Below are 143,170 nucleotides of genomic sequence, written 5' to 3'. Positions count from 1 at the left end.
TATGTGAATGGCTATTGCATACAAATGCAGGCCACATGAGGATTGATAAAGTGAATGCAATCAGCACTCCATGAACATTACCCATTTACAGCTGCTCTTCCTAGGCTGGAGTGTCCATAAAGGATACAAATCCTCATATTCTAATTTGACTTCTTTCCCATTTAAATGCACTTTACATTTTAAAGGATGTCATTACAACAATGCGTGGGCTTTAGGGAATGATTGTATGCCCATAAGAATTAGATTTCTAATGGGACACACTGACCCTACACATCCCTTTAATTCAAATCAGCATGGTCACCATCATTATGGAACACAATCTTCCAATAAAACATCTGGAACTCCTACAATATTACACATTTCCCAGGTGGTTGGAAATTACCTGATCGTCCGGAGACACAACTCAATAGCTTTTAAGGAGAAGGGCAAACGGCCACTGTTAAGCTCCTGACTCTTTGCAATGTATTGGTTCATGTAATATTTAGCAGACCAGATGCTACTTTCCTGTAATGAAAGCAAACCAATTCCCTCTGCTGTCTTTTGGAAGTAAAGTATAGTACATATGTGGCAATGCTTCAATACATGAATAAGATAAAAAGATTGAAATGACACAATAATAAACCAAGGTGATCTTACAAAAAGTTATTGGTATAACATATCCGTAACTGAATTTACCCAGAAACATCAATCAATGATATCTATAATATTAAAATGACATGAAAGGAGACAAAACATTTCACATATGCATATCAGGGATAACCATTATTTCTAGTGTGGGTCATACAATAGTTCCCTCATTATCCCAAGTACTAGTAATGCCATTATTATCAAGTAAAAGTAAAGCTGGAAGGTCAGGACAGAATGTAGGGTTGCCCACCACCAGACCAATGTCAGTGGGACAGGTAAAGTTGAATGGGCTCATCTTTTTTTTAAACTTCTTTCTTAAATCAGCACCCTGGGTTGTTTGCCTTGAGTTCTATTTAGAAAAGGAGAAACAAATAAAACCTGCACTGCACGCATGAGAGAGACTCAGTTTAACCCTTTGAGTGCTATGGTCCCTCTGGCGGTCTCGTGATCCTCCCGTCACTAGTGGAGGAAAGGGGGATGAGACCTCCTCCATCAATTCAACATAGTCATAGCATTCTGCGCTCTGCAGGATCTGCCCTGGAAAATTAGATTGTAAGCTCTTTTGGGCGGGGACTCCTTTTCCTAAATGTTACTTTTAGGTCTGAAGCATTTCATCCCATTATGTGTTATTTGTACTCTTTGTTATTTATATGATTGTCACGTTTTATGGACTCCATGTTATGATTTTCTGTTATGAACTCCAGATGAACTTAACCTCCCCCCCTTCGCCCTGTCTGCACTTCTAATAATGCACTTTTTACTCCTAATTTGTCGGTAAGCCTTCCAACATAACACTTAGATTGTAAGCTCTTTGGGACAGGGTCTCTGTTGGAGACGGGTGCAGAGGTACAACCAGGGAGACATATATCGGGGAAATAAACAGTGGCATTTATATAGACAGCAGCTTCAAAACAGTACAGCTCATGTCAACAAAAACAAAATCAATCAGGCCTATCCCTTTGTAAGGGCTAATTCACACTTCCCAGTCCCTATCTGCTGGGCTGGGAGGCTAGGCCTCTGACGCCAAAGTCCAAAGAGATACCTGTAAACAAGGGGCTCTTTATAATCAGTCTCCGAGTTTGGGTTGGTGTTCGTTGGGTGCACCCTCTGGCGGGTGTCAGGGACTGCTGTGTCCTGAATAGCGGGTCTAATTCCTTGGGATCTCCCTTTGTCAGCACACACCTCCCCTGTGCTAGAGAGATCCATGCAGTTTGTGCAGCACACTTTTAAACCTAAGGCCGCGCTTATAGTGCCGGCGACGTTACCGATGACATCACCCATCGCCACTAGCTAAAGTTATATTTCAGTTTTAAGCGACGTTGCTGGCGACAAGGCCAGTGATGTCACGAAGGGTGCAAGCAGAGCTCTCTGATTGGTTTAGCGAGTCACATGTGGCGACTGTCTCTAAAAAAAAATCAAATTTATCCCGGTTCAAAATTTTTGGTCACTCCGTTGAGCTTACTATAAGCGTTTGAGACGGAGTCAATGTATTTGTTTCGGAGCTATGTTGCGTCGCCGTTGCCATCGCCAGGCACTATAAGCGCAGCCTAAGAGAAAAGGTGAAAGTGGCGCTAAATGACTAAACCTATTAAATGTGACAAGTTATAAATTTGTGTGTTTACATGTACAACAATTAAATACAATACATAAAACTGTATCTACACCTATTAAATGTGACAAGTTATAAATTTGTGTGTTTACATGTACAACAATTAAATACAATACATAAAACTGTATCTACACCTATTAAATGTGACAAGTTATGAATGAAAGTGTGTTCATGCCTACAATAATTATAAATACAATACATCAAACTGTATATACAGTAAAGGAAAACCTCATATATATGGGAATTACTCTAGTGCTGCTGCTAGCATCCAAGGAGAGAGTTCCAGTTTCCACGTCCCTCCGAAAAATCAGTTGCAGAAATAAGAGTCCCATTTCCAATCTACATAGATATTATGTCTTCTGATATACATATTATACCACTGTGTTTTCTGTCTTTCTTTTCTATGCTTGGAAATCTTACTTGAGTCATCACGCTGGAGGACACTTTCTTTTTTTTTCTACACTTTTAAACCTGCCTGATGAGCCAGATGGAGACTGGATAATTGACTCTAGCTACAATTAACCAGCTTCCTGCTGGACACATTAGCTACAGACAGGCTTTGTGTGTGCTGCCTTTTTAAACCGGGGAAAGGCCCTGTCACAGTCCCCTTTAGCCTTATCTTGTCATACATCTATGTTGCCCCAAAGGCGGACGCCTGAAAGGGTTCCTCAAGAGCTGTTCCCCTCTACATAGAACCAGCGTGCTAAGAGATAACATCTACGTTTGCTTCATGCTCTATATTTTATCAAACCCACCCATAAGAATGTTAATGACACAGGAGGACAAAGGACTCTGAAACCACCGCTGCGTTCTTTATGAACCCCTTCAACCTACATCTGTGTTGTCCCAAAGGCGAACAGTGAACCAAAGGGCAGTGAAAGGCGAACAGCAGCCAAAGGGAATCAGCCATTTGCTGCTGTTCGCTAATGTTTGTTGATGTTACAGCTGCTCTATTGCAATCTTTAACTCACCAGCCCGCTCATCCCCTGTACCCAATGTTTCAACTTACCCGGGCTTATAGATTGTAAGCTCATTGAGGCAGGGTCCCTTCTAATACAACACATTGCAGGCCTATCCCACCTCTCCTAACACAATGTTACCGTTGTCTGTAATTGTTACATACGCCCATAATCATATCTAACTGTCCATGAAATGTCTGTAAACTGAATGTATAATCTCTGTTCTTTTAACGTAACCATGTATTGTTATAACTCTTTGCCCAGGACATGCTTGAAAACGAGAGGCAACTTCAATATATTACTTCCTCGTAAAACATTTTTTATAAATAAATACATTTACCAGTTGCTTTTATTCCCATTGTTTGTAATCATTTATCTTCTATTGTGATGCTCTGCGTACATGGTTGGCGCTATATAAAGAAAATGATACATAAATATATAAAAAAACCCTTTTACAGCTTCCTTTCTTTGAATATGGCCATTGCATGTCCTTTTTAAAACTAGCTTTTAAATGGTCATTTGGTCCTAGCAACAATTTCTAGCAACAAATCAGTCCAGTTAGCGGCTATGAAAAATAGCACAACCTAACACATTCAGATAGCATTTAATATTTTAATTTAATTATTTTAATTATTTTTTACCTATCTTACATATAAGGAATATTTTGAGGCAAGAATATATATTATTACCAACTGTGTGGTTTTACCACTATTATACATAGGTGGTTTAAACTAACTTGTAAATGATATTATCCAAAAAGGGTATATAAGTTTATTTTGGGGCATTGACCTAGAGTAACCTCACGATTATTACATAGTAGGGGTTAATAAAATTGTAACCCATTCAAGCAGTATCCTATATTGCACACAGTATCCAATACAAGTTGGCCTCCTTTTTTGCTTTATGCTTGAGGGATATGGTTTGACAGTATAGACGGAGCGATATTAATATTAACTGGAGAATTTAGCTTCCTTAATAGGACATCACCAGGGACTATATAACAGGCACCTTATTTGCAGAACCTGGTGATAATTTCCTTATACTTATGTAACGGGTTTTCTGAACTGGCCTAACCCACCCAATCTCATATTGGCCCCTGTGGTCTAACCAGTCCCCATTACAGTGTGATGTCTGGTGGTGCACCTGTTGGCTACAGGACTCCTGAGTCTCCCGCATGATGGTGTGTGGGGATTTGCCAACTCAGACAGGTAGCTGAGGTAGTGTGCTGAGTCCTACCTATATCCAGTGCAGCGCCTCCACCTCATCAGGATCCCGGCGTCCGCTTGGGGATGAGTCTGATGAGGAACTCCTCTGTGGTGCTTCTCTCTGTGCAATAACTCCACACTTGCACACGAGAGTGTTGTTAATCAGGAACATCTTTATTAGTACGGTGGGCCAGCTGCCCTCCACAATGGGGTGTATTCAGCCTCCCATGTTCACCGCACTTCCCTTTGAAAGGTATCTCTTCCCTTAATTGGTGGGTTCCCTATCTCCCCTTTAAGGAGATAGTCCCTGTGCCAGGTCCCTGGTCACAGTCTTATAAGCTGTCTCCTCCCAAGCCTGCACTCAGACTTGCTCCTTGTCTCATAGCTCTTACATAACACTCCAACAGCTTTTCTCTGTCTCCTTGTGCTGCCAGACTCACAGCTTGCATCAGACTACTGCAACAATGTTGCAGACCTCCATGTGCCTCTTACTGAACAGAGGCAGCACAGCAACAGGAACTGAACTAACTTTAGACAGTGCTGTGTCTTATATCACCTAGGAACAGGAACATCTCTGATGTCACTAACCGTGGACACACAGCATGTTGTCACTTCCTATGGGACATATGACACCTCACCAGGGTGTGAGGGCAAACCTCCATGATTACTGCTGGCATGCCCATAACTTACCAGGCCTTACTGTCAGCAGGAGAGATGACTGCAGCCATTTTACAGCATGGTTACATTTATAAGCAGCTATATACAGGAGGAATATTTATCAAGTTCCTTGACAATTACTTATTGCAATTGCTATACTGAAACCTATAATTCTTTAAGCCTATTTAAGGTGTACTAACACTCCAATCCCTATATACTGTATATATATATATGGATGGGATATTAGCCTTTATTTGTCGGTTATCAAACAAAGATTGAGTATTATTTACAACCAATATTCTTTTATATTGTATAGATCCCAACACCTACATAGGGGTTGAAGGATATAACACTGCGTTGTTTTAAATCAGTATATTTTAAGGATTATGTTAATAAATGAGTTTTTAAATATGCCATAATACATTTACCAGGGAAGAATCAATTTCAATAATAGTGCCGCAGGAGGAAGCCACAACCTCCATTTCATGAACAATAGGTTAACTGAGGAAGAAGTTTATAGGCTGCTTGAAAAAATTGAAGTAAATAAGGCACTGTCAGGACGTGCTCACCACAAACGAGGCGGGACCGCGGTGCTGAGGTGGGATAGGATATAACGCCACCCACAGCCACGAGGGCACGTCGAAAGTAGAGTGGTCTGGGAGTCCGAGTCGGGGCAGGAGAGGTACGGAGAGTCGTATTGCCGTATGCCAAGTTCGGGGTGCCAGAGGTGCGGAGAGTCGTATTGCCGTATGCCAAGTTCGGGATGCCAGAGGTGCGGAGAGTCGTAGAGGAAGCCGGTTCGGTACACGAGGAAGACTGCAAAACAAGACAAGACAGGAGTAGGGAGGCAGAGAGTGATGAGAACAACTGGTTCTATGCTCAGCCGACGAGCCAGTGAAACTGTTGGGTATATGTAGGAGAGAGGGTCCAATGGCAGCGCAGCAAGGTGGGGGTGCGTGGAAGGGCCAGGCTGCGGCAGGGATAGGTCCAGCATGACTCCCAGGGGAGGAGCAATAAAGCCAAGTAGTTAGGCTGCATTTGATTGCAGCAATGGTTTGAGGTGCTGTGCCTTTAAGGGGTTGGTGCGCCTCCGTGTGACCGCGCCTCCGTGTAGCTGCGCTTGCGGGCGCGTGACCGGGCATACCCGCAGGGCCAACATTAGAAGAGGAGCATCGGCGTGCGTGCGTGCGCCCACGTGGAGCTGCGATCGGCGTCCTGAAGGGAGGCTGCCTGCGTGCCGCGGGAGGACCCGGCGGAGCTGCAGGTGAGTGGGGAGCACGCCGAGGGCGGCGTGACTCCCCGGTTGTCACAGGCACCTGGCCCCGATGGCATACATCCAAGAGTTCTCAAGGAGTTAAGTTCAGTAATAGCCAAACCACAACATTTAATATTCAAGGACTCCATTTCCACAGGCTCAGTACCACAAGATTGGCGTAAAGTAGATGTGGTGCCTATATTTAAAAAGGGAGCTAGATTACAACCGGGGAATTACAGACCTGTAAGCCTGACTTCAATAGTGGGGAAGCTACTTGAAGGTTTTATACGGGATAATACTCAGGAATACCTAATAGAAAACAAAATTATTAGTAATAGTTAGCATGGATTTATGAAGGATAGATCATGCCAAACTAACCTTATTTGTTTCTTTGAGGACGTAAGTAGGAATTTAGATCAGCGTAATGCAGTTGATGTGGTCTACTTAGATTTTGCAAAGGCTTTTGATATGGTTCCACACAAGAGGTTGGTGTACAAAATAAAGCAAATTGGACTCAGTAAAAATATATGCACCTGGATTGAAAACTGGTGGAAGCATAGACAGAGGGTTGTCATAAATTGAACTTTTTCAGGTTGGGCTAAAGTCGTGAGTGGAGTACCTCAGGGATCGGTACTGGGACCCCTGCTTTTCAAATTGTTTATTAATGACCTTGAGGTTGGCATAGAGAGCAAAGTCTCTGTATTTGCTGATGATACTAAAATTGTGTAAGGTTGTAGGAACAGAGCAGGATGTAATTTCTCTCCAGAAGGACTTGGAGAGACTTCGGCAGGTAAATGGCAGATGTGGTTTAATACAGATAAATGTAAGGTTATGCATATTGTGTTCTGGAACCAAAGGGAATACGCTGGGTAATGTATGGTCAGACAGCTTAACTAGTTTCCTTTTACAAGCACCACAAGTTCTTATATTTTCTTTACTTTATTAAAAGGCAGCAGATAACAAAGTTACTTGTAGATGGTGTGGTGAGAGAGAGCTTGTCTACAATAATAGTGCTTGATAGAAGGGACAAAAAAAGTTAAAACGATACTCTTACCAAGAGCTGTGGCATGAGTACTGCTTGCTTAGCCTGCTGAGATTGAAAGAAAGCAAAATGGAGGGTGTCTCATAGGAACAGAGCCTGGGCTAAGGAAACTGTGAATACAGGCAGGGGGTAATGGGACAGTCCACTATGCCATGGGAATAACAGGGGTTGTCATAGCAACCACTTCAGGAGGCTAGGAGATAGAGAAGAAACTAATGTATGCTTTTCACCTGCACTGGGAATAATAACTGCAGGGAAAGTGCTACTACATAAAGGGCCAGCAGGCAGAGCTGCAAAAAAGGGAAAAAGGAACAGAACTATGATTCTTGTTCCATGACACTCCCCGTCTGGTAAACAAAAAGGGGAAAACAGTGGCGCTCCCTTAGAAAATAGCTGAGTCAGGTGTAAGCCCCTGGGAGGGAGTGAATGAGGAAGGGGTGGAGAAAAGGCTCAAAGCATACAAATGAACAAATATCAGAAATTAATACTGGCCCTGATGGTGCTGCTGCTCAATCAATAGGATCATCCCCTGATCCTTGGTGGACGTGTAGATGGAGTGGAGATAAGCGCATGCAAGAGGAAACAACAGAGTGTATAATAAATATATACAAAAGAACAATGTGCGAGAACAATGGGGTAGGAGATAGCAATATAAGGCTATGGGTACTCACACGGGCATATGTGAGCGAAATCCCTCAGCGTTGTCTTGGAGGTTCTCACTCTGGTCATAGAGTGGACTCGTCTGCTGGAACAGGTACTGGCATGTGTGAGTCGAATCACTTGGTGTAGTCCTCTGTGCTTCTTATGGCCATGTGCTGATTCTCATAAGGGTCATTGAGAACAGGAAAACACACAGGAAAAAACATACACAGAGGTCCACTCTGTTCTTTCCTCTTGCATGCGCTCATCTCCACTCCATCTACACTCCCCATCTGGTATCTTGAGATATTACTATATAATAGAATATGTGGAACATATGTGCAATGCAAACATAATATAACAATGCAAAAGTCCATGTCCACATAGCGAGGCGATACCGGCAGGTACCACTGGCGTCAAAGTCCTTTGGCCTAAATCTTCTGGTAAGGGAGGCCAGGTGGATGCACCGCTCCAGGTTAGCTGGTTGCACCACAATGTCTTTGTGCAAAAGTCTCCGGCATTGTTTAGTGCCTATTTGTAATCCTTCACGTGCCCCAACGAAATTGGTTCCGTAGTCGGAGCATATTTGTCTGGCTGGTCCTCTGATGGCAAAGAATCTTCTCAGGGCGTTTCTGGACCGTATATTCGTGAGTAACACGGATACTTGAGGCCTTGTCTCCATGTCCTCCTCTGGATCCGTAAGTTCAAAGTCGTCAACTGGGGCTGATGGCGTTTCCGCGTGCTGCGTTGGAAACGTTGGTCCTGTGAGCCACGACGTGTTCTGTAGTTGTGCTGCGGGCACTGATCTGGTGGCATGGTCTGCAGGATTTGGGTCTGTGGGTACATGGTACCATTGTTCTGGTTGGCTTGACTTCCTGATTATTTCTACACGGTTGGCGACGTATGCGTGGAATCTTCTTTTCTCGTTGATTATGCAACCCAGTTCCTCCTTGTTATCTGTGTAGAGCATGACAGCATCTGGTTTGCAGTCCATTTCATTTTTGATGAGTTCTGCCAGTTCTACCGCTGATACTGCGCCACATGGCTCAAGTCTGGGTATAGTGTGGTCGCGTTGTGGCGCCACTTTAGCCTTGCTGAGGATGAACCTGTCATGGTCGCCTCCATCCGCATCCGTGGTTTTTAAGTAGGCTACCGCTGTTATGGCCTTTGTAGAGGCGCCTTGGAACACACAAAGCTCTTTGCTGTGTGCAGCGGTGATAGATGTGGGTGAGTAGGGGAGTGGGATCTGAAGCTGCTCTAGGATCTTCAAAGTCCTTCCATGTTTCCCACTCTTTCCGTCTTTCTGGAGGTAGTGGGGTGTCCCAGTCCTGCTTCTCAAAGGACATTTCTCTAAGAGACTTCCCTTGTATGGTGACTGGAGCCACGAATCCCAGCGGTTCATAGAGACTATTGACCGTGGACAGGACTCCGCATCGGGTGTAGTGTTTTCCGTCGATGGACACCTGGAATGTGAATGCGTCTGTTTTGAGATTCCAGCTTATCCCCAGACTCCGCTGTATGGGAGGCGTGTCGGCCCCCGGATCCAAGGTCGCTTGCGTGGTCGTCTCTTGTTGTTTGGAACGTTGTGCACTCCAAGTCATCAGTTCATTCCTCTTGCATTCCTCTTACACGAGAACGTCTCCACGTATTTTGGTGATACGCCTTCGCGTCTCTTCGTTAACTGCTCTCGGGAGGTTGTTTTCTCCCTGGATATGACGAAGAACAGTCTCTTTTGCCCTTGTAAATCCTTTTGTGGAATGTCTCTACGACTGTCTCTTTTTAGGCGTGTGAGAAGACAGTCTTTTTGCTCCTGTGGTGTCACCTGCAGGACGCAATCTTTTGTGGCTATGCCAGCCGTGGCAGCTAGCTGTTTTGCCACTTGGTATTCTGCGTAGAGGAATGACTGTACGTCTTAGCTGTGCCATTGCTCGCAGGAGGACCGTCTGAATGTTTCTTTTCTTTTGGACGATCACCTTCAGGAGGTTACTTTCTTCCTTGAGTGGAGTCGACTCATCATCCTTAGTGGTCTGGACTACTGAGCATCCTAGGCCATTGTCACATTCCCCTGATGCGAAGATGGTTTTGTTGATCTCAGGGGTATGCCCTTGTCTCTACTCCTCACTTGGCCTTCCTGTAACTTGGAGATAGCCAAGACATGGTTCGGAGAGGGATGTGTGTCCGCATTCTGTTATCACCGTTTTGCGAGTGTCAACATAGTCTGGTTCGTGTCCTTTGTCAGTGCACACGTTGCCCACTATCACCCATCCTAGGTCAAGCCTTTGGGCGAATGGAGCGTTGTGGGGTCCCTTGCGCTGTTTACGGACTTTGTGCAGCCTGAGGATGTCCCTACCGAGCAGCAAAAAATAGAGAAACAAGGGGAGCGCAGATCAGCAAAAAAACAACAATATACAGGTGAGAACAATACACTCTATATATAACTGAGAGTCAATGATATTAAAGTGGAATAGATAAATTACTCCAAGCTTGTGAAGTGGAATAAACAAATAACTCCAGGTACTCACATGGGCCTGTGTGAGCAAATGCCTCTCGGGGCTAAACTCTGCAGAAGGTCCTTTCTCGGAGTCACACGCCTTCCCCTTAACTGCTGGTGAGTACACGGATCCTCAGGATATTCAATTACCCTCAAAGTGAAAAGAGAGGAATCAAAGATAGGAGTCAGTATGTAAACTGATAGCAACTAGTGAGAGAATATTGAATAATCTCCCTGGAGACAGTGAATGAATATAGATATATAATAACAAATACTCACACGGGCCAGTGTGAGTTAAAACCCATAGGGGTTTAACTCTAGGAGAGTTGGTCTGCTCTTCTTTGTTCAAGCGACAACCACTGTGCAAGTGGCCCCAATAACTCCAAAGATCCCACCAAAGTAGATGGACAGTCCGAATAAAATAAGTAGTAATTTAATGGTAAAAAACTTTAAAAACACATACAGTACGGTAGGCAGCTGAAGACAGTCAGTGTGGGTGCTCTCCTTGATTGCAGCTCCTTCTCTCCGGCATCTGCAGCACGTTGGAGCGTTGGAACGCAAGATAGCGTCTGGAACGCAACCCCTTACTTCCTGGCTACGGAAGCCTCCAATGGACAAAAATCGAGCTCGTGTGCTTATTTGCATGACATTTCCCAGAATTCCTTGCTGCAGCGGAAGCACTGTCTGCTGTGTGATTATGGGGTAAGGCCGGTTTGGGGACACATGTGAATGTGCTCATAAGTGTTCTTTATCATATCCTAGGCTGAAGCAGTGGCTCAATGAGTAACGACACTGGGCCTTATTCTGTAAACTGCTGGATTGGCACTATCACAAGGAAATGCTCCTTGACTTCAAGGTACCTTATAGAATATGGTCCACTGGTTCGGATACATCAAGTTGTAAAGTGACGTAAAGTGAAAAATGCGGTATTATCTCCAAAGTAGTGAGTTATATTGAGAGTGCAGTCTAGTGTGAAAGCGTAGAAATAAGATCAATGAGTCAAGGGTTCAAAAAGTAACACATGAGTTTATCTGTACCATGGCACCATTGAGAGAAAAGAATTCCAACAAGGAACTCAGGCCTCTGAAAACATATTGCTTGGATCACATTTTTATACATTTCAAAATGAGTAATACACCCCTTAAGGAGGCTGGCTTAGAGATAAATGATGATATGATGACATGCAAAAATATATTTGTTGATACCTAAATATGCTTCATATGCCATATTCTTATCGATAATTTACCATAATGTGGGCCTCTTAACCTTGTGACATAAGGGAGTTACTGTGTTCAGCCCTGTATGTGTACTGTAGTTGTCAGATAACAAATCCTACGGTTAGCAGAAATATCTAAAGACAGGAGATATTGCTTACGAATGCTATTTCAATTCTTGCATGACTCGTAGGAATTACAAGGGTGGGTTAGATCCAGAAGCGATACTCTGCAGACTCAAACATTCACAGTTCATTCATTCACGAATGAAACAAATAAACATTCATATAAGCAAACACTCAGAAAATGGTGGTTTAGGCCAAAATGGAGGTGATGATAGCCACACACATTATCTCAATCTTCACACTAGTAACCTTGCACCGCCAAAAATATAATAAATCAAACTTTTTATCGCATGAGTTAAAAAATATTGGTACCAGTATAAATACTGTAGTCATATTAGGACATGTTTTTAGTAAAAAAAAATGCAATCCTACTAATGTACCCCAACACATCCAAAGGAAGCTCCCACACATTAAACCACAACCTGGGGAGCCTGCATCAAATGCCATTGTCAGCTCCTTGTGACCGTATGCAAGTGCCTTTATCTCTTAACATTAGATTGTAAGCTCTATGGATCAGGGACACGTCGGGCCGTCAAAATTATATGTACAATGCTGCATACATTTATTATATATTATAATGTATAATACACTATTATTATATCCTGAAACAGTTAAATATGCTCATTTACAGGCAAAGGTAAACATTTTCTTCCGATAAAAGCAAGACTTTTATAAACACATCTTATGCTGTGATCTTTAACATTTCCCCTGCATAGAGTATCAAAGCTATTCATCTCGCTAAGTAAACAAATGCCTGCACTGGACCTGCTTTAGTTTACTGAGGCATAATGTGATTACTCAGCTTTTGGCAGGAACATGGGAAATGGTTATGTGAAAATTCCAAAGGTACATCATCTCTGCTTGCAAACTGTGTCAGCATGTGCCAAGAGCAAGTAGTGTAAGTAACGGACTAATTAGAATTGCACTGCATGTATTTATCTGGAATGTCATTGACCAAAATGCATTTACGGAAAAATATTATTTTACATATGTAGCGTAGTTTCTCCCACCCTATGGTGGATATGGCGGCTGCTACATGTGTGTGGTGCTTTACCTGCAGCTCACAGGAGGCATGAGCCTCCGCTGCTGGGAGCCTGGGATGTACATGGGTCGTCTGGTGACAGCGCCTCCGCCTGTGAGGGATCCTGAGAGCGCCGGATAACCCCTTCACAGGACCCAATCCAATAAGTACACTGTATATAATAACAAGTTTACTGACATGCAATAGGCAACACAATAACACATATATGCGGGTTCGCACGGCCTTACCCACATACCATACCCCACTGTCCATCCACTTAGTCCACACCCCGGTGAGAGTGTCCCCCAATGTACAGAGGTGCCCTGGGCACCTACTCAACCTGGGGTCCACAGATGCCAACCCACCCAATGTATGTGTGACAGCGCTGTCCACAATGTTATAGTTGGTGCACTTTGTAGATGGTGGTATACCTGCCGAGTGCTCCAACACCCGGTAGCGCTTACAGAATGGTAACAGGGATCTGCTGACCAGCGATGTTGTCCATGATGGTGTCCACCTCCACGTGGGATGGTATCCAGCTGAAGGGTCCAACCTTAACAGTCTCTTTATGCGGTGATTGTCTGGTCCCAGACCACAGGCTGCATCTGCTGCGCGCCATCCTCTGCTGTGTCGCTGATACTAAGCAGATAATGGGGCAGTGTCCATGTCTAGGGGGCCTGTCCCTGTAGCAGCCACAACCTACAGGGGAGAAGGGGCCTAGCTGGGGCCTAATTGCGCACATACACCCTCACCCTTCTGTGTCCCAGCTCCGACTGGCATGGCTCGCAGCGCGCCAAATGTATCAACTGTCAGGAGCAGGGGAATGCTGCCGACCTATTGGCTGTACTGTGCCATGTGGTCCGTCGCCCCTGGGCATTCTGGGCATGAAGTTCCCCTGCGGACCTGCTCCTCTAATCGCCGCCATTCTATTTGGGCTCTGCGCATGCGCGATCCCTCTTGTAATGGCCACCGCACCTGGAGCCTATCTGCGCAAGTATACATTCCAACATGGCGGCGCCCTGTAACGGGAGCCGTCGCAGACCTCTGGCGACCCGGTCGCCTCTCCCGACTGCCGCAATGCCCCCGCACCTGCCAGATGCACTGGCTCACCTCCCTGCTCTCTCTGCAGTCTCTGCTGTCAGCCGCAGCCGCCCAGGAGGTAGGGGGACAATGGGGACCCAGGGGGAACCTGGCCACACATAGAAAGGAAATAGCTGGTGTCCTGAGCTGAACTGCGTTTAATTTCCACTACGATATACTGGCATTGGCAGCATCCTCTCCATGGGAAACAAAATGGCGTGTAAATATCCCATCATCTTGTCATTGTCATCCATCGTGGCTCCCCATTGGCCAGCATGATATGGGGCTTTAAACAACTATGAAGTAACCGGTGGCACCTTCCCAGGTAAGAATCTTGAGAAGCAGGGGGTCCCCGGAGCTGAAATGAACGCGGTTCAGTCACGACGACCACCTGCTTCCTATCTATGTAATAAAAAGGGGCGCCAAGAAGGGTCTACTACATTAACCATGAAACCTCCCCCCCCCCCCCCCCCCCAAAAAAAAAACTTTTGTAGAGGATGTAACTAACTAATTATTAGCTTAATTAAACAAATAAAACAGGGCTAAAAGCTTGTGTATTTGGAAATAATGTATTTTGTTAGGGCCTCTGAATTAGGGATTGTTTGCCGATCAAGAGTTTTCCTAAGGTCTGGGATCCGGTGCTCCCGGCGGCGCGGGCGGCCACACGCGAGTTCCCCACCAGCTGGGGAATCCTGCGGAGCCGGTCCCGGTCCCCCCAGGCTGCACAGCTTACTACACGCTGTGATGCGTCAGCCGCTACGGGATACAAGAGAATGGTGATCCCTAGCGTTGAAGCGTCACGTGGTGTGGCTGTGAGCCAATGAGGAGGGGAGGCTTCGGGAGGAGGAGAGGCTTCGGGAGCGGGGAGGAGTGTGGAGTGAAAGCAGCGTGAGTGCCTGTCTGTGTGTATGTGTGTGTGTGTGCCTGAGTGCGTGAGTGCCTGCCTGTGTGTGTGTATGTGTGTGCCTGTGTGTGCGCGTGTGTGTGTATATGAGTGCCTGCGTGTGTGTGTGTGTGTGCCTGTGTGTGCGCGTGTGTGTATATGAGTGCCTGCGTGTGTGTGTGTGTGTGTGTGTGTGAGAGAGTGCCTCCGTGTGTGTATGAGTGTGTGTGTGTGTTGCTTACCATCAGCAGCTCCAGCCCGAGCCCGTGCAGGGAGGGAGGGGAGGGGAGAGTAGCGGGTCCCTCCACTCAAGCCACGCCCCCCCTCCCTGTCAAGCCTCCCACTCCCGCCCACCTCCCGCTCCGGCTCCTGCTCCTTACAGACCACATATCGCGGTCTGTGTATGTCAGCGCCCCGCCTGTCTTCAGTGCGGGCGCGCTGACGGAGGGAGCGGGGCCTTAGCCTAATGCTTGCCCACGCTGTTCTTATGAGAGAGCCAGTAACAATGAGGTATGGGGCAGCCAGGAGGGCTCTGAATGTGCAAACTCTTGATGGACACACAAAAAAAAAATCACACAAAACGGAAGAGACCCGGAAGAAATGTGTTTTTTTTTATCTTGACCACATTCCACATTGTGAGATCATCAAATATATATATATATATATATATATATATATATATATATATATATATATATATATAATCAAAAAATAAATAGATGATACCGTTCTGTGGCTATTTATTTTTTGATTATTGAAGCTCGGCTAACACGGTACTGATACCTCTACATATATATATATATATATATATATATATATATATATATATATATATATATATATATATATATATATATATATATACTGTATATTATTCAGAGAAAATTAAACATATATTATTTTCATGGACTATGAAAATGTCCCCCACAGAATTTTCTCAGAAGTGCGCTGTTTATGTCACTGTTCATATGAACCCATAACAATAGCATTTCTTTTATCAGTGAGCTATTCACACTCATTGTATCTGTAGAGTTTTGGTTTGTACTGAAAAATCCATTAAGCATTCCCTAAATTATAATGCAAACTTTAAAAGCTGGTAGATAATCTGTTACATATACAGTACGTGTCTTTCATTCAAAAGAAAGTCAGGGATGCAGCTGTGTCATAGGGTAGGAGCAGTGGTTGACGTGCCACCTTAAAAGTGGTAGTTTTTTAAGGTAGGATCCTGATCATGGTTGATTGTTATCCCTTGTCTCGTTTACCTTTTAGGGCTGTTCTATACAGCATGCGGCCCTGTGGCCACGTGTTCCTATGCGAACGCGCGTGCACGTGCCGCATGCTTTTCATGTATATAGAGCCGGGAGCTGCAGGTTAGTGTATATGTGTGTATATGTGTGTATGTGTGTGTGTATGTGTGTATATGTGTGTGTATGTGTGTGTATATGTGTGTGTATGTGTGAGTATATGTGTGTATGTATATGTGTGTATATGTGTGTGTATGTGTGTGTATGTGTGTGCATGGGTTGTGTGAGTCAAAGTAAGTCCTAGATAGATTTTTTTAAAGAAAAAAAAAAGTTTAATAATTTTTTTTTTGTTTTACAACCCTTGACCCCCCCCCCCACGCCCCCCCCCCACACACACACACACACACACACACACACACATCCATACAAACACACACATCCATACAAACACACACACACATCCATACAAACACACATCCACGCATACATACATACACACATATACTGTACATACATTTGAGCACAGGTAGTGGCGCGAAAAGATGAATTTCTTCATCTTCGCCGCTGTCTGTCGGCTCCCCTCTCCCTGCTGTGCGCGCGTACGGCCCTTCTATAGAAAGGCTGACTCACGTCAGCCAACGCACGGCACTATAGAACGTGCCTTAGCCCTTAAGCATTTCCTCCCTCCTCTTCCCATTCATTTCCTCTCTTGACCCATCTTCATCTATCCTTTATGTAAAAAAAAAAAAAAGAAGAAGAATTTGAAATTAAAAGAATCCAAAGTGATTTATATATAAAAATTGAATTGATATGCAACATACAGAAAATAGTAAAGAAAAATTGTTATTAAGATTATTGTTTTGACAAAGATAGATGTATAAATATTGTTCCTTTATCAAAATTGTACATGTAAGTAACATGTTAATTTATTTAAGTAAAATAATAAAATATTGAAACAAAGTGGTAGTTCAGTCCTTTAAAGCAGCAACCGCCGCACTCAGAGCCTTTTTTTGCATTCTATCTGATGCCCCTTTTAGTAGATACTGTATAAGCGTTTGAAATATTAAGTCGTCGGGGGGTTTAAATGGAGAACCATGGTAACACTGTCCAGCCCCCTTGATGATGTCGATGACCAAATATGGCCATATAGGCTGGCCCTCAGGATATAGAGCCTCATCTAAACAAGTGCTCATTAGATGGGTGCAAATAAATGTCCCACCTTTCAGTGATATATCAAATAGTCTGGTTCTTTTCTCAGTGTGTTCAGAGGCAAATAAAAAACATCTTTTCCAGCATCATTTCAGTCAGTTACATCAGGTTTTCAGGCATACATATAGAATTTGGTTATAGAGTGGAGAATTCTCAGCCTGGTTGTTCTTAGCAGCTTGGGTGTTAAATGATTCTGAAATATATAAATCCAAATACACTCTTTATACATTTTAGCAATTACTTGTTTTTCTCACCGTCAGCCAAATGTCCTTAGTCAATCATCAACGTTAGAACAATGTTTCTTCATTTAGCAATATTTACTTTGATTTACAAAACACTCTTTGTTCTGTCACGAAGTAACTATAGAATTAACTATGTTCCTAATCTTTAAATACCTATCTCTATTGTACAGTATTGTCTTTAACTAATAACTAACTATTTAACTAACCTTTGATTCCAAGGTCAAGACCATACACTATTCAAGTCAGCAGACATTAAACATACCAAGTTTCTAAATCACATAAAGCATTTCTACAGCTGCATGTCTTCAGACTGATTTATCTTCTTATCTTTGCAGAGGCAGCGTATCATTTTCCAATATAATTTCTAACTTAATACTACAGTACTTATTTTAACTAGTTACATGCTGAATAGATATATGTATATAGACAATATAGCATCTTTATTATTTATTCTTGAAATCGTCCTATCTTCACTAAGGCCTGCTACGTCAGAAAGGGGAAGGAATTACAGTACAGCCCTGCATCTTACCTTCAGGGCTGTGGGGACACGATTCCAAGCGAGGACATGGCTGCAGACGGCGAGACAATTGTGCATCTGAATGGTGTGTTGGTATTCTCTCGCTGCGGATGGCCTAAAAGGATTAACATTCAGAGGCATGGAACCCCACATAGTTAATCGCCCAGGCCCACTTACTATTCTCGGAGGATCATTCTAAAACGAAAATGATCCGAGAAGGATCATAAAGAACCCCAAATAAAGCACTCAATACATATACAACGATTATTAGACTGGACAATGATTGTCCTTCCAATTAATATAGAGTAGGGCAGTCAAATGACTGGTGTAACCAGCAGTTAAAACTCAAAATAATAAAGCTTTAATACATATCCAAAAATATTATCAACAACAAAATGAAGTATATACATAGAAAATAGTATCTCCACACTCACCTTTTGTAAAGCGCTGTATACACCGTGGGCGCTTTATAAATGTATATTTACACACATACACATATACATACACACTCTTACATCACTAACATTCAGGGACCATTCAACACCTTAAGTCATAAATCGCATACTGCACAGGGGGTAGGGATAGGCTTCAGTCAGATACATTCCAGGATGCACTGTTTTTAAGTAAAACCCTTTCTTGCTTTATCCATTGTAACATTGCCGGAAGACGAGATCAGTGTATCTCGAAATCTCGCACAAATTAAAGCATTTCGTTATCCACAGAAAGGTATTGTCTATTTGTTTTTGATTATATATATGTAAAATGGCTAGTCCAGATTGCCTATCTGGCTCCTGTCACATAAGTCCTTTGTAGCTACAGGCTGTGACAGGCAATCCTGTGGGCTTTTGAGCCCCCTCCTCCTGACTCCCTGAGTGACACAAGTGGTGGTGATATAGGAATCTGTGTGCAGTCTATCCTGGTGCAGATCATGTGCCCTCCCCTTCTGAAGCCTCAGGGAGGAAGTGCAAATTTGTAGTTAGTGCTGTTCCAACCTTCCTAGGGAATGGAGGTGTGTGGCCGGTCTCCTCCCGGCTGGGAGAGGGACAGGCTAGTCAGTCCCTCATGGGCTGGCTGGCCAGGAAAGATCAAGAGGCCTCAATTAACAGAGAGCCAGCACCATCCAGAGGCCTGGGATCCTCTGACCATCATGCATTCGCTATGTATAACAACTGCAGTGATTGCAACAGCCAAATAAACCCCTTTGCTTTTACATACCCCTGCCTGAGTGTTCAATCCATTTGGGCAAGGGGGGAAAGAACTGTGCTTTGGTGGGGGCTGACTCTGGACATCCTGGAGCCCACTGAAGCTGGAGGCGCTGACACCCTGAGGAACCATCATGATCATCAAAAACCTGTCCTGGTCCCCACAACATCGCGGACCACTCAGCTCTCCTGGACCCTCACAAGTATGAAAGCACCACAGACACCGGTAGTAACAGCAACATCTTCCAGAGGGTGGGGGTACATGTGTTACAATTATATATCTGTGTGCGCGCGCGTTCCTCTTGCATATAAACATAAGTGTGAATTTTGTATCTTTCGTCATTTCCTGTGCACTGTTTTTATGTCTATTTTTAATATTTGCCCAGCCATAGCAAAGTTAATGTGCAGAGTATTTGAAGAAGTAGCTTGTGTATTGATTACCACTAGGGGGAGCTGCTTGTCTTTCAGTGCTGTTTTGACTTGATGAGGCCGAACTGTTCACTTTTTTTTTTAGAAAGGGAAAAGAATATCATAGTACTGTACTAAAGAGGTAATTCAATATACCCCAAAGCTGTGATCAGCTAAATCCTCCCCCGCTGATGTGAATAGGGTTTTTGGTTTGCTTTGCAGTACATTGCATTAGACCCTAAAATTTAAATCTGTATAAGCAAATAAGTGGTATTTTTATGTCCCAAGACAGGTCCTCAAACCTGCCCTTCCCCATTATCTCTTAGCATACCATTATTTCACTTCAGCCAGGGATTCTGGGTAATGCCGTGCAAACGAGAACTCACAAGAGTGTTACGTTTTGCTTCTCACCCATTTTAACATGGATCCCTATAAACGTATTCCTGCCGCATTACACAGCCTGGGTTAAAGCAACAAAAGTGGTTTTTAATAGGTGGGAAGCAGGAGGTCTCTGGAGCTGAATCGCATTCATTTCAGCTGCGGGGACCCACTGCTTCCTGAGGTACTTACCTCCGTAGTGGGTGCCGGTGGCAGCTCCACGGGTTTAAAGCTCCCAGTCAAGCAGGCTAATAGGAAGCCACGAAGGATGACGTCACAGCTTCCTATTGGCCCGCATGACTGGAGCTTTAAATCTGCTATTTCTTTAGCCCCACACACCCCAGTCTGAGCTGCTACTGGCACCCCATACAGAGGTAAGTATCTCAGGAAGCAGTGGGCCCCCAGAGCTGAAATGAACACAGTTAAAACCTATAAAGCTTAAAAATAAATAAAAAATAAACAGGATTGCTGCTTTAAAGAAGTGCAGTGCCAATAAATCTGCTCCCAGACAGCTGTTTTGACGTTTTGGGTCTCATTAGTGGCTTTGCAACATGAAGCTGGTAGGGGTTACAACCAGACACAAAGAAAGTTATGGTGAGTAATAAGTGACAGGATGTTGTATAACATTGCATTTTTTTTGTATTTTATTTTAACTTTCAAACTTTACATATAATATAATGCAGGGGTCGGCTGGGGAAACGGTGAGGCTCGGTGCAGGGCCTCTTACCCTCTCCTGCGCGATGTCTTCCTTCAGTCTCCCTCATCATGGCGTCGCAGTATCAAATGGTGTCGCATTGCCACACACACAACTGGACGTCGTGCAGGAGCGCATTGTCATGGCAATGTGACACTGCATGAAGTCGCAATGTCACGTGATGTCCCGTTGTCATGGCAATGCCATTTGACGGCGCCATGATGAGGGGCCCTGCAGGAAGAGATCAGGAAGGAGAAGGTATGAGAGTTACAACGGCCCTGCACTATCCCACAGCAATAGGTTTAATTGTTATGGAGAAGAGCGTGGGGCCTCTGTAACCGCGGGGCTCGATGCAGTGGCACTGACAGCACCGCCATCAGGCCGACCCAAAAGGGCTGTGGTAAAATGACGGGAAACATTTTTATACAAACACACCACAAGATGGCAGAATTGAAACCATAAGTCAAGGCCTTTTTATCAATGACGTTTCATTCTGCCGTTAGGGATATGCAATCTTTTCCAGATTCTAATAGGAGATAAATATGACAGGACAAATGGTCATTCAGACAAATATTCTTATCAAATGCCACTTACACAAATTAAGTAACACTTGCCTTTTGGGGAGCATTCTAGGTAAATACAGATCACACTGCAGCCACAGATACTGGAGATCTTATTCTTTAGAGTCGACTAGAGAATCATTACAACACTCTTTTTATTTATATTCCTTTGTTGCACCAGTTTTGTCTGCCTCTGCATGTACATAAATAAAAGAATATTTAAGACCAGAGATGAAATCTTATATTCTGTCACGATTTGAGGCTATGAATAAAGCCAACTGTATAAACACCATATCACTAATTCATTACTTTGGAATGAAAACATTAAGATTTTTTTTTCCATGTATGATAGATTCTCAAAACTAGGTTAAGACCAGTTCAGACCTGATGCATATAAACAGCAGATACATTATGACAGCACATTTAAACGTTTATTTTAAAATCACTGTTTTTGCTCCAAGACAAGAATGTCTGCTACAATGTAATTTTGCAAGAATTCCTCAATGTTTTTTCCACTGGTTTTGCACCAATGTTTTAATATGTGATTGAGGATTATGATTTGCATTTTCACCCGAGTGATTAACAGACTACAGCTGGGTCACCTGCTACAAAGCCTGTAAGAAGGTAAAAACGCTGGCATTGCCACAAGAGCAAAATAACAGCCGTATTATTTGCCTCTGTAGAAACTATGAGCAAATGAAATTGTATTTGTAACGGGTATTCCCCCACCCAATCGCATATATGGCATATGTAAGGGGAACCTATATGTTACCAGGTGTGGTGCAGCATACCTGTCAGGCTCACAGGAGGTCTGAGCCTCCGCTAGTGAGAGCCTGGGGTGAATCCTCTGGAACGATCTTCTAATTACAGCGCCTCCACCTGTGCAGGATTCTAGGCGTGTAGAATGTTCTATACACAGGACCCACATATATAAACCACATACACCAAGGTATATATAACACAGGTTTACTATATAGGCAGATAAAACACAATACACATGCATCAACCATGACATCAACAGCACATAACTTCAGTGTCACTCTTTAACACTACTAAGCACAACTATCCACACACCTCGCAGGGCCTTAACCCCACACAGTATTCCCAAAGTCCTTGTACCCAAAGTCCCAAGAGTCCCAAAACCCCACCCACGTGTGGGACAGCACTGCCCACTAAGATGAAGTGTATAGGTGGTGCACTTGGTGACTTGGATAGTACCTGCCCGGTGCTCCTGCTACCGGGTGCGCAGATGACCTTTACTTGGAATCCCTTGCTCCAGGAGATGATCCAAGATGCCTCCGCCTCAACAGTGGGTGGCTCCCGCATGGAGTTATCCACCTTTATAATGTCTCTTATCCTTGCTAACGCAGAGGATGTTATACCTTCACAGCAATTGCCAGGATAGTTACGTTTCCTGGCTGGACCCTCACTTGTCTAGGTTCTACAGGACTGTGTCCCTAATCTAAGGGGAGTCCCTGTAGTAACCACAAGCTGAGGTGAGAAGGGCATAGCTGGGGCCTAAGGGGAGACTTCTGGCCTAGTGCATGAGGCTACTTTCCTCCCTGCACAAACACACCCTCCCCTCTCTGTGTCCCAGCTCCTAACTGACAATCCCTGTTTTCACACAACATTGTTGCAACTTTGCAGCATGAGAATCTGTCAGCCTTATTGGTTGTCTGGCTGCCTGTGACCAGAGTGAAAGTGCAGTCCCCAGAGGCTGCTGGGAATTGTAGTCCTTGGTGGCTCTCTTTAACATTGGGGCCTTGTGCGCGCTGTGTAATGGCCGCTGCCGCTGCTAATTGCGCATGTGCGAACAGAGGGATGTCCCTGACTATGGAGCGCCTCTTCTCATTCCCTGGAAATAGCTGCCGTATCGCATCTGGGGCTATACTGCGCTTGCGCGAGCTTCCGCGCATGTGCGAATGCACACAAGATGGCGGCGCCCTGTAGCTGATGTCGTCAGGAGCCCCAGGTGACGCAAAGAGATGGCTAGTAAATCTTTCCAGCGGGTAACTCATCTGTGGTTATTTTATGTTCCATGCAGTGTGGTGGAGAAAGGGGAAGAGAAGTGCCAGGAACTAACTCAAGCCTACAAAGAATGTATGAAATCCCTTGGAATCCAAATCTAATGTATATCCAGGTAAATCTGCACTTATGGCTTTTGTATACATACACACAATTTGCAGTGAATAAAATACAATAATACACAACTTTACATAATGTTGTGGTTGTTTCCTCAACTTGAACTATAGATCTTGCAGCGCTATACTACTATTTTTTAAATAATGATTCACTTTGTAGGGAGAACTTGGAGAAAGGAGAAAGGGCATTGTACTCCATGAACTACCTTGAATTAGATGTAGCCATGTTAGTCCAGTTGCAATCGTGCAAAGTAAATGAGTACTTCGGTATTCGGTGATACTTTTTTTATTTGGACTACCACTTCATATTATAAGACAAGCTTCGAGAGCATTGCCTGAACTGAGGAAGAGAACTCTCGAAAGCTTGTCTTATAATATCAATTGTTGGTCCAAATAAAGAAGGTAACACTGCATACTAAAATACTCATGAACCACCTTCAATGCGCAGAATGAAGAGTCGCTGCATGTGTGTTTTATGGTCAGATGTAGAGATGTTCCAGTTTGGTTTAGGAAAGTGTTTGCAAAAGTATCAAGAAACTCTTAGTTGTGAAAGAGTACTGTACTTTATTTTCTAAAACGGACACATTTTTACTCAAATGTACAGTACCAACTGTGACATATTTCTACCGAACTCAACCCACTAGTGACTGAATAATACGCGTGGCACTTGGCGCTTTTTCTTCTTAATGTTGCCAGATTATTTCAATCGTGCAATATTTGACAAATTTTGTAATGTTTTACAAGTCGCTGCTCAGAACTGTACTGATGGCCTTTTCATTTGTTCCTTAGGTGAACCAATTGCTGAGGGGGTATTTGTGTTAAGTCCTTTACTTCCCCATCATTCTCTCCTCTCCAAATCCGACCATTCCACTGGGATGAACAGATGGGGGAGTCCTATTGTATGTGATAATACGCTGTTGAACTTTTTCAGCTGCAGATCACCCGCTAGTATATACCTTGTTCCAGCTCTATGTCCCCCTGTGAAAGGGGTATATGCAAACTCTTCTGAGGATGCCAAACATATTGGAATAAAACGTTCTATATTTTATCATTTGTCCTCTTTGATTTATATAAGAGTAATGTCATTTTCTCCAGGCACATGTCTTCTCTAGCCAAAGGCAAATGTTTCTAGACATAAGATGGATTTAGAATAACTTCAATGTAAAAACTATTATACATAATTTACAAAACTCTTGCACTTTGACTATAAATATCTATAAACCAAAATATGTAAAAACTTGCTACTATAAGGCCTCGTTCAGGGTGGCAGAGACAAGAGGTGGAGGGCGCATGTCTGCGTGTCAGTCTGCTGGGCGATGTGTGCTCATCATCCCCAGCAGACCTTTTCAAGCGTTCAGGAGGCGGGGCTACAGACCTGAGTTAGGGATGGGTGTTGCTCTTCTCACTACACTTTCCCGAATGATTTGATTGGCTGCCAAAGTACCAGTGACGCTGCAGCAGCTTGAAAAAACAACTTGAGTTGTTTATGCAAACGATAGCAAGTGTCAACTCCGTACTTCAGCGACAGGGTAGCTTCTACCCTGTCAACTGATATTTACTTTAAACACTTTGTTTCAAACGTAAGCGCGCGCACGTCGCGAAGCAGGCACCCTGAACGAGGCCTAAGGCACACAGTTATTCAAATTAGTCAATGGCATGTACTAGGTGTTATAAATTAACAATGCTAATCAAAATATGAGGCACCCCTTGTTCGTACAGAAGTATTTCCTTGTGATAAACTATAAAAATAAGAGGGCTCTAAAAGCCACAATAGCCAAATATTGAGGTTATAATTTTATGTTTTCAGAACAGTGTATCCATTTTACCAACGAATTAAACATTTATTTTGCCTGTCTGATTGAAAAAACAAGTGTTAGATGTTCAGTAAAATACAATATTGATTAATAATGTGTTATGACCTGTGTCTCGTGTACAGGGGCGAGATGATTTGGTAACGATGTATTAATTGAGAAACGTTGTTTTCTCCTACTTATTGTAGACTGTGTAGGTAGGGCAAAGCATGGGGCTTATACTACGAAGAGAAGATTATAGGAGGAAGAGGAGTGAATGGTGGATTCTGATTTTCCAGCTAGCGAAAGAGGCTGGGAAATGTTTGATATTTAAAAGGCAGAGATTGTCTGTGATTGATTAATCAGCCTGCTGCAGCTAGGGACACAGAAATTGCTAAACCCCCACACTACACATTCATACTGCCTGCCAATTACATTTCACCCCAAGAAACATGCAGTACTATAACAAACATCACTTGCAAATAAGACGCACAGCAACACGAGCAGAATACTTAGGACACCTCAAAATTCCCACAAAGTTAGGGTGACCAGATTTTGAAAATGAAAAACCGGGACATTTTTTTTTTACATAACAGTTTATTTATTGTAGTACACTTATACTTTACTACCATTAGTCCTTGTTACATAGTTACGTGTGTGTGCGTGTGTGTGTGTGTGTGTGTGTGTTGACCTCACTAATCAAACAAAGAAAAAACCCAGATGTGAAAGATTCTGAACCCATTAACCAGTGTCAGGATGCCCCCTTTTCACAATTTCTAAAGCTGCAATCCCGCCTGGGATCTTACCTGATCCGCAGTCCCTCAAGGTACTATACTGGAGGGGAGGTGTTCCCTACCTGTCTTCTGATGTCTCCCGTGTGAAGCTTGAGTCAGATCTGGAAGAAAGCAGGGTAGGTTACTTCGGTGTAGGTATATGGCAGTTAAGATGAGACAGGGAGGGTGAGAGAGACAGGGAGGGTGAGAGAGACAGGGAGGATGAGAGAGACAGGGAGGTGAGAGAGACAGGGAGGGGGAGAGGGAGGAGGAGGAGAGGGGGAGTAAGAGGGGGAGGGAGCGGGAGAGGGGGAGGGAGATGGAGAGGGGGGGGGAGATGGAGAGGGGGGGAAAGAGAGGGTGAGACGGGGAGGGAGAGAGGGGGGAGACGGGGAGGGGAGACGGGGAGAGAGAGAGGGGGGAGAAGGGGAGGGAGAGGGGGGGGAGACGGAGGGGCGGAGACGGGGAGGGAGAGGGGGGAGACGAGGGGGGAGACGGGGAGGGAGGGGGTGAGGGATACACACACAGATATACACACACACACACACACAGGTGTACACACACACACACACACACACACACACACACTGGTGTACACACACACGCACACACACACTGGTGTACACACACACACACACTGGTGTACACACACTGGTGTACACACACTGGTGTACACACACACACACACACACACACAGTGGTGTACACACACACACTGGTGTACACACACACACACACACTGGTGTACACACACACACACACACACACACACACACACACACACACACACACTGGTGTACACACACACACACACTGGTGGACACACACACACACACACTGGTACACATACACAGTGGAGTACAGACAGAGGCAGTCACGAGCAGGTGGCTCCCCGCCTCCCCCTGCACCACCCTGCGCCCATCTCCCACACCAAGGGGAGGAAGGGAGATGGGAGCGCCGGGACGCAAAGGTACAAAATGCTGCCCACCCTCCCCCGGCGGCCAGCCTATCACCCCAGGTGGGCAGCCATGGGTTCCCGGGGCAGAATGGGGGGACACCGCGCAGCCACCAATGCCCACCACCGCGCCCATCTCACGCACCAATGGAACTGGGGGGGGAGGGAGCGCCAGGACAGGAGGCAAAGGAAGAAAAACCCACATCCTATCACCCCGGGTGGGCAGAGGGGGGGAGACACCGCGCAGAGGAGCCAGGAGCGGGCAGAGACACACACACCACGTGTTAGATCTCTACAGATCAGGTCATCTTCTAGGGCAAACAAAACACAACTTCTCTCGGGAGCATCGTACGCAACGGATATGGAATTGTCTCAAATAGTATGGCAGACGGGCCCGGAGCTGTAAGAATTCAAAGGTGACTTATGGTTGAATTCTCACAACTGGATTTAATGGTTCACCAAGCAGTGTTTTATACATAAGGCAGGGACAAAAATACCGTTGTCATCTGTTACAAATATGGATACACATCTAAATTTACATGTAACCTTTACATAATGCCTTTTCTGTAAATCTTAAAACATTTAACTGCTGAGCAAGAGATATACAATGGTGTCTTTATAAGGCAGGCCTGTCCTCTGTAGTCTTGCTTTAAAAGCATATGACAGGCACGAAACAGCTGGTCTCAAAGCTATTTCCAATGGTCTCTGAGAAATAGCAAGGCTAGCGTATACTGTTTTTAACCTTATCAATCCCTGAGGGGAACAGGAGAGAATTTTTAACCTTACATACCCTCCTTTTGTTCTGAAAGAACAAACCAATTGACCAATCTCATTTATTCTTCTGCACACCACTCAGGAGAGGAAAAACTCAAAGGGAGAAACCTCCAAGAGACCATAGGAATGCAGAAACCTATCTCTTTTAGGTATCTCGTTTGATAATCAGAGATGAACATATGGGTGGTTGACGAGTACCAAGACTATTGGTATTTCTAGCTCTCATTGTGGGAGACATATACATAATGGTCGAGCTAGAAGCAGAAACAGCTTTCTTTGGCAAAAATAGAGCTGATTACACTTTTAGCCATCTAGATTAATTCATACACACAGAGTAATAAACCTGCGATTATCCTAATTCCGTAAAGAAAGGTAAAATCAAACTCTTTTGGTTCCTCTTGCATTCTAGATTTAATCTCTGCTAGGGTATCTATATCATGGTATATGCTTTTTGATTCATTGGGTGTCAATATAAGCACAGCATTCTTTACCCACTAATTTACAAACCCCTCCTTTTGCTGCCATCAGATAACCCAATGCCATACAATTTTGCAAAACTACTGTTCTTATCTATTGCTGAGCCTTAAAAATAGCGTCTTTTAGTATCGTGAAAAACGGCATCTATATTGACTACTAAAAAATCTCATTTTGCATATAAATCATACATTCCTAAAAGGGTATTAGACCTCCCGCTACTCTCTTAACTGAGCTATTTTTAATAATTAATGCCTTTCAATTTCGTATTCTTTGCTTAGGTAGGATGAACATTATTTAAATTCTATTTCTGAGCATAAGGGGGGGTTGGTGTGGGTTAATATTTCCTAGGAGCGACTGCCCAACACATACATCTTACATACTACATTTACTCAGAATATCGGAACAGACAAAATGGTTGACTTGTGATCCTTTCCTTGTGGTTGACACATGCCCTTGGGTGACCTCCCCACCTTCCTCATATCCAATCTTCTCAGTCCCCTCTTATGCTTTTGAGACAGTCTTTTTAAAGAACAGTTAACCATATCATAGTCCTGCCGGACCAAAAAAATAGTCCCATAGTGCATAACTTGATTCCTTTCTGGCCATTGTATTGGCCCAGTTGATTTCTTTTTTCGGTCTCTTCTTCTGGGGGACTGCTGACATCTTCATCACCAAAAAGAGACATAGCATCGGTGGGTGGGGGGGGTTGCAACGCACTTCTGGACCAAAGTTTTGCTGTTCATAACACAGAGAGTAATGAGTAGGACAGACACACATACAAAAACATCCACTAGCTTCGCTCCCAGCGAAATAATCTAACCACCAAATCCTAACAAATCCCAACCCTCATCTCTACCTTCAAACACTGGAACCACTTTCCCAAATAACACACCTGGTCTAGTTGCAGGATAATACTTTATCTATCCTTCTATCACAGAGTCAATAATTTCCATGGGTAAACTTGTATTTCTACTCCCTTCATAACCAATTTCTTATATATATAGTTCTACAAATATCTTATAGCATCTTGTCTTTTTCCAAGGGGTTAAATATTACTCTCGTGTTCCTGGGGTGCAACTTATTGGGTATGGATAGTACATTGGGATATATTGCACCTAAGATGTGTGCTTTGTTTACCAGGATTCCATTATATAACAAAATATTCTTGTTACTACCCTATCGTCTTCATTTGGACACCACTTATATAAACCTAATAGAATATACATTGTAATTAAAATAATAAAACCTGTAAAAAGAAAGGTTATTAAAAAGTTAAAAGTTCATACTGCACCGACACAGTTTATTCTAACATTTGCCCGTTATGAACGGGGCTTTTTTCAGCTGGAGCCCGGCTGGCGCCAAAACGGAGCCCCGAGCGAGCCGCATCTTCCCCTTCCCGCGTGTTTAATTAAAATGCTTCCCCTCCCCTTCCCCGAACCCCTGGCTGCTCCCCCTGGCTGCTCCAGCTTCGCGCAGCTTCCCCCTTACCCCTGCTGCCTCTGCAGCCTTCGGGGATGCCGGGGAACCCTGAGACGTGTGACCGGCGCCAGAGTGATGCGCCGCACACGCCGGGGAAAACCCCAAACGAGCCGCCGGCTTCCCGAAAATTTCCCCACACCGCGGTTACAGCCGTATTAGAAAAAACAGTGTCGCCACTGTATGTTGAGTTCCGAATTTTCTTCCTATGAACTTTTCTCCTTTTTTTTTGGTTAGTGCCGGGTTTTCTTATGAACCAAAACACCAACTGAGAACGGCTGTGTCTTTAGGCCTTCCCTCCTGTGTTGAGGTTTAATTTGAAGTGGCTGTGGGTGCACTTGTGTAACATGGATCCAGGAAAAATACTCTGACGGGGTAGAATCTGGAATAGGGCTCTCCACTTTAGATGAAAAGCGCTTTTGCGTCACCTTTATCTTCATCTTATTGGAAGGACTGCACCTGGACATGAGACACTCAGACAATTGCATTAGTTTCACACAATAGATGCTGATTAAAATCGTCTGTTTAGAGCATAATCATACCACATTAAATCTTCAAGGTACCTAGAGTGACCATTGGTCTTCCCATGAGAGAAAATGATATCTGATTGTCACATTAGGCCAGGCCAAATACACCTTTATATTTAAGGGATCAGTCACAAGGCAAAACAGGCAGAAAAACAATTGGTGGTTTATTCGGATAAGACCTTGAAAACACACAAACACAAGAAACAGAGAATATACTTTGTGGGACCTTATACTTATTAGGAAAATAACTTGGGGAGATTTGGGCTCGAAATCCAGGAGTCAGGAGGGACACAGGGAAGCCCTGGTGTAATTCACCCTGCGTACCGTCAAATCATGCCTGCTTGCTGGGGAAAATTAAGTGACTACCAGCACTTTGGCCCCCCAACTCCTGCAACCAAAATAATTATATTTCCACCCAAATATCCCCCTAAAACTGACACATAAGCAATTTCACAGTTCTGCTTAAGGGAATATGACATAGGAAATAACAGGGTCAGTTCACTTTCAGGCACTCCCTATCTGAGCTGGGGCATTGGAATGCTTATTCACATGTAATTCACCAACCTGGGTTTAAATCACAGGACAAACACAATGCATTGCAGGTTTAGAACACATAAAACCAACATGTAGACACAAGAGCTTGCACTCTATCATTTGCACCTATCATGTGGAGTTCTAAAACCTTCTCTTCTCTAAGACACCAGCTAAGAATACCTTGCTGGCAGACAAGACAGGTCAAAATATCCCCCCTTCCCTTTTTCCCTCGTGTGCCAGGAGACTCTGCTCTGCAGCTATTTCTCATAAGGGGCCACCCATACAAGGCAATCCACTTATAAGCTCGCACACGCAGCTGCAGGCCCATGAGGCAAAGGGAATACACAGAGAATGCGTTAACTAGCCCACTGGGCTTACATAGTTAACCCTACATACACAATTCCTAGCTTATACCCATATGGGGATATAAAAGGGAAAAATTACAGGCAACATAGTAAGGTACAATATTATACCCAAGAGCTGACACTCTCAGCCCTTGCCATACGGTTTCAGGGGCAGCCAGCAATAATAACAGCAATAACACCCTCCTTTTGTTCACTTCTATTACATGTGAACAATATCACATAAACGATAACAGCATTTAAAGCATAACCTTAATGGAATTGCTTGATGTATAGCAAAACTAACCTGAAACCTTTGGGTATAAAATTTTCATAAAAAAATCTCAAAAGAGTCTACTGAATATATATATACTCTGCTATAGTCTTCTGACAGAAACTTTTAGAACACAAAATAGCATCTGATTTGCTGAAAGAACAACCTGTAGCATAAAAACTTATAGACACAGATTTATAGGTGGGACACATTTGAGAGAAAAAGATGGTTAAAAATGATAAAATATTTGATCAACTTTGCAGAAAAATAATTCCATATAGAACCCTCTAGTATACTGGCAGACCTTGCTAGGGTCCGTTTTCCTTGTCTGTTGCTTTATTGCTATTTGAGGGTCTGCACACTTATACATGGCTCAGCACTAGAGTTTTTGTGCTGATTACATTGGACTACTGGTTACTTTATCCACTTGTTCCCACTGCAAGACACTAGTTTAGTGATTCTATGCAGTTCATCAGGGATCCAGAACATTACATTGTGTTCATACTCTAGGATCTGAGCGTTTAATATTTGTTTTAATCCCCATTATTTTACACGGATATTAAAGATTTAAGTTTTAACCACTTCGTTACCCACCCACCAGGTATATAGAGTGCTCATTCTGGGTTACTGTCCTCTGTTCATTTGAACTCTATATTAATCAATTTACAACTGTTTCCATTTCAAGCCATATAACAAGCTCAAATAACTCTCTGGGCTTCCTGCCAAAACCTTGTAACAGAAAAAATGGTTAATTACTGGTTACTGCAATACAATTTGGGACAGCTTGAAATATGCAGCTCTTCACACAGCCCGACAATTTTACTGGTATTCAAAAATTAAAACTGGATCTTTGTTAAACAGAAAATTGTAGGCTTTAACATATACTTTTAGATAGTTTAGTTAGTGGTTATATACAAAAAGAGCACAGAGCGCAGACACAAAACAAACAGAATTTTAGGCTTCTCTCACACATTCAACCAGTTTTTACAAAAATAACAGACACATATTTTCTCACCTATTCTAATAAATAGGAAAACAAAACAGTTTGATCCTGCAGACTAAATTAATAAAGATATCCTTTTTTTTCTTCATATCATAATTAACTTTTTTAAACTAATTTTAAAATGCTGAGCTTCTAGTTAGCTTTGTGTCTAGAATATATTTCGCCTGTTATTTTATATAACATATTCACCTGATTTTATCTGTGGAGATTTAGAGGAAAAAAATTATAATTCTGATTAAGGAAATAAATCGCCTGGCCAGTACGATAAACATCCTTATTATTCCAGTGACTGGACTGTTTAAAAAAATAATTTATCCTTTCTTTATTCTTTTTCTCCACAGATACCCAAAACTTCCCCCTGCCCAGTGTAAATTAGTCATCAAAAGAGCCATCCCGGGGAAATGGGTTACTAGATTCCATGTTTTTCTGACCAGCCGGCCAAATTATCCACAAACGGATCATAATAATAATCCCCAATTAATTCTATTGCAAATTCTTTAGGGCTTTGGTCTGGCTTCCGTTTACAGGGAATAACTTGCTGTGTATTTTTCTTAGCATTTTTCTTTTTATTAGTCTTATACTTTATAACATCTGGTTTATTAGATGACGAAATGTTAGTTCCCATAATGAGTTTATACAGGAAAGAAATCTTAACACATTATGCGCACGTATTAATAAACAATTATTAACTTAACTTTAAACAATACTTACCTTCACTTAACTTTAAACAATTCTTTAACTTAACTTAACTTAAATTGCCATCCTATTTGAAACCATATATCGTCCGTTTTACTTATCAGGGTTTACCCTTGATTAAACAATAGGGACTCTCACCCTTTGTTACCTAAATCAGGGACTTACCCTCGATAAAACAATAGGGACTCTCACCCTTTGTTACTTAAATCAGAGACTTACCCTCAATTACAGGGACTTACCCTCGATTAAACAATAGGGACTCTCACACTTTGTTCTTTTGCCCTTATAAATTTAGGTTACTTATTTTCGCAGAGGAAAAGGTGAGAAACAAAAAAAAAAGAAAATTTTACTCACCCCTTTTCCTGTGTGAAATCCCACTTCTGACACCAAAACTGTTAGATCTCTACAGATCAGGTCATCTTCTAGGGCAATCAAAACACAACTTCTCCCGGGAGCATCGTATGCAACGGATATGGAATTGTCTCAAATAGTATGGCAGACGGGCCCGGAGCTGTAAGAATTCAAAGGTGACGTATGGTTGAATTCTCACAACTGGATTTAATGGTTCACCAAGCAGTGTTTTATACATAAGGCAGGGACAAAAATACCGTTGTCATCTGTTACAAATATGGATACACATCTAAATTTACATGTAACCTTTACATAATGCCTTTTCTGTAAATCTTAAAACATTTAACTGCTGAGCAAGAGATATACAATGGTGTCTTTATAAGGCAGGCCTGTCCTCTGTAGTCTTGCTTTAAAAGCATATGACAGGCACGAAACAGCTGGTCTCAAAGCTATTTCCAATGGTCTCTGAGAAATAGCAAGGCTAGCTTATACGGTTTTTAACCTTATCAATCCCTGAGGGGAACAGGAGACAATTTTTAACCTTACATTACGTGTGCTCTGCAGCAGGAAGCAGAAGCCCCGCCCCCAGGCACCCTGGCCCTGCCCACCCCCAGGCACACAGGCACTCCCCCCCACACAGGCCCTGCGTCCCCCAGGCACACAGGCACTGCCCCCCCCACCCAGGCACCCTTCCTATCCATTCCCACATGCCGGGCCTTGGTGAACGATGATGCCGTGGGCGGGGCTTAATGCCGGGACGCAGGGGATTGGCCAAGGTAGCAAATGCCGGGGGGGGCGGGACTTTGTACAATGCCGGGCTTCATCCTCCAATCAGCAAGACCCAGCATGTTTGTACAGAAGCCCAACCCCTGGCATTAAAAAAATTACTCACCACCGGGCTGCTGCAGTCTCCTCCTCTGCCGCCGCCGCAGCGGACATTAAAAAAACCCGGGAACACACACGGGGAAAAACTGGGACATTTCCGGGACACACAGGAAACCGGGACAGCAACTGAAAAACCGGGACTGTCCCGGCAAAAAGGGGACGTCTGGTCACCCTAACTATAGTGTCTAAATCAGGGGTAGAGAACGTCCGGCCCGCGGGCCGTGTAAGGCCCGCGAAATCATTTGGTCCGGCCCCCGGGAAGCAAGCCTGCAAGAATGGTTTTAAAAAAATTAATACATTTTTAAAACTCCCCCTTTCCTGTTTGGCTGCCCGTGCTGTCACTCTGCCAAGATTTTTTTTTTTGGCCCGCCTCTTCCCTCAGCACTGCCCCCCTCCCTTCTCTCCTCCAGTAATGCCTGGCTCCTTAGGCTCCGCCCCTCTGTCCCTCCCTTTAGGCTCCGCGGGCCTGCCTGTCTCTCAGCTGCACTGGCTACCTATGCTGCTCCAGCAGCCCATCCACGGGACACAGGTAACCCACATGCCCCCTTATACTCCCTCCCAGACACCTTACCCACCCCAAGGGGGAGAGGCCTTATTTGTGTGTGTGTTTGCAGAGGTGGGCTTATTGTGTGTGTTTGTGTGTGTCTGTCTGTCTCTGTCACTGTGTGTGTGTGTCAATGTCACTGTGTGTGTGTGTGTGTCTGGCACTGTCACTGTGTGTGTCTGGCACTGTCACTGTGTGTGTCTGGCACTGTGTCTCACTGTCACTGTGTGTGTGTATGTGTCACTGTCTCTGTGTGTGTGTCACTGTCTCTGTGTGTGTGTCACTGTCTCTGTGTGTGTCTCACTGTCTCTGTGTGTCTCACTGTCTGTGTGTGTGTGTCTCACTGTCACTGTGTGTGTGTGTCTCACTGTCACTGTCTGCGTGTGTGTGTGTCACTGTCTGTGTCACGGTCACTGTGTTTGTGTGGCAGCAGCCGCCTGAGGTGATTAAGGACCTGAGTATCACCAGGGCGGTGCGGGTAAGCAGCGCTCCAGGGGGGAGTGGGTATAAGAGGAGTGGGGAACGGGGGGGGAGGGGGTATAAGAGGCTTGGGGGATTGAAGAACGAGTCTGCGGTGGGAGAGACACCTCACTACCGCCTCTCCTCCTGCTCCCCACACCGGGCAGCAGTTGTGGAGGGTACCTGCTCCGATCCCCCTCCTTGTGCACTTACACGGCCCTCCTCCCCCACACTGGGTAGCAGTTGTGGAGGGTACCTGCTCCGATCCTCCCCCTCGTGCACTTACACGGCCCTCCTCCCCACACCGGGTAGCAGTTGCGGAGGAGGGCACCTGTTCCGATCCTCCCTGCTCAGATTCCCCCCCCCTTGCGCACTTACACGGTCCTCCTTCTCCCCACACCGAGCAGCAGTTGCGGAGGGCACCTGCTCCGATCCCCCCCCGATCAGATTTCCCTCCCCCTGTGTGGGTCTGAGAGAGAGAGAGTGAGTGTGTGTGTGTGTGTGTCTGGGAGTGGGTCTGAGAGTCTGAGAATGGGTCTGAAAGTCTTGAGAGTCTGAGAGTGGGTCTGACAGTCTTGAAAGTGGGTATGACAGTCTTGAGAGTGGGTCTGAGAGTCTGAGAGTGGGTCTGAGAGTGGGTCTGACAGTCTGAGTGAGAGTGGGTCTGACAGTCTGAGTGACAGTGGGTCTGAGAGTCTGAGTGAGAGTGGGTCTGAGTCTGTGAGTGGGTCTGAGTCTGTGAGTGGGTCTGAGAGAGAGTGGGTCTGAGAGAGAGTGGGTCCGAGAGCGTGAGAGAGAGTGGGTCCTCGAGCCTGAGAGAGAGAGTGGGTCTGAGAGTCTGATTTCCCTACCCCCTGCCCGATTTGTGTGTGTGCGTGTGTGCATTTGCGTGTGCACAGACACCAACCCACAGTCAGTCATAGTCACTCACCACCCAAGAGTCAGTCAGTAACCCAAAGAGAAGCAGTTCTAGCCATCACATTAGTGGTGAGTTCATTAAATGTTTGACCAAATATAGCAGGCTAATTTTTAAGTTGATAATTTTGGATGGCCCTCGAATGATTTTATAAATATCAAAATGGCCCTTGGCAGAAAAAAGGTTCCCCACCCCTGGTCTAAATACACAAAGGCAAGCACATTTCTTAAACAAAGCATTATCAAACACTGGAAGGTTTTGGAAAGTGATGAAACTTTAAAAAATGTATGTAAATTGCCACCCAGATTTGCATATCAGAGAGGGCAAAATCTAAAAGATTTGCTCATACAGGCAGAAAGAAAAGACCACACAACGACTAATTTCCTGAGTTTCCAAAAATCAAGGGTGTTTCAAATGCCATAATTGTTCTATATGTAACAGTCTTAATACTGGCACAGAATTTTCTCACCCAAGAAACAGGAAAAGGTATACATTAAAGACAGAGTCACATGTGTTACGACTTTTGTAGTCTATATGAATACTTGCACCTGTGGCCTATGTTATACTGCATAGGGAAAACTACATGGATGCCCAAAATCCGCTATATAGAACACAAGAGTAAGATTAATCACTCTACAGAAGAGACTGCATTAGGCCGAGTCCATACAAGGACAGGCCGTGCTGAGGCGTGCGGACGCTCAGCGCTGAGCCCCTGCATCCTCAATGAGGATGCCTTGAGAGGGGGCTCGCGCAAGCGTCCGCAGGCGTGCGGAGGATTTGAAGTTTTCAGCCGAGCGCCAAGCTGTTTTTCAGCGCGCTGTCAGCTGAAAACCTCCAATGAGAGTGGGGCTGCGTCAACGTCACGGCGCAGTGACGTCGGCGCCGTGACGTCGACGTCAGTGCGTCGTGGGCAATTCGCCCAGCGACGTCACTGCCCCTCCTCCCTCAGTCTCCCCCCACCTCCGATCGCGGACGCTGGCTCGCCTGTATGTGCGTGGAATCGCACAGCTTCTGCAGGCGAGCCTCAGCGTCCACGCGGTTCAGCCCGGCTCCCCCCCTCTATGGCCCGGGCCTTAATCAAACACTGAAGTGCCTATTCAGATGAATGGATACAGGTTGCCCAGCTACACCATAAACAATAACATTGGTTCATGTGGACAACGCTGTGCTTTTTCAGTAGAACTGACACGGGTAGCATAGCAACACCATCATAACAACAATGGAGGATTCGGATGACGCTACGCGGCAAGCGCTGACACGCGATGACGTCACACGACGCCGGAGTCATCGTGGGAGTATGCAGAGAAGACGAGGACCAATAGGAAGGGAGGAAGAACCCCTGAGGGAACCCTGGATGATGCCGTTGCATGATCGGAAGTGGAAGGACATGGTGGTCACAGAGCAATGGACGGCGCTGGATGGTGTGGATACAACTGCTGATGAGTATCAACGAGGAACACCTGCTTTTGGGACTATTTATATGGAACATTTTTTTATTATGCCACTAGCTCTTGAGAAAGGTCGACATAGGCTGAAACGTCGATCAATTGCCAATAAATTCACTTTGTTTCAATCCGCAGTGTTCTGTTTTGCCTCTTTTCTTCCATACTGACTCGGAATATTACACAGGTTTTCTCTGGACCAGGAGTACCAGTATTTGTATCTTTTTTTGCTTGATGTGGTGTACAGCATTCCCTTATCATACCTTCACCTGTTGTACCCCATGTCCTGGCTGCTCGACCCTTATTCAGTGTAGAAATGCATAGGATTGACGCATATTCATCGATCGGCTTATTCATATTAATTTAGCTATGAGGTGTGTCTAACCATGCAAATATCCAAAGGTGACAGGTGAAGGCGCTTAAACACACATATAATAATAATAAATAGTGATTTAAGGTGAAAGTGAACCTCAAATATACAACACAAAGTGAAGTAGTGTATGTGACAAAAAGGAGTATAGCACGTGTTATAATAAACTTATTAGTGTGACTAATAGTGATGTGAAAGCAAAAGTAAAGTAATACAAATGTTTCAAGGTATTGTCTTTGTGATTGTCGAAATCTACTAACAGTGTATATGAATAAAAAATACAAATCGCCAGTGGCAAATGGAATTACAATCTTCTTTGATCAGGTAAGTGGTAGGATGCATAAATATCTTAAAATAAGGGAAAACAGAATGATGGTGCAGACCAGTATGGCTTTTTATCTTCCAAGAAATAGCAGCAGTAAACAAAGTATAAAACCCATGTATTCACATAACAAGTTTGTAGGATGCCTGCGATCACTCGCCGTGGACGAGGAGCGTTCAAGCCGTCCCCTTTCCCTCTATGGTGGTTTCGGGTATCTCTGGGAGAATTTTGGCTGTGTGCGGTCCGCGTCACTTCCGGTTGGATTGACATCACATCCGATAGGTTCAGACCAGAAACGATCGTGATGCGGACGATGAATGAGTCCTCCTGGTGTCTCAGATAGACTGGGCAGATAGACTCACCACGTTTCCCTGATTAGATCAGATTCAGCAGGAGCAGTGTCTGATCTAATCAGTGAAACGCACCATAGTAGTAGTAGCCACCCAATCCTGGGTTTTTTGGCTTATGATTGTGCCGGGACACCATGGGACCTTGTTGTGTACTAACGGGTTGCATGCCTGTTCTTTGAAAAGGGTACTTTGGTACCACTGTGCTTTTATAGTCATTGAGGATCCACTTCGACGAACATTAAGTTTGTTTGTGAGTTCCAGTATGTTTAATTGTTGTTCTAGGAAATGTAATTAAGTTATTAAGTCAAAGTCCTTTTTGAGTGCTGTCAAAAAAAAAGCTTTATTCCGTGAAAGAATATATTCATTGTAATTCTGATAACATCATTTATTTAAACAACTGCAATGCGGGACTCGATATGTAAGGCCGCACTATAAAGCATTTTAAGGACAGAATAAGAGAACACACAGGACACAGAGAATCAAGATGCACACTGTCTAAGTATTTTGCCACGATTCAGATTTTAGGCTTTTTCTTCCCAGGGTATTGAGAAAATTGTCACTAATGTATGAGGTGGTGATACCTTTAATAGACTCTGTAGGAGGTAAGTTCGGGGGATATTTGAATTAAATACAAGAAGTCGAAAAGGCTTAAATAAAGAACGGGATGCTTCACATTATTATTAGGGGTTTATTATTGCTCCCTAAATTGTCTTGTGTTTTCTCTGCCATAATCCTTCATGTAAGATGCATATATGTATATTTCTTCTGGAGTAGTTTCTTTGATGTCCTATCTTCTCTCTTGTCATATTTTTCTTGCTAAAAATATATTGTAGGACTTATCCCCCTTTGCTTATATTTAAAAGTATATGTTTTTAATGATACTGTCACTTAAAGATCAAGAGTATTTATACATCTGTTTAATACAGTACATATCTGTTTTGAGCATTGAGCATTTGGCCGCGCTTTTAGTCCAGGCGATGGAGCATCACGTCAAATCAAGTTCAGTTAATTAGTTGAGTGCCCCTATAGTGGTGCGACGGCGCAACAAAAATCGCTGAAGTCAATGGAAATTGATTTTTCCGGCAACCGCTGCATGATGTCAGAGGGCACATGAGTGGTTCAGCCAATGAGGGCGAACCGCTCACGCCCATGCCCCTGCTATGCCCCCCGGTCGCCATCTCATCTCCTACACTATAGGCAGAAATCACTATTACAATGGCGACGGATGATGTCACGGTGTCGCCGTAGCTGGGACTATAAACGCGGCCTTAGGCTGTACTTTTTCACTTTGTGGATCCATTTCTAAATGTGGTTCCATTTCTCACTTCCTCAGGGGATACCCCTGAGGAAGTGAGAAGTCTCTCAGGAAACATGTAGGACGAGGTTTGCTATCTGTTACGCATTCCTAAGTAGCCTATTTATTGATACCCATTTGCTGTGGGACTCTGTGAAACTCTATGCCAACCCTGGAACTGGTATTGGAGTCGCAGGGACTGCTGAGGATTACCAAGAAGTAATTGCAGAGGAAGCTCTACACGTGGACCCACAGAGGCAAGGATCCAAGCAGCCACAGAGGAAAGAGACATCAAAGGGCCCCCACAACCAGGCTTAAAGGGTTGAAAGGCTTACAAAGAACGAAGGAATTCATGAGTTTTATTCCAAGTGTTTGTTTTTAAATGTAGGTTCATTAAATGTTTGTATATAGCAGTTCTATGCTTTGTTTTCATTTTTATTTTCCACATATTATTGCTGAGAATTGTCCTTCCGGTAGAGGTGCAATTTTTTCATCTTCAACTCCATTGATGTGAGTGTTTTCTATTAACTATCATTCACAGTGTAATCTATGAGTACTATGCTGTAATAAGATCTTAATTGATTGGGTTACACCTAGATTACTGATCCAGGCTGTAAAGGGTTAACTGCTTGTTGATGGTGTGTATGTTTATGGTCATTTCCATCACCATTTCTGGAGTGTTTAGGGTGAAATAGCATCTAGTGTTACCGTTTTCACAGAGGTGACAGCATCTTTAATTAAGTGTGTTACTCCTCATTGTTTCTCTACATTTTTATATTTTTCATGCATTGTATTGAACACGAGTGAAAGTTCCAGCGCCAAGGAGGACTCTATTTGCAAAGATCCATTTCTATGGCTTTTTACATTTTGAAACAAAGCTAGAAGATTATTATTGAGAATTGGGTTAGGACTACCTTTGTGATGGCTGTACTTAGTATACGTAGCGCTACATACTTATGTTTCTGATCAATTTATTTCCAGCTGTTTCACAAAATATATCTAACTCCAAGACATATCTCAAGGGGTCTGAATAGGTAACACTGCTCTTATAGCCTCCTATTTGTGGAAGTATTACCGCAGAGGGATGTAGTAATTTACTCCCACTTATTGCCGAAAACAAAGTAACTACTGCTACTATTGCTATTTTTGCTGGGATTTTTATTGACACGGGGCTAGGCTCCGGTAAGATCCTAAGGGGTCTGAAGCAATGCTAGCACACTGTGTACCATGGATACAGTATATGTCCTCTAGCACTCCTTCTTCCAGTTCCAAATTGTGATAAGTAGCTATGCATGTGTAAAACCTTGGATATGATTTAGTAGCCCGTTTTCTACAAAGGGAAGGTAGGCAAAACTGCTCCAAACAGCCTCGTATGTGTTTAGGTTTCATCGCAGAGGGATGTAGCAATTTAATCTCACTAGCTACTGTAAAATCAAGTATCCTTTGATAGTGAACCGACATCAGCTTCACAGCAGCTAGATAAGCACTAAGGAGGTGCATTAAGGGCTAAATACAATTCAAATGCACTAACAAAAAGGGTTACATACACAGCAAAAATATACAGCACTGCCAAGTGGTTAAATAATGATTATTGTTTTTATTTCACTGTATTTCATACTAAACATTAAGACACTAAGAATCTATAATGCAACAGTGATTAGAAAGAATCACACAGATAAGGAGACGCATACACTGTTCTATTCTACTGGAAGTTCAGTGCAGGACATTAAATGAATGTGAATTTCACAATAGACAGCTTAATACAGCAAGTGACAGTTGTTATATTCTTCTCAGTCGTCTCCTAATATGTGGATGCAGATATGGACCACCGCAGGAAGATCAATCTATGTTAGCCTGCAAGAAAGCAATCACATGTGAAGATAATTATTTTATATGGGTAATACACCCTAGAGGGGGAATTGTGGTTCCAGCTAGTACTCTAACTAAATAGCAATTAAGAACAATATCTCCTTTAAAGATACAACTTACATTATAAAAGAGTTTTGTTTTCTGTTTATTCATGTCCCTCTGGTGTATTTAAAGGAGGGATAGCTGATGGGCAGAGAGATGTTGATGTCACCACAATGGAGTAATATCCTACTAAGTTTGTGGGTTTGTAACACATTATACAGGGGACCTCAGATTTCAGTTAGCATTCTAACACCATAGAAATGGAAAGGAGTGATCATTTCCCCCTGCTCTGAGATATCATTATCCCACTTAGTAAACCTATTTATCCCAGATCTATCTGAGAACATTATGGCTAATGTGTGAGTTTATACCTTTCATCACACCTTCATTGAGAGTTTTGATGGGTCACTAGACTTTTCAGTGCTCTATACAGTATTAGGTTTTAGTCATCCTATTTTTGTAGTTTAGTTCAATTTCATTAAAGTTTATTTATTTTGTTAAATTCGTAGAGTAGTGGGCATCGATTAGGGTTCCTTTTCTCTCGTGTCAAACATCTCCTACACTATATGCAGAAATCGCTATTACAACGGCGACGGATGACGTCACGCTGTCATGTCGCCGTAGCCGGGACTGTAAGCGCGGCCTTAGGCTGTACTTTTTCACTTTGTGGATCCATTTGTATGGCTTTTACATTCTGAAACAAAATTAGAAGATTATTATTGAGAATTGGGTTAGGACTACCTCTGTGATGGCAGAACTCAGTATACGGAGCACTACATACTTATGTCTCTGATCATTTTATTTCCAGTTGTCTCACAAAATATATCTAACTCCCTAAGACTTTGACATCAAAGCTTGAAGTCCCAAATACCTATCTATACATAATATATTACCAAATCATATGTAAGCGACCAGAGGAAGATAAGAGCGCAAACATAGGCCCCAAATAGGGTAATTAAGTTTTAATACACTCACATTAAAGAAATCTCAGTATCACAGCAATAACGGCATTAAGTGATGTTAGATCCGATGAGTGATGCTGCCTGGACTACTGCAGAACTCTGGGGGGTTTATGTATCAAGGCACAACTATAGTAAGACTTGGGCAAAAAAACTTTTTTCTTTGATATGTACAGTGCACTTAACTTGCCCCAGAATGGCTCCACTTTTGTCTATGCCACTAAGGATTTGCTTGATAACTGGACACCTCCGTGGTTAACATATATATATATATATATACCTTGGAGTGTGTGCTTCTCATTTTTCCTTTAGTTTTTCTTTTGGATGTGGTTCATTTTTGAGAGAAGCAGCCCTTGACTCCAGAACACACTTTGTTTTTTTTATTCCTACAGGCTCTTCCTAATTTTAAGGAACATTTCCTGACTTTGATACTTTTCATTCACACAATTTAATTTTTTCCTGTTTATGCATGTTTTTGTTGTTTTATATTTGTGCACCACTTGGTCAAATGATTTGTACCGTATATCTTTTATATTGATATTAGTTATTTATGATAGTTTATCACAGCTAATGTTCCCCTTTTTCTACTGGGCATACGTTTTCTATCTTAAATGCATTTGGTCTGTTATCACCTTTATTATTAGAATCATCCATTATTTATTTCCAGTATTTAAGAACCTCGGGCCGAGCACTTTTAATTTTACACATACCAATTTTTTTTTTTTTTAACACTTTCACAATATTAAGTACATTTTCTCCCCTTTTACTATCTTCACTGTTTTCACTATCCTCACTATACTGTATAGCTATATTTTGCACTTTATTTACCACTACCTTTGGAGCTCTCCTCTCTTTTGCAGGCCATATCCCTAATATCTGGAAAACTGCTACAGTTGTCCCAATCTTCAAAAGTACAGTAGGTACAAAAACCCTATCTCCAACTACAGGCCAATCTCTCTTCTCCTAATACTATTCAAAGTCATGGAAAATGTATCCACTCCCAATTAAGCGATTACTATACCAAGACAAATTTCCTTAACCAACTCCAATCTGGTTTTCACCCAAAACACTCCAAGGTAACTACCCTGCTAAAAGTTTGCAATAACATCCAGTCTGGAATGGAATTGGGACAACTCACTGGTGCAATATTCCTTGATTTTGCAAAGGCTTTTGATACTTTTGTTCATGTTATCTTGCTAAACAAGCTCCAGTGCTCTGGAACAGGGGAACATGCTTTAAAATGGTCTCACTCCTACCTATGAGGTAGATCCCAATATGTGTCTCTCTCGGGCTCTTACTCCGACCCCTTAGATATCACCCACAGTGTCCTGCAAGGCTCTGTTCTGGGGCCCCTACTTTTTTAAGTCTTCAGTCTACCTACAGCTTGCAAGGGAGCTTCAATGCACATATATGCGGATGACACAATCTTATATGCACACAGCTCTAGCCTCTCTGACCTTGGACACGTACTTCAATCTGATTTTTCGGGACTTGAAAACGGGATTTCCCAAAAAAAACTGGTTTAAAATGCAGTCAAGACTGTAACAATGGTATTCGGGAGTAAGGCTTAATTTCTAAAGCTTCCAATGATGGAGCTACAGATCAGAACTAACACTAATCTAATCCCCGTCACTAGTTTTAATATCTGGGCATATGGTTTGACTCCAATTTAACATTTGGGTTGCACATTGATACCCTGACATCCAAACTCACCTTAGCAAACGAGACACCCTCTACAACTCAATATGTCACTTTGTCCTCCAATGTAACTACAACACACATCACTGTGAAATACTCATAGAACTAGATAGGCCATAACTTGAGTCTAGGCCCAAAGTTAATTTTTCCTGTCTCGCCTTCAAATACATTCTGGGCGAGCTACCCCCTATCTCAACAAGCTCCTCTGCCGTACCACATGCTGCACTTATCACCAGAGATTTGACGCCAAAAAATTGTTCACGGTCAACAAGGGTCAACAAAGTATCCGTCCGCTCTTCCATCTCTTACTGTGCACCTCACAACTGGAACAACCTATCTGGAACTCTCAAAGCCGCCACCGGTCTAAGTTCTTTCAAAACTAAAGCTGTCTCACATTTTAATCTGGTCTGTAACTGATACATACGCTAATAACATATGATCTTTTACTATTCACACAATGTCTTTAAATATAATGTATAACCCTGTTCATTTAATGTCACCATGTATTGTCATCATACTGTAACTCTGTGCCCAGGACATACTTGAAAATGGGAGGTAACTCTCAATGTATTACTTCCTCGTAAACAAGTGAAGGTGAAAAAAAAGCGCGAACAGCAGCAAGTGATCGCTAATATTAAAGTGATTAGCCAAATATTTAACACAGAAAAAATCTAATAGTGCAAAATGTGAATAATAAAATGATACAAAATATGAAGTCTTATCTCACAGCTCAAACCCTCTGGTGGGACCTGTCTTCACTGGTTCCAACGTGTGAGAATATTTTCATGCAATCCAGGGGGAGCATATGGGGGAAAAAAGATAAACAACACAGACAATTTAAGTGCAGATGTTTGAAAGTGTGGAGTGACAATGATAGTAACTTGGTTCTATACTCGGCCTACTCTCTAGATACTGGTAGTTTAAAGGCACTTTCAAATAAAGCTGTGACTGGCAGTTCTTTGAGGGTATATAATGTTCAGGAATCCAATCCAGTGACTCAAGGGAGGTAGTACCGATAGTGAGAAATAGAGAGAGACTACATAGCGCAGATCAGTCTTATAAAAAAGATTTTTACGTATAAAGTGAAAAATACGCACTTACAATCATGCACTTAAAATAGGGCAAATATCTTCATTTATAAAGAACACCATCTCCACTATGTCCTCCTCAGCACTATTTATGGTTTGATTTAGAATTCCTAACTATCTCTTGATGGTCACCATCACCATACCAAGTTAGGAACTATCTTTCTCCCTTTCAATCACTTAAGACACTAATAAGATTGCATACATATATTTATAATGCAATTAAAAATATACATCTAAAATGTGGATGACGTCTCATATGTACGGTTCCCCATTAGATCTTCTGTGTTTATTGCAACTATATATAAATAATGAAGAGTTATAGCTATATTTCTTCAGATACTCTGTATAATTGTTTATACACCAATATGTTTATTCCGTCATCCACCAATTAGCGCAGATAAGGTTGTGTTTATTAAATGCTGATTATGGGGGCTATATATATCTGGCGTGGAAACAGCAGTGCCACACTCGTGACGAAGCCGCGACAATCTACTAGGCGACACGCGTAGAGAGGGAGGATTTTTCGCCATGGAAGACTGCACAGGAGACCCGTACCAAGCTGATCTCACACCGCGGGAGCCAGAGCAGGGGTGACGTCATAGCCGCGACGGAGCAAAGACACAGTCCCGACGAGTATCCACCAACAGCTGGAGGCATTCGACTGAGAGCAGGCAGTGAGAGACACTGCGGTGCAGTGATCCTGTATTACACTAATAAGTGGTACATGCCCTGTTTTAAGTGCGCGATTGTCAGTGCGTATTTGATACTTTATACATAAAAACCTTTTTTATAAGACTGATCTGCGCTATGTAGTCTCTCTCTCTATCTCTCCCTATCGGTACCACCTCCCCTGAGTCACTGGACAGGATTCCTGAACAACATATACCCTCAAAGAACTGCCAGTCACAGCTTTATTTGAAAATGCCTTTAAACTACCAGTATCTTGTGAGTAGGCTGAGTGTAGAGCCAAATTACCATCATTGTCACTCCACACTTTCAAACATCTGCACTTAAATTGTCTGTGTTGTTTGTCTTTTTTCCCCATATGCTGCCCCTGGATTGTATGAAAATATTACTTTCTGGTAAAACATTTTATACATAAATAACCGTTTTGTTTTGCTAAGTTGTCCAACAAACACTCATAATCCTCTACAAATAGGGGCTGTGATATTTTTCTATATTTTTAATTGATTATTGTTGGTGGCAGAAACTAGTAAACTTATTAAAAATGTGTTTGCCAATCTCAGGGATACAATACAAGAGGTTATAGCATTATACTCAAAATCTTGGCTACTGACAAAAACATGCTCATTGTTTCACACTCTAAAAAATGTAGCAGTATTTTTCAACAGGGGTTCTTAGGAACCGTTGGGTTCCCCGGGTATCCCTAAAGGTTTCCCTGCAGTTTTCTGGTCATTTGAAAATTGGATCAAATACAGAAGAATTTACAATGCATCTGATCTCAGAGTTGCTATTAGAGATGGTTGGGGGTTCCTCAGAATTTCACTTAGGGTTCCTTAACCCAAAAAATGTAAGAAACCACTGGCCTACAGTATCAGTGCCAGAGTAGCCTGTAAATGAACTGCGTTCCAGATAAATGCGACCCTGAATGGATTAATATTTTTGGAAATTTATCCTCATACCTGAAGATTTCGCACATGCTTTTTCCCAGTCTTTCACAATGATTGGTGAAGTCAGCTCAATAAACTTTTGGTAAGGACAGGATGAGGTACATCCTGGCAAAGTGAGTGGGTAGGGATCCACAGATGAGTCATTTCGATAGTACATTTCAATGCTGTATTTTCTGATTATAGCAAATAATAATGATGAAAAAAAAAGACATGTTAAAACTCTTAAACGGGAAAAATCCTTGTTAATGTTTGCCAATTTATTTTCACATGTGTTATATAAATTTACGACTTCATCCACTCCAATCTGTGTCCAGTCTCTCAAACATCATACTGTGATTAAAAGGCAGATACTAAGATTCTGAATGTGGATATGCAAATGAGTGCATCAATTCAAGTGCAGATACTTCTACCACAATCAACAGTTGGTTGGCAAATATGAAGATGCAACATCTGACACATTTTGGATAAAAGTCTCATAAGTATGTAACTTTCTTGATTCCCCTTTTATAGTTATTTCTCCATATCTGCCCTACACTAAGCAGCTTATTTCCTCGAACTTTCTAAGGCTATGCTTATAGTGGCGGTGACGTCAGGCTGCGGTCCCTGGAAAAATCAAATTGAGATGACTTCCAGCGATCGCGACCAAGCCGTCGCGTCGCGCTTACTATTTAGCGCATGCGACGGCGGCAATGCATTTGTTTTGACGCGACGTCGCATCGCTGTCGCCGGCACTATAAGCGCAGCCTAATAAAGAAATAGATACTGTCTAGAAGGTGTGTCAGGGACATGAAAATGTGCACATCATATTCTATGAGCAGAGATGCAGGAATTACCATGCGAGTTGAACGATTTACTAGAACAATAAAAACATTCTGTTCAACAGTATTATTCCCCAATTTAAATAGCAGCTGTTGGTGCGTTTCTAGGTTTGCCAACCTTTGAGAATATTATTTCCCATGTGTACAGAATTTGCTGTAAACTTTTTATGTCTGTAATGCCAATAAATGAAACATTATGAATTTAGATTTTTGAATATTCATGTTTTTAGAAAGCAACTTTTAGTTTTTAGTGCTTCTTCCCCTTTAACAATGTATCTGGGTGGTCAGGTTTTTAAAAAGTGTCTTGAAATGTTTAATGTGTAAATGAATGTGTGATTTGTGAGGTCTCAAAAGCTTGTGTATCTATTAAGAACTCTCCTGCAGGTCAAAAAGTAAAAGATATCACAACCTTCCACAATCCTACAATGCTCCAGGACTAGTCCTACTACTAGACTCCTGCACTACCTCTAGAGAGAAACCACAACTGAGTCATTATGGCTAAGAAGTCCCACTGTTTATATATGAAATACTTGCTATCCAATAAGTGAACTTGGTTCAGTGACATCGTGTGCTCAAACCCCAAGTTCATCCTAGTAATCTGGATGCCTGGTAAGTAATTTTTTGTTTGCTTCTTACCCATTTTTTTCCTGGTAAAGTTCAAATATGTGGCAAGCGGCATAGGGGGGCAATCTTCCGTTAGAAACGTTCAACGCCGTCTGCAGAGCAGCCAAGGTGGTGTCATGCTGTCAAAAACATTGCCAAAACTTACTGTAGCTTTTTATCAAGACTCATTATAATGCTTTTATGCTTTCTAACTCAACTAGATCAACATGGACCGACCACGCTTCTCTTGCACGTAACAGCTCTAGGGCAGACAAAGAGACAAGTGTATTAAGAAGATGCAAAACAGAGGATGGGAAAAGCAGTATATGAAACGATGCATAGAAGATGAGAGAGCTCATCATGTATGATCAATTATACACATTGCGTGTCTACATTCAATATGTACAGCAGTATAATGTTATGTATTACAATGACCTGAACAGTGTCACGTTGCTGACTTATGGTCTGTTCTGACCCAGGCTCACTGCGGGTAGTGAGTAGAATCAGGCAGTTTAACTTGTCCCCTTTAAATGCACACAGAGTCCTTCTATTTTCTTTAACTTTATTGGATGGGGGTTAACAGAAACATAAAACAACTCGCAGGTAGCATTTGTGAGAGGAAGGTAGAAAATGAATGCCTTATTCTGGGATAATCGTGATAGGGTAGTTACTCAAAGGCTGTAAGTTCCAAAGGGAAGTGTGCTTGCCTGGACAAGCAGGAAATAAAGTCAGGCTGTCTCTGTACATTCTCCCTACCTACCAAATAGACTGAAAGCTCCTCGGAGCAGGGACTCCTCTTCCTTAACGTTACTTCTATGTCTGAAGCACTTCTTCCCATTACGTGTTATTTATATTATTTGTTATTTATATGATTACCATGTGTATTACTACTGTGACGCGTTATGTACATTAATGGCGCTATATAAATAGACATAAAATACAAGGCTGTGACAACTAGCAGGGGGGAAAGGGGCAGCCCAATTTACAGATTAAAAGGGGCATTGCCAAGGCAACTGGCTGAGAAGCCAAGGGAAATAGTTATACTGTATTAGTAACAACATAACGCTGAGGAGTGATGGCTTCCTCAGAACTGGGAAAATATACAGATAGGTTCCAGGACATTGTCAAAACACTGGTCTTCAAAGAGGGAGCATATGGCTGATGTCTCCTTTAAATTGTCACTTTTTATTGTCAAAAAGTACATTAAAGAAACATCATATCTGCTTCAAATGTTACAAAAACTTCTTACTAACAAGTATACCCCTTTGGTTTAAAATTACATTTTATACCACATCCAACCCAGTTCCCAGTTCTAATATTGCACATGTGGAAGTTTTCCTCATTTTAATCCTATGAATTTGAGCTAACAACTCATATTGGTAAACATGTCCTTTTCAGAGGAGAGTTGTGATTAAATGATAAACCAAGGGTTTAAGCAGTCTTAAGCTGTAAGACTCCAGTTGGAGCTGTAAGACACCTGACAGCCAAGTGAATTGTGAGCTGTAAGCCGCCTTCCTATGCCCGAAGATGTTATAGCAGAAAAGTGCGTAGTACGGTATATTTGGCCCAATGTGTCAGACACATTTTTTAGGGTCACTTTTACTAAGCAATGGTTTTATTAGAAAAAAAATGCTGCATTACAAGGAATTTACTTTCCCTGCTTGTGAAAATGACTGTAAGTGCATTAATAGTGACAAGTTGAACAATGCCCATCTAATGCTCAGCTTTACACTGGCACAGCACATGTTGTCTTTTTATATTATCGGAAAGTTAAATGACATCATTATCAACATTTTACCTTTGATTATTCAAAATAATTTTCAGCTAAGTCGTATCATGGAAATAAACTTATATCAAACTAAAAAAGTCGAAACCAACGCAATATGCATACAAATATTTAAGGCGCGCCCCACGGTTTTATTTTTTAGTTACAAATGTATAAAAATATTCTGATCAGCTGGTGACGGATGAAATTGTATTTATTTTTTACTTTTGAGTGCACTTTAAAATAAAACCGTTGTTTTTAAAACGTATTTTTAAGGAGTTTATTATACCCTTAGATCAAAGAGATATAAATTACTGTCTTGGCTAACTCGCTTTTGCCAACTGAATGACGTGCTAGTTTACATACTTGTTTTTCTGTTATTGTAGTCAAGTACCTTATTTTAAGAACATTAGAACTTACAACAACAAGTCTTATCACTAAAATGTGCGTCATTCTACTTGGTTTCAAGTTGTCCCTGATACCAATAACATTGTATACTATTAGTTTCAAACTGCCCACAGGATTCCTTATGATAAAAACAATTTAAAACATCTTAACCTACTGAGTGTTGAATAGATATATTGATTATATATTGATTGCTATCCTAGATAATATATTGGTATATGATAATATATATAACACCTATGTGTATGCTGCAGCACTCAGGCGATACCTTCTTGTGTTATCGGGGTACATATCATGGGATTCACCTTTTAAGATTTTGTTCTCTGTGCATGTAATGTGCAGTGTGTCAGTTCTAAAGGGCGATGGCTTTGCTATCCCAGACACGTGCAGAGTCTATTGATGGTTACAGGTTTACTGTAAATACCAGCGAGGTTCACTTCACCTTCCACCACAACGCAGATAAAAATCATTCAAACTGTGACTGGGCAACAATAGTATAGAACTTTGCCTTTGTGAAGCACTTTGGGTAAAAGTATTGCAAAAGGAACATTATTATTATTATTATCTCTCTGAGTATGGTAATTCAATAGTGCGTTTTTAGAGCAATTGAACCTCTCAGAGCACCACATGTAGCTTTACATACAAACTAGGTTTACATAACTACTAAGCTTAAAATAGCACTTAATGGTTCATTCAAAGTCTTTCTCTGCTTTATGACTGATTTACCATCAATCGAAGATAAATCGAAAACATACTTACTGCAGAATACATAATTAACTTTTGAGGACTGGAAGGTGCTGTAGTAATGTGTGTGATATTTGTCAGAATAGCTTTCACAAGGACACCTACAGATAATAAAGCAAGTATTTTATGTTGGCTGAATCACCCATCTGACTGTAGCAATGGCAGGTCATTCTGGCACCGCCGAGAAGAATTCATACAAATGGACTTACAGTAAGTGAACAACAAACATTGAGGCTCAAGACAAATAAAGGGATAATCTAACATAGTTGGCAAAATAAAGAAATATGGAAATAAATAAACAATTTATCTACGTGCCATGTGTTTCCTGAGAAAGATTCAATCTCTTTCTGAAATTCATGCTTGTTGTTTTACATTTGTATCTGCTTGGCCATTTATGACATCATAATGACTTCAGAAACAAAGGATAAACATGATTGACAAGGTATCCACAGGTTCTAGGTAGGGGTGTGAAACTGTCCAAAATGCAGTTGCAAAATTGTTAGAGTACCCACTACTATCCCCCAATTTTGCTACTCTGCAAAATAATTTGCAACGTCTCACAGGGCTAATAATGTCGCAAAATTAGTCTTGGATTTAGCTATTTTCTTGACTCATTTCTAAGATTAAAGTAATAAATGTCCCTCTGGGCATATGCTCAGTTACTGCCGCTGGTACCCTGCCCATGTTAGTAAGTGAGCCCATGTGCTCCATTGTGTTCGGTCACATACTTTTTCACCTCAAGAGACATTTTCTTGAAGCAAACATTTGCACCAAATCATCAATGAAATGAATGAATACATTTGCCACGGTGACATGACAGGACGATTACTCAAATACACACATAACATATGCTAGTGTAGCGCGCCATGAAAGGGTCACTTCTTACACTCGGTCCATTCATATGGATACCACTAAAGACGTTCACTGTTTCCCTTGTAGGCTATTTGGAGAAACAACGCAATGCTCCTCAGGGTTTAGGAGTAAGTGCAGCTTTCCGCAGCAAGCGATAAACATGGTGATGTTATTAGCGTAACCTTAACAGTAACGGAGGTCTGAGGATCCCCGTTGGTAGGTAAAGTGCTCATTACCAATTGTTTGTATATGAAGAAGCATTCCCTTATTTTTAAAGAAAATGGCTGAACAACATAGCATTAAGCAGGCTTTAGGGATATGTGTTATAGACATGGTTACGTTAAAATGAGATAACGTTACCCTAAAAAATTGGCGACCTTCTTAGGATCTACCCCTACATTTGTGCCAGCCTGGCCTACAGTGTAGAGAGAAAGATAAAACATGGAAATGTTTCTTTAACTTACCTCCCTGCAATCTGGATTTATCAGTCTGCTTGTATAGTCCGAAGGCAAAGGACAGGGATAATTCTGCCAATCCAAGCAGTTTGGCCATGGTTTCCTTAGTTGCCCATTCAGGCAAAGTGAAATTGTGGATTCTCTACAAAAAGACACACATAACAGTGGTAAAATGATATATCCTATCTTCCAGTAACTTTTCTCCATACTGTATTTTAGCAGTAATTTATATCTAATCTAAGGGTGGGTACTTTCGTTGGTGTTTTGGTTCTAAAAATATTTTGTGTTTCGGCTTTGATTCCTTTTTATGTAAATACATACATACTGTACATATATACATATATACATATCTCCTAAGAATAAGCCTTTTTAGTGTTTAGGCTTGTATTTCGAATGGATTCAAAAATTCCTACCGGAGATTCTGTCGGATATTCACAAAATTCAGATTTCAAACCCGCAAATCTGCCCCTCCCTATAATCTACTGTATGTCTTTAAAGCATACTCCAAAGGATACTGTACACAATAAAAAACAAATAATGTGCCCAATTAGGACATAAAGCGAGAATTTATTGCGGCAGCAACACTTCCGATGGATAGTGCAGGTTTCCTTTTCTGTATGTATGGAATTCTACGCAGTATGCGTGGTGTTATATTATTTGTGTCCAGGTAGAGCAGGCCTGCACAACTCCAGTCCTCGAGGGCCGCAAACAGGCCAGGTTTTCAGGATATCCCTACTTCAGCACAGCTGGCTCAATTTGTGGCTCAGTTATACTGAACCACTAATTGAGCCAGCTGTGCTAAAGTAGGGATATTCTGAAAACCTGGCCTGTTTGCGGCCCTCGAGGACTGGAGTAGTGCAGGCCAGAGGTAGAGTGATTGCAAATGCCTCTGCATTACTTGCTTTTGTTAAATAGTTTTAACATGTGCTAATCAGTGTTATGCCACATGACACCTGCTCCTCCTGAAGACATCTTATGGTCTATGCCAGAGATGGGCAACCTATTTTTCAATGTAGCCACAGGTGTGGCGAATTAGAAGTGAAAATAGCCACACCATGTAAAAATTGAGGTATTATGTTGCGCATGCGAAAATTTTATTAAACAACACACACTGTTTGAACAAGTTTATAAACTCTCCCATCGCAACCCCCTCATCCTCTCACCCCCTCCTCCTCTCACCCCCCTCTTCATCCTCCTCTCACGCCACCACCACTACCCTCCTCCTCATCATCATCACCTCACCCCCTCATCACCATCTCATTTAACCCCCATCATCATCTCCCCACAGCACCCTAGATCTCCCCCAGTCCCTTTCAGCAGTCCCCCTCATCATCAAGCACCACCCCCGTCCTATGCGTAGGGCACATAGGAGGGTGCAAAACGTGCGGAGCGTAGGGCAGGGGAACTGTGGCGGGAGGGGGTAACTCCGCAGCAGCAGTGGGGGCAGGGTGGGTGCCGGTGTGTGCAGGCTTGGTGCAGCTGTGGGGGGAAGGGGTGGTTTGGGCAGCATGGGAGGGGATGATGAGGGCAGGGTGAGAAGATGATGAGGGGATGATGAGGGCTGCGGGAGAGGGGATGATGAGGGCAGCGCGAGAGGGGAGGGTCAGGGCAGCGCGAGAGGGGAGGGTCAGGGCAGCACAAGAGGGGAGGGTCAGGGCAGCACAAGAGGGGAGGGTCAGGGCAGCGCGAGAGGGGAGGGTCAGGGCAGCGTGAAAGGGGAGGGTCAGGGCAGTCTGGGAGGATCTGGGCAGCCTGAGAGGGGGTGGTCTGGGAGCATGAAGGCAGCATAAGTGGGGATCTGGGCAGCAGGAGAGGACATCAGGGGGGGTGGGGGTACCTGGGCAGCGGGGTGGGGGGGTGGTATCCTAAGCCTGGTGGTGGGTGGGGGCTGTGGGGGTTTAAAGAGGCTGTGCTGGGGGCTGCTCCCTGGGTCTATGGCTCATGGTGGAGCTGATCAGTGCAGCCAAAGTCACTCTCAACCCCCTGACAGTGGCTGGAGCCGGCTGGCTTCTCCCTCCCAGCACAGCTGAGGAGCAGGCACCGGAGTGAGACTGGAGAGCTTCCTCTCTGTGCTGCTGCAGCTTTCTCCTGTCCCTGTGGCTGCCAGTGCAGTAAAAAGCAGGGGGGAAAAGGGAGGGGGGGGGGAGGAGAGAGGAGGAGATAGAGAGCGAATGGCGACAGGGTTGCCCACCCTGGGTCTATGCTCTTCAAGTAAATTCACTTTAATTCAACTACTGTTAATGGATTGGAAAGTGTTTTTTTGCCAGTGGAAGAAGTTAGGCATCCTGTCCTGTTATGTTTGTGGTAGGGTTAATCTGATGAGGCAAAATTACAGTAATGTTTAAAAAACACAATTTTAGCAAATACTCATCCCAGATAAAGCTTATTTAGCGCTCTGGGCTGATGCTCTCAACATTCAGAAGTCCCCATGGAGTTCCCTGAGGACTCGCATTGGTGACGTCTGTGTCGTCATTTGACGCTGCATTTCAGAAGGAGGAGGGTGGCAGTAAGGAGGCGGCTGCCACATGTAAGTGCCATGGGGCGGCGAATCTTGAAATTCACCTCTGGTAGCTCTCTACAAGGTATAGTCATATAGACTGTCGACAAGTCCTTGTAGGAAAAGGGGGATTCAAGACCAGTGGTCTGACAAGGAGTAAAGACAAAACCAGCAAACAAACAGACCTTGTGACAGGGTTTTCTTATCTCCTCCTTCAGAGTCCTGGGGTGTATCTTTGGTCCACACAGAACATGGACTACTGGGAAATCCAGGCTTTTAAAGTCCTCTAACGAGTCAGCTGAAACCTGATTAATTAAATCAGCCTACACTCAGGCTGAGATTAGCCTGATCACTGCTGGGCTCAACAGCTATATAATAGGGCAGTGATTCCCAACTGGGGTTCTGAAGGGTGCCACATGATTTTCCCAATCTCCCAGAGCAGTTAGAAAGCAGGACACTTGCTAGGGGGGCTGTGCGGTTTCCTCCATCCTGATTGGCTTGCATTGCAACAGCTAATCAGGAGGAGGTGTCAGGAGTTTGGCGGGTATGGCCAAACTGAAGAAGCAGCAGGAGCTGGAGAGAGGTGTATGCATGTTTTTGTGACTATCTCTTCCCTGTGTCCCTTGTGACTCTCTGCTCCCTGTGACCCTCTGCCTGCTCTATCTTCTGTGGCTGACTGTCCTGCTGTGGTGGTACCTCAGCAACTGAGCACTGTGATTAGGGAGGCCTCAGTAACTGAGCACTGTGATTAGGGGGGCCCTCAGTACCTGAGCACTGGGATTAGGGTAGCCTCAGTAACTGAGCACTGTGATTAGGGTGGCCTCAGTAACTGAGCACTGGGATTAGGGGGGCCTCAGTAATTGAGCACTGGGATTAGGGTGGCCTCAGTAACTGATCACTGGGATTAGGGGGGCCTCAGTAACTGAGCAGTGGGATTAGGGGGACCTCAGTAACTGAGCACTGGGATTAGGGGGGCCTCAGTAACTGAGCAGTGGGATTAGGGGGCCTCAGTAACTGAGCACTGTGATTAGGGGGGCCTCAGTAACTGAGCACTGTGATTAGGGGGACCTCAATAACTGAGCACTGGGATTAGGGGGGTCTCAGTCACTGAGCACTGGGATTAGGGTGGCCTCAGTAACTGAGCACTGGGATTAGGGGGGCCTCAGTAACTGAGCACTGTGAGTAGGGGGGCCTCAGCAACTGAGCACTGTGAGTAGGGGGGCCTCAGTAACTGAGCACTGGGATTAGGGTGGCCTCAGTAACTGAGCACTGGGATTAGGGGGGCCTCAGTAACTAAGCACTGGGATTAGGGGGCCTCAGTAACTGAGCACTGGGATTAGGGGGCCTCAGTAACTGAGCACTGTGATTAGGGGGCCTCAGTCACTGAGCACTGGGATTAGGGGGCCTCGGTCACTGAGCACTGGGATTAGGGGGCCTCAGTAACTGAGCATTATGATTAGGGGGGCCTCAGTAATTGAGCAGTGTGATTAGGGGGCCTCAGTAACTGAGCACTGTGAGTAGGGGGGCCTCAGTAACTGAGCACTATGATTAGGGGGCCTCAGTAATTGAGCACTGTTATTAGGGACGCCTCAGTAATTGAGCAGTGTGATTAGGGGGCCTCAGTAACTGAGCACTGGGATTAGGGGGCCTCAGTAACTGAGCACTGTGATTAGGGGGGCCTCAGTAACTGAGCACTGGGATTAGGGGGCCTCAGTAACTGAGCACTGTGATTAGGGGGCCTCAGTAACTGAGCACTGTGATTAGGGGGCCTCAGTAACTGAGCACTGTGATTAGGGGGCCTCAGTAACTGAGCACTATGATTAGGGGGCCTCAGTAACTGAGCACTATGATTAGGGGGCCTCAGTAACTGAGCACTGTGATTAGGGGGCCTCAGTAACTGAGCACTGGGATTAGGGGCCTCAGTAACTGAGCACTGTGATTAGGGGGCCTCAGTAACTGAGCACTGGGATTAGGGGGGCCTCAGTAACTGAGCAGTGGGATTAGGGGGCCTCAGTACCTGAGCACTGTGATTAGGGGCCTCAGTAACTGAGCACTGGGATTAGGAGTACCTTGGGGGGAAAAAAAGTTTGAAAAACACAGTCTTATGCTTAGTTATGAGGAAAAGCATCTACCCTGTTACATTGTCCAATAAAAGTTATCATATCACCTACTGTACTCATTCTCCCTCCTTATGTTACTACATGGAAGAAAGGACTAACATGACTACCCACCCTTCTTTCCATTGCATAGGTTTCATGCCTTTGAGCAGCGTGGGATTCATTTCAAATGTTTATCTTATCGCATTACCATGTGCAAATTTTGGATAAACTGTACAGCCATCCAAAACGTTGACTTCATACTGTGACATAGAAAATTTTGTAGCACCCGATATTTTCTTTGCGTGTTTATCAAGGTCCTCTAGCAATTGATTACAAGCTTCTGCACAATAACAACACTCATTTAGAACTAAAGACGACTCAGCTGCATTTAACTTGGTCAACTTTCTTTTAAAAGCAGCAGTCCCAGCTGCCGTTTTTTTTAATTACATTTTTTTCCCCTTTTAATATGTGCATCAATAAAATCCACATAATGATAAGTAATTAGCTAAGTTGCCGATCGATCCGTTCTCCTGTGATTGAACGGCGAAGATTCGGCTCGGGGGTTCACTAAATGGCTGTCAGTGCAGCAGGAGAGGACCAAAGATATAAAGTTCTGTGGGGAAGATCATGTGAAAAGGCAGTCACTAGATAAAATTGGTGCACTGCTAGAGAGAGAGGGAAAGGCTCAAAAAGGAGTGAGTCAGAGCCTGTTTCAGAAGAGGAAGGGGATGTGACTTTGTAAATGGTTGCTATAGAAACAAAAAATGCTCGTTACATTATAATACATTAAAAATGTCATTCAGAGTTGTTTTTTTTTTAACTGCTACAAGTATTTTCTCATAGAACAGAACTGATTTATTTTAAAAAAAAAACCACGTTGGCTATTGCTTGGTCTGCAGCTTTAATGGTTTCATAAAGCTCACTATTCCATTGCAATAAAACTTTATTCATTTTAATTATTTTATAGATCTTATTATAAGACTACTGAAGACCCGAGAATGTAAAACCAAACAAAAACAAAAAGAAACCAATATTTGATAAACAGTGATACATACTGTAAAAGCAACAATCCTGCCTATCCAACTCCTTTTTTTTGCCCTGCATGGAAAGTGCGCCATTTTCAGCTCAGGGAACTCCCGGTGAATTTACTGGTATAATTTTATAGGTTTCATTTTTTAAAATTTAAATGTCCATCCAATAGAAAGCCTCAATTGATGACGTTGTGGCTTCCTACTGACCCGTGGGACCTGCACGATTTAGCGGCCATGTTGTTTCCCCTGGAGGTACATTTCAAACTGGTAACTGCACCTGTAAGCATTTTGGGACTTTTGGGGGTCTCTGGAGCTGAAAATAGCATAGTTCTGCTCCGAAGGCCCCTCGTTCCTATGGTAAATTAAAAAAAAAGGGGAGGTGATAAAAAAATAAACAGGCAGAATTGCTGCTTTAAACTGTAATTAAATATGAATGATACAATTCTATTGTGCTGTTTTCAGTTCATATGCTAAGCAAAAATTATGTATTTACCTCGCAAAACAATGTATCGTACGTTGTCCAGGCCTTGCCATGATATAGTTCCTTAAGTGTATATCCAGTATTTTGTGAAATTAATGGTAAAGAATCCTGTAAGAAAAATAACATTATTTAATGCACCATAAACATGTAAAAATAGCCATGCCCCTTATACCATGTTTCATTTTATGAGTCTTGTTTGCTCATTAGCCACCAAATTAGCATAGTTATATGATATGGCTTCATACCAGGAGTCTAAGAAAGTGTTCCTATTGTAGATTCAAGTTCTACTTTCGTCATTCTGTTTGTATCTTTTCACAGGGCCGCCAACAGGGGGGCAGAGCCGGGACAAGTGTCCCGGGCCCGGTGGCAGCGGGGGGCATGGCTTGACCTGCAAGTTGGGTCCGACCTCTGGTCGGGGCCTGGCTGCCGGTCCTCTCACTGGCGGGCCCCGGCTCTCCCCAGCTACGGGCCTCCCTCACTGATTGTCCCACACCAAGCTTGTGATGTTGGCACCGGCCGGGTCCCTCTGACATCGACGCACGCCGAAAGCAAGCTGGGCTCAGAGAGGGAGGCCCGGCAACACCAGCAGCTCGGGGTGGGACAGACTGAGGGATGCCCACAGCTTGGGCAGAGCCGGGGCCCCGACGGCGAGAGGACCGGCAGCTGTGCCCCTCGCAGCCACTGCGCCTGGCCTGACCGTCCCAAAGGTAGATAAATGTTATTAGGGGGGTGTTTTTTGTTTTTTCAATATGCATTTGGTGCGTGGGGGTTATTTTATATCTATGGGGGTTTGGTACTTTTATATATATTTGTGGGATGGGGGGCTTTTCTATGTATTTGGGGGATGGGGGGCTTTTCTATGTATTTGGGGGATGGGGGGCTTTTCTATGTATTTGGGGGATGGGGGCTTTTCTATGTATTTGGGGGATGGGGGCTTTTCTATGTATTTGGGGGATGGGGGGCTTTTCTATGTATTTGGGGGATGGGGGGATTTTCTATGTATTTGGGGGATGGGGGCTTTTCTATGTATTTGGGGGATGGGGGCTTTTCTATGTATTTGGGGGATGGGGGGCTTTTCTATGTATTTGGGGGATGGGGGGATTTTCTATGTATTTGGGGGATGGGGGCTTTTCTATGTATTTGGGGGATGGGGGCTTTTCAATGTATTTGGGGGATGGGGGCTTTTCTATGTATTTGGGGGATGGGGGGCTTTTCTATGTATTTGGGGGATGGGGGCTTTTCAATGTATTTGGGGGATGGGGGGATTTTCTATGTATTTGGGGGATGGGGGCTTTTCTATGTATTTGGGGGATGGGGGGCTTTTCTATGTATTTGGGGGGTTGTTTTTCTATATATAATATTGATGATGGGGGTTCTTTTTATATGCATTTGGGGGGTGTTTCTTTCTTTTAATATGCATTTGGGGGGGGGGTGGGAGGTTCTTTTCTATGTATTTGGGGGTGAGGTGGCTTCTTGAATATGTATTTCGGGGGATTTTTTTTAAAATATGCATTTGGGGTTGGGGTTTTTTTTCTTGCTATGTACTTTGTGGGGGGAGTGTCTGTGTCGGGGAGGGGTGTGAGGGAATTAGGGTGAGGAGGAGGGATAGAGTTAGAGTGGAGTAACTGATGGAGGGGGGTGAGAGGAGAGTGGGGGTGAGAGAGGAAGAGAGGGAGTGAGACGGAGGGGAGAGAAATACATGGGAAGAGGGGCGGAAATAGAGGGGACTCGTTAGGTGTGAAATGGGGGGGGGGAGGAGGTTCGCAAGACCGCCGACATGGGGGGGCGGTCGTAACTCTAGTCCTGGGCCCTGGGAAATCTATCTGTGCCCCTGTCTATTAATATGTAATATTATGCACAATAATGAATGCAAGAGGAGGGGCAACTAGGCCTCCAAAGTGTTGTTACAATTTCAAACCCCTGTTATTACAAGTTTAATGCCACATCAGGATTACATGTACTTGCATTTAGCTCTGCAGCTGGAATCATTTCACTTTGTCTCAGAGCCGTGTGTCTGCTCTTCTCCTCCACAAAGCTCCTAACATATGCACCACTTAGATTGTAAGATCTCCGGAGCAGGGCTTTCATTTCCTATGGCCTCCTTTATGTTTGTTGCACTTATTGTATTTTAATTCCTTGTATTGAATTGTCTCTTGTGTAAAGCGCTGTGTACATTGTTGGCGCTATATAAATATAAACATACATAGTACATACATCATACTCCTTTCCCTCCTATTGCTACATGCGCATGTAGCAGGGCTAAATGGGGCAAATTCTATTTGTATATTGCCCTGTGGATGCATTGAAATCCTTAATTAAAGGAGCTGTCCATGGCGTTTTAACTTTTTAATACAGGCTTGAAGCAGGGGGTCGCTGGAGCTGAACCCTATTAAATTTCAGCTGTGGGGACCCCGGCTTCCAGAGATACTTACCTCAGGAGGGGGTGCCGGTATCTCTATGCTGCTTTCTGCAGTGTAAAGCCCCCGGTCACATGGGCCAATAGGAAGCAACACCGGGTGACATCACAGCTTCCTATTGGCCCACAGTACACGGGAGCTTTGAAAAGCAGCCGTAATGTGAACTCTGGAGTAGCTACTGGCACCCACTAAGGAGGTAAGTAGTGAATGGGGGTTCAGCTCCGGGGCCACCCTCCTTCAATCCTGTATAAAAAAAACCAACAAAACCAAAAAAAACACGTCATGGATTTCCTCTTTAACATTACATGAACAATAAAATGCTGTGTTTGAGCCCGACGCAAACCCCCTCATAGCACAAATAAAAAGAAAACAAAGGAACTGAGAGAGATTCTGTCATTAGCTATGCATTAGACATACAAATACATACAAATGCTCTTTCCGTCAGAGATTGCGTTGCGTTTGAATCTCAGTCTCCTATCCATGTACTTGTACTATACACTACATTCTTTGTATGGCATTGTTGTAAGGTGCTGCATAATATATACAAGTTTAGACTACTATACCACATAAGGAGCAACACGGCGTTGAAATTTCTTTGACAAGTAGGTGTCTTTTTTAAGTTTTTCATAAAGTGCACAGTTTTTGAAAGGCATGTAAAGCAACTGAAAAACAAAAAGATAACAAACTCCTCAGATTTACAGAGTTCATAAAGTATTTCCTTGCATATAAATATTAACGTTTTTGCTTTTATCAAAATATAATGCTACAGTACATTTAGCATAAATAAATCTAAAATGTTTCTTCAATGACCATACAGTATGCAAAGGTTTAGAGATGTTGACCCATATTTACTAATGTGTGCTATTCTATAAGACACCTTCCAGTCCAATTACTTGAAAATGTGGTAAGATGTCTACCAACACTGTGAAGTGTCTTATATACAGTAACAGTACTTAGTAAATACTCTATGGTCCAGTGTATCTCTTCTTGGGATCCTGACTCCCCCTGATTATCCCAAGATATACATCTATGCCATATTAAAATATGGCATAGCTGTTGGATTTAAAAGCCTCAACTGGCTAAATTATCCCCGTGAATATGTGACTAAAGTATCTAGTGGCGAGAGCCACACTCCAGGTTTCTCACAATATGCAGTGCATTCTACTAGTGGTGATCGCTGTGAAGGAAAAGGGGCCCAGGGAGCAGTAAAATAAAGGTTAAGCCTGGTCCCGGGGCCCTGCCTGTCCTTCCCTGGGACTCATCCAGCCACCAGACACCTGAGCCACCCGGTTATTACATGCACGGTAGTCCTTTGCATACTATGTAAAAGTGAACTCTTTATCTATGTATCTAAAAATGTATTGCAAGTATAAAAACGTGTTTTGTGCAACAATAAAGCAGAGCCAAAATCTCTGGAGATGCATGGCTGAGAAACCCTTAGTGCAGCTCGCATGTCCAGAGAAAATGGCTGCTGCTGCTGGGACTGGAGGGAAAAGAGAGGTGCAGGGGTCAAAGAATAAATTGTCTAGTGTCGGAGATCGGAGCAAATGGCTGTTTATGTAGCCAGAGCGGTTCCAGCCCAGCACATGGGGGAAGCCATTGCTGAGTCTCTCTGGTAGGCGCATCTCCCATTGACCAGTTTGTATTTCTCTCTGCAAGCCCTTTAGCGCCATAAGCCTGTTCACAGCCCTGATTGGCCAATGCAGGTGAGCCCTTGCCTCCTGAATTGTTCGTGAGCAGTATACCCGCTGTGCTCTCTACCATAGTCTCCTACAGCAGCGGGGAAGCTAGGTAAGGGGAAACCGGTCAGCATTCCACAGCTCATTCAGATCCTAACTTGCAGGTGATCTAAGCGTTTACTTCGAGACTTTGCCGTAGACACCCCGAAAATTAGGCTGAGCACCTTACCAGCGAGAAATTAAAAAGTGTTTATGCGACGGGACTAGCCGTGCTGAACAGACAGAGAGCAGGACTTTTTCAGCGGGAATTATAAAAGTGCTCTTCCGTTAATTGTATCAGAGAGGTCTGGATGGTCCCTACCTCATCAGAGAGGGGAAGCAAACCCTGGCTAAGCATTGAATGTGGCGCTCAGCACCTAGCCAGATAGGACTCCCTTAGGCCTCGTTCAGGGTGCTGGCTTCGGGGGCAGGGCGTGCTGACGTGCGTGCTGCCGTGAGCAACAAAGTATTCAATTTGAATACTTGTTGTCAGGGTAGCTACTGCCCTGCCTCCGAAGCCAGGAGTTGCTGCTGACGACAGCTTCAGTAAGGGCTCGTTCAGGTTGCCAGCTGAGGACTCGGAGGGAGGGCGGGAGGCAGGCAGTGCTGGGAGTTTGCTGGGCGACATGTGATTATCCCCCAGCAGACTTTTCAGCGTTGGGGAGGGGGCGGGGCTACAGACGGCAGGGTAAAGTATCCAAGCTGCAGTCATGAAATCATTCTGAAGAATGATTTCATTGGCTGCCTTGGTCCCTGTGACGCTGCTTCAGCTCCAAGAAACAAAATTTTCGTTTACTGAAGCTGTCGTCAGCAGCAACTCCTGGCTTCGGAGGCAGGGCAGTAGCTACCCTGACAACAAGTATTCAAATTGAATACTTTGTTGCTCACGGCAGCACGCACATCAGCACGCCCTGCCCCCGAAGCCAGCACCCTGAACGAGGCCTAAACGAACATTTCGTTTCTTGGAGCTGAAGCAGCGTCACAGGGACCAAGGCAGCCAATGAAATCATTCTTCAGAATGATTTCATGACTGCAGCTTGGATACTTTACCCTGCCGTCTGTAGCCCCGCCCCCTCCCCAACGCTGAAAAGTCTGCTGGGGGATAATCACATGTCGCCCAGCAAACTCCCAGCACTGCCTGCCTCCCGCCCTCCCTCCGAGTCCTCAGCTGGCAACCTGAACGAGCCCTTAGTATGCCCATTTTAGTGAGTATAGTTCTGATTGTGCATTTTGTTGTTGTTCTTGCTGGCTCCGGCTGGAATAAAAATTATTTATTGAACCGATTGTCCTGTCTGGTGCCTTGATTCTTGGGTTAAGTTCTGGTCTCCTGTGACAATCGCAATTTAAGATCACAAATAAATATAATGGAAAGTTCACAACCACCTTTATCTTGGCACCTGACTGAAGGGGCCAGTCTCTTCGAATTGTTGCTCGTTTTGTTTAGTATGCCTGTAATAAAAATTGCTTTGTCCTGATGTGGATAATCCTTAAGCGATGTGATGCATTCCGCATTCTGGAACTTTCCTTTTAATATTGGATGTGATTGCAAGGACATTAGACAGCTGATTCTAATCTCGGGCTTATTAGAAGTCTGGTGGCAGACCTGCATACTGTCCTATTCATGTGAGTTATTTACACTGTAAAATATAAAAAGCTCATAACGGACCATTATCAAAATCAGTAATGACCGTTATTTCCCCCGAGATTAACACATATCCACAAAGTTAATTAAATGCAAAAATAATGTCCGCTGTATATTTTATTAGCATAGACTTAACTTCATTTTAAGTTAGCACTACCTTGCGTTAACTTCAAATAACATAATTTACGTTAGGCCTATTTTATCTAAAGGTGCAGTTACTCCCATCTAGACCCTGAAATATGCAAAACCCATATTTCAGGGTCTGGATGGGAATCACTCCATGTTTCCGCACGACCTAACTAACGTCAGGTTAAATCCATGAGTTAAATTTAACGGGCCTCTGTGGAGTACCTCTTTTGCATAGCATTAGCACTAGTGGATGTGCTACTTAACGCAATGCCTTTTCTGGTTGAAAATAGGAATTCAAATCCAAGAAATGTTGAGACCGCGCTGATCAGGGACCACTGTTTCTTCCTGGGTCAAGCTGTTCCTGCTACTCCAAAACTCTCCCGCGATCCACAGACAAAGTACAAAAAGGGAAGCAGCTTTGTTAAAGAAATAGGACTTAACGTAATGTTATTGAGCTTTGAAGGTAAACGTCAACAATTAAAGACACATGTGGTGGGGTCTATTTAAGGAACTTTTTAATGCTGTTTGTTCACTATGCCAGTTGCATTTGAGGAAGGCCCTTGAGGCCGAAACGTCATACATCTTTGGCTCACAAATACATTTTCTAAGCAGAAATCCGCAGCGCCCAGGTTTTGTCCTTTCTATTAGATATTGGAGTACCCCACAGAGATTCCTGAACCAGGAGCACCGGTATATTTCTTTTTGCTTTTTCAAAGCCCTTTAAATACAAAAGGCCGCTTGGATTGCTCCTGTAAGGTATACAGTTCTGCAAAAAGACACATAACCACAATGGTGTTTGCACTCACTTTCTCTTGTGCCAATGGTACTGAATGCACTGGTATTGGTTGCAACACGATGTTAGGATTCCAAACTTGCTCATCATCTGAAGAAAACAGACCAGCAAGATTTGACTGGGCACTCATAAGTGTGCGGTTATAATCTGTACTTCTGATATAGACCTGCACACAGATATTAGAAAAAAATGAATCAGAATAACAGTGAACAATACACACATTCTATTTCGTGCAGCATCCCAAATAAAGAACTGGTTTGCTATTGTATTTATGTTTCGCGTGCTATTATACAAGCAACAGGGCCAGAAAAATATGAAAGAAATATCTAGCTTGCCAACTTTTTGTTTTTTTTGTACAAGGGTGTGAGACTTAATTTTAATCCAACAGGTTTCTGAGATTGAATTGTTCACGAACAACGACTGTTAATTGCTAATCATAACAGCTGATTCCCACAGGTCGGCAGAAGAGCATTACCTTGGATTGAATTGCTCTATCTGTTAAAACACCTCAGATGCTGCCAGCTGTCTTTCCAGGTTGGCTCCTATTCAATATACATTGAGCCTATTTCCCAGCGTTGGAGAAGACATCGGCTCCATTCAAATGAATGGGACTAATATCATCTGCAGGGAAGTGGCTTCAGTGCCTATTGTATAAACCCTGAGATAATTGGTCAGTAAAGTTGGTAATCCTGAAGGTGGTGGTGTGGGCTTACCTCATGTTGGTTGTATGATGGACTTATAAACCCAGCATACCTCTTCTTTAGATATTGTCCAAGCTCATACTGTTGTTGTTGTCCAAGCTGTTAATAGAAATACACAGCAGGTAATGAACACAAAAGACCCGTACAGTTTGTATTTACATTTTGAGCAATGTGCTTGTTTTTATATACAGTATATACGTTTCCTCTCGTTGTTTGGAAAGGTCAGTTTGACATTTAATCAGCACACAGTGTCCATGCTGTAAACATGTTGTTGTAAACAGAAGCTCTCCTGCTGTGTGTAAGAAAACTGATGAACAAATATGAAGACACTGTTGTGTATATTTTTACCAATTAACATTATATAAGGTATTTACAAATAAGTATGCCAAGGATAACAGTTAAATAGTATAACATTACAGATAGCACTCTCCCTCTCTCTTCATAGTATAAGGACGTTACCATTATAATGTCCCCATGTCTCATATTACCTGAAAAAAATACAATGGCCCAGATCCAAAGACGTTTGTTATACTTAATAAACCATTAACATAAGTTAACTCCTTGTTAAGGGCTAATGGGGATCTTCAGAGCTCCATAACGCAGTGTTAAATTCTGTTTTTCATCCGGAAAGGATATTGCGTTAACTTTACTGACTGTTAGTGCTAATGATATGGAAAAGAGGTGTTCCCTTCCCAGACCTTGAAATATGGAAAGGAGAGAGAGAAACAATATGTGGAGAGACAACTGTGCACGAAAAGGAACACACCTGGGATATATGCTAATTTAAGTAATTTAACTATACTTTGCATGTCCAAATTAGCATATTTCCCAGGTATCTCAGACATGCTCCTTTTTGTGCACAGGTATCTCACCACATATTGTATTGATGTTTAGGAAGGTACTATAAGCGTAGTCCTTCTTTACATAATATAAATATCAGATTTCCGTAGCTGATGTAGAAGTCCAGGTTCTGTACACATTTCCCACTCACCAATGACAGACCTACAGTAACATATACCATGGGACACACAGTAGAATTAATAAAATTTGGTGGTGCCTCCACCTAGAAGGGAAACTAATCACCAAATAATATGTTAGCCAAAAAATTCTCCCAGGAAAATATATATTAAATGATAATACTGTACCACAAACATATTCTTAACAATTGATTAATACAGAAATAAATTCACACTCCACTTTTATTTTTGTTTATTAATGAGAACGGTAAGTAGCTATATACTGAGCACATACAAATAACACCCATAGACTTATATGCACATATATGCTTATGTATATACAGCGATACGGACAATCCATTACACCAGAGATGGGCAAACTGGGGGGTGCAAGATTTTCTGGGCATTTAAACTAAATGCAGGGGACCACGTGAGGCCTCTGTAACATCACTTACCTTTGTGTCGGGTGACATGGCAACCCAGCGTCAAACGACACCGCGGGGTGACATTGCATTGCCATGGGAACATGGCGTAATATGATGCCGGAGCTGAGCCGGGGGTGCTCGGGGAGAGCAGGCCGGGGGGTGCAGGGGGAATAGTTTGCGCACCCCTGCATTACATTACACTTGACAAATATTTACAATCACACATGCACTTCTCAATCATAAACACATTTACACACGTCTCATACTGTACTTACATATACTAAATTATATCACTTTAAACTATATTTTTTATTATATAATAATTATAAATAATTATAATAATTATGAAATACTACAGTATATTTAGTTAAGTAAAGGTGTTTCTCCATGTTATTTAGAAGGAGAATTGAGACGCTACATATAGAATTTAGGATTAAATTAGGTGTTTTAGGAGTTATACAGTTAATACGTACTCTACTAAATAATCGCTCTCTCCCTCCTTATTTGAAATGGTTTAGCCTTTTGGAGTTTATGGAGCTACTAGAAAGACCATGTTTGGTCATACCGCTCGGAGATTTCCAGAGCCAGAATTAAACCGCTTCTTAATAAGCCTTTTTTTTTGGCATGGTTTGGACATGCGAAAAGGGCTTACAGAATAGCAAAGCATAGAAATCCGTCTGTTTCCGCAGAAATATGCATTTCTCGGAGCTACTGTACTAGAATATCCCCGTGTCTCTTCTAACTGCAAGCTGCAGCACTTGGAGGGGAGGGGCACAACACCCTGTTGCTAGGCAACATTCTCCTTCCCCTCCTCATGGCAACAAGCACAATAAGGTACGTTCCGACATAAGTAACTTGGAATTCTAGTTAAACAGACTCTCTGCCTATCCCTCCCTTTCCTGCCATACCCATATTTCAGTGTCTGGACAGGAGTAATGCCATCTTTAGCTGAAGAAGGGTGGGTAGCCGTGCTGATCCTTTCTTCCATGTAATAACAAAGGAGGGAGAGGGAGCAGGTGGTAAGATACCTTTCATTGGATGCCATCTTTAGGTAAGACCAGATTCACGCCACCCATGTTATTTGAAGTTCTCACGTAACATGGTGTTAAGCCTATGCAAATGAGTTATATAATGACTGTTGCTTTTGCATTTCCTTAGCGTTTGTGGGTATGCCTTAACCCAGCGGTGCGCAAACTGGGGGGTGCGAGACTGCCTACGGTGGGACGCGAGACTGTCTACGGGGGGATGTGAGACTGCCTACGGGGGGGGGGGGGGCACAGGGTTTACAGAGGCCCCGTGCGCTTCCTGAAGGCACTTAAATTAAGTATCAGGGGGAGCTGCAGGGCGTTTGTAAGCCTTTACTTACCTTGGCTCCGGCGGCTTCCTTCCCGCGCCGCCATGGCAATGCGGCATCAAATGATGCTGCAAGGTCATGTGACGTCACGTTGCTATGGCAACGTGACGTCATGACGCCGGAGCAGAGGTAAGTGAGGGAAGGGGGGGGCATGGGAGTGAGCAGACTGTCGGCAGGGGGGCGCAGGGAAAATAGTTTGCGCTCCCCTGCCTTAACCTCAGGGAAAATAATGTCAGTTAATGATTTTGATAACGTCCTGTTAATAGCGCTGATTTAATGGGCCCCTGTGGATCTGGGCCATTGAGAGTTATCTCTCGTTTTCAAGATGATCCTGGGTACTACAGAATGTTGATATCTTTGCTGACTATGTAAGCAACTCGCTGACTTATTCTACAAAGTCTTGGCAGCCTCTCCAGAAGCCAAGTATACAGTAGGAGGTTCACAGTATGTAAAACTTGCAACAAATTGAATTGACGGGAAAATCAACTTTTCATACCTGGGTAAGCTGTCCAAATCCACTGTTCCAGGAATCTTCTTTGTGTATATCATGCGGGTATGCTTCAATCGGACTGCGGTCGCCATGGCGATATACCTACCAAAATGGAGTGCATGTTAAGGTAATGTAAAGTATGCTTTAAATGCATGCTACTTTACATGTAAGTGGAATGCATAAAACATGAATACAGGCATACCCCACATTAACGTACGCAATGGGACCGGAGCATGTATGTAAAGCGAAAATGTACTTAAAATGAAGCATGACCTTTTTCCCACTTATCGATGCATGTACTGTACTGCAATCGTCATATACGTGCATAACTGATGTAAATAAGGCATTTGTAACTGGCTCTATAGTCTCCCCGCTTGCGCACACCTTCGGTACAGGTAGGGAGCCGGTATTGCTGTTCAGGACGTGCTTACTGGTGCATGCGTGAGCTGCCGTTTGCCTATTGAGCGAGATGTACTTACTCGCGAGTGTACTTAAAGTGAGTGTCCTTAAACCGGGGTATGCCTGTATGCACTATTCACTACAAAACATTTTTTATGTTTAACATTAATCTACAGCAGTGTTTTTCAACAGGGGTTCCTAGGAACCCTTGGGTTCCCCTGGGCATCCCTAAAGGGTTCCCTGCAATTTTCAGGTCATTTGAAAATGTTAGCAAATACGGAAGAATTTACAATGCATCTGATCTCAGACGCGCTTATAGAGAGGGTTGGGGTTCCTTACAATGGACTTACCGCAGACAGGCTATTAGAGAGGGTTGGGGTTCCTTACAATACATCTGATCTCAGACGCGTTATTAGAGAGGGTTGGGGTTCCTTACAATGCATCTGATCTCAGATGCGCTATTACAGAGGGTTGGGTTCCTTACACTGCACCTGATCTCAGACGCGCTATTAGAGAGGGGTTGGGTTCCTTACAATGCATCTGATCTCAGATGTGCTATTAGTGAGGGTTGGGATTTCCTACAATTTCACAATATAATATCAGGTTCCGTACCAAAAATGGTTAAAAAAAACCCCCAGTATTCTAAATCAACATTTCACCTTTAAAAGCATCTTGTAGAAAATGATTAGTATTTCAAATTAATAGCAAATAAACAATAGTACAGTAATATATGCTGTGTGTGTGTGTATATTGTGACATAGACCTAGAATATTAGGCAGCTGTCTGTCTGATTTAAGGCAGAAAGTGGTATAAAGGGGAAAAATGATCCATTCCACAGTTTCCCATTTGCTGAGACTGTAGGATGTAATCTCCAGGCCAGAGTTTACAGTGGTTCTGGTTTTCCCTCACCTACTCTCCTAATTGAGGGACAGGAATATATTGCAGTTAGGTTTGTTGCTTCAGGCTCCCTCTCAGAGCCTGGAGGCTGGGAGGACGCTGCTCCCCAGGATCCAGTTCGGGGTTGACGGCCCCCTCACATGTTGCAGCATCTGAGAATCTATTGGGACGCTGTCCCCATCTGACAGTTAAGAACTCAATGTTATAGCTGTGTGTTATTTAAAGTTGGTAACCGGCTTACCCAGCCAACATTGCAGATAGGGATATGCTGTGAGCTAGACTCCTGACAGGAAAATATGTTATTTTTATGATTTCTTTTGTTTCTTAAGGTGACAGTATTTGAAATGTTTAGTGTCACTAATGGAAAAAAAAACGTTGAGGGCAGAGTGCCCCTTGTGTGTATACACGTGTGTGTCCTCCTTTTCTATAAATTAGACTCTAGAAGAGCTAGGGAAAACGGTAGCGCTACATAAAAGGGTAGAAGAAAGAAAATTGGAGGAGCACTACTATAAGTATCAAAAAGTAGGAAAATAAAAAAATTATTTATTGGTCATGGATAAAAAGGGGCACAGGAGAGCCCCACCAACGTTTCACGCTTCACAGAGCGCTTTCTCAAGGTATAAAAGGGAGCCGTTTGTCACTATATATATATATATCAGCCCTTTGAGAAAGTTACCGGTCAGGTGACGAAACGCGTCAGGGTACTGAGAGCGCGATTACGTCATCACGACGCCGCCACGCACGCGCAGAAGCCTACACCAAGCGCGGGAATACAATCGGCGGCCATTGGAAGTGAGAGCTGGAGTTTGGACTATACACAGACAGCGAACGGAGCCTTATACATCTGGTTCCTGGTGATCGTGTCTGGTAGCCCTGCGGGAGTCCACGGAGACGTGTTCCAGTATCCAGAACCGGATGGTGGTGATATATTCACAAACTGCCTTTTAACTATTTGCATCCTGTGAGTGCGATTCCTACCCCCCCACCCCCCACCCCTTCCCCCTTTTAATAAATTTTATGCAATATTATGCTATGGGGCGTGCGCTCTCTCTCTTTTTCTGTCTGTAGATATCTGTGGAGTTGGTTTACCCCGTGTGAGAGCAGCCCAAAGACCCCTTTATCAACATCGGAAACCTCATCATTATGGACTAATTATTGAAGGACTGGTTGGATTTTTTATTGATTTTTCTGTTTCTTTTTTTTTAGCACGTTTATGCACTGTTATGATAATTTTTATTGGTTGTGTTATAATAGAATTTAAAAAGGTCACACTAGTTTAAGAGATATACACAATTTCAAATATTATACACTTTACACAATTCTTCATTTATTAATTATAGTTCTATTAATTTATTCATATCACAGTATTATTTTTTGGCGCCACACTTTTTTGTTTTTTTATATATATTTATATATCAATTTCTAACTGGCAACAGTTGTTTGGAGGTAGGTGGCACCTCCCCCGATAGCTCACCCCTCCTCACCTTTTTAACTTGGTTGGGAGGTCTTTTCATTTTGCTGCAAGAATAGGATCTGCTATGGTTCTTTCCCCTCATACTGAGGTAAAAGGAAAGATTCACAGTGTAGTGTTAGGACCTGCAAATTTGGTTAGACTTTGGCGTGGTATGCTGGCTTATTATGCTTTGGCAAAAGGATCTAACTAAATAACCAAGAAAATATTATTATTGAAGTATTTAACTTTATACTTATTACCATATAGGTTTTGTCAATTGGATGTAGCATTGTGCGCCCCTGTCTTCTGTTTAAAAAAAAATATATATATATATATATAAAATATATATATACAGCTCAACTCTGCTATAACGCGGATCTGCTTATAACGTGGTTTGAGCATGGACCCCAAATTTAAAAATAAATAAATAAAAAAAAATTTACATTATTTTTGTACACTGCACACTGCATACACTGCACACACTCACAGCATACACTCACAGCACACTGCACACACTCACAGCACACTGCACACACACAGCACACTGCACACACTCACAGCATACTGCACACACTTGGCTGTGAGCCGTTCGCCCTCATTGGCTGAACCGCTCACGTGCCCACTGACGTCACGCGTCGCTCACAGAAAAAAATATTTTCATTTACTTACAGCGATCGCGACCAAGCCGTTGCACCATCGTGCTATAGGTGCACTAGACGGCTTAAGTAAACTTGTTTTGACGCGACATCACTGTCGCCGTATCCAGGACTATAAGCACGGCCTAATGCATTTCACGCTACGGTAGTGCTTTGTCAAGGAGTTTTTTTAAACAAATGTGGAAGAAGTTATGAAATCTTTTTATGCAGTTTTTCAAAATGTGCTTATCTGTGATTACAGCACTGTGGATTTTGTTGCATCGACATTGAACTTAGATACAAAGGGGGTAGAGAGAAGACATCCTTGAGCAGAACGCAAGAGTAGGGATGGTGTATAGCAAGAAATTAGGGCTGAGATGTAAGGAAGAGCAGAAGAGTATGTATGTATGTATGTATGTATCTATGTATGTATGTATGTATGTATGTATGTATGTATTTATTTATATAGCACCATTAGTGTACATAGCGCTTCACATTAGTACTTCACATGACAATCATATAAATAACAAATAATACAAATAACAGATCGTGGGAATAAGTGCTTCAGACATAAAAGTAACATTTCGGAAGAGGAGTCCTTGCTCCGGTGAGCTTATAATCTAATTGGTGTGGAGAACGTACAGAGACAGTAGGAGGGCATTCAGGTAAGTGGGTCTGCACGGGGCCAAGCTTTATGTATCGTGTGTAGTATTAGCCACGGTGCTACTCATATGCTTCTTTAAGCAAGAGTGTAATGCTTTAAAAGTGAGGAGGAGAATTGTGGAGTGTGTGATACAGGATTTTATAGGAAGCCAGGAGAGAGATTACAGCAGGTGAGACGCTAAGACAGATTTAGGAAAGAGTAGAGTGATTCTGGCAGCAGCTTTTAGGATAGATTGTAAAGGAGACAGGTGAGAGACAGGAAGGCCAGACAGCAGGAGGTTACAGTAATCAAGACAGGAGAGAATGAGGGTCTGTATCAGAGTTTTGGCAGTCGAGCAACAGAGGACAGGGCATATCTTTGTAATATTGCTGAGGAAAAATTATTTTTTATATATGTATGCTGCATACTGTGCAGTATACTGCCTGACATTGGGCACTATTGCTAAATCTGCTATCTACAAGCACTCCTATATCCTTACCTATTTTTGCCTAATTTCATTTGTAAGGTGCCTATTTATTATTTATTATTGTTTCCCAAATGCATAACCTTACATTTATCTGTATTAAACCTCATCTGCCCTTTACGTGCCCAAGTTTCCTGTCTATCCAAATCCTTCTGGTGATAAATTATATCCTGCTCTGATTTTACTATTTTCCACAATTTTGTGTCATTAGCAGAGATGAGAACTTTGCTCTCTATGCCAACCTCAAGTTCATTAATAAACAAGTAAAAAAGCCGGGGTTCCAGTACCTGTCCTTGAAGTACTCCACTCACAACTTCAGTCCAACATGAACAAGTTCCATTTACTCTCTGTTGTCTATCTTTCAACCAGTTTTCAATCCAGGTGCATATATTTTTACTGAATCCAATTTGCTTTATTTTGTACACTAACCTCGTGAAGAACCGTATCAAAAGCTTTTGCAAAATCTAAGTGGACCACATCAACTGCATTACCCTGGTCTAAATTCCTACTTACCTCCTCAAAGAAACTAATAAGGTTAGTTTGGCATGATCTATTCTTCATAAAGCAGTGCCGACTACTACTAATAATTTTGTTATTCATTAGGTATTCCTGAATATTATCCTGTACTAACAGAAAAAGACTGACTGCTCAGGATTACAGGGAAAATGAAGTCTGGATAGGGTGCAACTACACAGGTGAGACATATAGCTACAGTATGAATAAAGGACAACAAGGTTCAGAGAACCAGAGTATTGTATATATCTAGCTATGTGCACACCAATGAGTGGTGAAAATACCATGCTACTGTATGTGATTAAAACATAACATTTAATGGGAGTCTATATGGAATAATGGAGCTTAAAAGGCAAATACAACTAAAAAAATGAGGAGTGGGAGGGCGCAGGATGGAGGAAATGTGAGTATAGAATTACAGCATGGTATTGAATATCCCCTATAGCATATACTGCAGATTCAGTGCTACAATCATTGTGGGTCAATATCACCCATCTACTAATGGTGGTCTGTCTTTGCAATGATCATCTTAAATGAAAGTAGAAATAGCAGCATGTAACTGCTTTCAAATAGACTATAAATGGATGATCTTGCTGAGCATAAATGTTCACTGAGTAGAAAACCAGACCTGGCAGGAGTGTAGGGGCTTACGCTGTATTACTCAGGGTAATGTGTGTAACGTATCAGAATGAAGCACTAAATATTGGGTAGCTTGTCTAACAGTCAGCTGTGGGTTAAATCAAATTTAAGGTAGAATGAATTAACAGCTGCTGTTATATAGGGACAGTCCCAGGGTGTACAAATACACAAGCTTAGTAACTAGTTAAATTGAATCAATAGTAATAGACAACCTGTACAGTATCTCACTGTGTGATTTGATGGTGCAAAAACTAGTTAATAAGTGAAGTGATGCAGTTTTTATCAATAAAGATTCCATGAGCACACATGACCGCCTACTTAATAGTAAGCTGTAATTACTGTGACTGATAGCAAAGGATCATAGCACAAAGTACACAGAATGACTATGTGTGCCACGTGGATACAAAGTTCTGTTACATAGCCGTTCCGTGCTAGTAATCCGTGCAGATAAATCTGCTGTACTGCAATATGTTTGGCTGAGACTGACACTGCTCACAGTTGAAATTGTGTAGGTAGCTAATAAAGTGCCGCTCTCTTATCACTAAAGATTTCATGTATGAGGAACATGTACCGCAATAAAAGCACTATAGAGTTAAGCTCCCTGCCTGACACAGCGGTGAATACAGCCGGGTGAATCCTTCACCCGAACTGGATGCAGTATTCGGGAAGCTCACAAACCTCTGTAGTCCCTAGGCTACCCGCTGTAATTCTATACTCACGTTTCCTCTGTCCTGCCCTCTCCCCTTCCAAATGTTGTTGTTGTATATGCCTTTTAAATTCCATTGTTTTATATAGACTCCCATTAAATGTTATGTTTTAATCACTTATATCCCATACTAAACCATTATGTAGCTTCCCCACTATTGATGGCCGACTTGCAGATCTGTAATTCCCCGGTTGTGATCTAGCTCCCTTTTTAAATATACAGTCTGCTTTACTCCAATCTTGTGGTATTGAGCCTGTTATTATAACTTCTGCATTGTTTAATATTACCAAATCCAGTAAGCCCCCCCCTTTCCTGGTTGGTTCCTCTATAATTTGGGTCATGTAATTGTCTTTTAGCACCCTTAAAAACCTGTTTTATTTAGATACAATGCTAATCTCATTGCTCCATTCTATGTCTGGATCATTAAAATCCCCCATAATGCAAACGTGAACTAGTTTTGCTGCCTTCTCCATTAGCACAAGTATTTTGGCTTTCTCAATCTCACAGATATTTGGTGGTTTATAGCATATCCCAATAAATATTTTCTTTATATTTTTACCTCCACTGCTATATACATATTCATCAATTCCTTCATAAACATCTCCCCTTATAACAGGAATAAAATCTGGTATGACATATGTTAGCCCCTGTAAGTAAGAGCGGGCTACTTATCCTTCTCCAACTGGAGTAAGCCCTGGTAAGGGCAGGCGCCAGTAGTGACCATGGGTTTCCCCCCCTCACCAAGCCCTGCCTGGAGTGATAGAGGTAGGCCCTGACTCTGTAGCAGGCCTGAGACACAGGGGAGGTTCTGCTGACATCACAAGGGGCAGGGCTGGATCTATTTAGTGGGCTGTCCTGTGTGTGTCTGTGTCAGTCTGTGGATGTCAGTCTGTGGATGTCAGTTATGGAAGGAGAGTGTTGGAGTTGGAGTGTCTGGCTGGTGTGTCAGATCTGGAGAGGAGAGTGGCAGTCCTGTATGGTGACAGGAGAAGCCATGCTGAGAATGCTTGGAAGAGATACTCAGAGCCCCTTTGAGTAGAGCGGACAGAACTATAGAGGTGGACCAATGCCCCTCACCCTGTTCAGGGGGTGAAGGGAAAGACATCTAGCCTCACCCATAGGAACTACCCTTGGGTGGAGGCAGGGGTATTGCAGCCCCAACCAGGCCATCCTGCAGGGTATATTCCTGGAGGATAAGGAGTGGAGGAAAAAACCCTGTCGTGTTCATACATTTGGAGTTACTGCTGCCATGAACTGCTGCTGTGTGTTTTTCTAAGAGACAATAAAGACACTGCTGTTTTACACAAAGAGACTGTGTGTGAGAGCTGGATCATTCGCCCTGGGACCAGGGTTTTCTCTATAAGAGTCCTATCCCACATCCCTGGGACTTATGGAGATGGAGGCGCTGCACCACCGTTGCTAAAGAATGGAGGCAAGTACCCCAGAAGCCTGGCCCTCTTATCCCCCACACCAATGCGGGAGACTCAGGCCCTCCTGTTACAAGCAGGTATGCACCACCATACACATGATCTCCTCCAACGTTTTTAACATGCTGTTATGAGCCAGACGACTCAGTTGGCCCCAGATTTTGTTTCTCTGTCTCCTCCAGATGACGAGCCTATGCAGCTGGGTACTACCAGACTGTCAGAACAGGAGAGAAGCAGGAGGCGTACCTTGGGATTGTGCCTGTATTGTGGGTCCCAGGACCACTGGATCCGTGACTGTCCGATCGTCGCCGGGCCAGGAAAACGCCTGTCGAGTGAAGTTGGAAGAACATTCGCTGGATATCGCTACCATCCCTCCTCCCTCAGTGCCTTCCCGGATTCTTCTACCAGTTTCCCTCTCATGGGGTTCGTTCTCAGTCTCTGCTGAGGCCTTCGTGGATTCTGGAGCAGCCGGTAACTTTCTCGATCTTTCGTTCGCCAAACATCATGCAATTCACTTTCGCTCTTTGGAGATTGCGGCGATTGACGGAAGACCCCTAGGAACCAGTGCCATCATCCAGAAGTCCCTTCCCCTGGTAGTGAACATCGGAGTTCTACATAAGGAGCTACTCCCTTTCATTGTAATCAACACACCCTCAGCACCTATAGTATTAGGTCTAGCTTGGTTGCGTGCCCACAACCCTACTGTCGACTGGTTAACGGGTCAAGTGACCACCTGGGGCCAGTGATGTCATGGAACTTTCTTGTCTGTACCTCGTCCCATCCCATATAACTTCTTGACATCCTAATTTATTTTGATAAAATGGTCCATATGAATTGATTCACTATTCTTTATTTCAATCTCACATTGATCCTATTGGGGATGAATTTCGATTGTGATAGCTGCTGTATATTTATATATTTATGTGTTTTTATATTCATTAATTTATATATATCTAGCATTATGGTACTTTATGAATTGGGTCACTCCTGTGTCCATGCTTATGTTTGAGGAGGTAAAACCTAAACTACATCATTTCGTTTTTAGTATATTTGTTCTTTTTTTGTTTTGTTTTATTGTATTCTAGTTTGTGTACATATTTGATAAAAAATTTCTATTCAATAAAGCTTTTTCTGTATCTTAGGTAGATCGAGTTACAATGCTTGTGTTCTTTGGTCTCCATGGTAGCGGATGATGTTACGGAGATGGGTCCTGCTCGCATGCGCACACTGAGCCTTGCGCTCAACTGAGGGCAGATTGGGATCTTCTCGGCCTGCTCTTGGGGACTGGCAATCCTACATGCACAGTCCGATGTGAGGTCATCGTGCGTGCACGCAGGATGCCGTGACTCCGTGACGTCATCACCCTCATGGCGTGAAACAGACCATCAGGAAATGTGTACTTAAGGTTTGTGTGTTTGTTTGTGATGTACTCCTTGATAAAGTGCAACGTGCACGAAGCGCATAGGAGGTCTGTTATACCTCCTTTTTAATAGACCAATAAAGCATTAATGTTCATACCATTTTTGACCCACTCTCCTGGCTGTGCGCTATACTTTTCACTTTGTTCACCGCTGTCTTCCGCCTGCCTCGACCTCTGCATTCTCACCGACTATGCAACTCTGCTGCCAGCCCTGACCTTCGGCTTACGACTCACTACTCTATCAGGACTCTGTCCCTCGGCTCAGGTCGGTTCTTTCATATTCCTACCTCAGCCCTGCGGGTCTGTTTCCTGCTTGAGATGAGCATCGTTACTCTCGGATACGCAGAATGATGTTTCCTATATAGGAATCTGTAACATCTGTCTGTGTTCACCAGAATAATGCGGGGAAGTAATTTCATAATAAACCTTTTTTTTTTCATGCAGCAGTCACAGACAGAGCAATCATGAATAACTGTTGAGCTGACGGTTATACTGTACGCTGTGCTCTCGTTTCTGCCACAATAATAATACAGTATATTCCTCATGATGACCCTGATCTTAGTTTGTTGCTAGGGAGAACAGCAGCCGCTACAGAGCATTTAAGTACCAATGTCTTAGCAACATTATAGCAGTTATATTTCTTGGGCATGCCAATACTGAGAAAACAATGCATACACATTAAAAATGACATATTTCACAATTCAAGCTGCCATAACTCAACATGGGTAAGTGATTTTAACAACATTTGTGGGCACATTCCAGTGTAACAGTCAGAGACCTGAAAATCTACAGATATTAAACAAAATATTTAAAAAATGTGTGTTGCTATATAATTTTCCTGCTATTTCAACCAACTAAACAATGTCGGTGCTGTAAATTCTTAACAATTTTCTAAATTTAAGCAAAACAATAAAAGAGCTAAGCTAAAAGTTTCTCACTCCTAAAAGAAGTCGTCCACCTGCTTTTCCTTGGATAGTAAATTATATTACAATAATTTGTAGATTTTAGCATGCACAGTATGCCTTGGGGTTAAGACAGTCTCGTGACAAAGGGCAGGTGCTGGAAACGTCAAGGTTCTTAACGCAGATATGTCAGCCTATGTAACGCCTCTTTTTTGTACTCTTATGGGGTTGATTTTTCAAATATTTTTTTCTTATATTTTTGCTTTTTGTACTCAATGTATTTTTTGTATTTTTGTACTCAATGTTGTATTTTCTATTAAATTGTGTCCTCTTTATTTCTTACTTACTAATTATTTAGACCAGTGATTGTTAACCTTTTTCTGCTTAAGGAACCCTAGAATTAGATTGTAAAATTCTGGGGAACTCCAAACCCCCCCCCCCCATCTTGCCCTCCCGTCCATCCCTCTCTCTTCCCCCCTGTTCACACTCCCCCCTCCCTATTCCGCTCTTACACTCCCTCCCTCTTCCCCCTTACAATCTCCCCCCCTTATGCTATTCCCCCTCTTCTCTTGCCCCCTTACACTCTCCCTCTATCTCTTCTCCCCTTGCACACCGTCCCTCTTTCTTGCATCCTTACATTCTTCCCATTTCTTTTGCCTCCTTACACGCTCCCTCTATCTCTCTTCTCCTCTTACACTCTCCCCCTCTCTCTTCTCCCCTTACTCTCCCCCTCTCCTCCCCATACACTCTTCCCCTCTCTTCTCCTTACACTCTCCCCCCTTTTTTCATCCTTACACGCCCCCCTAACACTATCCCCCACTCGCTTGCCTCCTTACACTCTTCCCATCTCTCTTGCCCCCTTACACTCCCCCCTCTCTCTTGCTCCATTACACTCCCCCCCTCTCTTGCCCCTACAATCTTCACTCTCTCTTGGGAGCCAGGCAGTCTCTTTATTAAACTGCAATAGTGCCCATTGGGGCACTATCACACAGAACCTCCCATTGAAGTCAATGGAAGATTGTGGGTGATAGTTCCCAATTTGCACTATCACAGTTTAACAAGTAATTACCATAGCCTTAAAAAGCAGTAGGGCCAGATGCTTTGGCGATTTTTAATAAGTAATAGAGCATATTGCACTGTAGGCTACTCAGCCACAGCGGCAGGACTCGCAATACTAACAAAATGTTCTAGAACTGGGTGGCTGGGTCACTGCGCCCTTAATAAGAATACCATTTTATAAAGGTCTTTATCTGACCTCCATAACTACTGGATGTTGTACGGTGGCGGCCGCCTTCATTCTCCTGCGGCCGCCACCGCAATGTGCGGGCAGACGATTCTGTTTTTTTTCCCTGGCGCGTGCCGCGCGTCACTGTGGCGCCGGTCACACGTGCCAGGGTTCCCCGGCATCCCCGAAGGCTGAAGGGGTAAGCAGGGGTAAGGGGAAGATGCGCGAAGCTGCGCGAAGCAGAGGAGCAGCCAGGGGGAGCAGCCAGGGGGTCGCAAGGGGAGGGGAACCGCTACGAAGATGCGCACGCGGGGAGGGGAAGATGCGGGGAAGATGCGGCTGGCGCGCGGCCAAGTTCGGCGCCAGCCGAAAAAAGCCCTGGACAATTACGGGCTAATGTTAGTCAAGTTGGCCGCAGCAGTACAACAGTAGATGGGGTCCAAGTTTTTCCAAAATATTTGCATGGGATCATGGTGCTCAGATTCTGCTCCATTCCTGGTTTTAATTTTTTATAAGTGTACTGGACAATTACAAACAATATATTGGGATTGAAAACAAGGAGTTGACACAAGCTTCATGATTATACGGAGTTAGGTTGAAAATACTGGGATGTTAAATATAAACTTTGTTCCTAAATATACATGTTAATTTCCTGACTTTTCATTCTGTAAGACAGATCATTGTGCTAACATAATTCAGCAAAGCGCATTTGAACTTAATCAGCACAGAAGCAGAGATATCTTGTGTATTATCACATCTCGTTATGAATGTGTTTTCAATACTTTGCTGCCAGAGAAGCCTGCTGCAAATGCCTCACCTGGCCGCAAAAGCCTTAAATAATAAGAAAGACTGTATATTTTGAATTTGACATGCATTTCACACAACAAAATAAATATTTAGCAACTTTCTTACTTACTAAAGTCACAAATTTTAGTTTTCTTCCAGCGATAGTTTGATCCATCAGAAGAAAAAACAGGTTCAAGAAGAAATAGCAACTCATTGGAAGACATCCGGAGCTGATGACTTTCATCTTGCTGACGACGAAGGTGGTTTTGTAACCTTGCTAGACAGGTAGACTCACAGTACCAGCCCAGACAAAGGCTATATACAGTATAGAGGAAACTGGGCGGAGCCAGATGCAAAACACAGTAATGCTGAAGTAAAAGTCATTGTAGAGACTTTTACTGTTACACTGTCACTAAGCTTTATCAGCACCTAGATTATGTTCTAAATTTAGACGAAATAGGGAACTGAGTGTCGTTCATAAAACAGAGCTACAGTAAATGCTTGCCAACAATGCGACATCTACTGTGTACATGATACCGCCACGCCTCCTTAGCACCTCAACATCTCTGAAGAGCCCAGTTCACAGATCTCGCCAGCGGCAGGCGTGCACCACATGCACGCGCTCCGTCGCACGCGTTGTAAATATAATCTCAGCCTAAGGCTGAGTCTATAGTAGGGGCGACGGCAACCGCGTGACGTCAGCCGTTGCCATCCCTACAGCGATTCCTGCACTCTAGTGGAGGAAACCAGAGATCAGGGGGCGTGGTGGATGCGTGGCCATGAGTGGTTCACCCTCATTGGCTGAACCGCTCACGTGCCCGTGACGTCACCCCTCAATCGCTGGAATTATAAAAAATCTTCTGTGTTACAGCGATCGCGACGCCTGACGTCACGCGGTTGCCGTCGCGTTTGCACCCAATATGGGCATTGCGACGGACAACTTGTACTTGCTACAGCGCTGCGCAACATCGCAGTCACCGTAGCAAGTACTATAAACTCAGCCTAAAGGTGATAACAGCTACTACAGCATCAATGGCAACTCCGTGATGGACAATTTGGCTATACAGTATATGCCCTTTTAAAATGCTATCCACAGAATGTGCAGATGCTGGAGAATTGGAATTTTTGAATGCTGATGTACCTTGTATCCCAATATTCTATTGTATCCCTAAATACATAAGGAGTTTATGTGTCCCCCTGGATAGACTGTAATTTCAGGGATTAAATCCCTTACGTCTAATTTTTACAAATTCCTAGATTTCTTTCTTCAGAAATATGTGGTTCAGTTATCTTCCTAACTGAGAGACAAGACACATGTTCTAGAAACAGTCAATAATTTAGAGTAGCAATCTCTTTACACGTGGGTAACGTGTGATGTGACTTCACTGTTCACTGTCATCAATCACCAGTTTGGGTTATTACTGATAAAAAAATTGTTGGAGCTGGATGGCACTGAATCCCTTAGAAAATTCCTCTTGGAGGGGATTCAATTTATTCTGGCCCATAATAATGTTTGCTTCAGTGGTCAGTTCTTCCTCCAGATGTGTGGCACAGCGATAGGCCCAGGTTCGCGCCAAGTTTGCCAATTTATTTATGGGTGTTTGGGAGCAGGACCAAATTTTGTCGGGCAACCCATTTTGCGCAGACATGGTGCTCTGGAGGGGCTACATTGATGACATGCTGTTTATCTGCGGGGGGCGGTGGGGGGGGGGGAGCCCAGAGGATCTAGAGGGGTTCAAGAGCCATCTTAATTCCAGCAACATGAGCCTTAGGTTCACGTTCAAGAGTGATAACAGCCAAATAGATTTTTTGGATCTTGTGCTTTCAGTTAAGGCCAATTCTGTACAAACCAAAACTTTTTATAAACCTGTAGATGCCAATACAAATCTTATGACTACAAGCCACCATGATCAGATGTGGATAAGAAATAGACCACAGGGTCAATTTCATCGGTTGAGAAGTAACTGTTCTCAGATTGAGGTGTTCAATGAGCAAACCAAGGATCTAACAAATACATTCCTTGATACTGTAGGAATTCAAATGAAGTACACAGAGGTACTTGGAGAAAAAATAATTCCTTTGGAGGCGCACCAAAGTTTGAGTAATATGAATTAAATTAAAAAGTAATCTTTAATTAGTAATACTTAAAAAATAGGCATCCACAATCCTAACAAAAAACTAAGTGAATCATAAAAAAGCTAAGCTAAGGATCACTTGGTGAACACTACCGTCTTGAGCTAGGTAATGGAAAAAATATTCCTGTATAGACCAGAGAGATGTATACTTACTGTAGGTAAAATTAGTATGAGTGCTTTAGTGCATACCTGTATATATCTATAAAGCGATGTTCTCAAGTGTTTATAATGTATTTGGCAGAGCAGCAAAAAGCAGTTTTCTGTCTATTATTGCAAACAGTGGTACTTGTACTTTAGTGCATATTGCTTGGTCCTAGGTTAGATTATGTTCTTGGCTCTGTCGGTATAATAAAACACTATGTATCCATAGAAAAGTGTCTTTGTAACTTGTTCTCTGTGGTAGCAGAGAACAGAATGTTTTTCAACAGTAAGTACAGTAAATATCAACGTTGCTGTTATTGTTATTTAGCAGGTACTATTCATAACAAGTGTCTGTTGATCCAGATATATGTGCATATAGAGCTGCACCCTTAACCCCTATTAAGAAAGGACCAACGATAGTATTGGTTGCCCCCTCTTGGATATATTTATAAGATAACCTGTACTTATAGTCCCTACGTACCACGTTTAATTTAAGATACATCACGAGCTTGGCAATATTCCCAAATGCTTATAGTATATTTGGACACATTTTCTGTCTGTCACTTCGCACGTTGACACACAAATTTAATGTATATATATATTGTTATATCCTGAGATGAATGGTGTCATATATACTTTTGATATTACTCTACACAATATGTCTGTCTAAAGATGTCATGCTTCTTTTTCTCTGATAAGAATACTGTGTTAAGAGAAGAGAGAGTGGACACATTGGTTGTTAATATCGACACGTGCTATTTCTGATTATCTGGTAATCCAGGTGTGAGTGCAGATATAATTACCATCAATGGTGTTAATTGCACTATGTGGGATATACTGTAATTGATAGAGTTTGTTCAAATAGTCCCTGCGTACCACATTGAAGTTACATCATAGATTCCCCACATTTGCACAAGAACCTACAGAGTAATACATGAAAAAATGAAAAAAGTCGCAGATCTTAAGTATAGAGTATACACTTATGTGGTGTCGCCCGCTGACTGAGCTTAATGCATCTTGTATATCGCGCCGACACAGGAACTGCCTGTGCAAGATAAGGAGGTGCTCTTTGTCCGTTTTTTGCTCGGCGTTCCCTTGATATATGCAGGCTCGCGGTACTAGGCACCAAAGCCTCCTGACCGGCTGTACCCGACGTACGTTTTGGCGTTGCTAAGTCACGCCTTCTTCCGAGGTTTCTATTGATCGCGTCATGGTCCATCCCTTTAAAGCTTCTTGGTTGTCATAGCAACCCGTTATGCTTTTATTAAAAGATACGTGCAGCTTTAATTACTGATAAGATCTTGGATAGTGGATGCCAATACACTCCTATGCATAGCCCTAAGGCCTTGCCCAGGCAGGGAACAAGCACGCTGGTGCTCATGTGCTGCGCCCTGCTCGGCAAGGTGATTTGTGGCCGGCTAGGCACGCGCTCGCCTGGGGGTGCGGCCACGACGTCACGGAGTTGGTTCACCCTCATTGGACGAACTGCTCACGTGACGCGCTTGCGAGCAGCAAATTCAAATTTGCTTGCTCGGCAAGCAGCTAAGCGTCGAGCACGCACGCCCACCAGCTCATTGTTGCAATGTGTCTCATCGTGGCAAGCGTGAGCGCGTCCGAACGCTCATTGCCACCCTGGACGAGGCCTTAGAGTTTTGAGCCCCATGTCATGTTATAGGTGTGTATTCATTAGAAAGAACATAAAGATTAGACTGACAGCAGTGTTTATGATAGAAATGGAGTATACATGAAACCCTCGGTCAGACCATAGGGGGACAGGGTATTCAATGTATATATCCATTTGGACTCTCTTTGCAAAAGGAGTTTGTCTCAGTTGCCTTTCCTTATATTTTGCGGGATGCGATCAATCCCCTGAAAACTAACACAGGTGACGTCACCACCGTGTCTGTTTTTGACGTGTCGTGAGAGGGGGGTATCCAAGATGTTTCCAATTGATCCCAAATGTTCTAGTATACGTCGTCTGAACTCCCGCCTAGTTTTACCCACATATTTGAGTCCACACGAGCATATGGCTAAATAAATGTTGCCCACAGATTTACAGTTAACAAAGTGTTTCAAGTGGTAGGTATTAGTACCATTCCAATTGGTGAAGGTTTTACTTTTTGTCACAAAGTCACACGCTTTGCATCTGTGGCATCTAAAACATCCCGTTGGTTGTTGTCGTAACCATTTGGCTGCTGTATTTGTCCTTGTGAAATGGCTTCTCACTAGATTTCCCTTCGATTTTTCGAACGTTTCCAAACTATATTTGGACGTGACTTCAATACCTTATTGAGGTAATTATCATTTGTGAGGACATGCCAGTGTTTTGTGATAACGGAATTGATTTGTTTCCACTGTGCATTGTATGGTGTTATGCACCTTATAACTTTTTGACCTGTTTGCTTCTGATTGTTAGCTATTCATTTTGTCCGTGATGTATTAAGTGCCCAAGATAAGCCTTTTTACTGCAGTTGTTGCTATAGCCACGTTCCAAGAACTTATTCTTCATTTCTTTGGCTTGTTCTTTGAAATCCATGGCATCCGAACAGTTTCTTCTGATTCAAAGAAACTGACCAATTGGGAGGCCACGTTTAAGAGAGTCTGGGTAGTGGCCTTTAGAAAACTATTAGTAGCTGTGGGTTTTTTGTACCCTGACGTCACTAGGTGCCCATCCGATGATTTGGTAATAGTGAGGTCCAAAAAGTGAATCTTTGTCTCAGAGGCGTGCGTCCAGCTGATACTCTTTGAAAAAGCGCTATTCCAGCGCGAAACGCATCTGAGGTATATCCCTGTGCCACCATGTTGTGCACCTACAATAAATCATTTTTTAATTTCAACTGCTTAGCCCCAGATGTTTCATTTCTGGACTGGCTGTGTTCTGCTTTCCCCACGCGGACTCCCGCCTGTAACCATGTATTATTTGTTTTAACGCTATGCCCAGGACATACATGAAAACGAGAGGTAACTCTCAATCTATTACTTCCTGGGAAAACATTTTAAAAATAAATAAATAATTACATGTGAACGCATATGAAAAAAATTGTTTCTTTGAAACTTATACATAAATCAGGAAATTCCATTCTTCTCAAAATTTGGACAAAGAAATTACGAAGATTATTAGTTAATCTTGTTTGTCAAATGCAAGTGAAATCCTACACATTGTATATTTAGCATTTTCACCTCTTCTCTCACCCACCCCCCCTCCTCATCCTCCTCCACATCATCCCCCTCTTCCTCCTCATCCCCTCTCTTCCCTCCACATACTTTCTCTCCCCCTCCTCGTCCTCTCCCCCTCCTTGTACCCCCCCCCTCATCCTCTCTCTCCCCCTCCTCGTCCTCTCCCCCCCTCGTCCTCTATCTCCCCCTTAACAATGCCTACCTGGCTTCAAGTGGTCTGAGGGGGAGCAGGGGGGCGACAGAGGATTAAAACCGATCAAATCAGTTTACACTGTAAAACGGATTTTGGGGGGAAAATGCGAGAAAATCCGGTAAACGGATTTGTGCGGATTCGACCATCTCCAGTCTTAAGGGAATTATTCGATCTCCATGATGTTTGTTTACCAGGAGCAGAAGTGAGAGTAATTTGAATCTCAATCCTGGTGTGGTCTGACTGAGGGGACTGTATGGGAGTCAGTCAATAGTATATCTATCCGCGAGTAAGATTTATGGGGCGCAGAATAGGTGTATTCTCTGTTGGTGGGATTTAGCATCCTCCAATCATCTATAAATCCTACTGTAGTTCTCTCAGGCTGCTCTGTAACATTTGAGTATCGTTGGTTCTAGCTGCATTGGGCTTATTCAGTTTGGAGCTATCCAAATTGGAGTCAAGTAACAAACTAAAATTCCTCCCTAATATTATTTTCCCTTTCTGTGTTTCAGTCAGGACATTGAAGAAGTGCTCTAAGAAAGCTGAGCTATTATTATTCGGAGCATACACATTGGCTAGAGTGATCTCCGAGTTATCTATTCTAGCTCTCGTTATGAGGAAGCGACTCGCCCTGTCATGATTCACTAGATCAGCAATAACATTGACTTATTTACTGATAAGGATAGCAACTCCTCTTTTTTTCACGGGGTTTGAGGATATGCCCATTTGTGGGTAACGCTTATCCCAACATTGCGCGGCTGATTTTCTGAAAAGTGGGTCTCTTGAAGTAAGAGTATGTCTGCATTTTGCAGGCTGTTTAAACCTTTGGCGTTATGTGATAAAACTTTTAAAGTCATTGTAAGATAATTTTTAGAACGCGGTACTGAGCATAAATGTGAACATTAGCCCTGGTCATCTTTGTCCTGGGGCAATTGCAGCGCCCTCCCGTGTGTTCTTGCAAGTGGTGTAACATAACCATTATGAGATTGGATTAGATAGTGTAAAAGACATAGGGAAAGGGATAAGCTTTACAGTTCGGCTTAAACTGAACAGCCGAGTAAATGATAAAGCTATTAAGTGAGACATGAAGTGAGCCAGACCTGAGATGTTCAGCGAGAGCCAAGTCAGGACAGGCAAGAAATTAATCAGTCAGTAAGAATACACCAGAGCAATAGGGGAATAGTGCAAAAACTAATGAAGCTATGCCATGTATTAACAGAATCTTATCATCCTGTGTTATGCCAGAATATTTTTCAATCATTAGTATATACAGTTAGGTCCGGAAAGAATTGGACACTGACACAAGTTACATAATTTTGGCTCTGTACGCCACCACAATGGATTTGAAATGAAACAACCGAGAGGCAATAGAAGTGCAGACTTTCAGCTTTAATTCAAGGGGTTGAACAAAAATATCATATAAAACGTTTAGGAATTGCAACCATTTTCATACACAGTCCCCTTATTTCAGGGGCTCAAATGTAATTGGAAAAATTAACACAATCATAAATAAAATGTTCATTTTTATTACTTTGTCGAGAATCCTTTGCAGGCAATGACAGCTTGAAGTTTGGAACGCATGGACATCACCAAACGCTGTTTTTTCTCCTTTGTGATGCTTTGCCAGGCCTTTACTGCAGCTGTCTTCAGTTGTTGTTTTTTCGTGGGTCTTTCTGCCTTAAGTTTTGTCTTCAGCAAGTGAAATCCATGCTTGATTGTGTTGAGATCAGGTGATTGACTTGGCCAATTGCAGAATATTCCACTTCTTTGCCTTAAAAACTCCTGGGTTGCTTTCGCAAGTCATTGTCCAATCAACTTCGCTGAATTTGGCTGAATCTAAGCAGACAATATATCCCTATACACTTCAGAATTCATCCGGCTGCTTCTTTCTTCTGTCACATCATCAATAAACACTAGTGACCCAGTGCCATTGGAAGCCATGCATGCCCATGCCATCACACTGCCTCCACTGTGTTGTACAGATGATATGGTATGCTTCGGATCACGAGCCGTTCCAAGCTTTCTTCATACTTTTTTCTTTCCATCATTCTGGTCCAGGTTGATCTTAGTTTCATCTGTCAAAAGAATGCTGTTCCAGAACTGGGCTTGCTTTTTTAGATATTGTTTGGCAAAGTCTAATCTGGCCTTTCTATTCTTGAGGCTTATGAATGGTTTGCACCTTGCGGTGAACCTTCTGTGTTTGCTCTCGTGAAGCCTTCTCTTTATGGTAGACTTGGATAATGATATGCCTACCTAATGGAGAGTGTTCTTCACTTGGCTGGATGTTGTGAAGGGGGTTTTCTTTACCACGGAAAGGATCCTACGATCATCCACCACTGTTGTCTTCCGTGGACGTCCAGGCCTTTTTGTGTTGCAGAGCTCACCAGTGCGTTCTTTTTTTCTCAGAATGTACCAAATTGTTGATTTGGCCACTCCTAATGTTCCTGCTATCTCTCGTATGGATTTTTTTTATGCAGCCTAAGGATGCCCTGGAAAAAAAATCTTTTTCTGGCGCTGAGGTGTGGTAGAGATGAGTGGATTTATGATTTCTTCTGATGAACAATGACCTCAGGAAAGGGAGAAAGAAAAAGACAAGACATGCAGGGGACCCAAGGGATAACCGGAAGTATACAAAGAAGGAGCAATTTATTATTAAAATACCTTGGTTAAAAACCATGGATGACAATTAATAAACATATAATAAACATTCATTGATATTAATAAATTAATTAATGAACTGGTGCCTAGGCACTATCCACACTTTAAGTTAGGAACAATGTCCAGCAGTCCTGTTCTTTGCTCCGCCTGATCTAAAATTGGAAACCTACTCACCACAGGTAAGTAGTATAAAAGCAATGTATAAGCACTTGGTGCTGGTGGTCTTGGCCTCTGATGTCGCCGTCCGCCTTGTGATATGTCCGCATCTGCTGCCGGGGATCTGTTTCTGTGTTCCTGTGAGCGCTGCTTCCTGGAATACACCCGATCTCCTCGGCCTGATGACGTCACCTGTATTGGTCCTCGGCTACGGTGGCTCAGCGGTACCACCAGACCTTCCTACGCGTTTCGAAAGTACGAATGGCGTCTCTCTTCGTCAGGGATAAGTGCTGCTAGTAGCTTATCTTGTTAAATACCCCAGTCCTGATTGGAAGCGCTTAGTAATTGGCGCTTTCTTAATAGAGTAATTCAACTCATATGTCCTTTACAAGTTTTCTTATGGAAGCATAAATGATGATATTTAAATATTGGTATTTGTGGTATTGAATAACGTGATTTCTAGACAAAAGATACACAAGAATCTCTGTGATCTCCACAAGACTTATAAATTCAAAAGCTGTTTATAGTGGTATTGAATTAGTTATTAGTGCAGGTAATTCTTTATTTTAAGTGTCCTACTAATTGGATTGAAAATAAACAGTCTTGTGTGATTTCAAAGATTTTTCTGCAATTTGGAAGCATGGGTACAATGACAATATCAATGGACTCTTATCTCATACTATCCTAATATATTAAATGGACTAGCTATGGAATATATTTATGAACTTAATAGTATTAATGTGATAGTAAATTAATGATTACAATATTTTACAAATAAAAATAAACATAAAAATACAAATAAAAATAAACATAAACATTCAAATCGTATAAAGCAATGATATATAAATAATTAAAAATAACAAATTAAAAATTACAAATTACAAATAGAAAAGTTGAAAATTACCAACAGCAGATGCGGACATATCACAAGGCGGACGGCGACATCAGAGGCCAAGACCACCAGCACCAAGTGCTTATACATTGCTTTTATACTACTTACCTGTGGTGAGTAGGTTTCCAATTTTAGATCAGGCGGAGCAAAGAACAGGACTGCTGGACATTGTTCCTAACTTAAAGTGTGGATAGTGCCTAGGCACCAGTTCATTAATTATTTTATTAATATCAATGAATGTTTATTATATGTTTATTAATTGTCATCCATGGTTTTTAACCAAGGTATTTTAATAATAAATTGCTCCTTCTTTGTATACTTCCGGTTATCCCTTGGGTAATACACTATTGCAGGTCCCCTGCATGTCTTGTCTTTTTCTTTCTCCCTTTCCTGAGGTCATTGTTCATCAGAAGAAATCATAAATCCACTCATCTCTACCACACCTCAGCGCCAGAAAAAGATTTTTTTTCTAGCCTTCACTCCATCTCTGGGTAGAAGATACCAGAAATATCTTTTAAAGGCAGCTCCAGGACTACCTATTGGACTCTTTATCAAAGGTTTTTAATATCCATTATTGTCATTGCACCAGCGCTGAGTACACACCTATTATTTTACCTCTAAGGATGCCCTGTTTCACTTGCATTGAGAGCTCATTTGACCGCATGTTGTGGGTTCACAGCAACAGCTTCCAAATGCGAATGCCACACCTGGAATCAACTCCAGACCTTTTACCTGCTTAATTGATGATGAAATAACGAAGGAATAGCCCACACCTGTCCATGAAACAGCTTTTGAGTCAATTGTCCAATTACTTTTGGTCCCTTGAGAAAGAGGGAGCTACATATTAAAAAGATGTAATTCCTAATCCCTTCCTCCAATTTGGATGTGAATACCCTAAAATTAAAGCTGATAGACTGCACTTTAAGCCCATATTAATTATTTAACTGTTACTTGAATTTATTTTGGTAAGCAGCCGAAATAACAAAACTTGTATCAGTGTCCAATTATTTCCGGACCTAACTGTAGGTTACTTGGTGATTGTAGGTGTGTACAAAATTAAAGGGAACCTCTATAGATAAATGTGCATCAATAAAGTATTGGAATATCCTATTGCATTGTATTCTCATTATATATCGAGTATTAGAGCCTTTAAATGCAAAACCATTTATTGCCACAGTGATCAGTTGAGAGCAGGCACGTATTGAAGCCTTAGACCTCCTGACAACCCCTCATTGAAAAATCCCCACGGCAATTGTGTAGAGCAGAAGAGGAGTTCATAGCAGAATCATGTTCCCTGGCAATTCCTCTGAGTACTGGCAACATTTTAAGGGTTGGGAAAAAGGTATTATTATTGTCCTGTCTGAACCCGCTCCCCTTCCCCTCACCCATGCACAACCCTCTCCAATGAACAAGTACCCCTACAAGAAGTTATTTATGTTGATCAGACCTTATTGTGTGTGCTGACATTCTGCAGATATATAGGAGGAATTACCAATCTCCTCAGCCTGCCACTCGCCACTCGCAGGCTGACACTAGTGATGCCCGAATACACTACACATCTCTCACATCCCACCAGGCACACATCTCTCACATCCCTCCAAACCTGGACTTGATATAAGTCTTTAGAGGTCCAACTTAGAACATCTGTTGCTATTTCAAACGCGGCTCTGGAGAGACTAAAAATTTAGCTACATCTGTACTTCTTTTATGTTCCTATCTGTCTATATGTGTTTCTTATCCTACACCCATCTACTGATCTATTTCTTTACCTAACTCTCTAGTTACCTATTTATTCTATCTATCTAAAAACTAATCTATTGATCCATTTATTATGTATTTTTTCTGGTTTAATTTTCTTTTGTATAAATGTTTCTGTCTTGCTCAGTCTCGCTATTTTATACTCTGTTTCAATCTATCACGTTTTCACTCAATTTCTCCTGCACACTATATTACTATTTCTTTCGGTTTATAAGAAATTTCTCTTATTATACTTCTTTCTGTTGTGAAGATTGAGATAATGTGTGTGGCTATCATCACCTCCATTTTGGCCTAAACCACCATTTTCTGAGCGTTTGCTTATATGACTGTTTATTTGTTTCATTCGTGAATGAATGAACTGTGAATGTTTGATTCTGCAGAGTATCGCTTCTGGATCTAACCCACCCTTATGTAATTCCTACGAGTCATGCAAGATTTGAAATAGCATTCGTAAGCGATTTCTCCTGTCTTAGACATTCCTGCTGATCTTAGGATCTATTATCTAACAGTTACAGTGTATACAGGGCTGAACAGAATAACTCCCTTATGTCACAAGGTTAAGAGGCCCACATTATGGTAAATTATCGATAAGAATATAGCGTATGCAGCATATTTAGGTATCAACCAATATGTATTTTTGCATGTCATCATATTATTATTTATCTCTAAGCCAGCCCCCTTAAGGGGTGTATTACTCATTTTGAAATGTATAAAAATGTGATCCAAGCAATATGTTTTCAGAGGCCTGAGTTCCTTGTTGGAATTATTTTCTCTCAATGGTGCCTTGGTACAGATAAACTCATGTTGTTACTTTTGAACCCTTGACTCATTGATTTTATTTCTACGCTTTCACAGATGGCGCCCGAATAGGGACACCCAATATCTCGGGAGCAGGAAACCCAGACGGAGCAGCTGCCTACATTACTCAAACGTGCACACTTGGAATAAGGTATGGCTTTATCCTTTTTAACAAAAAAAGCCGTTAGATTAATTGTTTGAGTAATCTGTAGACAGTTTGTTCTTTATGGGCAACCTACCTGAATGACGGGACACCCTGTATCACGTGAGTTTATCAATATTATACTGATCAGGTATTGTTGTTTTTGTATTATTGCCATAAACTCAGGTTTTACCGTGTGCCGCTAAACGGCAGGGCCAAGTAAGGGCCCGGAAGGTATAATAATTAATAAGGTGTTAAGTCTCCTAGAACTTGGGGAGAGAACTATTGTTAAGGAACAGCAGGAAACTATTTTTAAGGCCACTGTTCCTTAACTCTATATTCTACTTATATTATACCAACGGTTGGGGCACCTTATTGGAACCCGATCGACTGGCGTTGATCGGGGATAGGTCAGATAATAAGGTGGTAAGTCTCAAAAAACTTGTAAAGAGTAGATTTTGTTAAGGAGCAACAGGTGACTATTTTATTTTTTAATACCACTGGTCCTTATCTCTATATTCTACCAAGTAGTGGGCACCTTATTGGTACACGATCGACTGGCGTTGATCTGTGTAATACAGGAGAATTATGGGGAACCTACATTCTCAGTCGCCGTCGCAGGGTACGTCCCTTGAAATTATGTGTGGACTTTATGGCAATAAAATGTTTTAAAAATGGATATTTAGTGACACAGAATATATTAAATAAGAAGGAAAGTGAAACATATCAGGCTCTGTTTTAAAAATAACTGCAGCATTAGTGGACCCCCCTTTTTCCTCTTCCCTCTTTTCTCACTCTTTTTCACTGAAAAGGAGTTGCATGTCTGTGAGGCACAGGAGTTGCATGTCTGTGAGGCACAGGAGTTGCATGTCTGTGAGGCACAGGAGTTGCATGTCTGTGAGACATGGAAGTTAATTATTAACCTAGGAAGAAATGGCTTGAATTTAAGAATGTTAAAGTAGTTTTTTAGGAATGAATGCATTAATACTGCATGGAAGAAAAAGAGGACATCCTCTTTAAATGTTTTTTGTTTGTTTTTATCTTAGAAAGCTCATAGAAACTAGTTTGATGGCATAATAATATACATGTCATAGAGTAAAGTGTTTGTGTGTCACTCTGATAGTTAATGTATGTATGCATGCATGTCTTTATTCATATAGCACCATTAGTGTACATAGCGCTTCACATTGTCACTTGTTGTACTAATCATAAAAATAACAAATAATCTCTTGTAAAAGGGTCATTTAAGTTTAAACCCTTTTGTCAAAGTGTATTAAGCCTGCTGCCATTTACAAGGCATGACAGTAGCATTTAAAATAAACCTAGGAAGTATTGTATGTTAAAGTCTGTTAGTGTAATATTTAAAAAAAAAAAGAGAATGAAAATTTGGCAGTTGTAAAAAGAAGTCATTTCACCCGGACTCAAATATGAATTTGTATTTTTCACTGTAGCACATTTTTGTTCCTGGGCGTAGGAGATACTGTGTTACAATATTTAAATGAAGTTTTAAATTTAAATTTTATGTGCTGATTTAGAGGAGTCAGGACTAAAAGCAAGGTATATCTAGAATGCAAAGTTTTAAAAAGTAAATGTTTATTTTTTATTTAAACAAAAAGAAAGAGTCTGATCTTATGGAGTAAGGAAGCTTTATTAAGTTTTACTCTGGCCCACGAGATTAAGATCATGTTGGAGTTTTGTAGAAAAGAGAATGAATGTTGATGGAAGATAAACTCAGAGAACGTGTGTATATGTGTGTGTGGGTGTGTGTAAGAAAGATAAGAAATTAATAGTAAATAAAACAATACGATTTTTGTTTTATAGGAAAGGTTGCAGAGATGGTTTTGTGTGTTTTTGTGTTATCAAGGTTTCTCTGTTCAAACTTATATTAGGAAACTAACGGTTTGTTTTCTTAAATAAACTGCTCGTCTGATTTTTGAACAGCAGTCATTTAAAAGAGGGAAGGTTAAAAGCAGCCAAGCGGGCTGGCCCCCCTCCTCCAGCTTAAGGAATGTACAAAGACCACGTTCCAGACATGAAAAGTTAACTAGAAGCTGAAAAAAAAAAATGTTTAAAAGCAGCTAAGTTATAGTATGGGGAAAGAGAATGATTCTGTAATGTATTTATTTTTGGACTAAGTTTATTGGCCAATACCCACTCAGCAGAAATGCTTTAGATGGTATAGCTCCTATTATGTAGGAATTATTACAAGAAGGGGTTATAATCCCCACATGCAGTATCCAAATTACCTCTACGCAGAAACCAGTAAACACATTTAAATTCTATTTGTTCTATGTTTTTAATTCTATTTGTTATAATTGTTTTATTAACAATACAATAATATTTAATATGTATTTCCGTATTTGAATAGTGTCAAAAGTATACTCAGTACTTCACAAAGCGTACAATATAAACGAGTAAGCATAAAATCAGATATGAAATAATTTTTCCTATAAAGTTAACTGCATATGTGATGTATTTTTATAACTTTTAACCATTACCTCTCCTTTCCCTCCAAAAGCTGTCTTAATTTGAACCCTGATCTATAGCCTCTCATTTTAAAGAATGCAACTGTAGGCAATCTAGATTTTATTTTTTAAAGCAGTAGCTATTGTCAAATTCATGATATATATATATATTTAAATCTCAAGCTGCTGATGTTTTAAATACCATCATTCTTTATGTCGTATATTGTTCACGTGTCATAAGATTTGCATATGAACAAAAGAGAGGATAATTTATATGATTTTCCATAACACACCTGTCTATATGCGAACTCTGCCTATTTTGTTCATTGCAACATTACCTTATGTGTGTTGTTTTGTTATGTATACCCCTCCTCTTTACATTTTCCAGCATAACTATTGGATAGCTTTATTTTGAGCCTGTTTGGGAACTAAGAATTAATGTGATGAGCTGCTACTACGCAGTGTTTTGTGGTGAAGCTAATTAGCATTGTTAGTATATTATGGACACTGGCCCCTCATGTTCTGATAGGGCTTTACACTCGTGTTCATATTAGCATTTTTGTTTACCGTATACTGTCCATTTCATTCACATGGGGACTTTTATTTATGGTTTATTTGTTGTCATTTTATGCATTTCGTTAGTTTTTAGCTTGTAAAAAAGTTGTATACGTTTTAGTTGTGTTATAGTTAAGTTTATGTGGATATTTCCCATTTGGTCTGTAATAAATTTGATATTAGTGGTATTAGTTATTTAACTGGTACTTTATGTATATTTTACAGTTTACAATGAGTGCAAGCTTTAGGGACTTTTAGTGACAACCTCTTGTCACTTATCAGTGTTCTCTTACGATACTTTCCTATGCACCTTTGATTTCTTTCTTTTGTAATTGGTGAGCAAGGTATTTTTTGTGTTTATTTTATACGCGGATGCCAAGATAGTGGTGAAAAAAATAAATAAATAAATAAATAAATTTTTGTGCTGATACTAAATTATAGTGGCTAAAAGCGCTCTCCTTGTGTTTTTACTAATGAAATGTTTAAGTCTCTCAAACTTAGGTGCAGCTTATACAGTCTACCAAGGGGAATACAAAGCAGCATCATCGCAAGAAAAAAGTGCCGGCACCACCGTAAACCGTTAACAAAGACAAAGAATCATCAAGCCAGCGTTTTTTACCAACTGTTAGTGTATCTAGGCACAATAATCCTAGAACATTTAACCACCGAGGAATTAAGACTTCAGGCAAGGCCCGGTCTTAAACGAACAATTTGTTTTTTCTGAACTCAATATTATCAAGGCCCGGACTTAAACGAACAATTTGTTTTTTCAGGACTCAATATTATTTTTTTATGCTTTAGAGTGTGTTTTTAAGATGTATGCCCCGCCAGGCAAGATCAGCCTACGCCATCCAGATGATGACAAGGGATGATCAGTTTTGAAATATTTGTAATGTTTATTGTTTTGTGGTCACATAATTTTGCAGACAATCATACAATCTTGCACAATGCTACACAGGTTAATGGGTCACAAGGGAATATATACAATGAATCCCTGCCATACTCTAGTGGCCCCAATGACGTAAGAGAGAATTACATTTAAACCCCTTGAGTAGGGATACCTTACACTAATGCCGAATTTAAAATGATGAAATGTTAATTTGAATTTGTTTACAGGGAACTTTTCTAAACCGAATTCCACTGGTAAATGAGGTTCCTTTAGGTGGATTTTGCACTGGGAACAACAAACCAATTTATGGGTCAGGTGTCTCCACCAACTAATACAATTTGTGTAAAAATGTATTTACAGCCCTGAACTAAAAATTTACAGGGAGTATGTGGCCTTAATTTTTCAGTTTTAATAGTAAAAAGTGCTTGCACAAATTCTAGTTTACCTAGGGGAGTGTATTGGCTTTGTGGAAAATGGGCCTACAGAGTATTACCATGTGGTTGGACGGGGTCTTGCTATCTAGGTACAATTGTACCTGCCTTTACAATGACCCACTGGCAGGTTCAGGAATAGCAGAGCCACTTCCAACGCACAGGGGTTGAAAAGTAGTCTATGGAAAGAACAATTTTGGGCTAGCTTATTTCCTAATGTAGGAGTTGAGTTGCTATATGACAGGCTCAATGTACTTACGGATGTACTGGATGATGTTCTCAATCATACAACTACATTCATTAATTTACTTAATCAAGAACAGGTACAGATTAGATTAATGGCCCTACAGAATAAAATGGCTCTGGACTATATTTTAGTGTGTGTGCCCTAGTTAAAGAGCAATGTTATGTTATTTAGAGATCAAAGTGGTAAGATTGAGCATGAGGTAGAGAAGATCGCAGAGATACAGGAGAGATTAAGGAAAGGTGGAGTTAAGAAGTGGGTTTCGTTAGGAATTACCATGTTGGTTGGTTTTCTAGAAGCGAAACTGATGAATGGATTTGTCTGTGTGTTTGCAGTTCTGATTGTTTTGTACTGTATGTCTGGCCATGTGCAGTAAATCCATACTGCAAAGGTGTGTAACACCCTCTACCCAGGCCATGCCACTGATCACAGACGACACTACGGAAGATGCAATCTCAGAAGGAAAAGTCAGTCCTCCTCAATGGAATACAGATGAAGATGATGGCAGAAAGACCAACCTGGCTGAGATGATAGCCAGCAGCTCTGTGAGTTTCCAGAACTATCAAAGCCATGCAAAAGTGGGCCCTCCAGGCCAGTGCAACGCTTCTGAGTTTTATCTGAATTATCCTTAAAAGACTATGTTTTCAAGAATAAAAAGAGAGGACTGTGAAGATTGAGATAATGTGTGTGGCTATCATCACCTCCATTTTGGCCTAAACCACCATTTTCTGAGCGTTTGCTTATATGAATGTTTATTTGTTTCATTCGTGAATGAATGAACTGTGAATGTTTGATTCTGCAGAGTATCGCTTCTGGATCTAACCCACCCTTATGTAATTCCTACGAGTCATGCAAGATTTGAAATAGCATTCGTAAGCGATTTCTCCTGTCTTAGACATTCCTGCTGATCTTAGGATCTATTATCTAACAGTTACAGTGTATACAGGGCTGAACAGAATAACTCCCTTATGTCACAAGGTTAAGAGGCCCACATTATGGTAAATTATCGATAAGAATATAGCGTACGCAGCATATTTAGGTATCAACCAATATGTATTTTTGCATGTCATCATATTATTATTTATCTCTAAGCCAGCCCCCTTAAGGGGTGTATTACTCATTTTGAAATGTATAAAAATGTGATCCAAGCAATATGTTTTCAGAGGCCTGAGTTCCTTGTTGGAATTCTTTTCTCTCAATGGTGTCTTGGTACAGATAAACTCATGTTGTTACTTTTGAACCCTTGACTCATTGATTTTATTTCTACGCTTTCACACTGTGTTTCCACTCCTGCTCTGTCTTTTCTTTCTTATGTCCTCCACAAGCTGACCCTTCTAGCATCTTTGCCATGCAAAGGACAACACTCTGGGACAACCCTGGCTGGACCAAAATGGTCCCTGAAAACTGGCTTGATAAAAACATGGGACTCTTTATTTGAGGAAGTCAAGTCACAAATCACAGAGAGCCTATCAGCAATCCCTGGCTGGGTGGCCTTTATGGAAGAATAATATTTTCACATTAATCCTATGCATAGCTGTAACCAGGTTTTTGTTTTCCATAGCTATAACAAGAGTCAAGTTGTGTGTTTCATTGCGTTATGGGTTAAGTTAAATTGTGTGTGTTTGTGTGTGTAAAACAATTTTTTCCTTCAAACTTTACTTAATGCTGAAACTGTAAGTTCTTTGTTTAGCTGGGCCCCTCGTCTTATCTATTATCTATTAACTCCCCCTTATAGAGTCAGAGATGTACCAACTGTCGGCCTTGAGAAAGATGAGGTAGCTTAGCACATGAGTTTTCTTTTTGCTTAATCTGCTAAAATATATTGCAAAATGTATCACCAAGTAACTGCGAGAAAAACAAGATGAAAAAAAAGTAAATGTCCAATGAAGTCATTAGTGCTGACATTGTGATATTAAATATGCCCACCCCTTCTTCTGGCATGAGATAGCTTACTTGGAGCCGATAGTGCAGTTCATTTATGTTTGATCAGCAGCATGTCCTGATTTTTATGGGAATGTACTCTTGCAAGCAGTTGCTGCAATAAAGTTTTTCAACAGATTTTTTTTTTGCCTAAAAATAATAAGTGTGGGACTGAATTTTTCCAATAATCATCCTCAGGGAATTATTCGATCTTCATGATGTTTGTTTACCAGGAGCAAAAGTGAGAGTAATTTGAATCTCAATCCTGGCGTGGTCTGACTCAGGGGACTGTATGGGAGTCAGTCAATAGTAGATCTATCCGCGAGTAAGATTTATGGGGCGCAGAATAGGTGTATTCTCTGTTAGTGGGATTTAGCATCCTCCAATCATCTATAAATCCTAGTTCTCTCCGGCTGCTCTGTAACATTTGAGTATCTTTAGTTCTAGCTGCATTCGGCTTATTCAGGTTGGAGCTATCCAAATTGGAATCAAGTAACAAACTAAAATCCCTCCCTAATATTATTTTCTCTTTCTGTGTTTCAGTCAGGACATTGAAGAAGTGCTCTAAGAAAGCTGAGCTATTACAGCCCTCACTAAAATAACTGACGACCTCCATGCTGCCAAAGACAGAGGTCATTACACTCTGCTCATATTACTCGACCTCTCTGCAGCATTTGACACCGTTGACCACCCTCTTCTCCTTCACATTCTCCATACTCTTGGTATTCGGAACAAAGCTCTATCCTGGATCTCATCCTACCTCTCCCATTGTACTTTCAGTGTCTCTTCTGCTAACACCTCCTCCTCCTCTATTGATCTCTCTGTGGGAGTAGCCCAGGGATCTTTCCTGGGACCTCTTCTCTTTTCTCTGTACACACTCTCTCTAGGTGACCTAATAACATCTTTTGGGTTTAATTATCACCTCTATGCTGACGACACACAAATATACTTTTCACCCGACCTTACACCTGCTGTACAAACCAAAGTTTCTGAATGTCTCTCTGCTATATCATCCTGGATGGCCCTCCGCCGCCTTAAACTCAACATGGCTAAAACAGAGCTCCTCATACTTCCTCCCAAACCTGGCCCTACTATTACCTTCCACATTACTGTTGGAACTACGATCATTCAACCAGTAGCCCAAGCACGCTGCCTAGGGGTCATACTCGACTCCTCTCTCACATTCGCCCCTCACATTCAAAACATTTCTAAAACCTGTCGCTTTTTCCTCCGCAATATAACAAAGTATATAGTAAGTATATAGTATCTTTGCCATGCAAAGGACAACACTCTGGGACAACCCTGGCTGGACCAAAATGGTCCCTGAAAACTGGCTTGATAAAAACATGGGACTCTTTATTTGAGGGAGTCAAGTCACAAATCACAGAGAGCCTATCAGCAATCCCTGGCTGGGTGGCCTTTATGGAAGAATAATATTTTCACATTAATCCTATGCATAGCTGTAACCAGGTTTTTGTTTTCCATAGCTATAACAAGAGTCAAGTTGTGTGTTTCATTGCGTTATGGGTTAAGTTAAATTGTGTGTGTGTGTGTGTAAAACAATTTTTTCCTTCAAACTTTCCCTAATGCTGAAACTGTAAATTCTATATTTAGCTGGGCCCCTCGTCTTATCTATTAACTCCCCCTTATAGAGTCAGAGATGTACCAGGTGTCGGCCTTGAGAAAGATGAGGTAGCTTAGCACATGAGTTTTCTTTTTGCTTAATCTGCTAAAATATATTGCAAAATGTATAACCAAGTAACTGCAAGAAAAACAAGATGAAAAAAAAGTAAATGTCCAATGAAGTCATAAGTGCTGACATTGTGATATTAAATATGCCCACCCCTTCTTCTGGCATGAGATAACTTTCTTGGAGCCGATAGTGCAGTTCATTTATGTTTGATCAGAATCATGTCTTTATTTTTATGGGAATGTACTCTTGCAAGCAGTTGCTGCAATAAAGTTTTTCAACAGATTGTTTTTGCCAAAAAATAATAAGTGTGGGACTGAATTTTTCCAGTAATCATCATCAGGGAATTATTCGATCTCCATGATGTTTGTTTACCAGGAGCAAAAGTGAGAGTAATTTGAATCTCACTCCTGGTGTGTTCTGACTGAGGGGACTGTATGGGAGTCAGTCAATAGTATATCTATCCGCGAGTAAGATTTATGGGGCGCAGAATAGGTGTATTCTCTGTTAGTAGGATTTAGCCTCCTCCAATCATCTATAAATCCTAGTTCTCTCAGGCTGCTCCGTAACGTTTGAGTATCTTTAGTTCTAGCTGCATTTGGCTTATTCAGTTTGGAGATATCCAAATTGGAGTCAAGTGACACATTAAAATCCCTCCCTAATATTATTTTCTCTTTCTGTGTTTCAGTCAGGACATTGAAGAAGGCCACTAAGAAAGCTGAGCTATAATTATTCGGAGCATACACATTGGCTAGAGTGATCTCTGAGTTATCTATTCTACCTCTCGTCATGAGGAAGCGACTCTCCCTGTCTTGATTTACTAGATCAGCAATAACATTGACTTATTTACTGATAAAGTTAGCAACGCCTCTTTTTTTCACGGGGTTTGAGGATATGCACACTTGTGGGTAATGCTTTTCCCAATATTGCGGGGCTGATTTTCTGGGAAAGTGGGTCTCTTGGAGAAAGAGTATGTCTGCTTTTTGCAGGCTGTTTAAACCTTTGGTGTTATGTGATAAAACTTTTAAAGTCACTGTAAGATCATTTTAAGATCGCTGTTCTGAGCATAAATGTGAACATTAGCCCTGGTCATCTTTGTCCTGGGGCAATAGCAGCGCCCTCCCTTGTGTTCTTGCAAGTGGTGTAACATAACCATTGTGAGACCGCCAATTGGATTAGATAGTGTAAAAAACATAGGGAAAATGAAAGGGATTAGCTTTACAGTTCTGCTTAAACTAAACAGCTGAGTAAATGATAAAGCTATTAAGTGAGACATGAAGTGAGCCAGACCAGAGATGCTCAGCGAGACCCAAGTCAGGACAGCCAAGGAATTAATCAGTCAGTAAGAAGACAACAGAGCAATAGAGGAACAGTGCAAAAACTAATGAAGCTATGCCATGTATTAACAGAACCTTATCTTCTTGTGTTATGCCAGAATATGTTTTAATCATTAGTATTTACTGTAGATTACTTGGTGATTGTAGGTGTGTACAAAATTCAAGGAAACCTCTATAGATAAATGAGCATAAATAAAGTGTTGGAGTATCTTATTGCATTGTATTCTCATTATATATCGAGTATTAGAGCCTTTAAATGCAAAACCGTTTATTGCCACAGTAATCAGTTGAGAGCAGGCACATATTGAAGCCTGAGCCTCCAAAGTAGAAAGTTCAAATGGTAATCAGACACTGCCACTTTGAATAGAGACCTCCTGACAACCCCTCATTGAATAATCCCCACGGCAATTGTGTAGAGCAGAAGAGATCATAGCAGAATCATGTTCCCTGGCAATTCCTCTGAGTACAGAGCAGCCTGAGAGAACTAGGATTTATAGATGATTGGAGGAGGCTAAATCCCACTAACAGAGAATACACCTATTCTGCGCCCCATAAATCTTACTCGCGGATAGATATACTATTACTATACATATGCTTGTATGAAGAACACTTATCGTCGTTGCAGAGGTAAAAGTCATGAACCATATTATTTGAGTTCTGAGGAAAAGGCGATTAAATGCTATTTTTGACATTATTTCAAAATCATACTTAATGAGTTTTATGTTTTGGTAACTATGAACTATGAGTAAATAGGCACTTAATTAGTTTTTCAATAGAAATATCAAGAAATTCCAAGCCAGGCAATCCATTTAGTGAGTTTTGCCCACTACAGCGATGTTATGTTCCGGGCGGGCCCAATTTCCGGTGCGCAGGGGGATCAGGGGGTTAAGGCTGGGCAGAGCTTAGTGCAAATTCATGAATGAATCATTTTTGACATTTGTAGGTGGTGAAAAAGTAGTGAAGATCTGAAACTGTAAATATATTACTTAGACGTCATCTGGGACCCTGAATTTGGTGAGTATTTTGCAAAAAGGCACACTAGGTGAATATTGCCAAATACTGGTAAATGTTGGCAAATATTCACGAATACTATGAATATTTGGATGACAACAATGGGACTGTGCATTTTTAAAAAATTTTTTTACCATGAATCGACAAATTGCTTTTGTTGGACTTTTTTTGCCATTTGCAAATTTCTTTAATAATTTACGTGATCTTTCCTAAAGCTAACTCTGCATTCTCCCTGCTGCGAAATCCTGTTAATGTTTCAGCTGCTCTTAGTCATCCTCCTTACAGAAAGGCAAACTTACTCCAAGACAATAAATCAGGTGACCATCTTATTACCTGTAATGTTTATTTTTTTCTGGTTTAAAATATGCTGTAATTAATACCAGGAGGATAGAACATCCTGCTGGCAGCAGCAGAGTCTTCATAGGTATTTTCATGCAGTGAGATGCCATTTGGCAGCGGGGTAAAGAGCTCACCAATGATGTTTTTATTTTTTTTATTTCTCTGTTTATTTAAGTATAGGAAGTTTTAGCCACAAGGAAGGGGAGCACGTAGTCAAACTCAGAATTGTTGTATTTTACAGCTACTTAGGGCCATTTCCAATTAAATATAGTAAAAATATATTTAGGAATTTTCCTTCTGGGGTTTTGCAAGTCTTAAATAATCAGTAAATGTAAACATGCCGTAAGCTGACAAACCATGCAGCCCAGAAAACAAGTTTTTTTAATGTAAGTATATTTTTATTCATATAGTGCCAACAGTGTCTGCAGTGCTTTGCAACAGTACAATACAGGGAAAATAAAGGACAAAGAGTGGGGGCAATAGAAAAAAGTAAATGGCAACATAAGGAAAAGAGAGGCCCTGCCCTGAACAGCTTGCAAATCTAATTGGTATATTGATTGACTTACAGACACAGCACAAGTAAAAGTACATTTATTAAAAGTACAGTCAGTAGTAATGGTGTCAATTATTTAACGAAATGCTTCTTTCAGGGGGTTGATTTTCAGCTTGGTTTGGAAATGGAAAGTGTATGTGCTTGTCGAATATTTAGTGGAAAAGTGTTCTGTAGGTTAGAGAAAGAGCAGGGAGAACGATGTGAGGGCTGTATACTGCAGGTACTTGGGTTGAACTTAAGAGGCCAGTAAGGGTTTAACGAGATATCCGAGTTGGCTATATACGATGTGGTCGCCTATGCTCTCCGGCTAGGCCTGGAAAATCTTGGAAAATCTGTGGCTATCTCACAGAAACGCTGCAACATTTCTGTGATATTTCTGCAGCCAGACTAATGGCCCATTGAATTAACACAGCGGGGTCCCATGCATTTGAATGGGACTGCAGGGGCCCCCATTGTGTTAATCCAAGGAAAACGGTTTTAGGCTGCAAGGGTAAAATCATCATCATCATCATCATCATATATCTCCCCCAGCACCCATCATCATATATCTCCCCCAGCACGCCTCATCATCATATATCTCCCCCAACACCCATCATCATCATATATCTCCCCCAACACCCATCATCATATATCTCCCCCAGCAACCCTCATCATCATATATCACGCCAAGCACCCCTCATCATCATCATATACCTCCCCCAGCACCCCTCATCATCACATATCTCCCCCAGCACCCCTCATCATCATATATCTCACCCAACACACCACATCATCATCATATATCTCCCCCAGCACCCCTCATCATCATATATCTCCCCCAGCAACCCTCATTCATTATATATTTCCCCCAGCACCCCTCGTCATCATCATATATCTCGCCCAGCACCCCTCATCATCATATACCTCCCCCAGCACCCCTCGTCATCATCATATATCTCCCCCAGCACCCCTCACTATCATATATTCTCCCCCCTTAAGATCATCATCATATCATCTCCCCCCCACCCCATATGCCTACATGATTAGGAGTGAGGCGAGGGGAAACGCTGGTATTCTGTGGTTGCGGCAGCGGGCAGAAGAATAAACTCTCAGCAGAGCAGGCAGGACTGCACGAGGTAGAAGCACGCACGCACTATAGCAGCAGGCACCGGATGTGCCAGGTCACAATGCTAGAGCGTGCTCCTACCCTGCCGTCCTGAGAGCGGGCTGAGAGTGGGCTTAGGGGGCGGGGGGAGGAGACCGAGCAAAGCCAGGAAAGCTGTAGCGGGCTGCACAGAGAGTGTGGGCGCCGCGGGCCATATGTTGTGCAAGCCTGCTTTAGGCTATGAAGTTTGTCATGGAAAAATTCAGTGCCACACTTATTATTTTTAGGCAAAAACAATGTGTTGAAAAACTTTATTGCAGCAACTGCTTGGAAGAGTACATTCACATAAAAATCAGGACATGCTTCTGATCAAGCATAAATAAACTGCACTATAGGCTCCAAGTAAGCTATCTCATGCCAGAAGAAGGGGTGGGTATATTTAATATCACAAAGTCAGCACTTATGACTTCATTGGACACTTAGGGGGCTATGCACTAAGCTCTGATAAGTCACTTTTAGACCGCAAAGTGCTCTTCGATCGTGATTTTTGGCTCAACGCGATGCACTAAGCAACGCAAACAGGCACTTTGCGGTCTAAGTCCAACTTTGCTCGATCACAGCCCTGTTTGCGTGAAATTCTGCCCTTAAGCGGGATGCACTAAGCAACGCAACCTTAGCAAACGCGAAAGTTGCGTTGATCAGAACACGTCAGGTCAAAGTAGACGCAAAGAAATCTGGACTTAGAAAAAATTCTGGCTTTTTATTTTTGCATGCGCAAAACACATACAGCAGGCCGGCGGGTGTCCCCGGCTGACCCCACGGGTGTCCCCGGCTGACCCCGCGGAGGTCCGGGGGTCCCCGGCTCACCAAGCGGGGGTCCCCACGGGAGTGCGGGTGTCCCTGTGGGAGTCCGGGGGTCCCCACGGCCATCCCGGGGTCCCCGCGGGAGTCCCAGGGTACCCGTGGGCCTGCGGTACCAATATTGTACCTCCAAAAATAAGAAACAACAATTAAAACTAAATACACCCCCCTAACACATACAATACAGTAATGGCCAAAATTACTATTATCCAAATATGGATAATAATGCATTTGGCCATTTTAAATACATATAACATTCAATAAATACAGTCAAAACATATTACACTTACCTTTTACAGGCACCCACGATGAAGGCCGTCTTCATCCTCATCTTTATTCTGCCCATGCCCCTACGGTGCTGCAAAACATGCACAAGAATTACAATAGCCAATGTAATGTCCCCTAACCCTTTAATCACCATAGCGGTTATTAACCGCTACAGTCATTAAGGGGTTAACCCACCCTCACCCACCACTCGGGAGGCCTACATATCCTTCCACACTAACCCCCCACCCTGTGAGGCCTAACCACCCTCACCCAGTACCCACAAGGGAGGCCTACCCACTTACCCTTGGGGCCAATACCCCCTCCCCCCACCCCCAGTACCCCCAATAAAAACAATACACAGCCCCACAATAAACATCATTATATTTATTAAATACATAACCCACCCCTTGTGCCCCCCCATAAATACATGATTTATTCTATTACATACAGAGTTCATACCCCAGCCCCACGCGAGTCCCCGGCGGGCTGGCGGGTCACCTGACAGACCTACAGGGTACCAGCAACTTGTTTCACACAGGTTCTGGAGGCCTGTTGGTGGGTCCCGCCAAGCGCCATGGCCCCCAGATGGTCTCCTTGGGTCACTGTGGGCCACAATTGGGTCCCCACGGTAGGCCCGCGGATGTCTTGGAGCCCCGGGTTACACCCACAGGTGTCTGCGGGGCCTCGGGTGGTTCTCACAGGGGTCTGGGGAACTCACGAGTGCTCACTACGGGTCTGCGGTGCCCCCACGGATGTGGGTCCACCGGTTCTTCCCCGCAGACTACGGGTTCGCGGTGCCCCCACAGATGTGGGACCACCGCTTCATCCCCGCAGGTGTCACCCGTGGAACCACCAGCCTGATACCCGTGAGATACCCAAGGAGACCGCAGGTGGTCTCCAGAGGTCTCACGCAGAACCAAGGAACCAACCCTGAATGTAAAATAAATAAACCGGACCTATATATACATCCCTTCCCCAACACCTACAGTACAATAATGTGCCAAATAACTATTATCCAGATATGGATAATATATTATTTGCCCATTATGAAACACATAAAACATCCACAAATCAAAACATGAATTTGTAATCTTAAAACCACCACATTGCATGTTAAACTAAATCCAGCAGCCATTGCAAATATAAAAAACCCAAACTGCAGCTACACAAATGTCTAGGAAATGTCACACAATTGCATTGAGTGTGTACATGATGCAATTAATCTGTGCATCATATAACACTATGCAAAATATATGTAACAATAAAATACACTATGAACAATGTCCCCTAACCACCAATGCCATCCTGAAAATCAATTAGAAACTAACCAACATCAATACAATTAGCATCAATCAATTAACCATTTCCTCAAACAATTAAAATACAATACAAATCAATTATACAATTCCCTATTCAATTGCTAAAGCCAAACCATTGCCAAAACAATTGTGTTTATGAAACACATAAAACATCCACAAATCAAAACATGAATTTGTAATCTTAAAACCACCACATTGCATGTTAAACTAAATCCAGCAGCCATTGCAAATATAAAAAACCCAAACTGCAGCTACACAAATGTCTATGAAATGTCACACAATTGCATTGAGTGTGTACATGATGCAATTAATCTGTGCATCATATAACACTATGCAAAATATATGTAACAATAAAATACACTATGAACAATGTCCCCTAACCACCAATGCCATCCTGAAAATCAATTAGAAACTAACCAACATCAATACAATTAGCATCAATCAATTAACCATTTCCTCAAACAATTAAAATACAATACAAATCAATTATACAATTCCCTATTCAATTGCTAAAGCCAAACCATTGCCAAAACAATTCTAATTTAAAGTAACCACCATCATTCTAATCTTACTACCATAAAGAAGCCTTTAGCTAAATACAAATTACATTATTCACAACGATGACAAAATAAAGATGCTAAATACATTATCCATACATGAAAAGAACCTAAACATGAGCCAAACAATCAATTATTATCCCTGTATGTCTATCCATACAGATAGATAAACATAACATACACGGGCAATAATACAGCATAAAATACAATGCATTTACATACAAAATTCACATACAATACACCCATTCAGTGTCCGTGAATGTATTATATACATAGATACATTAACGGGCATTAAATGGGAGTGAAAAAATAAAAGACATGAATGAAAAATCATAAAAACCTGTAAAAGTTACAATAATAAACTTTTCTTTTGTTTACTCACCATTAGATGTCCACTCTCCGTAATCCAGGCGACCCGGAAGCACAGGAACCAATCCACAGGTAAGCCATAAAATAAAAAACCATAACAAATCAACGTCTGTGTCTTCTTTCTTCTTTGGGGTCTTCTGGGGTCTTCTTCCATCTTCTTCCGGCTTCTTCCGTCTTCTTGCGCCACGCCCTTCTTCTCTTCTTAGGAGGGGAGATATTCCGTCCTTGGTGACTAGCTTCAAAATGAGACGACATAGGCTTTTATAGGCCTATGACGTCGCATTTTGGTCAAATGTTTCCCACAGTCCTGATTGGGCCGTGAAAAACATGTGATTTGGCCGATGAAAAAAAAAATGATGACGTCATTTAAAGGCAATGAAAGCACAGCCAATCAGAATGGCTTTGCTTCAATTGCCTTTAAGATGACGTCATTAAAAGAAACATGGCCGGTCTCACATGGTACGGTAGCCAATCAGAGCGTGGAAAATACATCCCAACTCTGATTGGCTCTAGTACCATGTGACACGCTTTCAAAGACGTCACATCCGTTCTCCCCCAAGCCTCTGTCACATGGTCTACTAGAGCCAATCAGAGATGGGATGGAGTTCCCAAGCTCTGATTGGCTACGGTACCATATGAGACCGGCCATGTTTCTTTTAATGACGTAATCTTAAAGGCAATTGAAGCAAAGCCATTCTGATTGCCTTTAAATGACGTCATAATTTTTTTTTCCATCGGCCAAATCACATGTTTTGCACGGCCCAATCAGGACCGTGGGAAACATTTGACCCAAATGTGACATCATAGGCCTATAAAAGCCTATGTCGCCTCATTTTGAAGCTAGTCACCGAGGAGGGAACATCTCCCCTCCTAAGAAGAGAAGAAGGGTGTGGCGCAAGGAGACGGAAGAAGCCGGAAGAAGATGGAAGAAGATGGAAGAAGACCCCAGAAGACCCCAAAGAAGAAAGAAGACACATACGTGGATTTGTTATGGTTTTTTATTTTATGGCTTACCTGTGGATTGGTTCCTGTGGTTCTGGGTCGCCTGGATTTCGGAGAGTGGACATCTAATGGTGAGTAAACAAAAGAAAAGTTTATTATTGTAACTTTTACAGGTTTTTATGATTTTTCATTCATGTCTTTTATTTTTTCACTCCCATTTAATGCCCGTTAATGTATCTATGTACAGGCATACCCCACTTTAAGGACACTCACTTTAAGTACACTCGCGAGTAAGTACATATCGCCCAATAGGCAAACGGCAGCTCACGCATGCGCCTGTCAGCACGTCCTGAACAGCAATACCGGCTCCCTACCTGTACCGAAGCTGTGCGCAAGCGGGGAGACTATAGAGCCTGTTACACATGTGTTATTTACATCAGTTATGCACGTGTATGACGATTGCAGTACAGTACATGCATCGATAAGTGGGGAAAAGGTAGTGCTTCACTTTAAGTACATTTTCGCTTTACATACATGCTCCGGTCCCATTGCGTACGTTAATGCGGGGTATGCCTGTATATAATACATTCACGGACACTGAATGGGTGTATTGTATGTGAATTTTGTATGTAAATGCATTGTATTTTATGCTGTATTATTGCCCCTGTATGTTATGTTTATCTATCTGTATGGATAGACATACAGGGATAATAATTGATTGTTTGGCTCATGTTTAGGTTGTTTTCATGTATGGATAATGTATTTAGCATCTTTATTTTGTCATCGTTGTGAATAATGTAATTTGTATTTAGCTAAAGGCTTCTTTATGGTAGTAAGATTAGAATGATGGTGGTTACTTTAAATTAGAATTGTTTTGGCAATGGTTTGGCTTTAGCAATTGAATAGGGAATTGTATAATTGATTTGTATTGTATTTTAATTGTTTGAGGAAATGGTTAATTGATTGATGCTAATTGTATTGATGTTGGTTAGTTTCTAATTGATTTTCAGGATGGCATTGGTGGTTAGGGGACATTGTTCATAGTGTATTTTATTGTTACATATATTTTGCATAGTGTTATATGATGCACAGATTAATTGCATCATGTACACACTCAATGCAATTGTGTGACATTTCCTAGACATTTGTGTAGCTGCAGTTTTTTTTTTTTATATTTGCAATGGCTGCTGGATTTATTTTAACATGCAATGTAGTGGTTTTAAGATTACAAATTCATGTTTTGATTTGTGGATGTTTTATGTGTTTCATAATGGGCAAATAATATATTATCCATATCTGGATAATAGTTATTTTGCACATTATTGTACTGTATGTGTTGGGGGGGGGGGGGGTATTGGCCCCAAGGGTATGTGGGTAGGCCTCCCTTGTGGGTAGTGGGTGAGGGTGGTTAGGCCTCACGGGGTGGGGGGTTAGAGTGGGAGGGTATGTAGGCCTCCCGAGTGGTGGGTGAGGGTGGGTTAACCCCTTAATGACTGTAGCGGTTAATAACCGTTATGGTGATTAAGGGGTTAGGGGACATTACATTGGCTATTGTAATTGTTGTGCATGTTTTGCAGCACCGTAGGGGCATGGGCAGAATGAAGATGAGGATGAAGACGGCCTTCATCGTGGGTGCCTGTAAAACATAAGTGTTAAATGTTTTGACTGTAGTTATTGTAATTTATATGTATTTAAAATGGGCAAATGCATTATTATCGATATGTGGATAATAGTAATTTTGCCCATTACAGTACTGTATGTGTTAGGGGGTCGGGGGGGTTGTGTGTTGTTTATTGGGGGCAATTGTCCCCAATAAACATGCTAATGTGCCTTAACCCCTTCATTGCCTTAGCGGCTATCCGCTAAGGTAATGAAGCTGCATTAATGTATTTTTATTAATAGTGTGCGGGAGCAGGTTGTCCCCTGAGCTGAACCGCATTGATTTCTGTCTCAGAGACCCCCTGCTTCCCGAGTTACAGGCCCCGGTTTGGGGCATCGGTGCCAGTGCGGACGCCATCTTTATAGAGCCCACGTCGCGTCTTGGATGCTATAAAGATGGCGGCGACACTGGCACCCGATGCCCCTTCCCGGGGCCTGTAACTCGGGATGCAGGGGGTCTCTGAGGCAGAAATCAATGCGGATCAGCTCAGGGGACCCCCTGCTCCCGCACACTATTATTTAAAATAATTTAATGCTGCTTCATTACCATAGCGGATAGCCGCTACTGTAATGAATTATTATTTATTGTTATGTGTGTTTTAATACTAGTGTAGATGTGCAGGGGGTCTCCTGAGCTGAACCGCATTGGTTTCAGGTCCGAGGACCCCCTACTTCAGGAGATACAGGACGCTTTATGGGGTGCAGGTATCCCCTGCAGAATGTAAATAACCCGGTCACGTGACGCGGGAGCTTTAAACTGCAGGGGATACCGGCACCCCATAACGGGGCCTATATCTCCTGAAGTAGGTGGTCCTCGGACCTGAAACCAATGCGGTTCAGTTCGGGAGACCCCCTGCTCATGTACACTATTATTAAAATGTATTTATTTAGTGTACGATCGCCTGTAACAGTCTTGCATGGACATAGCAAATCTCCATGCAAATGTTATATGCGACTTTTTTTTCTATCAGCTAGCGTACGGAAAGGTTCAGAATGCTAGCAGAGGCAAAAAAGCAACACGTACGCTGTGTCTGTTTTGAGCTATTTTGAGCAGGTACGTTAAAAAATGGCCTCAAGGCCTTAGTGCATTGCGTCCCCGGCTTCATTTTTTAACGAACCTGCTTTCAGCCATTGAGCTTAGTGCATAGCCCCCTTACTTTTTTTCATCTTGTTTTTCTTACAGTTACTTGGTAATACATTTTGCAATATATTTTAGCAGATTAAGCAAAAAGAAAACTCATGTGCTAAGCTACCTCATCTTTCTCAAGGCCGACAGCTGGTACATCTCTGACTCTATGAGGGGGAGTTAATAGATAAGACGAATGGCCCAGCTAAACAAAGAACTTACAGTTTCAGCATTAGGGAAAGTTTGAAGAAAAAATTGTTTTACACACACACACACACACACACACACACACACACACACACACACACACACACACACACACACACACACACACACACACACACACACACACACACACACACACACACACACACACACACACACACACTTTAACTTAACCCATAACGCAATGAAACACACAACTTGACTCTTCTTATAGCTATGGAAAACAAAAACCTGGTTACAGCTATGCATAGGATTAATGATAAAATATTATTCTTCCATAAGGTCCACCCAGCCAGGGACTGCTGATAGGCTCTCTGTGATTTGTGACTTGACTCAAATAAAGAGTCCCATGTTTTTATCAAGCCAGTTTTCAGGGCAGGGTTGCCCGAGAGTGTTGTCCTTTGAATGGCAAAGATACTAGAGGGTCAGCTTGTGGAGGACATAAGACAGAGCAAGAGTGGAAACATAGAGAGAAGTATAATAAGAGAAATTTGTCCATTGGAGAGGGTTGTGCGTGGATGAGGGGAGGGGGAACAGGTGCAGGCAGGACAATACTAATACCTTTTTCCCCAACCCCTCCCCTCACCCACGCACAACCCTCTCCAATGGACAATACCCCTACAAGAGGTTCTTTATGTTGATCAGACCTTATTGTGTGTGCCGACATTCTGCAGATATACAGGAGGAATTCCCAATCTCCTCAGCCCACCACTCGTTGCAGGCTGACACTAGTGATGCCCGAATGCACACATCTCTCACATCCCACCAGGCACAGATCTCTCACCCCCCCCCCCCAGGCACACATCTTTCACATCCCACCAGGCACAGATCTCTCACCCCCCCCCCCAGGCACACATCTCTCACATCCCACCAGGCACACATCTCTCACATCACTCCAAACCTGGACTTGATATAAGTCTTTAGAGGTCCAACATAGAACATCGGTTGCAGGGAAGGCAACAGCAAGTTCCTGATCAGAGACTGTCCTGCTGCAAAGGCGATAAATGTCCCTCTGTGTCAGTCAATCACTCTCACTGCTCCAGGGTGAAAATATCTCAGAGGTACCACACTTAACAAACAACTGGCAAACAGATAACGAGAGTATGGGGGTAAGGTGTTGCAGACAGTAGAGATGTGTTAGACAAATTAAGAGAGAGCAGACAGAGAACAGGGTAAACATCAGGCCAGGAAAACACGTGAGCGATGGGAGACACAGGAGAGGGACCCTACGCTGGGTTTTCATCTTGGAGTTAAGGTGAGGATGATGATAAGATTTACTGTTTTTGGCACTTGGCAAGTTGTCCCGGTGCCAGAGAATTATCGCTGTGGGGCTCAAATCCAGAAGCATGAACCCCTCAAAGCGTGACCGCGTTAGCACTATCTCCTGAGCCCCGGGTTTAAGCTTTTTCAAATGCGGCTCTGGAGAGACTAAAAATGTAGATACATCTGTACTTCTTTTATGTTCCTTTCTGTCTATATGTGTTTATTATCCTACACCCATCTATGGATCTATTTCTTTACTTAACTCTCTAGTTACCTATTTACTCCAGCACACTATATTACTATTTCTTTCAATTTATAAGAAATGTCTCTCTATTATACGTCTTTCTATGTTTCCACTTCTGCTCTGCCATTTTTTTCTTATGTCCTCCACAAGTCTCTCCCAGCTGACCCCCTAGTATCTTTGCCATTCAAACGACAACACTCTGGGGCAACCCTGGCTCGACCAAAACGGTCCCTGAAAACTGGCTTGATAAAAACATGGGACTCTTTATTTGAGGCAGTCATGTCACAAATCACAGAGAGCCTATCAGCAATCCCTGGCTGGGTGGCCCTTATGGAGGGATAATATTTTTACATTAATCCTATGCATAGCTGTAACCAGGATTTTTTTTCCCATAGCTATAAGAAAAGTCAAGTTGTGTGTTTCATTGCGTTATGGGTTAAGTTAAATTGTGTGTGTGTGTGTGTGTGTGTGTGTAAAACAATTTTTTCCTTCAAACTTTCCGCAATGCTGAAACTAAATTCTTTGTTTAGCTGGGCCCCTCGTCTTATCTATTAACTCCCCCTTATAGATTCAGAGATGTACCAGCTGTCGGCCATGAGAAAGATGAGGTAGCTTAGCACATGAGTTTTCTTTTTACTTAATCTGCTCAAATATATTGCAAAATGTATCACCAAGTAACTGTAAGAAAAACAAGATGAAAAAAAGTAAGTGTCCAATGAAGTCATAAGTGCTGACTTTGTGATATTAAATATGCCCACCCCTTCTTCTGGCATGAGATAGCTTACTTGGAGCCTATTGTGCAGTTTATTTATGTTTGATCAGAAGCATGTCCTGATTTTTATGTGAATGTACTCTTGCAAGCAGTTGCTGCAATAAAGTTTTTCAACAGATTGTTTTTGCCTAATAATAATAAGTGTGGGACTGAATTTTTCCATGACAAACTTCATAGCCTAAAGCCGGCTTGCACAACATATGGCCCGCGGCGTCCACACTCTCTGTGTAGCCCGCGACAGCTTTCCTGGCTTTGCTCGCTCTCCTCCCCCTGCCCCCTTGAGCCCACTCTCAGCCCGCTCTCAGGATGGCAGGGTCGGAGCACGCTCTAGCAGTGTGACCTGGAACTTCCGGTGCATGCTACAAGAGTGAGCATGTGCTTCTACCTCGTGCAGTCCTGCCTGCTCTGCTCAGAGTTTATTCTGCTGCCCGCCGCCGCAACCACAGTATACCAGCGTCTCCCATCGCCTGACTCCTAATCATGTAGGCATATGGGGGTGGGGAGGGAGATATGATGATGATGATTATCTGGGGGGGAGATGATATGATGATGATCTGAAGGGGGGGAGAAGATATGATGATGGTGAGGGGTGCTGGGGGAGATATATGATGATGAGGGATGCTGGGCGAGATATATGATGATGATGATGAGGGGTGCTGGGGGAGATATATATGATGACGATGAGGGGTTCTGGGGGAGATATATGATGATGGTGGGTGCTGGCTTAGATATATGATGATGATGATGATGATGATGATGAGATGATGATAATTTACCCTTGCGGCCCAAAACCTAATCAGGTAGGCATATGGGGTGGGGGGGGAGATATGATGATGATGATCTGGGGGAGGGGTGGAATATATGATGATGATCTGAAGGAGGGAGAAGATATGATGATGATGAGGGGTGCTGGGGGAGATATATGATGATGAGGGGTGTTGGGGGAGATATATGATGATGATGAGGGGTGCTGGGGGAGATATATGATGATAAAAAGAGAGAAAAGTTGCGCCAAAAAAGAATTAGCCTACTGTTCAATATATGGCTCCTGTCCTTGGCACAAAGCAGTTCCGCAGCCTGAGTCTCTCAGAGGTGATTCACCAACCTCTGTGTGGATACTGGTAGAAAAAAGGGGGGTCCTCCGGCGCGTTACTCTGCTTGTGGCTCCACGGCGTTTAAGGCATATAAGTGAGGGAGAGAAGAGAGGGGACCACAGTAAGGGACCAAAACAGTGATTATACACAGCTCTTCGTTTGATTGGGGAGGGAGGGAGGGGGGGGAGTAGGGGTGTTGGGAGATCAATAGAGATTGAACGATACTGCTACATAAAGGAGACACACTTACATCAAAAATATCTAATGTCTTGAATTCTTCTACTCTTCTCCTTATATAGCTGCGTGTTGTTGAGGGTGAGGAAAAACCTTCTGGTATCCTCCTTAGCAAAAAATAAAGGGAAAAAATAGTGCAATACAGTTTATTAACAATGGAAAAAAAGAGATTGAACACTTGTCAACCATCTGCCAACAGGGAAACAGCCAGGACAAAGCAGCCCAACCCAGGAAGGGATCCGTTGTGGAGTCTGGCAGCATCTCCTCTCTATGCCTGAAATTATCGGCCGCTTGTAAGTGTTCAATCTCTTTTTTTCCATACCAGAAGGTTTTTCCTCACCCTCAACAACACGCAGCTATATAAGGAGAAGAGTAGAAGAATTCAAGACATTAGATATTTTTGATGTAAGTGTGTCTCCTTTATGTAGCAGTATCGTTCAATCTCTATTGATCTCCCAACACCCCTACTCCCCCCCCTCCCTCCCTCCCCAATCAAACGAAGAGCTGTGTATAATCACTGTTTTGGTCCCTTACTGTGGTCCCCTCTCTTCTCTCCCTCACTTATATGCCTTAAACGCCGTGGAGCCACAAGCAGAGTAACGCGCCGGAGGACCCCCCTTTTTTCTACGAGATATATGATGAGGATGAAGGGTGTTGGGGGAGATATATGATGATAATGATGAGGGGTGCTGGGGAGATATATGATGATGAGGGGTGCTGGGCGAGATGATGATAGTGAGGGGTTCTGGGGGAGATATATGATGATGAGGGGTGCTGGGGAAGGTATATGATGATGATGAGGGGTGCTGGGGGAGATATATGATGATGATGATGATGATGAGGGGTGCTGGGGGAGATATATGATGATGATGATGATGATGACTTTACCCGTGCGGCCCAAATCTGTTTTCCTTGGAGCAGTTCGGCCCTTCTCACTTTACAAGTTGTGCAGGCCTGGCCTAAAGCTTAATATGGTTAGAATGGAGCTTCTCATACTCCCTCCAAACAAGGCTCCATTGTTCCCTTCTCCATAACAGTCAACACGTGTCTCGAAAATATATGCTTTCTAGGAGTTACATTCGACACCTCCCTCTATCTCCCCTCATTAAAATGCTCTTACTAAACCTAGGGAAATTGCCATCACTGAGAAGGAGGGTGAGACAGCGGGCACGGCCGCACAGCAAAAATAGTGAGGCTGGACTGTGCTATTTAAATGTCTTTATTGAAGCATAGGAAAGTTAAGACAAGAGGAGGGGTGGCACCCCCCCGCGCGTCTAATGCGTTTCACCCGTTATTGGCTTTTTCTCACCCCTCCTCTTGTTTTAACTTTCCTATGTTTCAATAAAGTCATTTAAATAGCACAGTCCAGCCTCGCTATTTTTGCTGTGCGGCCGTACCCGCTGTCTCACCCTCCTTCTCAGTGATGGCGATTTCCCTCTGTATCTTCAAACAGCGTGGTGCACACAAATAACCGGATGATTCAAAGACATTATGTGAGTACTTTTATACCACTTTGGAACTCGGGGCTTCCCCAGGTGCACTGGTATATGTGTTGCAGGACTTATGTATTGGGTCTCGGTGGGTCTTAGGACTTCACCTAGACAACCCTTCATAGTCTTGCTAGACCACGTCCCAACTAGGGGTTAAACCATATAAGCTCCACTGTTCATTTTTATTTGATTCCGGATGCAGCAATTCATTATCATTATGTGGGTATAAGGCTAAGGCCCCGGTCCCTCCATCAGCATTCCCACACTGCAGACAGGCGGGGCGCTGACATACACAGACCGCGATATGCGGTATGTAGGGAGCGGGAGGTGGGCGGGAGTGGGAGGTTTGAGCGGGAGGTGGGGCGTGGCTTGAGCGGAGGGACCCGCTACTCTCCCCCCCCCTCCCTCCACGGGCTCGGGCTGGCACTCATACACACACGCAGACACACACAAACACACACACACACACACACTCAGGCACACACACACACAGACACACACACAGACAGAGGCAGGCACTCACGCACTCAGACACACACATACACACACACGCAGGTACTCTCTCTCACACACACACACACACGCACGCATACAGGCACTCATACTCATACACATACACACATACACACACACAGACAGGCACGCACGCACTCAGACACACACACAGACAGGCACTCACGCTGCTTTCACTCCACACTCCTTCCCGCTCCCCGAAGCCTCTCCTCCTCCCGAAGCCTCCCCTCCTCATTGGCTCACAGCCACACCACGTGACGCGTCAACGCTAGGGATCACCATTTTCTTGTGTCCCATAGCGGCTGACGCGTCACAGCGTGTAGTGAGCTGTGCAGCCAGGGGGGACAGGGACCGGCTCCGCAGGATTCCCCTGCTGGTGGGGAACTCGCGTGTGGCCGCCCGCGCCGCCGGGCGCACCGGGTCCCAGGCCTAATGCTCTGCAGCACTAGTCAATTGGGGGGACCTTTACCCCAATAATTCTGTAGCATCTTACTAAACCTAGTTTCTTCTTCCGCAAATTTGCAAAAATAAGTTTATTCCTTTTCCCACGTCACCTAAAACACTAATACATGCTTATTCTCTCCCGTTTTAATTACTGCAGCATTCTTTTATCTTGCCTTCCTGCTTCACACCTCTCTCTCAAATTCCATTTAAAATGCTGCTGCTCAAATGATCTTCTGCTCTTCTACACGCTTATCTGGTTTTGACCTCCTGAGCTATCTCTGCTGTTTGCCTATTAATCTCTGTACACACTACAAAATGATCATCTTTTCCTTTATCGCTCTACACTTCTCACCTGTTCTCTCTGGCTTGCCTTAGGAAAATCTGTGGCTAACTAACAGAAACGCTGCAACATTTCTGTGATATTTCTGCAGCCAGACTAATGGCCCATCGGATCAACACAGTGGGGGTCCCTGCAGTCCCATTCAAACGTATGGGAGTCGCTGTGTTAATTCGATGGGCCGTTAGTCTGGCTACAGAAATGTTGCAGCGTTTCTGTGAGATAGCCATAACACGTAATAAGATGGTCACCTGATTTATTGTCTTGGAGTACGTTTTCCTTTCTGTAAGGAGGATGACTAAGAGCAGCTGAAACATTAACAGGATTTTGCAGCAGGGAGAATGCAGAGTTAGCTTTGGGAAAGATCACACAAATTATTAAAGACATTTGCAAATGGCAAAAAAGGTAAAAAAAAAAAGCAATTTGAAAAAACGAAAATGCACAGTCCCATTGTTGTCATCCAAATATTTATAGTAATCGTGAATATTTGCCAATATTTACCAGTATTTGACAATATTCACCTAGTGTGCTTTTTTGCTAAATTCTCACCAAATTTGGGGTCCCAGGTGACCTCTAAGTAATTTATAGTTTCATATCTTCACTAGTTTTTCTCCAGCTGCAAGTGTCCAAAATGATTAATTCATGAATTTGCACTAAGCTCTGCCCAGCCTTCACCCCCTGTTCCCCCTGCGCACCAGAAGTTTATAAAATATCTTTATTTTTTTACGTTTTTTTTGCACTGTTTGGTATTACACCTTAGAATGATTTGATGTCACAGAACATTTTTCTCATAAATAAGAATTGCACTTTTTTGTATAGAGCGCCAGTTTAATAACAATTTTTTGCACCTGATGTTGGGCCTGCCCACATAACATCGCTGTAGAAGTAAAAACTCATTAAGTGCATTGTGGGCAAAAACGCATTAAATGGATTTCCTGACTTGGAATTTCTTGATATTTCTATTGAAAAACTAATTAAGTGCCTATTTACTCATAGTTCATAGCTACCAAAACATAAAACTCATTAAATATGATTTCGAAATAATGTCAAAAAGAACATTTAATCGCCGTTTCCTCAGAACTCGAAGAATATGGTTCATGACTTTTACCTCTGCAACGACGATAAGTGTTCTTCATACAAGTATATGAAGTTATAGTGCACATACCAGTAGTTTTCAAAGCATCACAGGTTTCTTTTTCAAGTGTATAGACCCTGTGAGGGTTTCAAAGCTCTGTACACCATATTTTCATTTCTCAAGAGCTTTAATGTTGGCATGTTATTATAAGGTATGACAATGAAACTGCATTTCATCAGGACTAACACCTGCTACACATTTCAACTACAGCAAGTTCAGGCTGCATAGACTTTTGATGTCAGAGGGACATCTAGTGGTTACACAAGTGAATTACATGTTATATTTTGGTCATTATAAATTCTTTTTAACAACCATAACATTGCGTGTCTCGAGCTCAGATCATATTTACATTTTTATTGTGCGTCAATATTTTAGTACATAAAAGTAGTAGGCTCCAAACCATAAATGTGCGTCATATGTGTGAAGGCTTCATAACTCTAATACCATCCTACCCCTGTCACTAGTTTTAAATATCTGGGCATATGGTTTGACTCCCATTTAACATTTGAGTTGCACATTGAAACCCTGACATCCAAAACCTATGCCAAACAAGGTGTACTTTATATTAACTATTCCTCCCTAAGCCAGCTGGTTAGAAAGTGCATTGCACAGCAGATACTAATGATAATTACAGACTATTGGGACATAATGTATGGTACAAAGCCCAAACTCACCTTAGAAAACTAGACACTCTCTTCAACTCAATATGCCGCATTGTCCTTCAATGTAACTGCAACACACATCACTGCGAAAGACCTAGATTGGCCATGACTTGAGTCCAGACGCAAAGTTCATTTTTCCTGTCTTGCCTTCAAATACTTTCAGGGCAAGCTACTTGGCTATCTGTACAAGCTCATCACCCCTATCACACGCAGCTCTTATCACCTGAGATCTGACTCCAAAAGACTGTTCATGGTCCCAAGGCTCAACAAAGAGTCCACCACTCCACCTTCTCTTACTGTGCACCCCAAAACTGGAACAGTCTGACACTCTAAGTGGCCACAAGTCAAAGTTCATTCAAGATGGCTCACATTTTAATCTGGTCTGTGACTGATACATACGCCTATAACATATTATATTTAAATGGTTCATGCAATGTCTTTAAATATAATGTACATCCCTGTTCATTTAATGTAACCTTGTATTGCCATTATAACTCTGTGTCCAAGACATACTTTGTATCTAAACCCCTCTCCCGCCTTAAAGCTGCAGTTCAGGCTCCTGTTTTTTGTTTTTTGTTTTAGTTTTTTTTTTTTAACTTCAATGGTTTCATCTGGGCAATCTCTACTTACCTAAAAAACTGCATAGCTGCCAATCAATTCAGTCTCCGTCTATTGATCGTCAAAGTTTGGTGACATCTTTAAATATGGGGAATGTAAATCGTTGCTATATGAACAAGCATGCTTGTATTAATAGAATTCAAGAAAATTGGTCTTTCAAAGTTTTTTTTTAAACAGAAAATGCTAAAAGTATTTTTTCTTACTACAGAACTCATTTATTAAAAAAAACACACATGCAGGATATTGCTTGAACTGCAGCTTTAAACCTTTTTTCACTGACTGCCCCACACCTCTGGAATGCCCTTCCTCTCAGTACCCGACTAGTACCCTGTCTATCCACCTTTAAGACCCACCTTAAGACACACTTGCTTAAAGAATATATGAATAGCACTGTGGATATTCTGAACACATGATACATAAAGTTTGGCCCCTGCAGATGCACTTACCAGAACTCCCTCCTACTGTCTCTGTACATTCCAAAGGGAAGTGTGCTTACCTGGACAAGCAGGAAATAAAGTCAGGCTGTCTCTGTACATTCTCCCTACCTACCAATTAGACTGAAAGCTCCTCGGAGCAGGGACTCCTCTTCCTTAATGTTAATTTTATGTCTGAAGCACTTATTCCCATGATCTGTTATTTATATTATCTGTTATTTATTTAATTACCACATGTATTACTACTGTGAAGGGCTATGTACATTAATGGCGCTATATAAATAAAGACATACTGTACAATACAATACAATACTTTAAAACGAGAGGTAACTCTCAATGTATTACTTCCTGGTAAAACATTTTTTATAAATAACTAAATAATTCAGTGTTTGAAATAAATTTTAATACATTGGATCATATTGAAAACCAGATTGATAGAATTTATATTAAAAAAAACTGTATTTTTATTTATATCTAATGCTTGTAAACATAAATTCTGAATGCAATATCTTAATATATAAAATCGAAAGGTTAGTACTAGCTGCGGTGAATCTGATTGGTCCTCAGCCTCTGGCCAATCAGATTGGTGGCTCTGACGTCACCCAACTGCCACTCTCTTCCCCCTCGGCGCCACACACACACACACACACACACACACACACACACACACACACACACACACACACACACACACACACACACACACACACACACACACACACACACACACTCACACACTCACTCTCACACTCTCACACACTCTCACACACTCTCACACACTCTCACACACTCTCACACACTCTCTCACTCTCTCTGTCCTCTCCCCCCCATCACACTCACCCTCACGTGCGCCGCCCTGCACCGGCTCATGGATGGAGGGGAAGCGCGTCGCGGCCCTCCAGCCCCAGCCGCCAACGCTCACTTCCCTCCCTCCCCGGCCCTCCCTCCCCGGCCCTCCCTCCCCTCCCTCCCCGGCGCTTACTTCCCTCCCCTCCCCGGCGCTCACTTCCCTCCCCGGCGCTCACTTCCCTCCCCGGCGCTCACTTCCCTCCCTCCCCTCCCTCCCTGGCGCTTACTTCCCTCCCTTCCCGGCGGGGGGACAGGCAGTGGGCAGGCAGCCTTCCTCCTGCAGCTGCCTCGCGGCACCGAGTGGGGGTAAGATGGCGGCGCCCGGAAGGACCCCCCTCCTCCTGCAGCTGGGAGTCAGTAGAGAAGGGGGGAAAGCCTGAACAGCTGTGAAGAGGGGGGGGAAGGGAGTTGAGGGAGGATGAGGGAGCCAGGACATTACATCACGGGCAACGCCGGGTATATCAGCTAGTTATTTATAATAACCATACTGTTAAAATATGTAATTAAAGATTGTGCTGCATCAAATAAATTATTTGTTGATACATACTGTAGCAACATAATTATGGGCTAACAACAAAAACAGACATTTTTTTCACGCTTTCTCTTTTTTTGGATGCACAGAAGCATTATTTTTTGTACATATCTTTTTCATCTGTATGCCAAACACAGACTATTTCTGTGCCTGAAAAAAAAATGAATTTTTTTTTATTTATTGACACTGATGCTGACGATTGAAAAATTTCAAGTTAGTAATTTAAAATGAAATTTTTGTGTACCAAAAAATTATTTTGCTAAGCTTAGTACATAAGCACTGATAAGTCTAAAGAAAGAAAGAAAGAGGAAAGAAGAGTCCCCCATTGTGCACTGAGCACGGGAGAGTACTTGACCTACTTCACAGACTCCCTCGCCAATTTCCCCTTCTCTGGTGAGCGGGAGTCCGTGTACCATATTTATTTTAGCTGCACCAGACTGCAGTCCCTCTTATCCACCTTGAGGGGCATTTTCCTGCAGTTCTGGCTGCGCTTTTCCCCTCAGCCCTTTTCATTTTTGTGCGTGCAATGTCCCAGAACAACAAGCTTAGGGATCTCCTCGCAAACCTGCTCCTAGCATTGGCTAAGCTAGCCATATATAAGACCAGGAAGCAGTGTTTGGCAATGACAACTTTGGAGCTACTAGAATAAGCCCCCATGTGTTTATTCTGCAGATTAAACTTTTCTACATAGATGAGCGTTATTTACACATACATAAATGTATCTACTGTACATAAGGTATTGCAAATATGTGTATGAGGTTACTTGTCAGTATAATTTACCTCATTTGAGAGTCTGACCCTATTCCCCCTTTGAGACGTCACATAATTGGGGGACAAATCTTCTATTCACTTGGGAGTATTTCTAGTGAAACACTATGCAATTAATTCACATCTCCCTTAGTCAAGCATTTCTCCCAGCCCCAAACACATAGCATGCAATAAGCAGATATAAGAAGTCTCTGAAGAATGAAAGTCTTATCTGTTTCTTGGAGGGAAAATCTTCTCAGTTCCTGGTTCAGCTCCCTTCCCTCAGGGTGTGTCAGCTTCAGGTTTAGTAGTTTTCCCTGTGTCTTGAAATCAGCTCTGCTGTGTCTTCTGGCAGAGCTCAGGACATGGTCAGCTCTAGAGATCTGTGTTCTTTTGGTCAGTCTCTCCTGGGAGACTCAAGAACCCCTGCTCTTTCTCCAAAGGTCAGCTCACAAGTGAGCTAAGGAGTCACTTCCTGTCTCAACAGACAGGCTTTTGTAAGCAATCTAAATCAGACAGGTGGTGTTTATTAATTGACTACCAGCAGTTAACCACCACACTGCTAGATTAAAGGCACATTACTTGAACAGGGATTACTCCCCTGTTACATACCTCCCCTGTTTGTGGGAAGCTCGGGCTTGCCACGGCCAAAGCCCATCCTTCCATTCTCATTCTAGATATCTCTGTGACTTGAATGAGAGTGGATGGAGGAAGAGAACCCTCAGTCCTGCTGGGATTGGAGCCCTTTCTCCAGTTTATTCATGTCTCCTCCTGAAGGTGCTTGAGATCAGCACCCCTCAGTCGCTCGAGGAGGGCTTTTTCCAAGTACAGTCTTTTTTCTACGTGTGCGGTCATGAGATTTCCCTTGCGTCGGGTGCTCATCTTATTGTAGGCATACTGTATGGCAGCAGTTGCAGAGCGTTTAAAAACAGCCCTTTGAGTTTTCCGCTCTTGAAGCTGTCTCTCTGCCCTTTCCCCACTCAATTGGGTTGCTAGTTAAGCCCCTTTTAGATTAAGTTGCAATTCCACACCCACTTCCAGAGAATGTCCCATCTTTTCAGCTTCATCAGCTAAGGATTCTTCTGGTTTTAATTCAGCATGTGTACCTTCTTTTGTTGCCTGCTGGGTAGCTGAAGGTTTTGCTAGTGCTTGTTTAGGTGGTTCAAATTTTGCAACCTTGTTTTTCAGATGAGAGGTATTCCCAGCTCTCACTGTACCCTTGTCTTCATGGGTTTTTGAGGCTGTGGGATACTGACGCTTAGTCAGGGTCAATACTTGTCCTTGTAGGACTGTAATCTCATCTGCGAGAGATCCCTGTTTTTTGAGTGCGTCTTGCAAGTCTCTTCTCAGGGAATTTATCTGCCTGCTTTGCTTTCTCTGAGCTTGCTTCCACATTTTTATTGCATTGTGGAGCACTATGAACTTCTTAGCTTGGGCCACAGTTACTTGTTTCAGTTTCTGGACCTTCTTGTGCTCCCTTTTGTGCCGTGTCACCTGGGTTCTAAGCTTGGCTTTTAGCGTTGCTTTGGTGATGCTCAGGGTAGCCTTCAGTTTCTCATGCTGCTTTGCGGGGACATACTGGGTCATCAGACATTTCTGCTGCACTTGAATTTCTTTAACAGCCTGCAGATTGTCATCCTGCAGAGTTCGCTGCTTCTCCTCTGCCTTCTCGAGGTGCGTACGCAGACCTTGCAGTTGGTTCTGCAGTCGGTGCTCTGCTTCAAACTTCTCACCTTCCAAAAGTCTATTTATTTCTTTAAGCTCATGCAGCTTTTCATTTTTTTCCTTGACGTCGTTTGTCAAATTAAAATTTTCGTCTTTGAGTTTTAAGTTTTTTCTTTGTAATCTTAAATGTTCTCCTTTTTCAGTCTCTGTACTATTCAGGGCCTCTTTGCAGTCCTCCTTCCATTTACGCACATCTGCTTTGAGACTGATAGTCTCCTGGCGTGAGACATCCTTCTCTAGGTTGAGGGTCTGAAGCTCCTTCTGGGAGACTTGGAGATTTGTATTAAGATTGGCAATAGTTTCTATAGCAATGTCCAGCTCCTCAGTGAGACTGTGTAGTTCCTTTCTGGAAACTTCCATGTCTGTGCGGCAGCTGTTGGTCTCATGATGTGAGGCATCCAGTGCTCTGCGGAGTGTCTGAACCTTTTTCTGAGATACGTCCACCTCTATCCGGACACTGTTGATCTCCTGTTGTGAGGCATTCAGCTCTATGCGAAGAGTGTGAACCTCTTGCTGGAAGACTGTCATCTGCTTGAGTGCCTCCTCATACTTCCGCTTTAGCGTAGCCACCATTTTATCAGATTGGCTCTGCTTTTCATCCATGGCGGAAATAGTAGCCTTTGCAGTATCTAGCTCAGTCTTGAGATCGTCCAATTCTGTCCCAGATTCAGAGTACATTGCGAGCACCGTCATCTGTAACTCAGCATTATCTGCTCTCTCAAGTTTCAATTGTTCTCGAAGTAGATCACTGTCACGCCTGGCAATTTTCAGGGCATCTTCAGGGCTGGTCAAGGGACCGTCACTCACTGGTTCCGGCTCCGCTTCCCTGGGATGACTGGTTGAGGGTTCCTCACTGTTGGCACCGGACAGACACTTCTTTGGGGTACATGATTTCTGCCTTGGGCCCTCTGGATATTCGGTTATCCGCGGAACGAATTTTCCATTTTCTCCAGGCTGCAGGGCAACTTGGTCCCCCTTTTCCTCCACAGGATCTGCGGACGTGTCTGTTCCTTCTACAGTAAGTGAAGAACCGCTTTTCTTTTTCCGCCTTTTTGTTTTGGATGACTCTGTCCTGTAAGGAATACTGGGGTCTCCTTTATTTGAAATTTTAGCAGCGTCACTGGATCCACCCGGCTTTTCTTGCAACTGTAATAGCTGACGGAAATATTCGGTGATCCACTGCTCCTGCTCTGTCTCCTGCTGATCATATTCGTCATCAAAGGGAGCGGTCTTTTCTGTTCGTGCCGAGTTCAGGCACCCCCACCATTCTTGGGGTGTTTTGTGGGTGTGACTCGGTTCGGGTTCCCCGTAAGAGATTTCTTCCTCTTTATTGGACTGGAAGGGCCACTCTTCCGTGGGGTAGGGTTCATTACAGGAACGCTGCATCTTGTCCTCCATTTTTAGGCTCTCAGGTGTAATTTTCCTCCTGACCTCAGGAAGCACTATTGCAGCTGTTGCCACTGTATTTGCTAGAACCCCCAATTGTGGTAGTCCTACAGGTGGGCATATTTTGCTTGTAGAGGTCGTAGCTCTCACAGGCATCTCTGTAGACTTTTCTTTCTTGGATAATTTTTTTTTTCAATATCAGCAGTACTGTGCATGCATTTTCTCTCATCAGGTATACAAGATGTGCAGTTGCTAGGTAAAAAAGTCTATTTGCTTTATATCATTTACTTGCTAGGTTCAATCTCTCCACTTCAGCAACAGAATTTGGTTTTCTGCCTGAGTTCAGTAATTTTCAGTCTCATCTTGGGTATTATGGCATTCACACTTCACACTTTGGGTTTTGCTCCCAAGATATATATAGCCATACTTTTTTTTTACTTGCAGAAAAAAAAACCATTCTTTGCAGTGGACTATTTCTTTCATTCCCGGCAGGGTGACTCAACACTCAGCAATTGGCTTTTGAAATAACTTTTAAAGTTCAGTAATCCCTTTTCCCCTATAGGGCAATCTTACACTCAGCATTTGTTTGCTAAAAATTCCCCTGCTTCAGCACAGTCTTGTATCAATCCTGGTTCAGCTCCCTTCCCTCAGGGTGTGTCAGCTTCAGGTTTAGTAGTTTTCCCTGTGTCGTGAAATCAGCTCTGCTGTGTCTTCTGGCAGAGCTCAAGACATGGTCAGCTCCAGAGATCTGTGTTCTCTTGGTCAGTCTCTCCTGGGAGACTCAAGAACCCCTGCTCTGTCTCCAAAGGTCAGCTCACAAGTGAGCTAAGGAGTCACTTCCTGTCTCAACAGACAGGCTTTTGTAAGCAATCTAAATCAGGCAGGTGGTGTTTATTAATTGACTACCAGCAGTTAACCACCACACTGCTAGATTAAAGGCACATTACTTGAACAGGTATTACTCCCCTGTTACATACCCACATAATAAACACCACCCCGGTGGAACACCCAAAGTACTGAGGTGCCCTGTGCACCTAACCACCCGGTGTCCCCAGAGCCAGGCCCTCCCAAAGAATGTGTGGCCGTTGCTGCACATTGGGTACCTTCCTGGTCTTAGGCCAGACCAGGCTGACTTGGATGGTGGATCCGCCGAACCGAAACGTGGTCCCACGGCACGGTCTACTGGATTCTCTCTCTCTTGTCCGGAGGCGTCCCCTCTTGAGGGAGCTCCAGCTTGAGGGTGTCCCTTAATGTTTCTTATGAACATAAAGAGCCACGCAGCCCTCCCCAACACAGTACAGAGGTGAGCGGGGAGCTGGGATACAGGACATAATAAGTATTTACTCTGATTTTGCAGGTTCAGCTTAAACCTTTATACAGTACTGTATGTGGATGCAATGTTTTTTGCTTATGGTCAGGCGGGGGGGGGGGGGGGTAGGCTTAGACTGCTAATATACTTGTACTAGATACTCAGGGTGGCTACTTAGGTTTGTAGACACATTTGTCTTTTCTACAATGGTATATATTGCCATTCTGAACCTCTTTGTAACTTATTAACAGCTATACATGTATTTACTATTTTTCATTTCACAGCCCACCCAAAGTGTGTGGAGTAGCGCAACCCACTGTGTGTGTGGACATTGGTGCATTTATAGATACCTCCCTGGGCACTCCTGTACCCAGGCACCGCTGAACAACAAAGGATCTGTCTGATCCCACTACAAACGACTCTACGAAGCCACTGTTCCTGGTGCGTCCGGTCCACCTCTGAGGGAGCTACAGCTGGATGGTGTCCCTGTATGTCTAGTGGAATGCCGGTGGTTTGGCTTAACTCCGATAGGGAGCACTGACTAGACCAGTAAACACCCACCACTTTCTCCAGTCTGGCTAGGGGGCGGGGGGGGGGGGGAGGGGGAGGGGAGAGTCCCACAGTGTAGGCTTCTCTTTGTAGTAATCCAGTACCTTCCTGGGTCTGAGAGATCTCTCCAGCAGTCCAGGGTGTCTTCCTGGATAAGAGATCTCTATCATTGAGAGCTTTAGGCTTTTAAAAAGAACTAATGAGCCAGCTGAGCTGGTTAATAAGGAAAGTTATCCTGCTCAGTACTGGGCTCAAGCTCTCCACACAGGTTTCCCTGCAAAGCTACTTATATACAGGGAAGGCACCCTGTCACAATGATAATAAATATACAAAAGATATACAGTATTATACAGTACTAACATTTATACAGAGAGAGACAAACCCCATTAGCCACAGGCACGTTTCTGTGGGATAGACCTTCATCAGTTGCCAAGATGCTTTTCTGCATCTGCAATATACAGCCTGTTGCAAAATGATTATTTTTGCCACATTTATGACAGAGCTTCCCTATGGTTTTGGAGCATGCTGAACTCGTGACACAATAAACCCTTTCCACATAACATTCTATACTGCAGGTGAGATCTCCTGTAACAGCACATTTCCCTACAGTATATGTGATTCTGGTTTTCGTTGCAAGCATTTTTGAGTGTCTTTCTTTTGTATTTAGGGCATAGATGACTTCTTTTGGTGAATTCAGCTTTTTTGCTTGTGCTTTTACAGTTACTGTTGCATTGCAAATTTGGAGAGTTTATCTAAGGCTAGGGGCCTCATGCAGAGAGCAGCGCTGGAAATAATTGGAGATGTTAATAAATTGAACTTTTATTGGTGTGATTTTATCCCCATATGCAGAAAGGTCTGAAAACTGCATTTAAAATCATGTCTGATTATGGATAGTTGCAACCAGCGAGATGCGCGCTGGTGAAACATGTTTGAAAAAAAGCGCGTTTTTTTTTTGTATTTTCCCTCTCGCCGGTGCGCTCCAGCTTCCTGCCAACTTTTTTTGGCGGAGGTAATTGTAGAATTTCTCTCCATGTTATTGGCGCGAATAGCCACTAGATGGCGATCGCGCCTTTCTGAATAGGGACATTTTTACAACTGGCGAGATTTAGGTTCTCGCCAGTCGCGCGGCGAGTTTCACAAAAAAAAAAAAATGGCTCTTTTTTAAAACTCGCCAGTACCTGCCTTTCTACAGGCATTTTTCTCCAAAAAATGCCGCTATTCACCTTACCGCTGCTCTCTGCATAGGCCCCTAGATCTGCATCACAGAGAAGTCCATTTTGTAACACAGGGGCTTATGCAGAGAGCAACGTGAGTGAATGGGAAAACGGCAATAAAATAGCCACAGAATTGGCGTTAATTATGGGCGTATGAAGGAAACGGCTACCTCCTTTGAGACATGTTAATAATGTTGGCGAGTTTCGATTTGCGTTAAACTCGCCATGCCGTGGCGCGAGCTCTATAGCCAATTTTTGTTGGCGACCTGAAACTCGCCATATTATGGCACAGAATGGCGCGTTCAAGCGCATCGGTGCTACTGGAATTCCACGGTATATCAACATGGCGAGTTAAAGGTTCTCGCCACGTGTTTGGCGAATTTTAAAGTTCCGAAAACTGTTTTGGCGGATTTTAGGAATCTCGCCATGTTCTCAGCAGGAAAAGCTTTTCTGCCGAGTTTTTTGGCCAAAACATGGCGCGATTTCCATTCTCTAACGTCTCTGCATAAGCCTCACAGTTTCTTTGCTACCATGTGCAGGTCAAGAGTAATAATGGACATAAAACAGCCTTTTGATTTCTGGGATAAAGAAGAAAAAAATCAGATTGCCCCCAGATGAAAAAAACGATTGCACATTATAATCCCTAATTCTTTGATTCTTTAAAAAAAGAATGCATTTTTTTTTAGGTATAAAAGGTTTCAATATTGGGTCACATTTTAACGTAGGCAAAATGTTTTCAAAATTTTGAACACTTACCACCAAGAAGAATTTTATTTAGAACTAAAATCCATAACATATTTGTTTGTTTCCTAATATTTTATTTTAGTTATTAAAATAAGTGCTGAAGGAGGGAGCTGGGGAGTCTCCAGGTTGCTGTGTGTGCCTGCGATACGTTTGATGTGTTATATGGGGGTTCTTACCTTCTCTGGAGCGGTAGCGTCACCCTTTCTCATGAAGCATCACGTTGGGCTGGCAACCCACCGGCACATGATGACATGTTGCCATGACAACGTAACATCACATACCGCCGTAACATAATGACATCTCGAGGCTGCCGGAGGAGGATTGATGCTGCAAGCATACTGCCTTGGGCCCTGCAAGAGGAAAGGTCAGCCCAGCTTCATGCTCTTTGACTGGCTAAAGCTGCCACTTAGAGCCATCACTGTCACCTCTTTGTTTAAGTCGATCAAAGAGAGAATCACATTGTTTACTTCATTCTACCTCACCTGAACAATGGTATGTTCTAAATAATTTGTTTGGGATGAAATCGTTTTGCTTAATGGTGGATATTTCAGCAGTGGGCTTTATAAACAACATAAACTGTGTGTGGTCTTCATTATCAATATATAATTGTGTGTACAAACATTTTATGTCACTTAACTGCATTTGTATGTGAAATACTGTACATCTAGAAGTAAATGCACCATTCTCCATCCTGATGCATAATACAGTCCACAATGAGCTGCTACTTCACCTGTTGCTCTCATGAGCAGGCCCCTCATTGCCTTTTGTATCTGTTAGCCCTTGCTTGTCTTTATTTGGTACAGGTGCAGCCACGTGTATTCTAACACTTGCCTTGGAAAATCTTGGGCAATCTCCCAGTTATACTGCAACATTTCTGCGACATTTCTGCAGAAAGATTAATGGCCCATCGGATTAACACAGCAGGGATCCCTGGTCAGTTTTAATGGGACTGCCAGGGACCCCCGCTGTGTTAATCCGATGGGCCATTAGTCTGTCTGCAAAAATGTCACAGAAATGTGGCAGCATTACTGGGAGATTGTCCCAGATTTTCCAAGGTAAGTGTTAGAATACTCGTGGCTGCACCTGTATGTCATTCTGTTTATGTAATTTACATAACTCTGTACCTCCATTGTACAGCCGTGCGGAATATGTTGATGCTTTATAAATCAACAATAATGATAATAATTAAATTTAACTCATACAATGATCTACACCAGGGGTGTGCAAATTGGGGGGCACAAGATTTTTTTTTGGGGGGGGGCGCAGTTACAGAGGCCTTGCGCTCTTCCACAAGGCATTTAAATTAAATGCAGGGGGACCGCGCAAGGCCTCTGTAACTAATTTACCTTGATTCAGCCGGCTTCGGGCGACACGTCGCCATGGCAATGTAGCATCAAATGACGCTGCCGGGTCACGTGACGTGATGTCAGATGATACCACGGCATCATTTGATGCCGACACAAAGGTAAAGGGGGGGGGGGTGCGAGCACTGAGGGAGAGCAGGCAGGGGGGCACAGCACCAAAAGTTTGTGCAACCCTGATCTACACCATATCATTAGAATATCATCTATAAAGCATTTTCACAAATAAATGCAGTCTTGAAATGTACAGTGTTGTAATTAGAAAAAAATATCTTCTCCTTCCGTATGCTCCCAAAAAAGATTAGTGTAACTCCTCTACCCCCGGCCAATAGAAGAGGGGCCACACCAAACTGTCCCAATATGTGTGTAGGTGATGCTCAGCAGTTACCTTGTCTCTCAGGGTGCTGGAACTGCATGCAGGGCTGGTATTTTGAGCACTAATAGAACAGGACGCCAGGAACGTTTCTTTAACTTTATTAGCAGTCTGAATTTCAGGCCACCAATAGAACAGGTTTTCTTAGGTTACATGCAGACATTTTACACTCAGGTTTCCTCAGCCATGAGGTTTGTAGGTAGACTGGCTCTTTTTCAAGCCTTTCCGCTACTGCCAAAGACAGAGTTAGAACCTTTTTCCTGCAATTCTTATCAGCTCCCCCAGGTCTCCTCAATGAGCACCTTCTGTGGCCGGATCCCCTTTTAGTGTAGTGTCTGAAGGGCCCATATACTGGGAGACTTGCCCTAACATAGAAAACAAGAAAGGTTGCTTACCCTTTTACAGGGGCTAGGACCATCCTGGCTATCTCAGGATCCTCATGGGATGGAGGCACTGTGCTGACTACAGAACAACCAGCTGAAACCTGACCTGATGTCTCCCCACAACATGGCGGAGCCCTCGGGCCTTCTGTAACACGAACAGGTATGTACCAGCACCAGTATTAGAGAAATACAGTGCGTGCTGTCCCTTGATTCCTAGTCTCATCACAGTCAGTGTAATTCTTCTTGCTGCTCCTAATCTCCCATGATCAGCGGGGCAAATCCAGGCACATAAAAAAATATGAAGGGGCGCAAGAAAGAAACAACAAAGGCACAATTAATAAAACATAATATAATTTATATGTCTAAATGGAACATAAGACACTTACATAAAATAGAGGTGGATCACAGTGATCCAAACACCCGCAATTCCACAGAGGGTTGGGCCCCGATTCCCAGTGGCCCCACGATCTCAAAGTCCCAGATATTCTAATAAAGGGAAAGTTCCGGCTCCAAAGATGATATTAATGTGCCGGATACAACTTTCAGTTGGCGTTCTCGTGGTATGCTGAGATGGCAGCTTCCGTAGTCCGTCTTCACGGACCTCACGTCGCTGCGTATGACCTCACCGCAATGCGTTTAGTGTCAGACCGACACTTCATCATGGTCGTGCGCGCGTCTCACCTGTAGCAACGTCAGCCTCACACAGTCAATTATAATTGACGGTAGCGTATGTGCGCACAATATTACAAGCCCTATGGGGGGGGGGGGGAGAGGTGCTACACATGGTACATGGTATCCCTACATGGTTAACAACAGCAACTGAAAACTGTAACTGAATTGGCTCCAGCTCAGCCCCTCTATCATCCTTTCCTGGATGGTTCCAGAAAAGGCCAGCGATCTCTTGCACATTCTGGCAGCCTCTTGGGGCCCCAAGACAACATATTGATATTGCAAAACCTCTAGTTCCCATAAACCTTAAACCATATTCCCATAGCAACTACTCTAAGAAAAGATTTAACCCATTGGACTCCAAGAACCAACAATGTTACTACTCTAAATATTGGACCTTTCAGGCTCATTACACTATGATTGCAATGAGACATGCTATTCACTATTTCTGCCACTGTTCTTATGGCAAGTGAGAGATACATTGTAGAAGTTTGGTCTCCTGTATCAAAGAGCATTCTGGTCATTCACAGGGGTGAACTCCGAATTCTATATATATAAAAAAAAAAAAAGAAGAGTAGTTCTAATTGCTGTTCTACGGCAGGGGCGTGCAAACTTTTTTTGCTACGCCCCCCCACCTGCTCTCCTCCGTTGTGCGCCCCTCCCCCCCCTCATTTCCTCAAATGACGCTGCGGGGTCGTTTGACATCACGTGACTCGCGACGTCATTTGACGTCACATTACCAAGGCAACCGTGTCATGACCCGCATTGTCATTTGATGCCACGTTGCCATGGTCACGCGTCCTGAAGCCGGCTGAATGCCAGTAAGTAGAGGTCGCAGAGGCCTCGCGCGGTCCCCCGGCATTTAATTTTAAATGCCTTGGGGAAGAGCATGGGACCTCTGCAACCGCCGAGCCCCCACCAAAAAATCTCGCCCCCACACCCCAATTTGCACATGGCTGTTCTGGAGAATCAGTGAAATCAACAAAGAATAATCTTCCAAATATTACCTAAGTTTGTTCAGTAATGCAGCATTTTGCTATGTTAAAATTGTTAAAGGTACACTTAATTTATTGTCTTTCCCTCATTCCTAAAATCTTTGCTTTTTTCTTGCCTACTTTCAAACTCTTGAGTGCACTCTAAAATGTAAGTGATTGGAGGCAGCCTGATTTACAGCAGGGTATATGCAGCATCTGTGCTCTGATGATATTTAAATATGTTAAATGTGTTGATTGAAAGAGCTATCCTGAGGGATTTGAACATCACACGTGACTTCTGAACAGGGGGTTAATATAAATGTAACGTATGTGTTGCTTTCATTTACAAATGCCAAAGAATAGACTTATAAATGTTTGTGTGTATTGTATACAGTTTCTTCACTTATCTTTAGCCTTTCCTTCACTAAGCTTAAAAAGCTACGAAGTGTATCTTGAAATAGGAAACTAGCATTCAAATTATAAAGAAGATATTATTTGGGAAAGTACTTTTTGAAGTGAAACTTCTTAGCTGACGGTAGCTCATTGGAAAATCTCATAGGGAAAAATGGGTTGAGTTGTGACTTCCTATGAAACAGAAGTAGCATACTGCACATGTGCAGACTGGGGCAGCAGAAGGGGGGCACAAGTTCTCTGCACAGACCTCAGACACGCTCTCCTCTGCGATCCTGGGAAGGGAGGGAGCAGCGGTGCTGCTGCTAATGCTGCAAGTGGGCTGGGCAGCTTACTCCATCCTGATTGGAAGCTGCTGTGTAATGCAGCCAATCAGGAGGAGGAAGCAAGAGCCTGGTGGTGGGGCCAAAAAGCACACGAAAAGCATGAAGCAAAGAGAAGTAAGGCTGTGTTTCCTGTGTGTATTTGTTTTGTTGTGTGTATTTGTACTTTTGTGTGTGTGTGTGTGGGGTGGGGGGCGGGGGGGGGGGGGAAGAAGGGAGGGGGATGTGAGAGGATGAAAATATACACACACACATATATGTAGCGCATGTTCCCCCACCCCCTGGGAGATATGGCTGCTACCGTGTGTGTGCTGCATTACCGGTGGCTCACAGGAGGGTCGAGCCTCCGCTGATAGGAGCCTGGGGTGTGCCTGATCCGTCAGGTGCAAGCGCCTCCACCTGTAGCGGGATCCTACTATGTTGGATGTCTCCGTGAAAGGACCCAAATAACAATATACATGTAGTGATAGATAACAGTTTTACTGTAGGCAACCAAACAGAATAACAGTACCACACCAATGTAGGCCTCGCACGGCCATTTCCCCACAGTGCCCGTCAACCCAACTCTCCCACCCCGATGGGATGTCCCCTCAAAGTACTGAGGTGCTCCTGGGCACCTAACCTACCCGGTGTCCACAAGAGCTAACCCACCCAAATGTGTGAGACAGCGCTGCCCACTAGAACTGAAGGTGTACAGTTGGTGCACTTAGTGAGATGAGGTACCTGCCGGGTGCTCCAACACCCTGTAGCGCAGATACGGTAAGTTGGATCCACTGATCCAGCGATGTAATCTGTGAAGCCTCCGCGTCTACGTTGGGTGGTGTCCCATGCGGACGGTTCCACCATGAAGAGTGTCTCTGTGCATATGATGATGATCCGGTCCCAGATAATCAAGGGCCCAGGTCACAGCCACGTCCTGGCTTTTCTTCGCGCTAGTGCTACAGGAGAGGGTCCCTATCTATGGGGCGTCCCTGCAGCAGCCACAAGCTATCACAGTGAGTCTGGGCCTTGCTGGGATCTAGAGTGTCTCTGGCTTAGTGCAGGGGTTACATACGCCCTGCACCTACATAACCTACCCTAACCCTGTCCCAGCTCCGACTGGCGTGCTCCTCTGCGCGTGAAATGTATCCTCTCAGAGCAGGGGAACCGAGCAGCCTTATTGACTGTGTAGCATCACATGGCTCCTGCAGTCCCAGTGCTTGTAGTCCCCGCGGAGCCTTTCAGATAATGGCCACGACTGCACTGCGCATGTGCGACCATACTCCGATCGCCTCTGCTAGCTGCCTGACTCTGCCGGCACCTGCCTTCTGCCACTGCTGCCTAGCACACCTGCGCCGGGAGGTCCAGGGGGGACGCGGGCTACATACATACATATATACATACATAAATATACGTAAAACTAGCAGCGCTATACAAGAACATGCTATAATAATAATAATAATATATGTTGAAACATGTTTGTTAATGGTTTCTCTGGCTTTGCATCTGATTCCCATGCTGTGCTTTAAATCTGTGTTAACAGCGAGCATTAGCTTATATGGGCTCCATGTAACAATGGTTTTTCAGGCAAAAGGTAACACTGTGTGCTCATTTGCATGTAATTTCCCAGAATCCCTTGCTGCAGTGGAAACACTGTATGCTGGGTAATAATGGTGAAACAAAACACAAAACCCCAGCAAGCTCTTTTTGGGAACCCCTGAGCCCCCACAATATATATATATATATGTATATAAGTGTCAAAAAGAAGTGCTATTGAGCGTGGCATATGTATACAACAGACGACAGAGAAGCCCAATGCTACATCCAACATGACAAAAATACACAGTAAAATACTTAAATATTCTCTTAAAAAGGGTCATTTAGTTTAACCCTTTGGCCAACGCATTGTAAGCTTGCGAGCCACGACAAGGCAGACCCTGTTCGCAAGTCCTAACACTACCAGATAAAATACTAATATACCTCTATTAGGATTAAAATTCTCATTTACCTCTATTAGGAGGGAGAAAGACCACATCAAGGGGACGGGTGGGCAGGAACCTCTTTTGGCATTGGCAGGGAGCAGACTGCCTTCCTGACCTCCCTTGAATCTCCCTAGCCCCTCCCCCTCTCCCACATCATACTGTGACACAGTGAGGAAGGGAAGGTGAGGGGGAGGGTAAGCAGCACGTGATCCGGCCGCACCACAGATAAGGAGGGGGGTGAGGAGAGCTTAGCCCTGGTGATCAAGTGTCCCAACGCCGAGGGGCTCCAGGCTGCTTTTTGCTTTCAGATGCTGTTTCAACTACAGCCTTCTTTCATTTTAGTATTACCTTTGTAAGGAGTGATTACTATTTTCAAATGCTCCCGTGAGCAGCATAGGGGTCCTCCTCCAGCTACCCACATTTGTGCTTCATTTTGTTCCAACCATGTGCTCCATATCACTGTGCAAGTCCACTTGCCCTTTGTTCCTTCTCCTTGCTGGGTCTCGTAAATTAATCCTGTGGCCATACCACAATATCACCCCCTACAGAACACCCTAGACCTGACACACCCATGATTCTAGGCCCTCAGCCCAGCCCACCTTAACTGGGGGCATATTCCTAGGGCCGACCTGCTTCTTCCAAGTCCCTTCCTGGTCTACACACCCTCTTGCTCCTTTTCTGCTGCACTGCAGCAACCGCACTCTCCCTGAGGCCAGCCTGAGGTGCTTCTTCACAGTGTTCCTGTGCACAAAGGCCTTTTTGTTCGCAGCAATCTCCACTGCCCTGACAGACATTACGCTGAACTGCCTCCGTCCTTGCCCACACTCCAGTTAGCTCTCCCCAAACTGAGCAGCAAGCAGTAATCACGGGAAATACAGAATAACAACTAACTTGATGTAGTTAAACTTGTTTTTGAATTTCTTTCCTCACAAGTTCATGCTGTCCACAGTGGGAGAACAAAAATCAATCCTCGCAGGTAACACACGTAGACAGAAATGCCCGCGGAATACTCACATGCTGGGCATTCTCACCACTGCTCCTACTTTCAGGAGAATTCGCCCACAGATATTTTTAATGGACAAATATACAACTTGTCATATTCTTGCAATGAAAGTACTGTACGTATAGTCTGTGCCCACAGTTTAACAACTAACATACAGTAAATTAGAAGTGCTTGATTGAAAAGTAACTGATTTCTAGCCTGATGGTTTCTTAATGTACAATGACGTGCTGTTTCTGTATGCTGTGCAGACATCATTTCCTTATCAGGGAAGCTTGAAACCCTATTAATTTGAACACTGATTAACAGCCTGTTCAAGAGGACCCTATCAGGGGCCATTTATCACAGTTTCCCAGCTACAAAGAAAAGGGCAACACAAGTGCCAGAATAATGCACCAGATTTATTAAAGAAAAACAATTCCATAGATTATCATGACATTATTTTTGCTTGATAACTTTGGTGCAGTATATTTGCCCCTGTTTTGCTGCCAGGAGACTTTGATAAATGACGCCCTAAGCATCATGGCGTTTTTAGTCACTGGGGCTATGTATCAAAAGGGCCACGCTACTGTATGTATAAAGATTTATATATACAGTAGAGGCAGCGATTATTCTAACATAAACCAGTGGCAATTCCCCAAAAGACTCAGGTACACCCAGGTACATTCTGAATACATGCCTTAAACTTTCCTTAAACTAGCCCCAGCATTTCTGCATTGATTAATGGCCTATCAGATTAACAGCGGGGGTCCCTGGCAGTCCCATTCAAACTGAATTGGACTGCCAGGGATCCCTGCTGTCTTAATCCTATGGGTCGTTAGTCAATGCAGAAATGCCTTAAACGTTCCTCAAACTAGCCCAGAACATACCCAGCACATACCCAGCACATACCCAGAATGTAACCCGGCTAGTTTACAGCAAATGTTAGAATAAACGTTGCCTCTACTGTATATATATATATATATATATATGAAAACAAAAATAGAAACAAAGTATCCCACGTAAAGCACTCTGGTGTAAGCAAGTACAACAAATTTATTAAAGACACATCACATAACATACAAACATAATAAAATAACTCTCTCACCCCTCAAAAAGTATGGAAAAACAGACGCATGCAACCTGTAATAATAGTGGGAACCAAAGCTAAAGCCAGAAATTTATAAGCAAAATAATAATCAAATGTCACATAATATCAGAATGGTGAGGCTCAAATAAAGCCTCCCTTCTGTAGACCGGCCGGTCAACAAGGAAAAAGCTGCTCAATTGAGAATGCTGATACCAAGACCTAGCTAAGGCAAAGACCCATGACAACAAATCCTGCTACAGCATGAATATGCAAACATGAGCTGTTGCTCTAACTAACAGGCAATGCAGAATAGCTGAATAATATATGCTGTAAAATAGAAAAACAGTGTAATGTGTATATATATTGTGACATAGTCCAAAGATGTTAGACAGCTTTCTGCCCCGTTTTAGGTCAGAAAGTGCAGGAATAGTTAAAAATGATCCGTTCCCAAGCTTCACATTAACTCAGGCAGCTGGATGGAAAATCCAGACCACAGATTACAATGGCTCTAGTTCTCCCTCACCTGCTCTCCTAATCACTAACACAGGTATTTAGAACAGAGAGGTTTGCATTTCACTCTCTCTCCTTAGAGCCTGGAGGCTGGGGGTATCGCTGCTCCCCTGTTTCCAGTTTCGGGGTGGACGGCCCCTCCAAGTATCACAGTACCAGAGGATTTGCCTGGACACTTGGGACCGAGTTCCCACCACGAACAAATAAGACAAAACAAATGTTTATTGCTGTTGCTAAAAGACTGTGCTGAATCTAGTGACCCTAAATGAGATGGTATTGTTTTAAGCTGGGGAACCAGGTTAGTTGGCCAGCAGCAGTTAGGGGCTGATTCTGATGTGTAGTTAGATCCCTGAAAGGGATAGGATTTCTTTATATGATTTGGTTTTTATTTCTTAAAAATGACACTGTGTGAAGTGCTATGACACTGATATAAGTGAACCACTGAATGAAAATGTCTGAGTGCCTCTTGCCTACACATGTTAAAGCTGCAGCCCCTTACTTGGATGAAAATAAAGCAGGCAGAAGCCTGAGTTAAGCAATATAATACTTTGCATGATCCTGTTTGTTGTATAATTAACCCTAGAAGACTGTGTCGGGAAGAACCCAGACAGACGTCAGCGCTTCAAAATAGGGGCGTTTGTCACAATATATATATATATATAAGTTTTTTTAATTAATTAAAAAAGTGCAATGTGTCAAAAAGTTTAATTTCTCCCCTGAATTATATGCATTATATGGTGTGATACCGTTATTCATGTTCTTCCATTTCCTGCACATTTTCTTATTCTTTGTATGGTGTGTGTCAAGTTCATATTCTATATTCGTAAGCTATTTGCAGTTGTCTTTTATGCCACAGAAAATGTTGACGCATTAATGTCACACACAGAAGTGGAGCATGCTTGCAATTTTTTAAATACATATAATTTGCTTATGTGCGCCACCAACAACATCCAAACTCTGCCTCTAGCTCCACCGCCTAGTGCTATTATTTTATTAGTTAAAAAAATGGTGACGTGCTGCACAATGCATTAATTACTCTTCTGTGCGTCACTTTTATGACAAAACTGCTTTTAGCAACACTTTATACACTGCTCAAAAACTCCTGCCTGCAAAAGTGGAGCAAAGTAATGGCACCTGATTTATTAAAGCAGAACTTCCCAATGATTTTAATAGAGTTACCTATCTGTGGTAAATCTTCTGTGTCTCTTTGGGATAACGTTGTGGGTTGTACACCAAAGTCTTCTGGCTGGAAAAAAACACACCTAATTAATTTATCGAAAGTTTCCCATTGAAATCAACTGAATTTTGCTCTTTGATAAATCGGGTAACCCTGATGAAGCACTATTATCATGTGAAACCCGTAGGGAATTCTAGGTAGCGGAGATGTCATTTCATGCTCTCGGCTGATGCAACCTGTTTGTTGGATTTCCTTCTCCCCCATTTTTTGGGCATTTGCTTGCTTAACATGCAGCTACCGCCTAACCTTTGGTCCACAGGACTCCTTCCAATTGCCGCACATGCTAAATTAGTGGCCAATTTAGAGTTAATCTAATGACTGTTCTTAATTTAAAAACCCTTCTTAATTATGCACCAATACGAAATCAGGTGCAAATTTAGCTAAAATGCACGTACAGTATAAGAAACCACCATTTTCAACCCTTTTGTTTGGATACCATAGCTGCAATTGCTGTTTTTTCATACACAGGTGCTACCAGGAAGAGACCCTGTGCTATAGAGATAGACAATGTATTTGTATGCCTGTTGAGGAGGTGAGAATGAAGTGATCCCTAACACCTCACTCTCATCATCATTAACATTTTGGAGCTCATTTAGGCTGAACCAGAACCTAGAGTAAACATTAGGACAGCTATCTCTCAAATGACAAATCTACTGGTTGTACTGAATTTCTGTGCTACTATAAAGCCCGTTGCTGTGGGCTCACTGTAGCTATGTAGGTTCAAGTGGCTGAAGCTAGACAGACATGGTAGAACACGGTCAGGAGTATCTGGAGGGTGCAGGTTCAGGTAGGCATGGGTCAGGCAAGGCGGCAGGCAGGTATAGTGGTCAGATCGGCACAGGTGAGGATAGGCAGCGTGGTTATTCAGGCATGGGTCAGGGCAGGCGGCAAGCACACACAGGCCAGGACTGTCAGAGTAGTCAGGGAAAGCATGGGTCAGAGCAGGCAGGTAACTAGTAGCAGGATAC

The 143,170-nt window shown here is 42.9% G+C and overlaps 1 protein-coding gene and 1 long non-coding RNA gene across 3 annotated transcripts; one reads left to right on the top strand and one right to left on the bottom strand.

The window, feature by feature from the left end:
* The first annotated feature begins 23,267 nt into the window (after nt 1-23,267).
* On the top strand, nt 23,268-24,450 carry LOC142488739 (uncharacterized). Its single transcript, XR_012799631.1, has 2 exons — nt 23,268-23,401; nt 24,192-24,450. It is a non-coding gene; the product is annotated as an uncharacterized LOC142488739 (long non-coding RNA).
* Nucleotides 24,451-41,532: 17,082 nt separating this feature from the next.
* Nucleotides 41,533-82,051, bottom strand: ACP3 (acid phosphatase 3). 2 transcript variants are annotated; one of them, XM_075587103.1, is made up of 11 exons: nt 81,877-82,050; nt 69,624-69,719; nt 66,405-66,491; nt 65,705-65,857; nt 61,973-62,071; nt 59,005-59,100; nt 52,894-53,026; nt 51,593-51,678; nt 48,697-48,803; nt 47,255-47,415; nt 41,533-41,809 (listed from the first exon to the last, which is right to left on the bottom strand). In XM_075587103.1, the coding sequence occupies exons 1-11, from the start codon at nt 81,988-81,990 to the stop codon at nt 41,805-41,807; spliced, it is 1,137 nt and encodes a 378-aa protein (XP_075443218.1). In that variant the 5' UTR covers nt 81,991-82,050; the 3' UTR covers nt 41,533-41,804. The 2 variants fall into 2 exon arrangements, with proteins under 2 accessions (XP_075443218.1, XP_075443217.1); XM_075587102.1 differs by lacking the exon at nt 41,533-41,809 and adding an exon at nt 41,864-42,560 and having other exon boundaries at nt 81,877-82,051.
* Nucleotides 82,052-143,170: the final 61,119 nt, after the last annotated feature.

Source organism: Ascaphus truei, chromosome 2 (genome assembly GCF_040206685.1).
Source record: "Ascaphus truei isolate aAscTru1 chromosome 2, aAscTru1.hap1, whole genome shotgun sequence".
Lineage (NCBI taxonomy): Eukaryota > Metazoa > Chordata > Amphibia > Anura > Ascaphidae > Ascaphus > Ascaphus truei.
Note: the sequence above shows the minus strand (reverse complement) of the source record. Positions and strands in the feature narration are given on the sequence as shown.

What these genes read in the sequence shown, in the direction of transcription:
- ACP3 (XM_075587102.1), bottom strand. Translation starts at nt 81,990, where the DNA reads ATGAAAGTCATCAGCTCCGGATGTCTTCCAATGAGTTGCTATTTCTTC. An exon ending in AACTAAAATTTGTGACTTTA is followed by an intron (nt 69,720 to 81,876) that starts GTAAGTAAGAAA and finishes CCATTTTGGTAG; the next exon opens with GTATATCGCCATGGCGACCG. An exon ending in GATTTGGACAGCTTACCCAG is followed by an intron (nt 66,492 to 69,623) that starts GTATGAAAAGTT and finishes TTCTATTAACAG; the next exon opens with CTTGGACAACAACAACAGTA.